A 144,179-nucleotide genomic window follows, 5' to 3' on the forward strand; every position below is an offset into this window, starting at 1 on the left:
TGCTCTTCTCAGTGATGGGAGCCCCCTCCTCTTCTATTATGCCAGATTTCAAAGGTTCAGATGGGGGGAGAGAATGATTTGACCTTGATTTTCTTTTCCCTTCTTAGGGATGGGGAAACAGCTAAGGATCACAGAGGTTGGGAGCTTAGAAGCCTGCCCATGTCCTTTTCTCCATCATTGCTGTGTCCAGTCACACACAGCAGTGAGCCATCAATCACATGCATCACCAAGGCCCTACCCTCTCCCAGAAGTTTTGTCAGGTGACATCCAGAGAGTCCTTGAACACTGGTTGTCACATTGCAGGAAGATCCTGGATCCAGGCTCCTGGAACCTTGGGAATTGAACATACAACTTCACATTTCTTTTTTTTTTTTTCCTTTTAAAAATTTCCTAAAGCTAAGTCTAAAACAATTTCTTTCATAGAAAGAAAAGAAAAAAAAATAAATTTTGTCTGTTTGTCTAGTTCCAGTGTATGGTTGATATAGCAGCATTTAAAATAAAAGTTTAAAATAAAAAAAAAAGGAAGAGGAATTCGTCTCCCTCCCTCAATTGCCTGCAAAGTTTTCTCTTTGCAAACTGTTTGTCTCCTACCGGTCCCACCCTGGCCCCCATCCCTGACCATGGAAGGCCAGGATCCCAGCTAAAGAAATGGAAGTCAGAAGGACCAGTTTCACATTTATCAGTGATGGGAGTTCGAGGGCAAAAGGGAAAACCAGGGGAAACTGAGGCCTTGAAGAAAAGACCTAATTTGGCATTAGCTCCATTTTTCCAGATGAAGAACAAGGGAGGAAGATGTCACTCAAAGGATCAAACCTCAAAAAACACTCATACACCAGATGACTTTGCCTCCAACCTCTGCCTGGTCAGGAAGAGGTTTTGGGAAATTTGTTTCAATCCAGCATCAAAGTAGAGAAAGAAGAGAAGAAATGAAAGAGCTAGAACATTTGGACATATACACAGATACACACACAAATGCTTCCTCCCCTTCCCCCAGGATTTGTAATAGGTTTGACTTTCAGACTATCCCGCTGAACTCTCTGAGAAAGAAAGTGGAAGTGGTGAGGGATGAATGGAAGCATATAGGAAATACTGGAGGGATGGGAGGTAAGAATAATAACTCCATCTCAGAGGTCCTAGCTTGGTGGTTCTCCATGCTGAGGGCAGCCCACCATGTTGTTTTAGGGGATGGGAAGAGGAAGGAGACCCTCCCTCACATCAAATCTGCCTTTAATGAGAATGACTGAATTACTGAATTGGAGATTGCATGGTCACAAAGCAATAACTTTGGAGCAGATACTGAAATGACCAAGTTTCCCTCTCTCTTCTCTCTGTGGAAACTGGTGAGAAGTACTTGGGGCAGGGAAAGTGGAAAGACTTTGAAGAAGGACAAGGAAGAGTTCTAGGTAGCCATGGAACAAGTGGGCATAGGGTCCTCAGGGCTGGGGTACAGAGAAAGTTAGAATAAAAGAAACAATTCCCTCAACCCTATCTGGTAGCCACTCGTGGGTCATATTTCTTTTGGGGGGAAACTAGGAATGATTAAGGAGGGCCTGTGCCAACTCTAGGGGTTCAATTTCTTTTTGTTTTTAGAATGACAGGGACAGGGGCAGCTACATGGTAGAGTGGATAAAGCACTGGTTCTGAAGTCAGGAGGACCTGAGTTCAAATGTGACCGCAGACACTTAACACTTCCTAGCTGTGTGACCCTAGGCAAGTCACTTCACCTCAATTGCCGCAGCAAAAATAAAATAAAATAAAAGAAGAAAGAGAAGGACATAGAATCATCTCTTAGCTCTTGGGGGTGGTCAGTAAGAATCTAAGATGTCAGAATTCCACATCCCAGAAAGACCTAACAGAAATCTTGCTCTGATGGGCACGTTCCAACCTTGGAACTCAATCCTGCCCTGTTCCTGCCCCAGTGAATACAGAGGAAACTTCCTTCTACCTCCCCAAATGGCAAACAGATCATGGAAGGCATCAAGTGGGCACACATGTGCATGTGAATTTACACACACTGTGTGTTCTGGTGAGAACGGATGGAGATGTAGTTTTATGAGCCAGCTGGCATGACTCCTTGTCCAGCTGAGGATGAACATCAGTCTCTAGATTCATGGTGATGCTGTGAATTAGTCTGAATGTGATCGAAAGCTTGTGGTTTCTTCCGGTAACCCCAGCGCAAGCCTGGGGTTGATTGGGATCCCAGCTGGTCCACACGGCTGTTAAGTATTGTTGTGGGCAATGACAGCATCTCAGAGATAGCATCTTAGGGCTTTGAGGTGCCTCAGAGGCTATCTGGTCCAGCAGTGACTCTAATGGACATTTTCTTTACAATATCCCCAACAAGCGACCCCCCAGCTGTGGTTTCAGGACATCCAGTGTTCCTCCCATCTCTTCAAAAGACACAAGTTGATATCTTCATCCCAGCTCAACCCTCTTGCCTGATCATAGAGTACCAGAGCTGGAAAAGACATTCTAAGCCATTTAGCTCATATCTGAAAAGGACTGCCCTCTCTGACACGTAGTCATGGACTGGAGACTTCCACTGAGGTAGGCCATTCCCCTTTTGGATAGTTCTAACAATTAGAAAGCTTTCTCTTATATCGAGGTGAAATCTGCCTTTCTTGCAACTCTCCTCTCCATACTCCCTCTTCTGTCCTCCTGTCCCCTTGTCCTCCTAATTCTGACCACTGGGGAAAAGCAGAACAAGTTGGAAAGGGCTGTGACTGGAGACAGACCTTGGGCAGAAACAGCTTTCTGACCATCCCTCTGTGTGCCCATCCGTACAGAACTGGAATCCTCTTCCTGAACCCCCGGGGGACTTTGATCACATCAGAGATGGCGAGAATAAGAGAATAGGGCAAGCTGCTTCTCCGGGAAAGTCCCCACGGATCCTGTTCCTTACCTATTGGTCGTTTATCCCTACAGTAGACTAGTCCATCAAGACCTCTGCCTTCTTTCTTTCTTCCAGCTCCCAAAGAAAGTGAGGCAGTTGTGATAGAAGGGAACAGATGCTGGATTCTGAATGAGAGGGCCCAGGTTCAGGTCCCGACTTCTACTGCTTATTAGCTGTGTGACTTAAAGCAAGTCACTTCCTTTTTTTCTGGCCGCGGTCTCCTCCTCTGTAAAATGAGGGGGTTGGTCTGGATAGTCTCTCAGGTTCCTTCCAGTTCTAAATCCTATGATCCTACTTTTTCCTATGAAGGATCCTATAATATCAGGACCTCATGTTGTGTAACTTTATACTCTTCAGTGTGACATCACCTCTCAGTGCTTGAGGCAGCTCCCTCAGACAATAAGCCGCGGATGAGTTGCTGATCTGCACCGGTGGAGGGGCGTTTCCACACCGGGACCCAGGCGGGACACCCCACCCCCACCCATCCCCACCCCCAACAACAACACCACTTTCCGGAGTGCCCTCATGCCCGGTTTGATAAGACAGAGAGTGCGGCCCCACAAAGCAGCTGTTTGACAGAGTCCGAAGCCCTGGGTTTGAATCCCAGCTCTGTCCCTTACTACCTGTGTGAGCCTCCCCTCTTTGGGCCTCAAGTTTCCTCTTCTGCAAAATGAGGTTGTTGGACTAAATGACGTCAGAGGTCCCCGTCCAGCTCTAAAGCTACGACCTCTTTCTCCGCGGGGCCCTGGGTGGGGAGGGGCGGGAGGGAGGACCAGAAGCGCCCCTCCCCTGCTCCCGCGCCAGGCCAGCTCTATTTGCACGTGTGGACGTCGTAGACCCGGGTGCACTCCTGACAGCTGACGTAGCAACACCAGTGAAAGACGCAGTGGCACTTTTCGCGGCGCTTCTCCGTCCTGGTGTTGTGGCCGCGGCCACAGCACAGGAGGTCGCAGCCGTCGATGCCGTGCGAGGTGACGTTGCACGCGCGGTCCCTGGTGCCGAAGGAGCCCGTCTCCGGGTTGGGTTCGCAGAAGTTGGGCGAGCTCTCGTAGTAGACCAGGTCCCGGTCTGTGGGGGCCTTGAAGTAATTGTAGCGGGGCCGCAGGGTCTCCACCCAGCCCCGGGACTCCCGGTGCTTCTCCACCACCATCTCCGAGGCGCTGTCGTATTTGTCCTTCAGGTAGTCGCCCACGGCGCGGAAGTCGGGCTGGGACCACCAGCAGGTCTTCACCTCGCAGCTGCCCGACAGCCCGTGGCATTTGCACTTCAGGTGCATGTGGTCGATGATGGCCTGCAAGCGGAGGAAGGGAGGACGTCAGCGGCAGCCGAGCTGGGGGGTGGGGTGGGTGGGGGGCCTGGGTCTGCGGGTGTTAGTGGGGGGGGTAGGGTGAGTGTGGCGGGGGGAGCGGAAAAGACCAGGATGTTGGGACCGCGCGACAGGACGACAGATTTCAAGCTGAGGTCCGGAGGAAAGTGATTTGTGACTTCGCAATAGTAAATAAAAGAGCGAGAATTTGGGGCAGCTAGGTGGTGTAGGGGATAGAGCACCAGCCCTGAAGTCTGGAGGACCTGAGTTCTAATCTGACTTCAGACACTTCACACTTCCCAGCTGTGTGACCCTGGGTGAGTCACTTAATCCCAATTGCCTCAGGAAAAAAAAAAGTTGTTTTTTTTAAAGTGAGGATTTGACCTCTCACACACTCTTGGAGTGTGTCCCATATGTATAGGGAAAGTGGTCAATGGAATGATTAAAGGATGGCTGGTCTTGGGCCCAGAAGAGCTATCTTGGAATCCCGATCTATCACACTGGCTATATTTCCAGAGGCAAGGCTTTTTCCCAACCCTGGGTCTGTTTTCTCCTTTGTCAAAAAAAGGGGCTGCCAGCTAGAATGATCTGTTGAGTCCATTCCAGCTGCTATTCTATTATCCAGCTTTCCCTTCTTATTCTTTTTCTCTACTCCCTTGACTTTGTTCATGTTCTCTCTACTCTGCCTGATACTGTATTCTAGGGGTAGAGCTTCCTGACAGTGTAAACAATATTTGTTATGGCTGACCACAATCCTTGCTGTTTATTTTAAGCACTTTTCCTCTTCTTGGGGCCTGCAGGGACTTCGATCTACTCATTCTTCCATTCTATTGACTCATTCAACTCTGGCTACAGACATATTCAGGTTTTCCCTTTCTTTTCCTTGACCCTGATATTCCCTGAAGCTATAGCTGTATCCTCCTCCTGTTCGCTACTAAACTCTTAGAAAGTACTGTTTATACTTGCTGCCTCTCCATTTTTGACACTCACTCACCTTTCAGCCCCTTGCAATTTGTTCCCCTGTTCCCCTCCCCGAGACACCTCAGAATCACCTTTGACTCTTCCTTCTCTCACCACACAACAGCCTAGCTCTCATCACCATATACTGTTGCTTTTAGCCCTGAGGCATCTTCTAGATCATTCTCCTCCATCACTCCCTCTGGCTCCCTGAGTTTTGCAACAGTCTCCCAACAGCTTCCCTTTTCTCCTTTAGTATCTCTCCCTTTGGTCAATCCTGTACACAGCTGCCAGATAAATTTTTGTAAAGCACAATTCTTATTATATCTTTCTGATTATAAACTTTTTGGGGCTCTCAGCTGTCTAAAGGATAAAGTCTAAATTCCTTGGCATTCAAGGTCCCAATTTGGTTTTGATTAATACCTTTCCTTCATATACTCTATGATCCAGTCAAACTGGATAACTCATAGGGATCACAGATTTAAGAATTAGAAAGTATCTCAAAGACTGTCTGGTCGAATCCTCCTCTCCTCTCTGCTAGTCTCTCCCTTCCACCCCTCATTTTACAGATGAGATCTTGGGCATGTAATTTTATTTACCTCTATTTATCTATTTCAGTGACTCATTTATCAAGTAGACAGTGGGGATGATTAGACTCTAAGACCTCTATGGTGCCTTTCAGCTTTAACTCAATGACTTCATGAACCTATACTTGGATGTAGGATTGCTTCCCTTGAGCTGGTGCCTTATTTCACTTCATATACTTCATATATTTCCTTCATATACTCTATGACTCAGTAAAACTGGATAACTATCCAGGGATCACAGATTTAAGAGTTAAAAAGTACTTCAAAGGGTGTCTAATCCAATTCCCCTCTCCTCTGCTACCTCCCCCATTTTACAGATGAGCAAACTAAGACCCAGAGAATTGTCAGAAGTTATACAGATAATAAGTGGAAAAGTCCTACATACCCTTCACTTGCTGAGATATGACTATGACAGCATGGTAAAATATAATGAAGGCCATATTTGGAGTCAGAAGACCTGAGTTCCAATGTTGGCTCAGCCATTTGCTGATTAGTCCTATGATAGGAAAAGCACTTCAGCTCTATAAAATGTGAGCGGAGGAGAGTTAGATCCAGTCATTCCTAAGGTCCCATTTAATTATAAATCCTAAGATTACCTACTTGGCCCTTATTTTCCTCTTCTATGAAATTAGACTCAGCAGAATGGCTCATGCTGGGAAATCAGAGGACTAGAGTGGTGGTGGTAGGATCTCAATCCCAGCTCTGTCACTCATGGTATGATCTTGGGCAAATAATTTTCTCTACCTCCTAATTATCTATTTTAGTGACTCATTTATAAAGTAGAGAGTGGGTATGGTTAGACTCCCAAGACCACTCCAAGACTTCTATGGTGTCTTTCAGCTTTAATTCAATGACCTCATGAACCTACACTTGGATGTAAGATTGCTGCCCTTACAGGGTGCATTTTGACACTCCCTTACTGGATTATAGCTTCTGGACAGTGAGCTGGAGCCTTATTTCACTTTTCTGTGTTTCCCAGGGCCGGGCACAGTAATTTATATACAAACAGGTACTTAATAACTGTTGATTATTCCTGCTCTATTAAGACAGAGAGGACATGATACAGAATCTCCCTAGTCCAGCTTCCTCTGGGAAGTCTTCACTGGTGTCTTATTTCACTTCATATACTTCATATATTTCTTTCATATGCTCTATGATTCAGTCATACTGGATAACTCTCCAGGCAAGTCAAATAACCTCTCTGAGACTCAATTTGTCCATGAGGGAGTGGTAATTAATGAAGGGAGAGCCCAGAGGCAGGTTCCTCCAGAAGTCTGGGCTTGGGAGCAGTCCCAAAGCTAGTTAAATTCAAAGGAGAATTTCCTAAAGATAACTGGGGAGTGGAGGGTGGGACCACATTTTCTGAAATCTTTCCATCTCTCCTTTAGCTATGATTGACCCAGAAGTCATCCTTCTCTTTTACTTCACTGTCCTGCCTTCATTTCCCAACTCTTGGCTCAAGGGTCATGGGTCAGATTTAGGGGATTTATTAGTTTCGCATTAGGACATATAGAGTTTGTGTGGAAGGAGGGAAGCAGAGCATCCAGGTAGGGACTTGGAGTGCAGCCTCTGAGAGATTGACAGCCCCTAACCTAGACAGTGGAAATGGAAATGGAAATAAAGCCTAAGAGACTACCTCTCCATGTTCTTTCCCACTGAGCCATGGAAGCTCAGAGAATTAAATAAGGACCAAGAAGAAAGGGAAAAGAGTGGATTGTACTGTTCCTAAGGGTCTTAAGGAGGGTACCTGAAGTCTCTAGCTCTGGTGAGACTGAAGGGGTCAGATTAAGCAGAGACAGGAGAAATAGACAGAGGTGAAATAGGGAGAGAGAAGCAGATAAGGAAGACTGAAAGCAAATGGGAGGTAGGGAACTGAGAGAAGAAGGAATGGATGTGAGAGCATTGACGGGATTGAGAGACGTAGGACTAGGGAAAATGGTTTTGGAATTGGGAACTAATGAGAGGGGGTGAGGGTAGAGGTGGGAAGCCAGGAGGAGGAGATTCAGGAGGACAAAAGGGTGACTAAGGGAAAGGAGGAAAAGGTTAAGGTGAGGGAGGAAATAAAGGGGACTGAGAGGAGGAGGCTAACACAGGGGCCAAACTAAGGCCTCCACCTACCAGCCGCCCTGCCTCGTTGTTGTGACGGTTCATGGCTGAGCGGGCATCAGGTCGGTTCTCTCGGGCATCAGCGAACTCACGGGACACCATGCCGCCGAATTCCACGTCCTCGCTGCAGCCCCCCCACTTCCAGCCTTCACCTGGGGAGCCCTTGTGGCGGGTGTCACAGCCACAGAGGGCAGCTGAGCCCTCGGCACAGGAGCGGGTCACGGCGAAGGCCACACCAGCTGAGGCAATGGCGTGGACAAAGGCTGACTCCCTGGTGGCTGCGGAGGGGCAGAGAAAGACAAGGGAAGTTGGGCCAGGTTCAGGGTGAGGGGGGAGGACAGGGGTGTTTGTGAGAGGTGTGGGGGTCAGCTGGGGCACACCCACGGACCTATACGCTAAAGAATCAGACGATACAGATTTTAAATAAAGGCCGCCTTGCTTTCCATCTTTCCAAGCAGAGGATGCAATTTTAAGGGGATCTTTGAAAAGTCTTACAAAGGTACAAGAGAGGAACAGGAGGGTAAGAGTGTGAGTTCTCACCACACAAAAGTCCCCAATTGGTTCCTCTCCCCAGACCTGAGCAAAGTCCATGCGGGGCTCTATGTGAAATCTCCAGGCCCCCAGTAACGACTAGGTTTCTGGGAACCCAAACAGGATCACAGCTCTATCCAGCTTTTCACCTGGGCCAGGGCAGCCCCTTAGGCAGGGACAGGATTGCTGTCTTCAAGTATCTAAAGGGCTGTCATGTGGAAGAAAGATTAGATTATTCTGCTTGGCCCAGAGGGCAGAATGAGAAGGAATGGAGGGGAAGTTGCAAAAATGCAGACTTTGACTAATGTAAGGAAGAATTTCCTAACAATTAGAGTTGTCTCAGAGTGCAATGGGGGTAATGCATTCCCCTTTTACTGGAGGTCTTCAAATGAAGGCTGGAAGTCCACTTGTCAGGACTATAATATAGGAAGCCCCTGATTTGGGAATAATTTGGACTGAATGCCTCTGAAGTTCCCATCAATGCTGAGATTCTTACCCAGTCCTCTCCTTTGAACCATGTAACCCTGTCCCAGCTTAAAGGAGAGCTTCTTCTCCCACACAGGATCTTTGGGAGACCTTTAAGCTTGTTGGGGGACATTGATCCTAACTACAAGAAGAAGGTGCTTTTAAAGTTAAAACGTATTCAACCTTCCAAAACCACAAAGGCAGAGCTGACACTCGGAGAGTAGAGTGAACAGATAAGGGAGAAAATAGGTGATTTCATTTAGATTTGTAATCAGGTTAATTTCCATGAGGGCTCTCATGGACAAGACCATGCAGATTCTAACCTTACTTCCTCATTCATCCATCCTTTCTTTCGGTAAGTTCCTTCTGGTGTCTAAATTAATCTGTCATACAGAACTTAAAACTCTCCTGGTCCTCATGTGGATGATTAGTTGGCATCTCCTCTGTCCAAATCAGGGGCTGTTGACCACTCGAAGGTGGTATGCCAAGTCTTCACCCGGATGCCCACTTCACCTCAAACTTAACACATCCTAATCTGAAACAAATACCTTCTCTAAACTTCTCTGCTTTTGTTAAGGCTCCATCACATGGATTCGAAAATTCAGCCATCTGTGACTCTTCAGTCTCCTTTCCCATTGCATCCAACCAGTCAACCGATCTAAAGATAATAGATTTAGACCTGGAATGACCTCTAGAAACCATTCAGTTCAGTCTTCCCATTTTTACAGATGAAGAAACTGAGGCCCAGAGATATGAAGTGACATGGCCAGGATTGTGTATACTATGTGGCCAGGATTGTATATACTATGAGTTTCAGGTGGGATTTGACTCTAGGGTTTCCGAGTCCAGTCTCCCACTTCAGCTCATTAGTCTCCTGTTGCCTTTACCCCTACAACGTAGTAAGCATTTGCTTTTGCCTCTCCATTCCTGTTGCCGTGATTCTAGGATAAAGAACCTTAAGAGTGCTGCGAGATCCTCATAACTTGATTTCTCTTGGAATTCTCCTTTTTTTAACTCAACTTTTACAGGGCTTCTAGATCAATCTTTTTAATGCATGGGCTTAACCAAGCCATGCTTCTGCAAACAAAACAAAACAAAACAAAACAAAAAAACCCCAAACACATTCAGTGCTACTCCCTATTGTTTATAGGTTTTCATAAAAATGTTCTATTTGTGCCCCTGAAAATGTGGCATCAACCTGCCTTTCCAGACTAATTGCTCTTTTTCATGGACTGTAAGTTTCAGTCAAATTAGCTTCCTTCATCTTCTGTTCTCATTCAGTCCTATGCAGTGTTTGTCTACATACCTATAACCTTAAGGTGGGATCCATATCCATGTCCCTCTTTCTCCCATTTCCATTAACACCTCCAGTTCCAGCTCTCAAAATTTTGTTAAGGCTCCATCACTTTTCCTTTTCCTTCCACATTGCTTAGATGCTACTATCTTCAACAACTTTTTCTGACTTGAGTACTGACTCAGAGAATCATAGAAACCCTAATTTCAGCTCTGCAATTTCCACCTGGACTTGATGACTTCTAAAATCCTCTGAACACTAGGCCTATGATCCTAGGAAATCTATCTATCAATAGATTTTTTTCCTTCTTGAAATTTTTCCTGCCATTTTGTGGGGGTTACTACTTTGTACTTATCTGTCACATCTTACTTTGCAAAATATCAATGTACATCTCAAGAGACAGGGTAGGGAAGTATAATGAGTAGGGCTAGTCAAGGGAAAAATCAAGGCTCAAATTGGACTTTTGCCGTATGCTGTATGTTTGACCATAGGCAAGTCACAATCTGTCAATGGCTGAGGAAACTCTCTAAGTGACGGAGAAGATGCCAATCTGCAGATAGAGTAACTTTATCTGAAATTTCCTGTGTCAAAGAAATCATGTATCTAGTCACTCTATCTCCATAATATTTATGTATGTCCTGAAAGATAGTGAGGTGTAATATGAGTAGAAGGCTGTTAATCAAGCCTGTTAATATTATTCAATTTCTCTCTGACACTAACTGGTTGTGTGACTCTGGACAAGTAAGCACGTCAGCTTTCAGTGTTGCAGTCAATCTGATCAATCAAAAAGTATTTATCAAGTGTGTGCCAGTCACTGTGCTAGGTACGAAGGATTAAAAAAAAAATAAAACCCAGTTCCTGCGCTCAATAAGTGTACACTCTCTACTAGGAGGATATACTACATTCACAGATAAGTAGATGTATACAAAACAGAGAATGGTTGGAGGAGAAACATTAACAGTTGTGATAATCAGGAAATTGATCTCAGCTGTGAAGGGATCCCAAGCTTCCAAGAGTTCCTGATCTAGGACTAGATTTTGTAGAATGGATTAGAATTTGCCTTGGGTTCTACAGTGGCAGAGGGCATTTCCATACTAGGAGTTTCCTATCTTAGTGAAATCTGAACAACAACAAGAAGCATCTATACCATTTCTCTCATTAGATTATAAACTTTGAAGGCATGTTTGTCATCTTAGCCCTTTTGTTAAGTAACAGTTTGATGCACATAGCAAGCATGTTTTTGTTGGACTGAGCTAAGTTATGAAAGAATTCAGAACTTCAGAGTTGGAAGATACCTCAGAAGCCATTACTCCAACTCCTGAGAAAGCATATTCCCAATATCATTGATGAATGGTCACCTAGTCTAGTCTTGAGGACCTCTGGGGAGGGTAAGCAATTTTCATCATAAAAAGACAAATAATTTTATCCTTTAAGCCAAACTCTGCTGTTCACCAGCTTCCTCCTAAATTCTATTCTCAGTTACCGTGTCCTCTTTTAAGTCATTCCCTTCTCCGCCCCCTCCCCCCCAGACTAAAACATCCCCAATTCTTCCTTCTTTCCTAGTTTAGGTTAAATGTCTTCTGTAGAGTCACACAGTCAGTAATGTCTGAGATTGGATTTGAACTCAAATCCTCCTGACCAGGGTTGGTGCTTTATCCACTGTGCCACCTAGTTGTCCCAATCCCAGTTCTTTCAACTGGCTCTGATTTAGCCTGAACTCTAGGTTCTTCATAATGCTGGTTACTTTTCTCTGAATGCTTTGTAGTTTTATTTGAACTAAAATGTGATGCCCAGAGTAAAACACAAGATTCCAAATATATTCCAACCCGAGGAGAGACCAGTAGGACAATGAATTAGCTCTGTTTGGGGGACTTTCTGCCTCTCTTACTGTCCCCAAAGATCATCTTAGGCTTTTGTTGTGTTTTTGTTTTTGTGGGGGAAAGCTACCATTTGTACCATTTGTCCTCTTTGATGACTTATGTTAATCTTGTAGTTCACTAAAACCTCCAGATCTTTTTCAAACAAACTGCTAGCTAGCCATGCGTTCACCATCTCATATGTTCAAGGTTGAGTTTTTTTTAACCTAAATATAATATATTTATTTTATATTTATCCCTGTTAAGAGACAGTTTGATTACCAGAGAGAATTGTGTCCCTGGAGCCAGGAGGAGCTGGGTTCGAGTCTCTCTTCTGACATGACTGGCTGCCTGACACTAAACAATTTGACCTCTTCTTGCTCTAGGTAACTTTCAAAGTTACCTTTGAGTAAATTGTAGAGAAAGCACCTACTTATATTGGTGGAGGAACTTTTTTCACTAGGAGTTTGCTATACCAGTGAAATTATAGGTCTGGTCCCTCTACAAGCCACATTCTCGACTCCCTGAATTTTCTCAACAATGCCGTAGAAAACATCTTCACTCTGGAAGCTCAATCCAATTGTAGGCTTCCTACATTGGAAGTTCTCTGCTTTGACAGCTTTGCCCTTTCTGATTGGCTAATGTCTTTCAGGGAAAGCCCCCTCTTCAAGCCTTTTAAGGAAGATGCTGGGCTCCCTAAGTCTTCATTCATCTCTAGTCCAGTTCTTGGGACTATTTCTACTATAGTCCCAGAGTTGAGTACCTTCATCTTCCTTCCTCCTCCACTGCCCCTCCCCTTTTAGCTTCCTTTTACATGTTGTTTTACCCTATTAAAATAGAAGTTTCTTGAGTGCAAGAACTTTTTTTTTCTACTTGTATATACCTCCAGCGCTCAATGCCAGGCACATAGTAAACACTTAATAAATGCTTGTTGACTATTGACTTGGGTCCCTAAATTCCATCTTGGCTTGGTTCAATGTTCCAGCCTACTGAAATCTTTCTAGCTTTTGAACTTGTAACTCTGTGTGTGTGTGTGTGTGTGTGTGTGTGTATGTGTGTGTGGGGGCACGCTTCCTAACTTTTTGTCATTTATAATTATGATAAGTAGGGAATATATGCTTTTTATTAAAAATAAAATTGGTCCACAGCATCAGGCTGTTCTCAGGGGTGGATCCCTAGAGTACTATGTGAGAGACACCTCTTTCCAAGTTGACAATTGGTACCATTAATGATTATACTTGGGGTCCAGCCCTTCAACAGATTCCAAAACCAGTAAACACTATTATCACCAGCTCCTTTCTCTCTATCTTGTGTATAAGTACAGCTGGAGAGGCTTTTTCAAACACTTTTTTGGAATCTAGGCAAACTATGCCTATAGAATTTTCTAATCTACTAGTCAAAAAAAGAAACAAGGTCATTTTGGTGAGATCTTTTCTCTATGGAATCCTGAAGTCCTTTTCTAATCATTTATTTGTCCTAACTTTAAGTATATATTTTATAGTTTTGCCAAGTACTGATGTCAAGTTCCCTGATCTGTAGTCTGTAGCTCTCCTTTTTTTTTTTTTTTTTTTTTTTTTTAAATAGAAAAAGTATTGTCTTTCTCCAGCTCTGTGGCCCTGTGGCATGTGATCTTTCCAAAATCCCTGGCAGTGGGTTTGCTATCATATCTCTCAGTTCTTTCAATTCCCTAAGATGCCCATCCATCATCAGTTTGATCACTTGAATTTATCAAGGACAGTTAAGTGTTCTCTGATTATCTTTGTATTTATCCTAGGTTTTAGCTTCCTATTAACAATGTTTTTCTGTCTTTCTCAGGCCAAAGATAATTTTCTTTGGGAGAAAAATTAGAAATAAACTAAGAGTTGAAAAAGGTTAAACATCTCTCTTGTTTGTTATTTTTATTCCTCCCAGTCCCATCAAATGAGAAAATATTTGTTAGTTTTCCAAGTTTAGTACTCTATCCACTGTACCACTTAGCTGCCTAAGATAATATTTGTAAAGGGCTTAGCATAGTGCCTAGTACTTATTATGTACTTAATAAATGCATGTCTCCCCCTCCCCAGCAATAGTCCTATTTATTTTTTAATTCTTCCCCCCATTATTGCTTAAAAAAACAAACAAAAAACTCTTTCTTCTGGTCCATAGAGTTCTTCATTGGGCTTAGCTCTTCCTGAACTTTAGCAGTATTCTGTTAGATACATGCCATATTTGTGTATTCATCTCCTATTATTTGCCTTGCTTCTGTACATGCCTTTTAACATTTAAGCTGGTGGAATGATTCAATGCGTTTCCTGTGCATCAACATTAATTTCTTGAGACAATCCCACCCCTTCTTTCTCTTCATCAGAATTGTTTCACTTCACTTCTTCAGAATACCATTGTTGAAAACTTACAATCCTTTCTGGTCTGTCTTTCTCCTGCAGAATTTTAGGCCACAGAATCCTTCTTATCTTTTTTCTGACCCCTTTAAAATCTGTTTTCTTCAAATGTGATATAAATTGTAATATCAGACTTTGACAGACTTTCTAGCTTTTATCACAAATTCTGAAATGGAACAATTTCTTCCTCCCTTCCCTCCCAGCACTCAAGTATACATCAGTAACCAGTTTTTCTATAAATGCAAGCTATAGAATCAGTTAGTTCTTATTGTTTGATCTTACCTTTTAAGGATGAGTATGTCATTAAGACAGACCAAGCAATTATGAGCTACTTAAGCTTTTGATAGGGAGGATCCTTGGAAAAATGTCCATTAATAGGGAATAGCCAGTTATCTGGGCATCTTTTGGAATATTCCTGCCTCTCTGTCAGACATATAATCTATTTAGCAATATCTTAATCTATTTCCCCCTTCTGTCCAGGTGGTCTGTAGTAAACTCTTAGCATGGTTCAAAGGGAAAAAAAAATTGATTTGGACTAAAGAATTGGAATCTGAATTCTGGCTCTCCCATTTTATTTTTTTCATGACCTTGGGCATGCTTAGGGCCTCCATTTCCACAAAATGAGGAGGTAGGACAAGACGGCCTCTAGAGACATTTCCAGCTGCAATGCTACAGCTCACTCTATTTTTTTAGTCTTCTTATATTTTATACTCCTTCATAGGCTCTTGATGTTCCTCAGACAAATACTCCCTCTTCCATTTCTGGGCATTTTCACTCTCTGCTCCCAGTTTCTATGAAGCCCTAGCTGAAATTCCATCTTCCATGAGAAGCTTTTCCTGACGCCCTTTAATTCTAATGCCATCCCTCTGCTATTTCCAGTTTATCTCATTTATCCATAATTATTTGCATGTTGTTTTTCCCATTAAATTGGAAGCTTCTTGAGAACAGGACTGATTTTTTTCTTTTTTTCTTTTTTCCTTTGTACTTAGCACAGTGCCTTGCACATTGTAGGTACTTAAAACTGCTAGTGGACTGATTCACTTAATTATTGCCTCTCTCATCTTTGGCAAGTCAAATGAACCTTTTTGGGGCCTAAATTTCTGCATCCATTAAATGAGGGGTGTACATTAGATAACTTCTGGGGATCTCTCAGCCCCAGAAACTAAAATAGACTCTAAACTCTAAAACAGAAGGAAAGTTCTTCTTTGATATCATTCTGGGTTTCCCATCCCTTGGCAGGGATTAGCTGACTCAAAGACAGGAAGGGCAGGGGTGGGGAGATGGGACGAAGAGGAGGGTGGGGTAGGAGGGTGACAAAGGTAAACTTCACCTCTTTCCTAATTTTGCTGATGGGACAGACCTGGATGAAGAGCTCAGAATCATTCCCAGGCATTGCATAAGTCTAAAATCCAAACTAGCTCCAGGATTAGACAAAGACTATGCTTTACCCTTCACAGGGTTTAAAGGGAGAAAATATCAACTGTTTATTCAGGAGAAACATCTGCCCTCTGGGAAAGATTCCTGATTAAAATGTTGCCCATTGAACTTCCTAACACTTTGAGCTGTCACACAATGGAATGGGCTGCTTTGAAAGATAGTGAGTTCCCTGTTAGTACTGATACTCAAGGAGAGATTGAGCACTGAGATGATCAGGCTGCTAAATGGCAGTGGATAGAGTGCCAAGGCTGAAGTCAGGAAGATTCATCTTTCCAAATTCAAATCTGACTTCAGATACTTAGTAGCTGTGTGATCCTGGGCAAATCACTTAACCCTATTTACCTCAGTTTCCTCTTATGTAAAATAATTCTTTCCAGAGAAAGAAATGATAAACCATTCCAATGTCTATTCCAAGAAAATCCCAAATGAAGCCACAGAAAAGTCAGACATAATTAAAAATGATTGAACACCAATAATTAGGATGATCTATATAAACAGTTTTAGGTTCTTACCTAAGTGATCGCAGTGATCACAGAGCATATAGTTGAGTGCCCTAGGATTCTATTTACTATCATTGTGATTCTTCAGCATGTGTTCTCTCCCCTATTATAATGTAAACTCTTTGAGGGGAGGGGCTATGTCACTTTTATCTTTGTATCTCCAATCCCTATCGTAGCATTTAATAAATAGGTTTCCATTCAGTCATCATAAAGAAATCTAGTCCTCTAGTTGGGAGCTACTTACTATTTGGGGATGCCACAGAGGACATTAACTGTTTACAACTATATTGAATGAACTAGGAACTCCCTTCCATCCCTGTAGTTCTAGGTCTCCTGGGTACTATCTATAAGCTTATATTTTAGCAGTGGATATAAGACAGACGCAGGAAGTTTCATGGCACAATGGAAAAATACTGGCTCTGGAATCAGATGATCTAGTTTCAGCTGCTACTCCTGTCACTTACTGCTTCTATGAACCTGGGCAAGACATTTAATCTCTCTGGATCTCAATGTCCTCATTTGTAAAATGAGGAAGCTGTCGAGATTGGTGATCAAGCACCTAGCCTGGTGTACAAGAGAAGCCTGAACCAAATAAAAAAGCAATTGGGATGTATTTAACAAAATCAAAGTATAACCAAACACAGATAATGTTAATAAATAGATTTCTAAGTCAATGTGTGTCCATAGATATCCTTCTGTTTGGTTTACTGGCCCCCAATTTCTCTTTGAGTTTGGTACTATTGGACCAGATGACTTCTGAAATCCCTTCAGGATCTAAACCTGTAGATTTATGAAATAACTGTAATGAGTAATCTCCCCTTTATTTCAGATTGACTTTTGAAAATAGCCATTTCCTCCTTAAAATATTAACTAACTAACCTCGTCTGGTATATTATTCTTTTATTACTATTTAGTTTTGTTGGTATTCATATATGTTTATTGGCTCAAATGTATTTGAGTGTATTTTTATTCTCCACAATTAGAACAAAAGCTTCTGGAGTGTGTTAGCTCTTTTATTTCACGTTAGTTTCCATTAATATTTTTTTTTTTTTAAAGAAAGAAACACAACCAATCAATCAACCAAACAGCCAAGCTAGATGTATTCTCCTCTCAATATCGTGTGTGCTTCTGAATATCAATCTACCCTAACCTTAGAGAATGGGGAGAATGAAAGTCTTTCATTCTCATCCAGTTTGGCTAATGTCTCTGGAATTTGCCATGGAATAACCATTGCTTGGAGACCTTTACTGATGATGTCCTGGCTCTCAGACTCCAGGCAGGAAACCCTGGATGGAATCCTGGTTCTGCCAAAAAAAAAAAAAATGTGTGGCTTGGGGCAAGTTTGTTTTTTTTTTTTTTTTAAACTTCCCTGACTCCGAGCTTTCTCATCTGTAAAATAAGAATAGTAATATCTCCTTCATAGGGTTGTTATAATAATATAATGACTGGGATACATAGAAGATTTGAATAAAGTATGGTTCCTGCCTTCAGGGAGCTTATAGTCTAATAGAATGATGAGATACAAATAATCATAATACATGGCGAATAAATTAGAGAAATGTAAATGAAATGTTTTATGAGAGAAGGAAAATTATTCTTGGATGGAGCAGTTATGTGATAAGATTGGAAGATTCGTGGAGAATACAACATTGAGCCTTTGAAGAATGGGTAGGAATTCAGTAGATGAAGAAAAGAAGGATGCTGAAAGCCTTAGGAAGTAGTCTGGTTTAGCTGGGGGAGATGGCGAGGAGTAATGTCATAAGGACTGGAAAGGTAAGATGGCACCAAGCCATAAAGGGCCTTGAATGCCAAAAGAAAGAGTTTGACCTTTAGACAATAGGGAGCTATAGGGCAACAGAGAGTGATTAAATTTATGCATGTAAAAGATTATTCTGCTAGTAGTATAAAGAATGGTTTAGCAGAGAGATAGAGTGGAGACCAGAAGACTTACTAGGATATCATTGCAATAGTTTAATCTGCTAGTAATGGGAACGCCACAATGGCATAGTGGGAATGAATTGTTCCGTCATGTCTGACTCTCTATGAGCCCATTTAGGATTTTCTTAGCAAAGATACTGGAAGGACAGCCAGATAGGTGTTGAATAGAGAGGTCTGGAATAATCGGTTTGGGGAAATAAAGTAACGGAGTCAATAAAACAGACTAGAAGGACTATCAGGTAGCAGTGAGGACTCAGATGAGATAATTTATCATGGATTCTGATTCTACCACTTACCTATATTGTTTTGGTAACTTCCTATTCTAAGCCTCAGTTTCCTCATCTGTAAAATGAGGAGTTTGAGCCATAGGATCTCTAAGATCATTTAAAAATCTATGAACCTATGATTTTCTTTAGCAGTGCTCAGTAGCTCTGGAGCAGGAGCAGTTAGCTGGCCAGTCAGTAAACACTTAGCACCTATTATGTGCCAGGCATTGTGCTAAACACTAAGGATACAAGGAAAAGTCCAGGAGGGTCAAGAAGCTTGCAGACGAATGGGGGAGACCATTTGCAAATGACAATATACAAATGACAATATACAAATAAGATACCTATAGGATAAACTGAAAATAATCGACAGAGGGAAGGCAAGGCTTCCTATAGAAAGTGGCAGAGACATCTAGTTCTGGGGGTGACCTGGAGATGGGGAGCTGCAAGCCAGAAACAAGCGAAGGTCAGGATAGGGGACAATGAATTCTAGACTCTAGTTTTAAAATGACTGAGTATGGAACTATGAAGCGAGAAGGGCTGTGAGGAGAATGTTCTGTAAACCTGAGAGTGCTTCAGCTAGCTGGAAGCCTTTTTTATTCCCTGATGTAGTCTATTACCTTTTTGCATAGCTGTAATTGTTAAGGAGATTGTTCTTATATTGAGCTGTATTCTGTCTCCCCCAGTGCTGGACCTGTGTTTAGAAACCCAAGTTTCAATTCTGTCTCAGACATTTATTATCTATAACAAGTTCCCCTCTTTGTCCTCATTTTGCAGGTTATTGAGAGGAAGGTTCCATGCAGATATCAAAGTTTGGTGTATAATTATTCCCTTCTGCCACCTAATCATGTAAAGTATGGTGGTCAGTTTTGGTTGATAATTGCTACTAATTCTTTCATCTCTCCCTGAAACAAAGGCTCATCTTTCTAATGTTGATGTTCTGCTTTTGAGTCAGTGACTACAACAGAAATATAGTTGCAGATCACTCCTTCAGGGGTAATGGAGCAGGTTGCGGCCTCTTGCCAAGGCAGAACTATGCAGAGGATACTCCCCAAATGATGACTGGATGGAAAAGGAGGCGAGCTGATCATGGGGTGTGAGAGGAAGGGAAGTTAGAGGAAGGTAGATTATAGTTCAATGATAGGAAAAGATTCCAAACCACTGGAGTTGTTCAAAAGTAAAAGGAAATCAGAATACCGTAAATTTTGGGTGGTGGTAACGGCAGAGCCATCTTTTTGAATAAATCACTGATCCTCAGTTTTTTCATCAAGAAAATGGGAATAATAGGAATCATAATTTTTGTACCATCTTTATCACAGAGCATAAAGTCCTTTATAATCTTTAAAGCCTGAAGAAACATCTAAATATGATCATTCTGAAGGCATTCTTTCTCAACTTCTCTCCTATCACCTGAAGTTTTCTCTACTGACAGAAGTTACTGTCAAATCCATGGTCAATGGGAGTTTATATCATAGACAGGATTTGGGGCTAGATTAATTATGCAAGTTATAAATTACAATCACACACGTAATTAGAATTGTAAAAAGAAAATACTATAAATTCTCCTGTATCCAGGGAAATATCAGCTAAAGAAAATGTGGATAAGAAATACTTCATGCTGGTTCCTCAAATGGGATTTAAAATTCCATCAAATTCCCAGTTTTCAATACTCTTTTCCATTCCAGATCTTGTGGGAACCTCATCATGGGTCAAAGAGGGAAGTTATTCTTCCTACTTGACAGATGTGGAAAAGAAAAGAGTCCCAGGTTCTGTGATTTACCAGGCCCAGACCAGAACTCAGGCACTATCTGACTGGGAATGGTTTTTCCAATGGGATGAATAGGCAACGGACCCTAGAAATCTCAAATACAAGAATCTGAGGGGACTTTGGGGGAGCATCTGCTCTGATTCCGTTTTTAAAAGGAGGTATTGTTTTTCGCTTTTGTCTTTATAACCCTCGTGCCTGACGCATAGTAGGGACTTAATAAATGCTTGTTGAACTGAATTGAATTAAAGAATGTGGTTGGAGAGACACATGTTTTGGTTAAGGGTCAAAGCTGATGACCTCTGGGGTCCTTTCCAACTCTGGGATTTTGTGAGGCTATGAAAATAAAATAAAAGGGGCTGTGACTTATTTAGGACCACACAACAAACCAGGGGCAGAGCTGGCACTGGCATTCAGTTGCCCTGATACCTGGTCCACCAGTCTTGCTGCCTTACCCTTTTAGAAGCCCATCTGCCTTTCCCCGGGACAGAGGGGGCTCCCTCTAGCTATGGGGCCTCCTGATTTCCAGGTGACCATCAGGGTCCCAACTGTTACTAAAAGGGTCAGAATCAGATGCGTTCCTTCTGTCTTTAAATAATCCCCCTCTTAAGTAATACCCATCCTCCTTAGGGTATGACAGGGGTGGAGGAGGGAGCCAGAATGGGCTGAGTTGAGGGGCGGGAGCCCTTGGGGAAGAGGGGGGTTCGAGGGAGGGAAGAAGCGAGATTGTATTTTGTAATCAGGAGCAACTCTGGGGACAAAGCCACCTGAGAGAGGAATGTGGGCTTCAGTGGGCGGATTGTTGCTGCCCGCTCCCCCCCACCACCGCCCAGTTGGGATGGCAAATCGTCCTTATTACCTGCTGGGGCTGATGAATCTTGCCTTTGTGAGGGCACTGTCACGCCGCGTTAGGCCCACAATGGGCCCAGATATTTTATATGAATTTTCCCCTCTCCGGTGATTAGGCTGGAGCAAGTAAGTCATAGCAACCTGCAAATATGCATTGGCCCCGCTCGGCGGTCGGGCGCGAGGGGAAATCCCTATTGAAATGGTTTAATAAAACAATCTAAAGGGCGTGTGAATCGCGAACAGCATTTTCACTTTTCTCTTTCGCTTAATCTCGTCGTCACTGGGATATTGTGCTCCGAGCCGGGCCCAGCGGGGTGCGGGCCGAGGTCTCCCCTCAGCCCCTTTTACAGCGCCCCCCCCTTGGCGGCCGGTTAATGATATACCGGGGAGGGAGGGAGGCAGGCGGCCAGCCCCAAAACAGGGGCCCGAGTGGCAACAATTTCTCGTCCCGGGGGTCGGGGGTCGAGGGTCACAACCTGGATTTGGGGACACTAAGGCCAGACCCCCCCCCCCCCCATTCTTTTCCCTCCTCCTCCCTCCCCGTCAGCTCCTCCTCCTCATTTTTTTTGGCAGGCCCCAAGCCATAGCGATGGCCCGGGCAGATGGACAGGTGGGAAGGCAGACTAACCGCGGAGCGATCTTTTTTGGACGGTGCAGGGGTAAACGGTAGCACTGGAAAGAAAGGAGCCACGTAAAAAGAGGAAGAGGGTTGAGAAGCTGGTTTTTCCTTCTCTTGCTTTTAAATTTCCCTTCCCAAACCTCACCCCACCCCCACTCCAATCTCACACACACACACACACACACACACACACACACACACTCAAACTTAACCCACCCAAGTTGAAATCCAGAGCCTAAAAATAGGTGAATTCAGGAGTGTCCAAAGGAAGCAAAACATTAAGGAGAAAGGGATCCAACTCCTGCGAGCATTGATTGAATGAACTGGGGGCCACTAAGTCAGGTGAAGTGAGAGAACCTCCCAGGAATGATGGTTGTTGTTTGAAAGAGAGATTGGATCAAGAGGTCAAAGTCGGATGACAACTTTGCTCTATACATGGGAAAAAACTTTCTAACAGAGAGGGCTTTCCAATAAGGAAACACTCTCTGTCGCTGGAAATATAGGGGCAAATAGAGAAATGTCAGAAGTACTCTTGAAGCAATTCCTGCATTGGGAAGGGGAGGAAGTTGGATTCCAAGACTCCTTCTCACTCTAAGAGTCTATACTTTAATATTTCAAAGGATCTGTGACCTCATAAATGTGATTCTTCCCTCCACTATTAGAAATTGTAGTCCATTGAGACCTTCTTAACCCATGCTATTCTTGTCTGTATTTTCCAAAAAATCCTGCAAAGGGAATCTAACCAAAATATTGGAAGACTCACAAATTTAGAGGAAGCCTTAGAAAGCTATAGTCAATGCCTCTCATTTTTTATGGGTAAAGAAACTGAGGCCCAAAGAGGTTAAGGGACTTGCCTTAAATCTAAACAGTAGCCGATAGCAGAACCAGAACTAGAACCAATGTTCTTTGGCTTCAAATCCAACACTCTCCCCACCATATCATGGTAAGACTCTACTCTAGACCATTTAATATTTCATAGTCACTAGTATGGTACTTGGACTGTTCAGATAGACCCCCCCTTTTTTTAATTAAAGCTTTTTGTTTTCAAAACATATGCATGGATAATTTTTCAATATTGACCCTTGCAAAGTCTTATGTTCCAAATTCCTACCCCCTCCCCTAGATGGCAAGTAATCTATGTTAAACATGTTAAAAATATATGTATAGATATTTATACAATTATCAGATACTCTCTTAATCTCCCTTTTAGTTATACATAGTCTTACAAATGGCCCTTCTTATTCCACTTTTCATATAGTATCCGGTGTTGGTACTTTGCTGTGGGTTATCTACCCCCACTACTTGTCTTTCCATTCCTATGAGGTCTTTGGTTCCTTCAGATTTTAAACTGAGCATGCCATCCATTAGGCCATCCCAACAAAATTAGTCATTAGTGGCTGAAAGTCAACCTGTAAGTCTCTACTGGAACCCCCCAGGGAATTTATTGTTGGCTCTGTGCTGCTTTCAATTTTATTGACACTTGATACACAGATAGTATGACTGTTGAGTTTGCAGGTGACCTAACTGGGAAGGACTGGATGACAAAGTTTGGATCCAAGTGAGGTGAATTTTAATGGGGACAAATGTAAGCTCCTGCAACTGAGAATCTCACTTTCTTAAGTAAACGAAGAGCGGAATTGTGGCTAGACAATAGTTTGTCTGGGGCAGGGGGAAGGAGAGGGGATTCTGTGTTTTAATGAATTATAAACTCAATAAAATTCAACACTGATATGGTAACCAAAGCAATCAATGTGATGCTAGATGGCATTAAGAAACACAGAACAGAAGAGACAGTTATGGACTCCTGGTCTCTTCACTGGGACTTTAGATTCCATCTGGTTCAGGGCCACCATTTTGCAGAAGAGGAAAGGGAAACCTAGAGATCTTAAAGAGACCTTTCAGGTCAAAAGATGAGAGAGCAGGGTGTGTCTTTGTATTCCCAGTGCCTCACACAGAGATTTGCCTATAAACACCACTTTATAAATATTTGTTCAATTGAATTGGCTGCTCAGAGGATGTGCTGATCTTTATATATCACTAGAAGGACTTGAGTACCTCTGAAATGTGCCTTATTCTCAGAACCAGACTCTGACTTCACCAGGATTTCCAAAATCCTGGAGGCCATTGAGGAAAAGGTCTGGAAAAGAAAAGAGATTTTGAGATAAGGGCGTTTTCTTGGTGACCTGAGGCTACAGAGAATAGGGATATGATGTTTGGGAGAAAGGTTCCAGGAGAGACTCTTCATAGGTTTAGTCCAGAAACCTTGAAACTGACCCTTGGTACTTTCATAGCCATCTTCTCATATAAAGGGAACTGGGCCAAACTGAGTTTGGCTGGCTAGTGACTAAATGATGAGATGGGGGAAGGTGTATGTGGGGTGTGTGTATGTATGTGTGTGTGTTGTGTGAAGAATGGAAACATTGTACATGAATGATGGTGACATGTTCTAAAAAATTTTAACCTTGATCATTGATCCCACTAAAATAAATACATAGAAAATAGAAAATAGTTGGGGGATGGAGCAGGTAGCAATGTCAGCAGTATTACCACCATTTATAGGATCATAGATCTCAAGCTGGAAGGGACCTTGGAGGTCAGGCCAGGTCACTTTCCCTTTACAGTTGAAGAAATTGAAATCTAGATAGTTCATTTAATCCAAGTAGCAGAGCTGGTTCTCCTTGTCCCCCTCCCAATCCAGCAGTGAACATTTATTAAGTGCCTATACTATACAGAGCTATTAGGTATAACCACCTGGGTTCTGGGGGGGAAATGTCAAGCTCAATAATCTATAGGATGATAGGACTGAGAGGTGGAAGGGGCTCATTCAATCCAATTTGTTCCTTTAACTAATAAGGAAACAGAGGCCTGGGATGAGAGATAACTTCTGTAAGGTCACACAGGTAAGTGGCAGGATCTGGATTTGAATCCAGTACTCTTGCCTCTTCAGTCTAGTGTTGTTTCCTTTTCGGAGCTAAAAGTCTAGTAGTGGGATAATATACAAACACAGTAGTATAATATACAATGTCATATGATAAATACATCCAGACAGGTAAAAATCTAGTACTATCTGTGATCCAAAGGGGAAAGTTATTACCAAGAAAAAGATAAGAGAGGCTCCATGGAGGAAGTGAATTTATTCGAGTTAGACCAGGTAGAAGTTCAGTAGACAAAAAAGAAGAGGGAGGACATTCCAGTCATAGAAAATAGGCTTAGTAAAGGCAATGGGGTTAGGGGTTAGGTTGGGGACAGAAGGTATATTCAAAGTATTCAATATGGCTGAAGCACAAAGTGTATGTGTGAAGAGAAGGGGCCAGGGAGGAGAGAAAGCAGGAGAAAAAGAGTAGATAAGGCTGGAAAATTAGGTTATATAGAGTAGAGATGGAGTCTGAACATTTTTTATTAAGCTGGTTCAGAAACCCAGTGAAGATTAGGCTGAAATGTTGAAAAGAATCTCTAAGATATAATGAGAAGCTCAGATGGGAGAGCCCTCCCCTTGGGCCAGACTTCCTGAGGGCCATTCATGGCCTTGTCTCTGGCCACTGCTAAGTTGGGGTGTCCTGCCTTTGGGCTCAGAGCTCTTCTTACCACTCGCCACAGGTAACTGAGAGACTCCTTAAAGCCACACCTTCCCCAAACCTGCCCCAGTACAGTTTTCTTCTGGAAGTTACTCATCTTACTCTCTCCTGAGTTAGATCATGGCAAGAGCTCACAAGAGCCAGGGCTAGAAGGAATCTTAGAGGCCCTCTGGTCCAGGGAAGCAAGGGCCGTAACTGTCTCTTGTCCTAGCACCACCCCCAGCTCTTGGCATCCTCTTGCCCTTCCAGAGAAGGAGGGTACATTAACTAGAATATCTTGGGTCAAGACATCCCATACACCATCCCCTTGTGAACTCACAACATCACTAGGGAGGGGAAAGCAGGTTAATCATTCCATCTAAATCCCTTGGATGGGAGGGAGACTCCACCCAGCCAACCTAGAGGGGGAACACCCCTGGGTGGTGAGAGTCTCTCAGTCCCCAGACTCTTCACACAGTTCAGGAGGGGTGGGAGCTACCGCCACCAACCCTCACTCCCACCCACTCGAGGCTAAATGATGATGTAGGAGGCTTGTTATGGGTGCTCCCTGCCCCTTGGTTGGTACCGCCTTTACTATGGGATGCTCTTTTTCCTCCCCACCCCAAGCAACCTGCCTTCCTTCTCAGGCAATTTCCATAAGTGTATTTAGCAACAGAGACTATCTCTCCTTTTCCTCCTTCCTCCTTTAGTCTCTTCCTCTGTAAAGTGAGGAGGCTGGGCTGGATGACCTCTAAGGTCCAGGTCTATGATCCTTTTGTTTGGTTCAACCCAAACAAGGCAAGGGAATGGGCAGCATTTCAGGTCATGGATAAAAGGAGGATAGTCCCTGGGCAAAGTGCAGAAGGTTGTGGGTTGGGGGAGCCCCTCATTCACTAATGGGATGGGATGAAAAGGGACCCTAACACTTAACAATCTTAGATGACCTCAGGCAAATTATTTCACCTTTTGAGGGCTCATTTTAAAAATAGGGGTAATAACTTCATGGAATCCTAGCTCACTGATCCAAGTAACTTAAATGTCCCTTCTTGGATATCCCTGACATAGTCATTGACTATTGTTTGGAGGGAAAATGGTTTGTTGCCCTAAACTGTTGGAGAAATGGAAACAACGCTTATTATATTTCCTCAATATATTCAATTTAATGAACATCTACCCACTTTAGACGAGGCACTGTGCTAGGTGCTGGGGATACAGACAGCTTCTCCCTGCAAAAGTGATAGTCCCTGCCCCTAGGGAGGTTGGAATGACCTTTGAAATAGAAATGGGAGAATCTGGAGGAGGGGAGGGTTTGGGATGGCCAGGAGAGAGATACTGACACTGACCTTACTTTTGGACAATACAAGTCTGAGATGCCAATGGGACATTCAGGTCCCATTAGCTGGTGATATGGGGCAGGAGTTAAGAGGAAAGATAGAAGGTTGGCTATATAGAATTGGGAATCATCTGTGTAGACATGATCATTGAACTCATGAGAGTAGGGGAATTCAGCAAAAGAAAGACAGGCAGCTACGTGGTGCAGTGGATAGTGTCAGGTCCAGGATCGGAAAGACAAATTCCAAAATGGCTTCCAACACTTGTAAGTTGTGTGATCCTGGGCAAATCATTTGACCTTAGTTTTCTTCATCACTAAAATGGGGATAATAATGGCACCTACATCACAGGTTTGGTGCTTTGCACAGTGTCTGCTACATATTAGCTATTATTATAGGGAGGTCCAGAAAGGTCCAGAACAGGGACCCCCAGATCTGGACGGGGAGGAACATGATTATTTAGTCAGAATATCTGACTGGTCCTGTATATCACTATTATTGACAAACCCCTATTAAATGCCTGCTGTGTACTAAATGTTGGAGTGGATCCAGCTTTTCTGTTATGGCCATAAACTCTGGGGATCTTTCCCTCCAAGACTGATAATTTTGTCTTATCCAACCTTTAGTTACTGAATGGGTAGTGCCCCAGACAAAGAGACCTGAAGAGTCCTTAATTTAGAATGGCCAGGGTCACTTACTACATCCTGGACCATCATCAGTGGTCTTGGCTTTTGTCTTACCACTGGATATAGATGACTCTGGAGGAGTGAGGCTGGTGACATTTTTGTAGTTCTGCCTCACTTAAATCCAAATTAAGCTATTCCCCACAATATATTGGTCCCCTTAGAGAACAAAGAAGGAACAATGATCACAGCAGTAGATCCAAAGCCTATTTAAGACAAGGTCCCTGTCTTCACCATCAATTAAGAACACAGGCCACAAAAAGTGACAAATGTGACCCACAATATTCCAGGATAAATGAATTTCATGACTAGAACCTAAGTGAAGGACTCCAGAGTAGGGTCCTGGTGACAGCTTAGTTTAATCTTGACACCACAAACTAACCAAAAGATGAGGAATCCTCTAGCAATTCTTTAAGGCTTCCTGGGAGACTGGCTCCTTACTTCCTCAAAATGAAGAGCCTTGGAATATCCACATACAGGAATCAAGGGGCAGGTCTACGAGGAAGGTCTTATTACTAGGATAGATTAGGGCAAAGTTTCTGGAGAAGTCACCATTTGGGTTGGCCAGAACTTCACCATCTCTCTCAAAAAAGTAAAGAAATGGTAGATTAAAAATGTGTGTAACAAATTGCTACAGGTTGTGAGGATTTTTTGTTGTTCAGTTGTTTTTCAGTCATGTCCAACTTTGTTATCCCATTTGGGATTCCTTGACAAAGACACTAGAGTGATTTGCCATTTACTTCTCCAATTCATTTTACAGTTAAGGGAACTGAGGCAGGGTTACATGACTTGTCCAGAGTCACACAGCTAATAAATGTCTGAGAGTGGATCTGAATTCAAGAAAAATCTTCCTGACTCTAGACCAGCACTTTTATCTTCTGTATTATCTAGCTGCCAAACTGTAAGGATTTAGGACCTACTGAATACCTAGCAAATAAAACTTGGTAGCTGCAGCTACATGTTGTAGGCTCCCTTTGTAAACCTTATAGAAATGGAAGCAATTTCATAATTCTCCTATATATTCAATTCCACAGACAAACACAAACCTATTATGTTTAAGGAATTGTGCTGAGTGCATGGGATAAATTTTAAAGTGTTATAGAAACAAAAGAAATTATTGCTATTCCCCTTAATATAATTCAATAAACATTTAAGTAGCTACTAAATGTAAAATATTGTGCTAGAAGCTGGTGTCATCTTAAACCAGTAGTTCTCAAGATTTTTAGTCTTTGGATCACTTTATACTCTTAAAAAATACTGTTTCCCTCAAAAAGTTTTTATTTACATGAATTATATCTATTAGTATTTGCCGTATTAAAATAAAAATGTCTTAATATTATTATGAAACTAATTTTGACCTCTTGGGCCTTCTGAAAGGATCCTGGGGACCCAATCACATTTTGAGAATCACTGCCTTAAGCTGTTACAGAAATGAGAAAAGTGATCATCATTCTCTCTCTTCATAACATATATCAGGGCTTTACTATGGGCAAGGTGTTGTTCTAGATGCCATATTTCAGGAATAGATGGCAAATCTCAATATTCTAAATACATATCTTAATTCTTCCTGGAGAACACAACCAATTAATTGTATAAGAGTCAAGCCATGATCACAGACTATGCTGTTTGCCCACCATCACTTGGATATAATGTTGATTCATAACAATTTAAGAACAATGTTTTTCTTAGAATTTATCATCCTCAGCATTCGCAATCTCCAATCTCCCAGCAATGAAAACCTTTCAAAATACAGAAACCTATCATAGGAGATCAAAATCCTATGAAGTAGAATGAGGGACACTTCATCTTTATGGTTCTGTCTGTTACTGGAGTGATACTCCAATGCTTGCACAGTATCTGACACATCAATAAATAGTGATCCATTGATTGGTATCAAAGATGCTTACACTCAGCCTCAAGAGGATAAACTTTGACTCAACCACGAAAAGCAGGTGTTTTTTCCACCCATGCAATAATCCTTAGAACACTAAGTATCACAGCATAATAGGAAGATGGTGACTTTTTTTAGAACCATTTCTGTTGGAGATTCATATGAAAGTAGGAGAACAAGATAATAATAATAATCAAAGGATAATAGCTTGTCCTGGGATTATTTGAACTCAAAATAAGATAACATTGAAAAAGATGGTAGTAGGCCTTCAAAAATAATTAATCTTCAAAGGATTTTTTTGTAAGTTTGTAATATTTATACTTTTAAAGTTTTTAAAGCTTAAAATTGCATCAACACTTGTAGGATATCGTATGTAATAGATCAAAATAGGTCAAAAACTGTAATAAAGTTTAAATATGATTTTATGTTGTATACTTATATATCATATTGATATATTGTTTATATGTTACATTTTTATATAGTATATTATATTTATATATTTTAAAGAAATGTATTTATTAGTAAGTTTTACAATCTAGCATTTTAAATTATGTGATATTCACAGAGAGGGGCAGAGAGAGAGAGAGAGAGCTTAAATTTGCACTAAGATTTTTGGGACCCTATGTGTACATATATATCTACATGTGTATATGAATATATATGTGTGTACACACATATAAACACACACACACATATATATACTTGATCTTTATGAAGTAATACTTCTGCTATCAAAACTCCCATTTTGTAGATGAGAAGACTGAGTATCAAAGAGCTTTAAGTTCCTTGCCCATGGTCACCTAGCTAGTAAATCTTTGAGAGAGAATTTGAACTTAGGCCTCTCCTGAGTCCAAGGCCAGAGCTGTTTATAGGCTATGATTAACCAGAAACACTCCCTGAGCCCCAGGTGAGGCTGAGGACCAAGGTATCTGCACTCTCAGGCCTGTTACTCACTAGATGAGCTTTCTCTCTGCTTCCCTGACACCTAGCAATTACCTCCAGAGAAGAGGTGGATGAAGGAGGGTGACGCTGAAAAGGGACAGTTTATAATAATAACTTGCATGTCTCTAGTACGCTTATGTTTATGAAATGCTTTTCTCAGAAACAGCATTGTGAAATGGTTCCCCCCATTTTATGGATGAGGAGACTGAGGCTTAGGGAGCTTGAGTGGCTTGCCCATGGAAACATAGTTTACTATTAGTTGAGAGATGTATAGCTAGAGCAAAATCCTGATGGACTCTACCTTCCCTTCAGGGAAAATCCTCTGCTCTCCAAGATCAAAGTCAGATTGGAGATATCCACTAACCTTGTCTGGAGACTGACCCCTAAATATGTATTGCATCAAAGTTTACAACTTGAGATAGAGAGTACTTCAAGAATTATTATTTGTCTTTTATAGAAGGAGGAAACTGTGGTTGAGGGAAAGAGTTTGCTTAGAGGCACAAAGCTAATGGAAGAGGCAGGATTTGAACCCAGCTCCTTTGATCTGAAAAAATTTCATTTTTTCTATCATACCATATTACTTTGTTAGGGACTGCATCATCCATCTACTGCTGGAGACAAAATTCAGAGTCCACATCCTGCCGTTAGGGGAAGAAAGTTGGGAGGTGAGGAAGGTAAGGTAGACTGGAGACCTTTGCAAATGGAAGGACCGAAATCAAATCATCAGCAAACCCTTATTAAGCACCTATTGTGTGGCTGGTTCTGTGCTAGGAAGTTATCTAATACAGGGAAGAAACTAAAAGTACCTCCATATTAGTATCACTTTCCCCTAAAAGAAAAGATGGAAAAATTGAATTAGGGACTGAAAAATCCTTCCATACGTTTGAGAAAGAGCAGAGGATATTGTATCAGGATTCTAATCCAAAGAAGAGGACTCTGGACTGTCAAACAGATGGTCAAGTCAACAAGCATTTATTAAGTACCTACTGTGTGCCAGACTTTGTGCTAGATCGCCTCATCCAAGCCTTTCAATTTGTTCTCTATCACTTTGTAGAGTGGGTGGTGGAAGAGGGAAGGAAACTGTGTATGTGAGATGGTGCATATGTGCCAGATAAAGTGACTGTGTTAGTTTTACTTAATTGTTTATCTCTGCTGTGAGGAAGGGTTGTGTCAGGGAGGGATAGGGAGGTCTGGAGCATTATCAGGAAATGACTGGTATAAAAGCATCAATAAAACCAACAAAGAAAAAACCCACAGTGAAATAAAATAATATGAGGAGAGTGGCTAAATGATCACCAAGTTCTCTGGAAACCTTAGCCTTCTGTGCTTCGGAAAGTGGCTCCCTGCATTTGATTGAGCCACAATAAAAATGATGATATCAGCCTCTGTCATGGGACCCTGCCCTGAAAGATGTTCTGTAATTAGCCAGCTGACAACAGCTAGTTAATAACCTATTAGGAGCCCACCCTGACACCCTATTAACCCAAATGGGGCTTGGGTAGACAGCCCCACCCACCTGTCCAGAAAACTGGCAGCTGAGGGGTTCAGTGGAAACAGGAAAAGCAGACCCTTCAGGTAGTATCTACATTGGCAGGCACGGAAACAGAAGAAGGAGACCTGACCTTATGGGGCCACACCTTGGCCCCCCTCCCAGCCCCGGGCACAAGCTCTGACTGGGACTTTCAAAGTTGTTCTGGGGAGAGCTTGTTACTTTTCTTGATACAGCTCTCACAGGGTGGGGGTGGGCCCCATTCCACCCTATTCCCTTCACCCCGCCCCTTTCCTCTATGGACTATCAAGGAATTCTCCCCAGCTCAGGGGCCCCCTCTCAAATGAGTAACTCCTCCAGGACCCCTCCTTCTTGGAAAAAAAAGGGCAGCCTGGGATTGGTTGATCCAGAGATTTGGGGTCAACTGGAACAATACCCCTGAGTGTAGCTAAATCAGATTAAAATGTAATAGAGAAACTAAGTAAAAATACAACAGAACACAGATAATATTAATGTTTTTCTAAGTCATATATTTAGAGGCCCTATTTCTCTTTGAATTTGACAGCAATGCCTTATATCATGCTTCTTCTCTAATTTAAGAGAGTAACCAACCAAACAATTTCTCATCCAATAGCAGCAAGTCCCCCAGATGAAAGCCTGTATAATTTCACTGTTTGTCAGTCATATTTCTTCTGGACTAATTCTTGTTCTCAAGAGTCCTGAACTCAGTATCTTTTTATGAGCCTCAGTTTCCTCCTCTGTAAAACAGAACAAATTTCAATGGATTTGTGATCTGATTCCTTCCATCAGTACAGACTGAAGCCCACCCATGCCTTTCCTTCTTGTTCAGTTCCTGTCTAAATCTCTCCCCTCCATCTCCCCAGACCTTTCATAGCCTGGCAGTGGCCTGGAGAGGAGGACTGCTGAAAATATGCTGTAGATTATTTGGACCACTATGTGTGGGGATGTTAAACCTGGAAGCAGAGATTTTCAAGTTGTAAAGAAGCCTAGAAATCATGTCCACTGTGGCCAAATAGAAAGAGAACGGATTCTAAGGGAGAGAATTCAGATTCAGATCCTGCTTCTGCCTTTAGGCAAACCACCTGACCTCTTGAAACCTCAGTTTCCTTCTCTGTAAAATGGAGCAGGGGAGAGTTGATCCAGATGATCTTGCAGCTCTAAACCTATTATTTTCTCTTCTTTTAGATGAGGGCAAGTAACCTATCTAAAGCCACATTGCTGAAGATTGATGTGAGGTTCTATCAAGCACAATACCAGGGGTAACCTCTTCCTAAGGCAGTGTGAGCAAAGTGCTTGTAAACCTCTGCCCACTCTAGAAATGGGAGGAGTTACAATAATCACCTAATCAGGCCCCCAGGAGGCTCTTGTCCTAGTGTCTGGGGTTTGAGTAAAATGTCCCAAACCTCCTTTGGTAGTTTATAGATGTCATCCGGAACTCCCTTCCCCTGCCCCTTGGGAGTCTGTGACTCTAGATGGAAAAGCATCTTGAGCATCTCAGACTGGCTTCCCAGGGCACTACTTCCTCCTCCCTTTTCTCCTCAATTACTTGAGTTCTGTTTTTTAGGTTCCTTCCAGTTCCATGGAGTCTCTCTTCTGGGTGATGAGAGATCTGTATTTAGTACTCCTGAGGCAGCCATTTGAGATATGGTTCAAGGGAGCAGAATGAAATCTGTTTGGCTTCTTGGCCTTCTCCTGTCCATTTTTAAGGGCCAATGCCTTGGTGAAATCAACCCTGCTGATTCTTGGGTCACTTTCCTGAGTTGTTCCCGAGTTGTGTTGGAACTTATCCTATAGGGATGGGGTGTGACTCTGAGGCAAGGAAGCTGATCATTTAATAAGGACAACAGAACTTCATAAGATTGTAGGATTTAGAGCTAGTGCTACAAGAGAGTTTAGAATATAAAATATCAGAACTGGAAGGAAGCTTAGGACATGAAATGTCAGAACTGGAAGGAAGTTTAAAAGATGAAATGACAGAAATGGAGGAAAGCTTAGAACTTTGAATTGGAGACACTTGAGGCAGAGAGACCAAGTAAGAGATGAAAGTCCAGGTGAAAGCTCATGAGGGCCTAAACTAGAGTATGGCCAGGTTGCAGGAGAAAAGCTAAAGGATGCAATATCTTGCAAAGGCTTCAGGCTAAATGGCCCTTATTCCCAAACCAGTGGTCTAAAAAGAAAGGGATTGCCTGGTTTTAAGCAGGACAGGCCCTCAGAAGTCCCAAATGCCAAACTCAGGGCTTGAAATATCAGTTAGAGGGAAGTTTAGAACATGAGATGTTAGAACTGTAGGGAAGCATAGCCTATCAATAGGGTTTAGAAAATATGGATGTAATGGATTGCTTGCCGTCTAGGGGAGGGGTGGAGTAAGGGAGGAAAAAATTTTGGAACACTAGGTTTTGCAAGGATGGATGTTGAAAATTATCCTTGCACATGTTTTGAAAATAAAAAGCTTTAATACAAAAAATAAAAAAAAATGGAATATAAGAGCTGGGAGAGAAGAGATAACAAGTCCAGAAAGAAATGACTTGCCTATAGAGACTCAGATAGTGAAGCTAAGATTCACAGCCAAATCTTTCCACACGACCAATCACAACCAATAATTTAACAGATCCAACTTCTTTAGCTTTTTACCACTTGTCTTACTCCAGCCCATATAGTTGGCAGTTCATGGACTGTTGTCTTTGCTTTACAGAAGGGGAAACTGAGGCTTAGGGAAATTGGAAAATGATTTGCTCAGTGTCATAGGGCTAGCAAATGCTCAAATCAAGACAGCTCAGCAATCAAGTTCAGTGCTCTGTCTCCTATGCCTTGCTGCCTCTAGACATCATCAAAAACAAATGCTCTTTCTAAAGCCCTGAGTTTGACTATGTATATATGTGGATGCCAAGGTGGTGGCTGTGTCTGAGGATCCTGCTGAACCTAAACCATCGCTTTGGTGGCCACGTATACAGAGAAGCCCTAGAAGCCTGGCATTTCATGCTTACCAGCATCACTGCCCTGCCCAGAACACCTTAATCCTTTGGGTTTCTGCTCTGGGTTTGGCATTTGGGACTTCTGAGGGCATGTCCTGTGTGCCGGCTTAAAGCCAGGCAATCCCTTTCTTTTTACAACACTGGTTTGGGAATAAGGGCCATTTAGCCTGGTACCTCTGCAAGATATTACATCCTTTAGCTTTTCTCCAGCAACATGGCCATACTCTAGTTTAGGCCCTCATGAGAAAGCCAGCACTCTATTCACTTTGTCATCCAGAACAATTTGGCTCCAGCTTACCTTTCTTAAATGACTACATGATATTTCTCTCCATCCCTCTCTTCAATTCAAACAGGACTTCATCCTTTTTAAAAATAAAACTTTTGTGACATTTAGCTTTTTGATTCCCTGGTTCCCCAGTTCTTCCTGCCTCTTCCCACTTAATCCCTTCAAATGAAATTCCTTTGCATTTACTTTGTACATGCTTTGTATCCATTTACCCATGTACATGTTGTATGTATCCTCTTGTGAGACAGAGGATACACATGAAGGGATGACTTCTTATTTTGTTTTTGTATCCTTAGTGTCCACAATAGTGGCTGTACATAGTAGCGCTTCATAAAATGCTTAGTGATTGATTGATTAGTTCTTCACATTGAAGAGGTCAACGCCTGATAATTCTTTGCAAGCAGAGAACTAGTCTTTCTTGTTCCATAACATGACTTTGTACCAAGTGTTTGGGCCCCATTATCTTGATAGACTGAGGGATAATTCTAGATTCTTTGTGAAGCTGGCTCAAGATGAGACCAATTTGCCATTTGCCTCCCTTAGTTAAAAGGCTGAATTAAGAAGGACAAGTTTATGGGTTTGATCTCTGTTCAGGTCAGCTATTATTACAAACAGAAAAGACCTATTTCTATTTGTCTATTTCATAGAAAAACTTGTAACCATAGCCAGCTGACTCCCCAACTCTGGTCCTAAGTCCTAAGCCTGGCCACGGGACTGAACTCTTAACAGTGGACCTAGACTTAGTGCAATGACTGAGTCTTGATCTTGACCACTGACTGAGCCCAAATCCAGTCCATAGAGGAACCACGACCCTGGTTTCAGACTGAGTTTTGATCCTGGCCACTGAGACCTAAACTTATACGTAAACGGACCCCTATCCTGCTCACTAAAAATGAAAGGAAGGAAAAAAATAAGCATTTATTGAGCACCTACTATGTACCAGGCACTGTGCTAGGTTCCTAATAAATATCTCACTTGACCCTCACTGAAATCTGGGAGGTGGGTACTGTTAATTATCCTCTTTTTACAGTGGAGGAAATGGAGGCAGACAAAGTTCAGAGCCCTGCCCAGGGTCACACAGTTAGAATATCTGAGGCTACACTTGAACTTGGGTGTTTCTGATTCTAGCTAGATTTAGTAAGATTAATGTACCAAGGAGCTGGGTTAGAGCTCTTCTAAAAAAACAGGGAGGAGAATACCTCCTCCCCAATCAAATATGAACTGAAATGATATTGCTTTCCCTCCAGTTAGATTCCTCCAGGTTTAGTTCTAAGATGAGAATCCCTAGCTGACATCTTATTATCCTCATCTTCCTCTGCAGGCACTGAAGCCTGTGTAAAGAAATTAATCTAGAAGCAGAGAAAATTCTCCTTCTTGCTGTCTTTATGTTTGAGTGGCCACAGGTAAGCAGGGAAGTAGAAATTTGGCCTAAAGTATTTGCTTGCTCAGTATGGAGAGATAGTCCCCACTGCTGGGGAGACTCTTGTAGAAAGAGACACATTAAGGCCCTAATACCTCAACAATCTCCTTCCCTTCCTTAGTATATTTTGTGTGTTTAATTTATGTTTAACTTTGGGGGCCAGTGCCAAAGCCAAACTGTCTGCCAGGGATCCTAACTTACCAAAGAGAGAAATTAGAAGGTGGCTATTTAGATCATTAAAGAATAATCATGGGATATTAGAGTTAGAAGGGGCCTTAGAATATAGAACATAGAAAAACATCAGAATGAGAAAGACCTTAGAATCATAATATCATACAATTTATCACAGAAAGATACCCTGAATAATAATAACTAGCATTTATAGCATTTTAAGATCTGCAAAGGACTTTATAAATATCTCAATTCATTCTTACAACAACCCTGTTTTTATTACCCCCATTTTATAAATGAAGAAATTGAGGTAGACAGAGATGAAATGACTTGCTCAGTATCACACAGCTAGTAAGTGTCTGGGGCAGGATTAGAATGAAAGTATTTGTGACTCCAAATCCAGAAGTCTATCTGCTGCACAAAGACTATCTGATTGAACTCTGACATTTTACAGATAGAGATGTAATTTGCCTAAAGTCCTGCCTAAAGTTCAGTAGTTGAGAAGAGATCCATGGCTTTTTCTACTTTATCACACTCCTTCACTGCAGGATTCCTTGAAAACAGCAACCTCCTTTGTGCATTTAAGGGTTTGTTGACAAAGAAGGGGTTTGGGACTAGAGACACTTAACTGGGAGGCCCCTGTTGAATAAAGACTGAAGGAGCCTTGGAAATGAAGAGACCATTTGAAATGGATAGGAATTCAGTGTGGAAATTGGGTTAGATTTAAATCTAAATTTTTGAGATCCTGGCAAACTTCACCAGTAAAGTGAGGCCTCTTTGGGTGAATTAATCAGTTTTAATAATAATAAGTATGACATTAATAACAGTGAACTCTGTGAAAAAAATGAGAATGAGATAATATTATAATACCTGGACATTCCTATAGTTCTTTATGGTTATAAAGATTGTGTGTGTGTGTGTATGTGTGTGTGTGTGATCTTATTTGATTCACACACACACACACAGTGAATTAGGCAATAGTACAATTGTTAATTTTTTTTAACAGATCAAGAAACTGAGGAACAGGATGGAAAAGTGGGATTGCCCAAGACTAGCCAGTTAGGAAGTGGTTGAGCAGGTATTTGATTTGGGGCTATTACTTTCTGAACCCAAAGTTCAGCATCTCCCTAGAAACTCAGAGAGCTGAGTGTTACCCAAAAGGAGATCCTCCTAGGCCATAAAACATCAGAGCTGAAGAGTCTTTAACTACTAATATATATATATATATATATATATATATATATATATATATATATATATATATATATATATAATCTATGCCCCCTCCCATTTTGCAGATGGGCAAGCTAGGGTTTAGAGAGGCTCAAATCCAAGTATCCTGTCTTATAAATGTTGCAATAAAGAGTTTTGGTGAGATATCACCAAGAAACATTGAGTTTTGATTATTCATCTCCTTGATTCTAGGTATTCTCTTTCAGTCCACAGTTTTAGCTAGAGACCATTGGGCAAACAAATTCTGTGAGGAAGAGTTAGGCACCAGGGACTGTTTTGCTCTGAGAAGGAGAGGCTGAGGACCAGGTTAATAATAATAGTATTCCTGAGTCTCTGAAGCATGATTACATGGAAGATCTTCACTGAATCTGGAACCCAAGGAAATATATGGAGGGAGATGGCAACAAGAAGGTTGGTGATAGGGTAGATGTTAAGGGGAACTTTCTGGCATTCAAACCCTGGAATAGAGGACTTCCTGGGGGTGTGTGTCATAGAATCTCATAGAATCCTAGCATTGTAGAACTGGACTAAGTTTTATAGATGATCTAGTCCAGCAGTTCTCAAAGGGACCCCCTGAGGGTCCCTGAGACCCTTTAAAGGGACCCTTGAGGTCAAAACTATTTTCATAATAATACTGACATTATTTGCCTATTAAAATACTCCTCCCTTTTCCAACTACATATCTGTGTGAGGCCAGATTTTCTTCATATACTTCAACCAAAATAACAGATCACAACAGATTGAGTGCAGATGCAGATATGAGAATCCAGCTGCTTTCTATTAAGTCAGATATTAAAGAGATTTGTAATATGTAATTTTGCAACATGTAAAACAATGCCATTCTTCTCACTATTTTTTTGTTTTGTAATATACATTTTATCCATAAAATGTTATTTCTGTTACTTTAAAATATTTTTATTTAAAATGTTATTGTTTTATTTTAAAACATTTTATTTAAACTGTTATTTCTAATTTTTTTCATAAAAGTAGTATTTCTTTGAACATATAATAATGGGTTTATTATTGTTATATTTAGATGAATTAATAAATATTTTAAAATTTTAATGGTTTAATTTCTAATATGCTAATTAAGAGATATAACACAAAAAGATTTGGAAAGTCCTTAATAATTTGTAAGAGTGAAAAGGGGATCCTGAGCCCAAATGATTGAATTTCTTGGCCAAAGGTAGTTAGATGACACAGTAGATAGAGCAGTGAACCTGGAGTCGAAGATCTGGATTCAAATCCATCCTTAGACACTTGAGTTCTGTGGTTTTGAATCACTAAAATCAGAATTGTTGTGAGCCTCAAATAAGATATTTGTAAAGTGCTTAGCACAGTGCTTGATCTATAGTATTTCTATACAAATGCTTATTCTCCTAGAGACAGAGTTCTTAGGTCCTCTGTTGATTGATTTGAGGCCTCTCTGCTCTATTGAACACAAGTTCTCAGGGAAGACATGACAGAAATACCAGAGGTTGGTTTCTTTCTTTCTTTCTTTCTTTCTTTCTTTTTTTTTTTTGCAAGTTTGGAGGTTCTGGGATGTCAAAGCTAATACTTCCAGTGAAATTTAATCATTGAAAAACTGGCTGGAATTAAAGAGGGGAGAGAAAAGGGGGAAATGTGTATTAGTAACCAGTTTAAATTATGAGTAAGCTCCCTCATTTTTCTGGGTCTCAATTTCTTCCTTATAAAAAGAAGGGATTGGACTGGATCAGAAGTGTCGAAGGTAAGACTTTTAACACTTCCAGGTGCTGATAGATGAAAATGTAATCGAGAAATATTTAATAAAATAAATTAAAACACAATGGAACATAGATAATGTTAATATGTGGTTTTCTAAGCCAGAATGTGGCCCGCAGGGATCCTTATGTATGAATTAGTTGGCCCTGTTTCTATTTGCACTCCACGATTTGAGTCGTGGCAACTCTAAGATACTTAGGTTGTGTGAGCCTAAGTAATCCCGGGAGCTTTCTTCTATACTAAGCTAATTACTTTATTGGGAAAGATTACTTTAAAGGTCCCTTCCAGGATTTTATGACTTCAAATACTTCACTTTAAAGGCTTCTAGCACACTAAATGTGGCGCAAAAGAGGAACTGAACGGACCTGTTTTAATGGACAGATAAAATAGATTTAACCTGGGTAAATTTACATACGAAGTCCTTGGAAGAAGAAGAAAAAGCCCAAACACGAAACAACTACTTTGTTTTCTTAGTAGGTTAAACATGCTTCCTTCAATCTGTACCACTTGGACCTCTAAGGTAATTTGGGAGAAAGGACTGAAACCTAATGGCCACATGTTCTGAAGTTTCTTGGAGGTTATGGTCAGGACCACAGGGCAGAAGCCCTCAGCCCCTCTTCTAGGGACACTCTGTCTGTGCTGGGCTGTGGGATGGACAAACACAGACACACACACACACACACACACACACACACACACACACACAGCAACCAGGCTGCTGGGGCCCTCTCTTCAAAGGTGGCCCAGGAGTGTTAAACTCTGATCAACATGGCTCGCCTCGGTGGGGGGGCCCAGGCCCCCGCGCCCCCGACACAAAGCCCCGGGTGACCCCTGACACTATTAGGGGTCTCGCTGACCCTAATCCAATCAGACTGAATAGGGCAAGCGGAGTGGGCCCCGGCGGCCGGGCCGCCTGCTGACAGCGGGGAGCGGGAGGGGAGCGGGCAGGGAGCGCATAGGCGGCCGGCGGCGGCCGCGGCGCGGAGAGGCTGCTGCGCCCCGGCGCCTGCATCTCCCCCGGCGGGCAGCCGCCGCCGCCTCCGCCGCCGCCCCCGCGCCTTCTTCCCGGCCTTGCGAAGCTCATTGAGAGCCGGGCCCACAATAGCCAGAAGCCATTTCTCAGCCCCGGTGGCAGGTCCCGGCCATAAGCCCTCGCGGGGGGTAGGGCGCACAGATTTACTTTTCCCATTTAAAGCCAATGAAAAGGGGGAAGATCGTTTTCGGGAGGGGGGAGATGGAGGAAAGGAGAAGAAAAGGACAGGAGGGGAAGAGGAGGGAAGAGAAGGGGAGAAAGGACTAAAGAAGGAAAGGGAAGACAGAGAGAATGAGATCAAAAAGGATAGGAAAGGTAAAGAGGGATAAAAAAGGAAAGGAGCATCGAGAGGGAGAATTAAAGCGGATGGGAAGAGACGGGAAGGAGAGCCAAGCGAGAGAGAGAAAAAGTGGGAGGTGAGGAAAAGGAAGGAACATGGGAGGAGATAGAGGATGGAGACAAAGGAGAAGGAGAGGAAAGAAAAAGAAAGTAGAAGATGAGAAGGGAAGAGAAGATACAAAGCGACAGAGGAGAAAGGAGGGACAAAGAGAACGAACAGGTTAGAGAGAATGACAAAGGAGCAAGAAGGGAAAGGGGACACTGAGGATGGAAAGAAAGGAAAGGGAGAGAAGAAATTGGGAGGGAAGACATGGGGGGGAAAAGGAAGAATGGGGACCAAGGGGAAGTAATGGAATGGAACCCTTTTAGGGGAATCAGGATGGGCTTCCCTGCTTAGGATTGGGTGGCAAGGGAAGGGACGGGATGATTCTTGTTTGTCCATAGCTTTCTAGGAGGGATTTCAAACTTTGGGATTTTAGGGTGCTTAAATTTGGAACCAAAAGGTAGGTTTCCTAAATTTTGATACCTTTTTAAAATCCCCCCCCCCCCCTTTTTTTTTTTTTTTATTATGCCTCTTATTATCCCTTCTCCAAGAGAATACTTTTATTTTATCTTTGGATATTGCCCCATCTAGCAATCATGAGTTTAATGAAAGACATGAGAATTAATTAAAGATTGTTGAACAAAAATGCAACAGACTTTGGACACAGCCCTCAGTCTCAGCCTCTGAGAGTCGGTTACATTCTCCCATCTCCCCCAAGCATAATAAAATCCCATCAGACTCCTCATAAATTGGGTAGAGGGCTTCACAGAAACCTCTCTGGGAAAACCATCCAAATAATATCTCCTGATATCTAACCACGATCATTCCAGTAGCAGGAAACACAAGTCTGGGATGACCCCATAGAACAGATGAATACACTCATAGCTTATCACACACCCTATGGTTACCTATAGTGCCATACTGGGAAGCTCCAGGCTAGAGTCTGGGGTGAAATTTTGGGTTATTCTCCATCCTACAGGGGATGCAACATTTGCCAGCTGGCAGTGTGCCTGCTGAAAAATTCAAGTAAAGGGTGTGGCCGTGGGGCTGGGGTTGGGGCTGGACCTGCTGCAGATCTTTGCTTCTCCACCCTATGGCGCAGAGCCACCTCAGCTGAAGTCCTAGGGAATCACTATCCCTCAGACGAAAGAAGATTTAAAAGAGGGACAAAGTGAGAGAAAACTGCAAAATTCTATAGAAATAGTACTCAGGACTGAAAATGGACAACTGGGAAATGAATGGATGGGGGTGGGGTGGAGGAGAAAGAGCTCTATAAAGCTCATCTGGCCCATGCTCCTGCTTCTGGAATCACACTCTGTATTACTGCCAAAAAGAACCACCCCCTTTTATCCTGTTTGACCTTACCTCTTTCCCTAAGTTAAATTTTTTTTTAAGACTATTGATTTACTTAAACTTCTTGGTCATCTGTACCTACTGTTCTGCCCTACTTAGGGTCTTCCTTGAGAGTGATAAGAGTGTCCTCTATTGAAATTCAAAGCCCCGCTCCCATCATAGAAGGAGATGTTGAGGTATAAGGAAATAATTTAAAATAAATGCAAGGGATCATTCAAGAAGCAGTAGCCTTAGGTCCAGGTCCTATCCTTCCCTAGAGTCTCTCCCCTCTTCCTCACTCCAAATTCTACCAATGGTTCAAATTGCACTTCCTCCAGGAAGCTTTCTCTGCCTCCTTCAGCTCTAGATGACCTGTCTCTGTCCTGAGGTATATCATCACTTACTTATGTACAACTTAGCACCTGCTTGTGCATCATCTTGTCCACTGTGCTTGATTACTGCATTGTCACCTTGGCACTGAACCTCCAAAGATCAAAGAATAAATCCAACATTTTTTCTGTAGTCATAACAACATAACCTAGCACAAATCAGAGTTATGAGATGTTCTAGATACTCTCCCAGTCTCTTTTTCCTTTTTTCCCCCCCTCCCTTTCTCATTCTTATAGCACAGAATCCTGTTGGGGATACTCACAAGTCTGGTATAGTGAAAAAAATGTTTTTGGTGTCAGAACACCTGGTTTTGAAGCCTTTGTTATTTATATGACTTTGGACAATTGACTCGACTTTTCTGTGCTTCAGTTTTTTCATTTGTGAAATGACAGGATTGACTTAGACGTTCTCCAAGATCCCTTCTGAATCTATGATCCTATCACTAAGCTCTTGAAGATCTAGGCCAGTCTGATGGATAGACTTCTCTTCCTCTTTAGCCATTCTCCTCACCTTTTGAAAGTGGGACCAGCTTACCTGGTCCTAGAATTCTAACCTTCATTCTCCCCCAGATCCAGCCTTTCTCTATTCTTCAAAGTGCTTCCTCATTGAGTCCCACATCTTCCAGGAAGTCTTTCCTGGCCACCCTCGTCTACTGGGATCATCCCTTCTTCCTTTGGGCTTCTCTAGTACTTGGAGGCTGAACCACTGACTATAATGCTTAGCCATGAGTTTATCCAGTAATATTCTTTCTATTTGTGTTGTGAATCTCCCCATCATACTGTAAACTCCCTGAGGAGCCCAATAGTTTCTTTTCCTTTCTCTCTTGAAGCGCCTAGAAAAAGAGTGGCTCAGTAGAGATCTATAGCCAAGGTTGGTCTCATTTTTTTTTTTTTTGTGCAGAACTTATTAGAGGCTGTATAAGTCCTGAGTTTTGTTTTATTGGGGGGGGGGGTAAATGTTTTTTTAACTCTTTCTTAGGTTCTCTGAGGGTGACATAAGGATCACTGCATCCATTTTGCAGAAAAGGAAATTAATTTCTAAGCCAGGATTTGAAACCAGGATTTTCTAGACTCTAGACTGAGTACTCTTTCCATCCAACACCACTTCATTCTACCCCTCGATAGCCATAGCTTCAGAAAATCTGGACTCCATTACTTTCAGAGTCTGACTTTTAGAATAAAGGGTGAACTACTTTGGGAGTGAAGGGAGTGCTTAAATGTTTGGTCTAAACTCTTAAGTGCACATGGCCTGCCTTGACAGCAAATCCCCAAACCCAGCACCTCTGGGGTGCCCTGTGGGGCCGATGCTTCACCCATGAGTCACAGGGCACAGGGCCCCTCCTGCTCAACCCTTTTCCTGCAGCACCTGGCATTTTCCCCAGCCCTCCTAGCCCTGACTAAGCTGGGCCCGAAGGCACCCGGCTGTGTTGATGACGTCACTATCAGTAAGGGGAGGGGGGAAGGCTGGGCAGGAGCCCTCCATCACCCTCTGGGTCACAGGATTCATGAAAATGCCAATGTTCTTTGCCCATTCATCTCTCACCTCCCCTTGCTTCCTATTAAATGGGGGCCAGAATATTTACTTCCAGGAAACCTTTTCCCAACTAACCCCACCCAGCTCCTCCCTTTTCTGGCCTTAGCAAAGTGGGGCACAGCTCATTCACACTTGGTGATGTTGGGTTGTAAGTGTTCTCAGGTTGTTTCATGTGCAAATGTCTGGGCTCTTTGATTTTAAACTCCCCAAGAGAAAGCCTCCCAGAACTGTCTAGCCAAAGGGACCTTTTCCCTGTCCCCACCTCTTGCCCCAGCCAGAGAACTGGTCTCTCCCATCAGACTGTTCCCACAGCCCCCGGGGCAGGCTTCCCTCACATACAAGGAGCTTTCCAGCTCAATCCCACTCCTCTCTATCCCCTACCTCATCACGTCTCTATAGTGAGTAGAAAATTCTGGGTTAGAATCAGGGAGATTTGGCTTCAAATCTTCCCTCCAACAAACACCTCTCTGAGTCTCCATTTCTTTATCTTTAAAATAGGGATAATAATAACTAACTAAATAAAAACAACAAATTAATAAATAACTAAAATAAAAATTAGATTTATGAGTTATTTATATATTTACTATCTCATTCTTCTTTTTCAATAGGATTCAGAAACTCTCCAGAGACAAGTCACAACTATTATTCACGTATATTTAACATTCTAAGGATAGTTGGATAAAATACTTTTATGGCTACATAATAGTATTAGGATCTAAATTCTCTCTATAGGCTTACTGAAGACCTTCTCTGTACACTTGCATCAACAGATCCAGCTATAGGGACGGCAGGCACTGTGTTATCATTTTGATCTCCTCCATGGGGAAGTATATTTGGAAGCTTTCCCATTTCATTATTATTAGTGATATGGCAGGGTCAGTGGCTCTGTTCAAAATTTTAAAAAGCAGGAATGAATCCAAGGTGACAAAATGAATCACTCCCTAATGTTTCCATTTTTGACACTTTGGGAATCTTCCAAGTCAGTGGTAGGACTTTTGACAGAACATAGAACTGAGAGGAACCTGAAACCTCTTATTTCATCCCCATCATTTTCCAGATGAAGAAGAGGCCTAAAGAAATAAACGTTCTAATTCAAGGCCATCCAGGTACTCATCCTTGGAAACAGGGAGAGATCAAAAGAGAAAATTTTTTTAATTAAAGCTTTTTATTTTCAAAATATACATGGATAATTTTCAGTATTCGCCCTTTGAAAACCTTGTGTTCTAATTTTCCTCCTTCCTTCTCCTTACCCCCTCCTCTAGATGGCAAGTGAGCCGATATATGTTAAACATGAGATCTGAGAATCAACCCTAGCTCTGTTATTCATTGTATCCCATATAACTGTGATCAAGTCACTTTCCTTCCTAGGGCCTCAGCTTTCTCTTCTGTAAAATGGGTTGAAATAGATGACATCCAAAAGTATCTTTCTAACTCTAAGAGTTATTTTCCAAAAATCCCATTTTCTAGCTTTCTTTGTTGTGCTGCGGCTATTAAATGGTGAGATAAAAAATCTGGCCCTGAATAATGAGGCAATTTTTAGTGGCCTGGTCAGAATTATGTAGTGAAATATGCGGGTACAGGGAGGAGTGGTGTGGAGAGCCCACCCCACGGCCCCCCTCTTCCCCTTGACATTCTTCCTCTACTTAGGAGTGTGGGTTGCTGTTCCCTGATTCTGTCCATGTGAGTGGTGGCTGCTGGGGAGGATCTCACGTGAATCCCAAGTTATTCCTCAATTTTCCCCCTCCTGATTTATACAGACACACAGACACACACACACACACACACACACACACACACACACACACACACACGCTCTTCTTGCTCCTCTCCTGTTTTAAGAAGGGGAACTATAGACTTGACATTTTGTTTTGCAAGGGTAGCGACCTACCCTGCCTTAGACAACAGATCTGTGTACATCAGCCGGGCGCCCTGTCTTCCCAGAAGGTCTGAATAGGGAAGGACTTTAGAGATTGCCTAGTCTAGTAAAGATTCACAAAAGATGAAGTGACTCTCTGGCTCACAGCTAGAAGGGGCAAGGCAACCTCTTTAATCCGGATCCTATCACGGCAAGGCCCGTGTGTATCCTTCCAGGACACCGAGTTTCAATCCTTCCATTAATCAACTGACATTTATCAAGCGGCTACTTTAACACAGGCTCTGTGCCAGGCCCGGGATCAATATAAAGACGTTCGAATTATTCTTCTTGCTCTTGAAAAGTTCACAGAATAGACGTGCTATAAGGGTTTCTCCGGGTCAATCTTTCCCTCTCACAGATGGCAAACACAGGCGCCTCAGGGGAAGTCCTTGTGCAGGGGGCCTGGTGGCAAAGCCAGGGTCCAGATTCAGGTCTTGGGTCCCAGGACCCTGATTATGGCTGTATTGCTGTGACTGGCACTGGAAACAGCCGGGGATGAGAAACCTGGTCACTCAGGGGATTGATCCATGAGGAAGATAATGTCAAGCCCCCTTCTAGTAGGGATTGCATCTGAGTCTTGTGTATGGGTCAGAGCGGGGCTCCAAGAGTTGGGGAGGCATGGAGCAGCTCCCTTCCCAATTTCCCCCCCCGGCCGCCGCTGATGCTCCCTTAAGCCCAGGGCACTGACTTGCAGGCACCCCATGTTTCTGGGCAGCTGGTTGCCCCAGGCAACCACAAACACTCAAGGTGGGAGGGGCTTTGAGAGCTCATCTCCCCCATCCCCTGGTAGGAAAGGGCCCCTCCTATCTGGCCTAATCCCTCCATTACTCAAAATGGATCCATCTGTTGTCCCACCAATTTGGAGAGTTCCTGGAGCCCATCCCGGGGCACCCTTAGCCATGTCTGCTCCCGAATTCATCAGAGGGACCAGAGGGGTCTGAGCAGGACCTTAAACCTGCAATTAACCCCCATTGCCTTCTCCACCGGAGGAAGTCAAGTGTTCAGTCCCGGCTCCCTTCCTCCCCTGGAATAACCAGGGGGAGCTGGGGAAGTTTTGTCTTGGCCCTCAGAGAACTCGGGAGTTTGGGTGCTGGTGTGTGTGTGTGTGTGTGTGTGTGTGTGTGTGGCTGCACCCGCTCCCCTCTGATAACCCAAGTATGTCCCCCCTCAGGGAACTCCAACTGGAATGTGGCTGAAACATCTAACAACCCCCTCCTCCTTCCCGCCGGGACTGAAGGGTCCTCTCCCTGCTCCCTGAGGAGCAGCATTCTTCAGGCATGAAATCTGGCTGGGCTGGCTCCCTCCCTCTTCCGTCCTCCTCTCCTCCCCGGTGGCTGTGGCCCCCACACCAGCCAGAAAGCAGCTAAGCTCGGGAGGGGGAGAGAGCTCCGTCCAGGCCAGAAATGGCTCAGCTTCGCAGAAAGTCCAAAGGCAGAGCAACCCCCCCCCCCAAACGTGCACACAAATGCACAGTACACTGCACACATGCACAACACATGTGAACAGCACACACACAACATGCACCACACATGCACAACACACGTGCCCAGCAATGCATGGTACAAATGGACACACATGCACAATATACAGTGCACACGTGCACACAAATGTACATACACACATGCACAACACACATCACGCACGCACACAATGCAATGCATCTACAACATACACACACATGAATACATGCAATACATATACATGCACTGCATACACACAAAGCACACATGCACACAACACACATGTGCACAATACAATCACACATGTAATGCACCGCACACTACGCACAAGCACACACAATCACACATGTACAGACACATATACACGCACATGCACATATCTTGCCCAAGGAGGGGTAGACATAGGAGAGGCGCATGGGTCCCACCTCCAACACATACTGACGGTGGAATCCTGGAAAGCCATCTCTCTTCTACAAGGTTCTAGGGAATTCTCTAAAAGCAGGAGGAAGGGGCTGCGCTGTGAGTGGGATTTCCCTCTCCTGGGAGTTCTCTCTAGCAAATAAATCACCATTCTAGTCTCTTTCCTTCCATGGATCCCTATTAGCCCAAAGCACCAAGGCGTCTCTACACAAACAACTCCCCCAGAAATAGAAACCCAAGCATGCGGAGAGATACTTAGGCAAAAACACTATTTCTTCAGCATTTCCCCCAAGAGACGTCTGTCTCCCCAAATATCAAGCTCATGAGACAGCTCCCAGGGTCTGCACCACGGAGTCTTACAAGCGTGAGAGGTGCCCAGAGAGGGGCTTTTTAAAAAGGGCCTTAGTCTCTGCTTGGGCCCCATCTTAATGATCTGTTTCATATATCAGATGCTATAGTTATTATTAGACTGATGAAGAACCTGGTGTATGGAGACTGATAATGTAAACGACTGGGTTTCCCTAATTGTTGGGAATGTGAATAGGAAAATAATAGGACTGAGTTCTACCTCCTCTCCAATCAATAAAGCAACAGAGTAAATGAAGGATCCAGGAATTTTCCTTTAACTTCATCATAATATGTGGATGAGCCCTTTTAAAATTAATTTGAACTTAGAGTCATTGGTTGAAAAACATGTGATATCACAAGGAGATTGATTGATTGATTGATTAGGGAGAGGTTAGACTTCCAATCTTGCAAACTGAATTAGTGGCAAAGCCAGGGCTGGAGCTCAGACTTTCTGATTCTCAGAAAGGTTTCTCAGACTACAGCTTTTTCCTGTCACAGTCCACCCTCTTCTACAGAATAACTAGATGCATCAGATTATGGAGTTCCCAATGGCTCACTGGGGACAGAGGCATGAATTTTGGGCTCCCTTTTCTAGATCTCTTCAAGATCAGCCCAGATACTGAGAGACTAGAGCTGAAGAGTTCTCACTAACACTTTGGGGGTGATGGTGATGCACAGTGGGATCTACCTCCTCTCTTTCTTGGGCCCTCCTGCTGCTCTGTCTCCATTTGTTCTCTTGAATATCAGCTGATATGCTGCAAGGGAGAGGAGGGAGAGGAGGTGAAGGGTTTCCAGCAATTATATAGTGGTAGTAGTACCTGAAAGAAAAACTCTGATTTCCTTCCTTTCTCTCTCCCTCTTCTTCCTTTCTTCCTTCCTTCCTTCCTTCCTTCCTTCCTTCCTTCCTTCCTTCCTTCCTTCCTTCCTTCCTTCCTTCCTTCCACCACAGATTATAAAATGGAGCTGACAACCTCCTTTTTCACCCATCTCAATAAGACCTTAGAACATAAAATGTCAGAGCTAGAAGAGACCTTGGAATAGGGAATCTCAGAATTGGGAAGTTCTTTAGGATACAACATATAGCATCTCTAGTCCAGAGTTCCTGTGATAGAGCCCATTGCTACAGTTGTACCTTATGTCCTTGGAGGGAATTGGAGGAGGGAGCAGTAACATTGAGGGACCTAGACTAGATCTAAGTAATGTGGACCTGGAATCTTTTTCTGGTCCCTTATTTCCTATCCCAACAGAGAGGTACAGATCTGACCTCTCAGAGACAGGGGTCCTGGCCCATTATGGTAAATACAGGGATGAGGTTTGAGTTAAGGGGACTCCTATGGTACATTGTTCTTCTGCATTGGCTTCTTCCTCCCTTCAAACTCCCCATCAAATTCCCACATCACGCACACACTGTGAAAAGATACAAACATATCATAGAACATCCACTCACAGAAGATAAGCACCCCATCTTCTCTCTTCACAAAACCTATTATGAATAGGAATATGATAAGCTGCAGGCTTCCCTCCACCCTAAACCTTTTCCCTGAAAGTCTCGGCCTCATGTCAGAGTCCCACTGCTGTCTCTTACTGTAATGACTTATACAGCTTCTATTTCTCTTTTCCTAAGGTGTGGGAGTTGGTGGAAGGACTCAGAGAGGTGGGGGGGATTGGTCTCAGGGACCTCTCAAATTCATATTACAATAGAAAGAAAACTAATAACAACAGTAATAACTTATATTTCTCCCTGGCTTTAAATTTTACAAGGGATACTATCTTTATACATCTTAGTCTTAGGGAAAATCAGGAGAAAGTTTTCCATCCTTCATCTTTAACCCTTCATGGGAATTCTCTCTCTCCATCACCTAACACAAAGCCTTTACACAATCCTGTGAGGTGGGCCCTGTAAGGATTATTATTTGCATATCTTTTACATAGATGGGAGACATGCTCAGAACCTTAAGAAATGGCTTTTCTGACATCCCACAGCAAGACGATGCTAGAGTTAAGCCTTTAGAACTCAAGGCTTCTTGAATCTTAATCTGATGCTCCTTTAAGGGATGGAGAGGGATGTATAAGAGAGTGTAACTTTTCCCTCCCTCTCTACTTAGAGACAGTAGGGGACAGCTCCCAGAATTCATCTTTCCCAAACCCAGTGAGACTATACTAAGGAGAAGAGTGGAAAGAAAGGGTTCCAGCCTAAATAGGAGACAGAAGTGGTTTCTTGCAGCCACCAATCTAGTATGGACTGGGACCATTATGTTTTGAATCCCAAAATAGGATTCACAGTCTTTTAAATTTCCAACAAAAATTGTATTTTCTGTTCCTTAAATTAGGACTGTGCCAGAAAATGCTCCTCTGACACTTTCACTTTCAAGACCTCTCCTCATAAGACTTCAGTTACTCCGTTTAATTAAGTAAATAATACTTGTGTCTGTCTACTTTTCCTCTTTTCTAATACACACCTCCAGCTCCAGGCAGGCTGGTTTCTCTGTGGCCTGACAAAGTCAGGCTGCTAAATTTGACACCCGGGGGAACTAAATCTTTCCCTCAGAGGTTATTTATCATTGTGTAGGGTAGACAAGACTGTTACTAAGGCAGGAGAAAGCACGGGATCATACACCTTCTTGCTTCCAGAGACCTGAAAGATCACCTCCATCCAAATTCCCTGTTTTCCAGATGAGTGAAGTGAAGCTGAGAGATGGAAAGTTGACTTTCTGAGTGACCCATTAGGGTCACGAAAAAAAAAACAAGTCATCTTAGATACTTGAAGGCAATCATCATTTTCTAAGCCTTTCTCCAGAATAAACATGAGAACTTCCTATATAAGGCATGTGTAGACCCAAGATTTTTCATCCTTCACTAGAAAGTCTCCATCTTCATAATATTCCTTAAAATATGTTGCCTAGAATTGAACACAATATTCTAGCTAAGAATATAATATCAAATCTGGTCTTGGTCTTGGATACTCTGCCTCTCTTAAGTCAGTCCAATTTTGCATTAGCCTTCCTGGCTCCCATGCCATACTATTTGACTCACAATGAACTCGAGGACCCCTAAAACCTTCAGGTCTTTCCAACTCTCTGCTCTGGGCATTTTCTTTAGCTATTCCCCATGTCCAGAATGCTTTCCCTCCTCATCTCTGCCCTCTGACTTCCTTTAAGTCCCAATTAATTTCTACAGGAAACCTTTTCTAATCTCTCAGCTCTAGTGTCACCCCTTCTGTTAATTATTCCCTACTCATCTTGTATATAATATGTGTATATTTATTTTCATGTTGTCTATTATTAGACTGTGAATTATTTGAGGTTAGTGTCTTTTGACTTTTTTGTGTCCCAATTTTACAGATTAAGACATAGCAGTGGAAATGCACACACTTGAAGGGTTGAGGAAGGATATAACTAAGAAAGTGACTTTTTTCCTCTCCCTATCCACTTAGGATAGCAGAGGACATCTCCCAGAATCCATCTCTCCCCAACAAAACCCAGTGAGACTATACCAGTGAGCTAAAGGGATAGAGCTGGCCTCTTGTAGCCACTCTCTTATTAATTAATAAGAGAGCTCCAAGCATTGTAGAGGCTTGATTATGAACTAATAAATAATTTGATGTCCATAAACCTTGGGAAAAGGCTAAACAGAAACATGGTTAAAAATTCATGAATCTTTAACCCTGCCATGCATTTTCTAAAAGGCCAATAATATTTTAAATGAAGAAAGAAGATGGGTCCATGTCATATAGGGTCCCAACAAGCTAAAAACGGATAAATATCAATGGGGAAAAAAACAGAGAGTGAGGTAAGTCCCAGATATGCTACTTACTACCTGTGGGATCTTGGACAAATCACCTCATCTCTTTGGGTCCGAATTTCCTCATCTATAAAAAAAGAGAATTGGACTAAATGCTCTCTAAAGTTCCTTCCCTGTTCCTTCCTTAATCCTTTTCCCCAAACCCATCCTATATGTTGCTGGCAGAACAATCATCTCGATCAGGAATATTCAGTAGTTTCCCACTGCTATATTAAGGCCATCTTTTTAAGGTCTTTAATCTGGGCCAAATCTATTCATCTAAAAGAGATGGTGGAAGTGAAGAAAAATGCATTGGACTTGGGGATTAAGGGACCTAGATTTGGGTATTGGCTCTACCTTTGCTTCTTGACCTTGACCAATTCACTTTCCTTTATTGAGTCTCAGTCTTCTTTATCTTTAAAATGGGCATTAGAGTGCCTATACTAGCTCTGTTGTAAGGAAAGAACTTTATAAGATTTAGAGCCTGGTAGAAGAGAGCCAATATAATTTTCCTTATTTTCCACTACTTCCAAAAATGCTCCCTCTATCCCTCTATCCAGGGGCTATACTCTCTTCAATCTTCATGACTCAGTTTCTCCTTTGTCTTTATCTACCCTTTCTTTTCATCCTAACTCTCTTAATCCTAAATCTTCTAGATTTCAGACAAATTGAACTACATACTGCTCCCTGATTTCCTGCCACCACCACCTATCTCAAAACTGAGACAGGGAGAGAAAACTGTGGAATATGTTCTCCCTTCCTTACTTTAAGACTAATGGGGAGGAATTTCCAAAAATGAAAGTCCTTAGGTTAATGTGGCTTCTTTTAAATGAACAAAAGTAACTTTTGATATGGAAAATCCACTTACAAGAAGTATGCCCAGCATTTCAAGTCCCCCATATTTCCATTTCTCTACTTCTTCTTCCCCCACCTTTAACCTTTCTGTCAATTTTACATCCCTAGACTTTGCTTAGAAATACCTTCCCTTTTCCTTGTCTATCCAAATCCCGCCCATCTTCAAGGCTCAGCTCAAGTTCCATCTCCTCCCATAAGCCTCCTTTTATTATTCTAGTCCCCTTTGATCTTTCTCTTCTCCGACCCCCAATAGTCTTTATTGTCTGTAATACACAACTTCATTCCACAAAAGTCCTGCTCTGCTGAGTCATCCCAGAATAGAGGTGACCCTGGGTTTTCCAAGGCTGACTTAACAGAAGGCAGACTGTCAGGTTTGACCAAATTGGACCTGCTTCAAGTACAATCCCAGTGATAGTCTGTGTCTAATCTCAACACTGGCTTGGCTAAGTACAGAGAAACTCATCATTGACTGGTTAGCCACCAGCCGATGCCTTCTTTGACTACCATGAGGAATGAAACAATTAAAAATATTCAGTGACCCTTGATTCAATGTAACCCCATTCTTTATCCGCCATGGAAATCTACAATTTTTTGACCATCTACAATCATTCACTGTACATTTTCAGGTCTTTGTTGAATGAGCTCCAAGCTAATACACTAGTGGAAGACTTAAGCCATCTATCTCCACATTGGCATTCTCACTATAAATGAAACCTCCAAAGATAAAGAAGTGGGAGTCAAATAGAAAAAGGTTTTCCTGCAAGAAGTAAACAAAAGATCTGGCGCAGTTGCTTTTACCCTTTCCCCAGAGACTAGAAGAAATATTTTTCCATGGGACATTTGTCCATCTTGCCTCGCAGTCCTCAAGATGAGTATGGGCAAGAGGACCACCATGATTATTGTAGTTTATGGACCAACTTTTACTGTTGAGAATAAAGAAATCTTATGAACACGAAGATTCGATCCCCTACCCCCAAATCCCAACCAAGTCAACATGTTAAATACTCAGTGACTTAGATGAGAATATAAACACGGGGAGGGCAGGGAAAACTATGTTGAAAAATATGCTTCATTAAGAAATAAATGGGTTGTAGATTCCTCAGAAGCCTCATGTCTTTATATTATGGATACTTTCTTCAAGAAGAGTTGGAAGCAATGAGATGATTCAAACTAGTTCCAATTGTTCAGTGATGAAGAAAGCCATAAACACCCAGAGAGAGAACCATGGGAACTGAGTGTGGAACACAACATAGCATTTTCATGCTTTTTATTGATGTTTGCTAGCATTTTATTTTCCTTCTCAGGTTTTTTTTTCTTTCTAGATCTGATTTTTCTTGTGCAGCAAGATAACTGTGTAAATATGTATGCTTATATTGGATTTAATATATATTTCAACATATTTAACATGCATTGGACTACCTGCCATCTAGGAAAAGGGGATGGGAGATAAGGAGGGAAAAATTTGGAACAGAAAGTTTTGCAAGGGTCAGTGATGAAAAATTATCCATTACATATGTTTTGTAAATAAAAATCTTTAATAAGAAAATAATAATAAGAGTTGGGAGCCAGTGGATGTGGTGAGCTCCAAACAATACCTAAAAAAAAATGAAACTGACTGTATCTTAACAAACAGGAAACAACCAGTTACTGACATGGGAATCATTTCAGACTCAGCTATGTGTAGCCAGATGGACTGGTTAGAGCAAAGAGCAAAACAAATAACAAATTAACTAATTAAACTAGAATATAAGCTAACTAATTAAACTAATAACAAATTAAAAGAAAGGATAAAGATGAGAAGATGCTATATGCAATTAAAATAGCTCCAACCTGCCCTACTTAGGCTGTTGATTCTGAATAATAATAACTGACATTTATAGAGTGCTTGATTGTTTACAAAGCACATTATTTCAACTGAGCATGGAAAAGATTATGGATAATATTATTACCCAAAAAGGGGGGCAGTAAGACCTGCCTCTATCTCTATTTCCTCATCTCTATAAAATCATTATGAGAATGATCTATGCATATATCGAGAGCCCCGTTGATGAAAGTATGAGAAGAGAACAGGCAAATGTTTACCAACAGTTCTCTCTAGCAGACCATGTCTTCATAGTCACAAGATTGACTGAGAAGTATTCAGAATTCATCTACTATGGATTTTTATTTGTTTGTTTCTTACCCCATTTCTACCTCCAAAAGCATTTGGCTCAGTAGATCAAAATGTAGCCTTCAAGGCTCTCCTTAATCGATACAAACACAGAGCTAACTTTGTTTGATGATCTTCTGATTATCAATAATCAAGGGAATCATAAAACAGGGATCTGCTTACAAAAAGTTTTTGCCAGTGTCATGGAAGCTTTTTAAATGTCATGATAATAATAACAATAGTAACAACAATAATAATGATGATGAGAATGACAGTAGCTAATATTAATTTAGAACTTAAAGGTTTACAAAATATTTCCCACATATTTCATTTGATCCTCACAACAATTTGGTAAGAGAGGTGCTGCTCTCATTTTAAAAATGAAGGAACTGAGGCTGAGGAAAGTTGTGACCTGACGAGGGTCACACAGACAGTAAATATTTGAAGGAGAATTTGAACTCAGATTTTCCAGATTCCAAGCCCAATGCTATCCATTACATCACCTGCATTTGCTATGAATGTTCAAACTCTTCAGATGTCACAATTTATCATTTACATTGTGCTGATTGTATTTAGCACTGGAGTGATACAGGACATCCTCTGTTACTTTCATGCCCCCTCAGAAGAGATCAGTATAGCAAGCTATACAAATGAAACAAAATGGATGATGAAGACATATTGCTCAGATTATGATAAGTGATGGGATGGACTACTCATTGGATTAGTCTCTTTATTCAAGCAGAATTTATTAAAGTACTTCCTGTGCTAGGCTATCAAAAATAGAAAAACAAAAATTAAAGAGTCCTGCCCTCAAGAAGCTTAAATTCTATTGAGGGACAGGAAAAAAAAAAAAAAAAACATGTATCCTGAAGTAAGTAGAGAGTATTTTGGGGGGGGGGCAAACAAGGGAATTATGTCTGGTCTATATTAAATGGTACTTCAGTTGAGTCTTGAAGGAAACCAGATATTTATTTATGAGGCAGAGAAAAGAAGGGAGTTCATTCCAGGTATGTAATGTGTAAAGGTATAGGAATAAAAAATGAAATATTTGTGGGGGAATTGGAGATAGGTCATTTTAGTTGGGATATAGATTGCTTAGAGAAAAGTGATAACTCCAAAGATCTCAAAGAAATAGAAAAAGAACTTATGCATTCTAAAATATTTATGGCAAGTTTTTTTTAAAATGGAAAACATTTGGAAACTAAGGGCTGCCCATCATTTACAGGAATAGCTGAACAAATAAAATATGATAAGCAATGGATTATTATCATGTCATAAGAAATGACGCAAGGAATGGTTTTTGAATAAATCTATTGCAACTGAAGCAGAGCAAGTGAGCAAAACCAGGAGGGTAATTTATACAACAACAATAACAAGAAAAATAACTTTGACAGACTTAGGAATTCCAATCAATACAACTCTGAGACACCACTTCATCCCTGTCAGATTGGCTAGTATGACAGGGAAAGATAACGTGGAATGTTGGAGGGGATGTGGGAAAACAGGGACACTAATACATTGTTGGTGGAGTTGTAAATGGTTCCAGTCATTCTGGAGAGCAGTTTGGAATTATGCTCAAAAAGTTATCAAACTGTGCATACCCTTTGATCCAGCGGTGTTTCTACTGGGCTTATATCTCAAAGAGATACTAAAGAACGGAAAGGGACCTGTATGTGCAAGAATGTTTGTGGCAGCCCTCTTTGTAGTGGCCAGAAACTGGAAACTGAGTAGATGCCCATCAGTTGGAGAATGCTGAACAAACTGTGGTATATGAATATTATGGAATATTACTGTTCGGTAAGAAATGATCAGCAGGATGATTTCAGAAAGGCCTGGAGAGACTTACACAAACTGATGCTGAATGAAATGAGCAGGAGCAGGAAATCATTATATACTTCAACAACAATACTATATGATGATCAATTCTGATGGACGTGGCCATCTCCAGCTATGAGATGAACCAAATCAGTTCCAATGGAGCAGTAATGAACTGAACCAGCTACACCCAATGAAAGAACTCTGGGAAATGAGTGTGAACCACTATATAGAATTCCCAATCCCTCTATTTTTGTCCACCTGCATTTTTTATTTCCTTCACAGATTAATTGTACATTATTTCAAAGTCCAATTCTTCTTTTGCAGCAAAATAATTGTTTGGACATGTATACATTTATTTGCATTTAACATATACTTTAACATATTTAACATGTATTGATCAACTTGCCATCTAGGGGAGGGGGTGGAGGGAAGGAGGGGAAAAGTTGGAACAAAAGGTTTTGCAATTGTCAATGCTGAAACATTACCCATGCTATAACTTGTAAATAAAAAACTATAATAATAAATAAAAAAAGAATTCCAGTCAATGTAATGACCAACCAGTATTCCAGAGTGCCAAAGGTGAAGCTTTTGATTTTCACCTGACTGAGAGCAAATGGATCAAAATGTAGAACAGAACACCCATTTTAGGGCAAGGCAAATGTGAATTTAATTTGTTTGTCTTCCCATAGTTGCTACAAGAATTTTGTCTTTCTTTCTCTCCCCACCCTGGTATGTGTGTATGTGTGTGTGTGTGTGTGTGTGTGTGTGTGTGTGTGTGTTTGGTGTGTAAAAGTTAGGATTAAGGTCTCCCCCAAACAAGAAGGGAATTAAAGGAGCAGAAGAAATTGCAAAGAAGCAGGACATCTTTGAAAGTTATATGTTAAATTTATTACAAACTTTTAAAAGGATATGCAGTTTCCTGTATAATCCTCCTTTTCTGTTATATAATCTATATAGAATTGCTAATTTTATTTCATGTTTGTTCAATTTGGAAAAGAAAAAAAATTCTGTGCAGCAATCCTGGAAAGATCCATTGGAACCAGACCATGAAGGGCTTTCATCAGCACATATATCTTTAGACCAGAGCTGCAGATACATACTGAGATGGAGTTAGAGATCAAAAGGAGGAAGGAAAAAAGACCTAGATGGCATTTGGGGAATTTTGCAGTACTTTTCCTTATTTCACATTGCTCTTTGCCACCCCAATTCCATCTTTTTAATATCAATATTCCCCTGGTGATATTACATCGTTACAAGTCATGGAATGCCACTCTCTTAAAAGGTTTAAAAGTGAAAATGGCCCAAATGGCAGTGGAAAAATACATGGTGGGTGGGTGATGGTTGCAGAATATTATCAATGAGGAATTAAAAGTAAGAAGTATCATAAAAAATACGTCACCTGGGATATATATGACCTGAAAAAGAAGTGGGCCAGTTAAGGCATGGGAGCAGAAGATGATAGATAAACAGATCAGCCCTTGGGTATTATGCCCCATATGGAAGATTTATGAAAGGACATGAATAGTAACTGCCCAGGATGAGAAGGATGCAATGAGCTAGACTGGCAAATACCCACATATAGAACATAGATGCCAGAGTTAAAAACATAGATGTCAGACCTGCTTCTTTTTGTAACAGAGAATAGGAATGGAATGGGTGACCGGCCAGTAGGGGCCAGATCCATTCAAGTATGTGCAATGTGCTCTGCCTAGTGACAATCCATACTGAATGCTTGGTGAGCCCGCTTCTGGGGGCAAACATAGTGGAGGCCCTGCCCTTCATATCAGAGCATGGGCAGGGATGCTGTGACTGGTTCCTGTTTGCTTACTCTATGCTGCTCTTGAATTGGAACTGAGGGTACACTTAAGAAAATCCTAGGGAGAAACTTGTTCTCTTTCCATGTGGCTCTTAATGTGGTGCAACGAACAGAGCGCTGAGCTTGGAGTCAAGAAAACCTGAGTTCAAATATGGCCTAGGACACTTATTAGCTCTGGGATTCTGGCAGTCAATTAACCATCTTTGTGTTAGTTTCCTCATCTGTAAAATGAGCTGGAAAGAAAACATATTTTTGCTAAGAAAACTCCAACTGGAGTCACAAGAGTCAGATATGATTAAACAACATTCAGGGAAGCCGTGCTGTATGCCTCTGGGTTGGGAAAAAGTATCGGGCCCTTCTCTCCCTATCTGGATGGCTATGTGGCCTGGGAACACCCAGTGTCTGCTCCTTTGTCTCTTTGTGTTGGCTTTTTATTTTCTTGGGTGAACAAATATCAGAAATAACTTTGGGAACTTTGGTCAAAAGATGTGTTTTCTGGCTGCTGAACTTGGTAAGGAGGGCAGTCCTGGGGAATGATCTGTAGGATTGAGTATATAGAAAGGAAATGACTCGTCCAGTAACTTTGCCAGAACTGGGAAGTCAACTTGGAAGGTCAATGTTCATAATTGGTACTTTAAGTTTGAATCCACTATGCACCAGGAATTAAAAGGGAGAGAATGCTGGTTCAGTGGAGACATTTTTGTATTTTGTTTCTTACTATATATTTTTAGTAAATGTTCCTTTTAAAGATTAATTGATATTCATGGCTTATTGATGATATAGCAAGAGTTTAATGATATCCTGTTAACTGATGGTGGGAGGAACACACCAGAATGGGAGTTTGAGCTAATAGTTTTAGAGGAGAGCTAATCATTCCTTAAAATTATTCCTGAGACCTTGAAGAGGAGGAGTAGCTGAATCAGCAGTGGGAGTACAAGCTGGAAGCATACTTTCAGAGAGACCTGCTACACTTTATAGATGAGGAAGCAGAGTCGTGGGATTTGAACAGACTCTGCTGTCAAGTGGCTCAGAATTTTGCAGGGGGCTCCACATAAACAAAAATGTAGTTTGGAGGAAAAAAAGGATTTAGGAAAGGTCAAAGAAGTACCTGAAGGACTGGAGAAGGGTTCTCTTTTTGGCTGAACAGGCCAGAAAAGACTTTTAGGAGAAGGAAGTATCTGAGTTAAAGCCATGAAATACAGGAAGGATTCAAAGGTCAAGACTACTACGTATGGAAGATAATGTGTGCATATAGACAGATAGAAGAAGATAAAAGTTGTTTTTTTTTTTCCCCACGTGCACAAATGCTGTTTTCATCAGGTCTTTGAGGACGGGAATCATTCAGTATTTTGGGTTTTCTTAGTAGCGAACCCCCTTTAACAAACATATTTCGTCGGGCTCTGGGGTCGGCACTGGGACACCAAAGACATCAGTCCGTCCCCAACATGCTCACACTCTAATAATAAAACTAAGAAGTTTAACAAGAGCCTAGATAGGTCACGCAGTGAATCATCCTTTGGTGATTAGCTGAAGGACTTAATAGCTTTCCTGCCACTTGGAAGGTCTCCCCTTCCATCACCCATTACCAAGGCAGGGGAGGAGGAGATGCCTTTCCTATTACTAGAATCCTCCAGATCACCTAATATAACTTTCCCATTTTAAAGATGAGAAAGCTGAGATCAAAAGCAGGCAAAAAGCCTTCCCCAAGTCGCATAGGGAACTAGAGGCAAAGCCACTGGTGATACATGGTGGTCCCACAATGACAACACTCCCCCTCCCTCCCAGCCAGTACCTTTGTACAGCACTGGGCCGAAGATGGCCAGGTTGTTGTTGACCGTGGTGCAGTTCCACCGGCGGCCCCGGAACTGGTGCTGGCACTCCTGGATGCCAATCTTCACACCTTCAGCCACACTGGGCATGATGTCCACGTAGTTCCGACAGAAGCGCAGCTGCTTGGGCACCAGGCCGGGGATGCTCCCACACAGGATGGGCTGAGTGCCCAGGGAGGAGTACTGATGTCCCACGGCCAAGGACCTGGGAGAGGGGGGAAGACAAGAAAGCCCTTGGTTAATAATGGAATTCGGTGAAACTCATTTCACTTCAAGTCAAGGTAATGCAACACGCATTCATTAGGCGCCTGCTGGATACACAGAGCATTGTGTTTGACAGTGGGGGAGATGCTAAGATAATTAAGACATGGTTTCCACCCTGTTGGAGTTCACAGTCAATAAGCATTCACTGGGTGCCTAGTGCGTGCAAAGCCTTGTGCTTGAGACTGTGGGACCTAATAAGAAGAGATAAGCTATAGTTCTTGCCCTTTGCAAGCTTCTAGTCTCTATCACCCAAACATACAGATAGCCATAATGCTAAATAATACAAGAGAATACAAAGGTTTGCCTTAAAGAAGGGTAAACAAAATACAATGTGAGATCCTGGAAAGGAAAGATTGTTACCAACAACAGATGAAAGGAGGCTTCCTGGAGGAGATAATTTCTGATCCAGACCTTAAAGAACTGAGTAGGAATTAATAAGGAAAAAAGAGAAAAAAGAAATTTCAGCGAGAGAGAATTCAATCAATAAACATTTATTAAGCACTTACTATGTGCCAGGCACTATGCTAAATAGATCAAAATACAGTCCCTGCTCTCAAGGAGCTCACAGTCAAATGGAAGAGACCACATGCAAACAAATATATACAAAGCAAGCTCCGTGTTGGATAAATAGAAAATAATTAACAGAGGGAAGGCGGTGGAGTTAAGAGGGGTCCGGGGAAGGCTTCTTGTAAGAGGTAGGACTTAAGTTGGAACTTAAAGGAAATCAGGGAGCTTTGTTGGAAGAGGGAAAATGTTCCAAGCTTGGGGAACAGTCATAAGAGGATGCCCAGAATGGGGAGATTAAGTGTCTTATTCAGAGACCAGTCTCACTGAATTGATAAATGTGAAGAAAGGCACAGAAATTGGGGGGAAGGAGGAGACAGAGAGAGATAGAGAGACAGAGAGTGACAGAGACATAAACAGAGAGAGAGATAGACTCTGAAAGAGATAGAGACGGACGGAGAAAAAAACAGAGACAGAGATAGAGACAGAAAGAGAGATAAAGATAGTGAGAAACAGAGCCAGAGACCAAGACACACACATACACACACACACATAGAGACAGAGATAGAGACAGAGAGATAAAGACAGAGAAACAGAGCCAGAGACCAAGACACACACATACACACACACAGAAAGACAGACAGAATTATAAATATATAGAAAGAAGCAGAAAGACAGACAGACAGAGAAGTAGAGACATAGGGAAAGAGAGAGGAAGAGGGACACAGAGAGAGAAAGAGATTAAATCAGAGAAACCATGTGCTATATTCAAACACTTATGAATAGATCAGTTTGACTGGCCAAAGAGTGGGCTGAACAGTCCTTGTTTACAGGACAAGATAAATCTAAGGGTAAAGTAGCACCAGTCTGCCAAACAAATGAGCTTCACTCTTACTCAGTAGGTAATGGGGATCCCCTGTAGATCAGAGAAGTCACATGGCCAGATTTGGCACAAAGAAGCTTCTCTGGCAGCCCAAGAAGGGAGAGTGAAAGCAAGAGGACCTGTTAGGAGGCTGTTTGAATCCTCCAGATGAGCAGCGAGGAAGGCTTGTACCAGGGTGGTATCAGTGGGAAAAGAGAAGAGAGAGATGTGGGAAATATTTCAGAGATGGAATCAATAGGACTTAATGATTGATTGGATAGAAGTAGTGAGGAAATGGGAAGAGTCCAAGGTAACATTAAAGTTTCAAACACAGGAGATGAGTGAATGTTGGCACTGCAGTTAGGAATAATGAATGGTTCCTCATTTGAGGAGGTGAGTCTGATGAGGGAGGAGCAGTCTCTGAGGAAGCCACTGGTTGAATGGGGAGATAGAGGTATGCTGGTAAATGTTTAACAACCAGCTCTTGCTGGGGGAGAGATGGGGATGTAGGGGTGGGGAATGTACACACAACACATTCAAGTATTAGCCACATTAACATTTTCTTCCTCACTTAAGGCCAGATAACCAACAAAACAATAAAGCAAGTCCTGATTTGTAGAGCTTGTGAATTTTTGAGGGCTAAATACTCAGATTGAAAATCTACCCATTGGATTTGAGCTGTCTCTAGCATAGTCCTGGGGACACAGGACCCAAACATGTTTGAGATAATTACATTAAGGACAAGGCAATTCAGTGAAATACATGAAGACATAGATGATCTAGGAGAAATTCTGAAATCGAGGGGGGCACACATTTCTCAGATGACCATTCACAATCTTCTTCACAATCTGAAACCAATCTGTCCTGTCAGTCTTTTATTTGCTTCCTTTCTTCATATTCAATATCATTGACAAACTACTAAACTGGCTACTCCCTGATCTTAATTCTACCCATCTCCAAGTGAATATACGTCAATAAACTGTTTTCCTCTATATTGAAACTGAGTCCTAGGTCTTTCTTTGTTGAGATTCTTCCCTTATTTCAAGACTCAATTCAGATGCCACCTCCTCCTTGAAGTTTTCCCTGATTTTCCCATTCCCAAATCTCCATCATTCTCTTACGCATGTCTCATTTCACTGTTTTGACCTTTCCTACATACTTAGCATATTACAGGTTTTGTTAGTTATATAGTTGGGGAGCCAATTAGGGGCAATCCTTTGCTTTATCTCCATCTTTATCTCCCCTTGGATTGTAAGTCAGAGATTGTTCCTAGTTTCATATCTGTAGCCCTATCTCCTGATGATGGTTGGAGGTACAGAAGGTTGATGGCTAGATAAATGGGAACAACAGGCAAAGGGAGCAAGGGATTCAAAAGTAGGAGAGAGAGAGAGAGAGAGAGAGAGAGAGAGAGAGAGAGAGAAAGAGAGAGAGAGAGAGAGAGTATTCCTTAAAGTAATGGTCATAGCATTGTGGTTAGAGAGGGAAATTTCAGAATTCAAGATCTTGGAGGAGGAGCAGTTTTAAATCCCCAGGATAGGAATAAGTTATGTTCACCTGATGGATAATTAAATTTAGAGAGGAGAATCCAGTCCCACAACTGCTGACATAAAAAATTGGTTGAAGGAACTGGAAATGTTCAGCATAGAAAAAAAGTTAGGAGGCATATGAGAGCTGTCTTAAATTATCTGAATGACTCGTGTGGTACAGAGATCAGACTTGTACTGCTTGGCCACAAAGAACAAATCTAGGAGTAATGGAAAGAAGAAGAAGGAAGAAGAAGGAGGAGGAGGAGAAGGAGAAGGAGAAGGAGAAGGAGGAGAAGGAGAAGGAAGAGGAGAAGGAGGAGAAGGAGAAGGAAGAGGAGAAGGAGAAGAAGGAAAAGGAGGAGGAAGAAGAGGAAGAAGAAGAAGAGGAGGAGGAGGAAGTAGAAGGAGAAGTAGTAGAGTAAAAATAGTAGTGCTAGGAGAAGAAATAGTATTACTAGAAGAAAATGATGGGGGCAAGTAAGTGGCACAGTGGATAGAACACCAGCCCTGAACTCAGGAGGATCTGAGTTCAAATCTGATCTCAGACATGTAACACTTCCTAGCTGTGTGATCCTGGCCAAGTCACTTAACCTCAATTGCTTCAGCAAAAAAAAAAAAAGACAATTATGATGATGATGAAGGGGAGGAGAAGAAGAAGGAGAAGAAAAGGAAGAAGAGGAAAAGAAAAAAGAAGAGGAAGAAGGAGGAAGAGGGGAAGGAAGAGGAGAAATAGTAGTAGAAGAAAATGATGATGATGAAGGAGGAAGAAGAGGAAGAAGAAAGAAGGAGAAGATGAAGAAAAAAGAAGAGGGGGAGGAGAAGCATATTATGGTAATAATTCTGATCTGGGAGCTGTAGAACCTATGTTTGTATGTACCTCTACTACACGTCATCTATTTGACTTAAAGGTGAATCACATCACTCCTCTGGATTTCAGTTTCTCCATCTTTAAAATGGTGGTGATGGGGGAGTTGGATTAGATGCTTTCTAAGGTTCTTTGCAGATACAAACCCTAAGACTCTAAGTTATAAGAAGGCAGAGTTACATTGAACTTAAACAGAAAATAAGCCCCCCTTCCAATTGGAGCTTCCCAAAAGTAGAGGGGGCTGCCTTGGGTTTGGTGAATTCCCTGTCACTAGAGGGTTTCAGGCAGAGGCTGGATGATCAATTGTCAGGGCTATTGTAGCGGAAATTGCTGCTCTGGGTAATCGTTGGCTTAGCTGTCCTTGGAGGGCCTTCTCTGGCCAGATCCTAGATTTTACAATTCCGGTGCTCATTCAGAGTAATCCGAGAGACCCTTTGGAGGTAATCTCCTCTGTCTCCCCATTCTCAGGCACAACTGAGCCTCTGTAGGAGGCTGCTAGTTCCAAGGGAAAATGATTCCTTAACCTCCCCGCTGGTTGGTATGTTCTTCTGCAAGTCTGACTCAAAGCTCTCTTGCTCCATTTTTGAAAAGTAGAAAATATCTAATTGCCAGTGCTTGGGCTCTGTTAAAAAACAAATACTTTCCCCAGGGGCCCATTCGTGAATGCCAAGTAGGGTCATGGCAATGCTGCAAGGGGAGGGGATAGAGAGTGATTTTCACACAAAATTGTGGGGGCAGAGGAGCGAAGGACTTTCTGGTTACTCTGCCTGCCTGTGACCTCATCCTCTCCTCCATCCTCTGCGGAGCTCATTCTCTTATCTTTCATGCACCTGCCAGATGAATCCATGTTCCTGATCCTGCTCACTAACATTTCCTCTAAAAAGCTTTTTCTGATTTGCCTCAAGTCAGAGCCTTTCTAATGGCAAAGTGGTGGAAAGAAAGTCAGAACCGGGGCTGAATCTCAGCTCTGAGACTGATCATTTGTGTGATCTCAAGGCACTTGACTTGGCTTGTGACTCATTTTCCTCTTCTGTAAAAGGAGGGGGTTGGACTAAATAGACACCTTTTAGTTCTAAACTCTATTCTGGGTACTGGAGGCACTTAGACATCTCCCAGGCAGGACAAGAGAAGGACAATTCATTTATTCAGGTTCCTTCCAAGAAGGAGAAGCAGTATGGAGTAGTGGATAGAGAACCAGCCTCAACCCGAGTTCAAATCTGGCCTCAGACACTTAACACTTCCTAGCTGTGTGACCCTGGGCAAGTCACTTAACCCCAATTGCTTCAGCAAAGTAAAAGAGTGAGAGAGAGAGAGAGAAGAAGAAGAAGAAGAAGAAGAAGAAGAAGAAGAAGAAGAAGAAGAAGAAGAAGAAGAAGAAGAAGAAGAAGAAGAAGAAAAAGAAGAAGAAAGAAGAGGAGAAGGAGGAGGAGGAGGAGGAGGAGGAGGAGGAGGAGGAGGAGGAGAGGGAGAGAACCAGCCTTGGAGTCAGGATGGGAGAGGTCCAAGAGCTGCTTTTGACACATGCTGGCTCTGGCATCTTGGACAAGTCATTTAACTCCTTGGTGTCTCAGGGAACTCTTTTAAGACAATCAAACAGCAAATGAGCAGATGCCCATAGAAGGAGTTTCTTCTTTGAAAGTTCCCTTTATCAATAAAATCCTGCTCTGGTAAAAAAAAAAAAAACACACACACACACACATGAAAGAGGAAGAAAGGAAAGGGAAACAAGAAAGTGAGAGAAGAGAGGAAGAAAAAAATACATAAGGAGCAGAGATCCAACTGCAACTAGGATATGATAATTTGGAGAGGCAGCTAGTGGAACAGCAGAGACAGCCCTGTGCCTCCAGTTAGGAAGATCTCAATTAAAAACCAGCCTAATACTAACTGTGTAATTGGGCAAGCCATTGAACTTTTGCCTCTCTTTTCTCATCTTTAAAATAGGGATGGTAATAACAGCACCTGTGTCCCACAATTGTTGTGAGGATAAAATAAGATATTTGTGAAGATTTTTAAGAGCCATAGTGTCTCTCTCTCTCCGCCTCTGTCTCTGTCTTTCTGTCTCTTTGTCTCTCTCTCTCTCTCTCCCTCTGTGTGTCTGTCTGAATGTCTTTGTCTCTGTGTCTGTCTCTCTGTGTCTTTGTCTGTCTCTCTGTCTGTCTCTCTGTCTCTGTCTCTGTCTCTGTCTCTCTCTCTTCCCCACTCTCTGAATTGGAAATAAGCCTGGCACATGGATGGATAATTTGCTGAGGGTGAGAGTGTGCTCTGGGTAGCACGTCAAATTTGAAAATTTCAGAGCCTGGTGCCACGGTGAGAGCACTGGGTTTGGAGTCAGTCGGTTAACAAGCATTTACTAAGCATCTGCTATTAAGCACTGAGCATACAACCAAAACAAAAGACAATCCCTCTCCTCAAGGAGCTTACAATCTATCTGGGGAGACGACAGACAAACAAATATGTACAAAGCTAGAGACAAGATAAATAGGGAATAATTGACAGAGGGAGGCATTTCTTGATGAGAACTGCTGGGCCAATTGCTGCTTAAGGGAAGACCAACTCTGTCTGGTAGATAGGCCATGGAATCACTGGAATATGTTGAACAGGAGAGGGATGGGGTGAAGTCAAAATAATGTGACAACATGTGTACATTGGTGCGAGGGGTGTCGGAAAAAAGACCCTGAAGCCAAGGAACTTGTTGAGAGAAGGCTGTTGGGCAGAGTAGGCTTATAGCAAAGCTCCTGTGTAGCCCAGATTACTGCCAAGCCATTGGCAAGGGACAAGAAGGGCTGGACCGGGGACCCTGAAAGGCAGCTCACAAGATCATGAACGAGAGCTGGAAGGGACCTTGGAGACCATTAAACTCTCATTTTACAGATGAGGAAACTGAGCTTCAGAGAAGGTTAAACAACTTCCTGAGGTGAATAAGTGTCTATGGTGGATTTTGAATTCAATCTTTCTGAAACCAAGTCCAGCGTTCTGTCCTCTTCACCAAAGTCCCCACCCTGCCAAGAACTCTCCTCCTAAATCTAGAGTAGAAAAAGAACCTTAGAGCTTCAGTAACCTCAACAGATAATGAAACCGGACCCAGAAGAATTGAATGATTTGCCAATGCCCCCCGGCTGGTGAGAGGTTGAGGTGTGATCTCTACCCTGGCACAGCTTTTGTGCACCTTGCCACGTTGGTTCCTTGTATAAGGGATGAACATAAGAAATGGCCTCCCTCCTTCTACTCGCCAACCTGAACTCAGCAGCCTCAGGAGAATCACAAACCCTCTGGGCTTAGTGAGTTTGGGGTTCACTTAAGATGTCTTTTTTGCCCTCTCTCTCGTTAGATCACATCTGGGGCACTGCATCCGTTTGGGACCAGCATTAATGAGCTGGGGACTAATCCAAGAGGGGAAGGACATGGGAGATGGGACACAATCCCATACAAGGACTGGTTGAAGAAAATGTTTGATTCCGAGAAGACTTAGGGGGGATGTTATCGCTGTTCTCAAGTATTTGAAAGTCTGTTCAGTGAGGAGCAACTGGGCTTGTTTCATTCAGCCCCAGGGGACAAAACCTAGAGCAAATGGGTGGGAGAGTTATTGGAAAGCAGATTTAGACTCTATATAAGGAAGATACATCTATTGGTTAGATTAATCCAAGGCAGTGTAGGTTTTCTTAGGAGGTAGTGAATTTACCTCAAAAAATGACCAAGTCCTTTTCAGGGATATTCTTACTCAGATATGGGTTAGTCTGAGTGACTTTCCAACTCTTTAAGATTCTGTGATTCAGGGTCTTTGTCTTTCCATGGGGAAGGTTCCCTAAAGAGCACTCCCCAGGGAAAGCAGGGGAGATGGGGTGCTCCTCTGAAGCCAGGATCCTCCCCTGCGGCTTCTGTAGGGTGTGCTGAGTCAGCAGCCTTCATCCTCGAGTAGCTCCCTCTCCTCTTGCCCCCACTCCACCCTGCCCCACTCCTCCCTGGGCATGCTCCTGGCAGGCCCCAGCACGTCTGCCTCCTCGGAGAGCCTGCCAGGGTGCTGAAGAGTGAGCCGCCCCAGCTCCAGACGCCACTCCAGATGTTTCAAACCCCGCCAACAGCTGCCACGCTCCCTCTTTCTTTCGTCCAGGGCCATGAGCCATCCTCCCTCTGGGCTTCTCAGCTTGGCCCAGTCTGGGAAATGGGTGAACCTTGGGGCTACCTCCTGAGGGGGGGGGCAAAGATAGAAGCCGTCTCTGCTACCAGGGGTATAGGCTATATTTTGTGGGGTTTAGTGAATACCGACAATCTTAAAGTTATAGAACCCGGCAGATCATGGGTAATCTAAAAATTGGGGGTAATCTCAATCTGTGGGTAACAAACACAAATAAACTCCAGTCCTTCTTATCAGATGCTTTTCTGCAACCTACAAGCTGTCCTTTATTTTCCCATATCTGGTGCTCAGAATCCTGCATAGAGTAAAGACATCAGTATTTTCCCATTGGAACCAGAACTCATGCACTCTTAAGGGTAATGGTTAAAAAAACAAAAAGATGCCGGCTGGAAGAGGAAGCTGTAGGAAGGGAGAGGGATGATAACAGCTGTTGGTCCCCACTGCCCCAGCCATCACAAATATACTCTCTCAGGAAACCCGAGAAGCCTTTGTGGAATTGAACTGAATTAAATTGACCTGTCCTAAAGGATAGGTTGTTTCACCTCACTTCACCATCATAGAAGATCAGAGTTGGAAGGGGCTTTGGACTGTTCAACATGGAACACAGATTGTTAGAGCTAGAATGGAGTTCAAGTTTCTTTTTTTGTGTGTGTGTGGGGGCAATGTTTGTTAAGTAACTTGCTAAGGATCACACAGTTAGTTAAGTGTCTGAGGTCACACTTAAGTGAGGTCTTCCTGACTATCCATTGTGTCATCTAGCTGCCCCTGTGTACTTTAATATATATACAATTCATTTTTTAAAATGACTTAAATTTTAAAAATTAAATAAAAATTATTTAAAATTTAAAAATATATGTATATTTTCATTAAAATTTTAAAAATGTATCTTTTATTTTTAAAAATTTAAAATTTTAATTTAATTTAAATTAAATATTTTTAAACATTTAATTTTAAATACATTTTAAAATTAAATTAAAGTTTATTTTTAAGATATGTCATTCATATTTTTACAGAGTCATGATTTACAAAGAACTTTCTTTACAAAAGCCCTTGAACTGCATGCATTATTACACACATTTTGCAGATGAAGAAACTAAGGTTCAGAAGGGATCTCTAGCCAGTGGGTAGAATGCTAGACAATCTCAGACACTTACTACATATGTGATCCTGGGCAAGTAAGTGATTAAATTTTTCTTAGCCTTTGCTCTTCATCTGTAAATGAGAGTTACTTTATTTGCAAGCCACTCTTCTAACTGAAAATCTATAATCCCATGCATGTGAGCTTTGAGAGGGATCTTGGTCATTTTCTATTCCAACTCTCTTGTTTTATGGGAGGGTAATCCAAGACCCAGCAACGAATGGGAAGCAACTTGCTGGTTAGTAATAGGTTTCATGATGAAGTCGATAGACAGCTGGGTCTGAAGTCAGGAAGATTATTCTTTATGAATTCAAATAAGTCCTTAGATACTTATTAGCTGTGTGACCTAGAGCAAGGTCAATTATCCCTCTTTGCCTCAGTTTCCTCGTTTGTTAAATGAGCTGGAGAAGGAAATGGCCAGCTACTGCAATATCTCTGCCAAGAAAACCCCAAATGGAGTCACCAAGAGTCAGACATGACTGAACAATAAAAGTGATAAGTTTACAATGAAGTATGGCCTCTTGCTTCTTGGTAATGGCTTAAAGGAAGATCAATAGCAAATGTCTGACAGAGACAGGGAAAGATATAGAGATAGAAACAGAGAGACAGAGAGAGACAGAAAGACAGAGAGAGACAGAGACAGAGACAGACAGAGATATAGAAACAAAGACAGGGACAGAGAGACAAAAACAGAGAGACAGAAACAGAAGCAGGGAGAGAGACAAACACATACACATATACATGGGATAGGGAGAGAGAAAGAAAAAGACATACACAGAAAGAGACAGAGACAGAGACAGAGAAAGAATGTGAATAGGTAAGGGAGATGCTAGTTTTGAAATGGTCTTCTCCTGTGGGATGGAGAGAGAAAGCTTCTAGACATCCACTCTACAATCTCCTAGTGATTTCCTAGTGATACCCCATGAGGAAGATGGCACAGTTTAATCTTCATTTTTACAAATAAGGGCGCTGAGGCTCAAAGAGGAAGTAACTCATCAAAGATAGGAAATAGTAGATTTGAAACCTGATTTCCTGACTTGCAAATTTAAAACTCTTTCCACTGCACTCTGGGGATGAGGATCCACCCCATTGGTCCTCAGATCAAAGAAGCATCTCTTTTCCTCCTGTCCCTGTGCTGAAGTATTTTCTCCTGAAGGAAGAGTTCCTTCTATGGCTTTTTTAGCCCCAGTACATCACAAAGTCCATAAACCATGAAAAGTAGCAAAGCGCAGAGAGAAGATTCCATTGAATATCAGAGCTGGAAGGGAAAGAGATGGTCCAGCATCTCGTCCCCTCCTTATCACCCTTTTCCACCAATGAAGAAATTGAGCCTGAAGATATAAAATAACATGCCCAATGTCAACTGAATAAATGGCACAGAAGCTTAGATCTAAAAGATTCTTGACCTTGGTGTATGCTGGTGGAAGGAAAAGCCTATCCTGAGGCCGATAGGATGCTATCAGAGAGTTTGGAGGATTCTGGGAGTAGAGGAAAGCATCTGTGTGCAGATGTATTGGGAAAGGGTCAGAAATTGGGTGAGCTACCTGAGACCCTGAGGATTCTGGGAAGTTTATTATAGGGGATTCTAGGCAGTTGGCCCCAGATGATGCTGGGAGAAGGCCTGGGAAGAAGGGGACCAAAAGTATCTAGGAGAAAACCATTGCCTAAGATCATGGGGGAAAGACTGGATTCTGGAAGGATCAGGAATGAAAACTGGGGGATTCTTTGAAAAGACTTAAGAAAAAAGGATTGTGGGAATGGACACCAGCCCGGCTTAGTTGGAGCCATCAGACTAATGATTCCCTGCTCTTGAGCCCTAGGGTCTCCTCAGAAAGAGGGAGATTGGAGGGAAGATGTTTCCTAAAGAGTATCATAGGGAAGGAAACCTGGTTTGGGCACTGTCCCTTGTCTGTGTGGGCACATTATCCACTGGTGTCTCCATAGAATACTACCATCCACAATACACATGGACCTATCCTTCTACCATCGAGATGGTGGTGACTGGAATAACTCATCCATAAAAGTAGTGGGACAATGAAAGAACAAGTTTTGAGCCATCTTCGGGCCCCACTAAAATGAAGGGGATTGCATTTCTCCATGACATTTTTCATTCTAAATCCAAAATCCCATGTAAAGGAATGAAACACTGATTTAGACTTGAATTTATGTCTAGCCCAATGGCTCCATTTTACAGATGATAGAACTGAGGCCCAGAAGGATTAAATGATTTAGCCAGTCACAGGCATTAAGTATAAATGGCTTACTTGGGATTTGAACTCAGGTCCTCTAATTATAAATTCAGCACCCCCTCCATGATGGCACAAGCCATAAGACTAGCTGCTTGGGCATGAAAACCACAGGGACTGTCTAGTCCAACTATCTCATTTGACAGATGAGGAAACAGATTTAGAGAGTGGTATAGGGACTTGGCAGCAGAGTTGGAACCCCTAACCCTCTGTCCTCTGACAGCAAACTCAGTCTCTTTCTATCTGATAATGGCACAGAGGAGTTTTCCTAAACCCTGTATACGACACACCCGTGCACAATTATGTTTGCTACAAATAAACTATTGCTTAACAAAAAGATTCTTCGGTCTGATTGTTTCAATCAACATTTGATTAAAAAAAAGACAACAAAGCTCTCACTCAGGCAAACACGAATGGCGAACATGTAAAGTCACCCAGTCAGAGGAAGAAACCTTAAAAACGTTGGGCTAATTGGATCTGCCCGATTCGAAATCAATGATTCTGCGGCCTTGTCCCTTTCACAAGAGAGGATGTCGAGATGGAAAGTGGAAATAACTTGCTCAGGATCTCATAGCGAGTAGCCCAAGCAGTTTTCACCTCCTCGTCTCCATGTCTGTGCCCTGGCTTTGGGCGGGGCCTTCCACAGTCGTTCACTCTCCTTTTACATAGGGTGGGCAGAGGAGCCCTAGGTGGAGATGGAATGGGCTGCTTAAGGAACATAGGAAGTCATAAATTTCCTCCATGCTCAGAGATATTCTGGTTGCAATACCAAAGGCTTGGGACTGGGGTCAGACCCCAGCTCTGCCAGCAGAGTGACTCTGGAAACTGAGTTGTTTTTTTTTATTCTTGCATCCCAGACCTTGCAAGGTTTCAATGAAGCAAGCACTTCATAAAGCGGAAAGCAACCCAGAAATGTGAGTTAGGGCCATTTCTATCCCTCCCCGATGGAAAGTCTTCAAGTGAGTGACCCCTGCTGCTCCTAAGGGATGCTGAGGCTGTGAAGGAGGAGATGCCCTCTGAAGGACCTCCCAGCTCTGAGAGCAACAAGGCCACAGTAAGGGGCTCTGGACTCAGAGGTTGAGGGCTCAGATCCCACCTCTGATGCTTATTATCTACAGGCGAATGATTCAAACTTTTTTGGGCCTCAGTTTTCTCATATGTGAAATGGGAAGAAGACTGGATCAGATGATAGCTAATTCTAAGCCTCTGACTGTAAGATACAGACCTCCCAACCTCTTCCATCATTAGGATGTTACTTTCCTTTAGCCCCAGTCAGACCCCTGTGAAGGTAAATCTAAAAAGGAAAATAAAAGTCCGAGAATGTCATTCACAGCTAGAGAAACGACACCTTTGCCTAGATGTCAAGTGACAAAAGTCAGTCCCTCAGAAACTCTCAGCATCATTCCCCACCCCCCTCATCAACTCATGGTGCCCCACCTTTACCTCGCCTCCTTCCTATAATCAATGCGTATTTATAAAGTGCCTACTGTGGGCCAGGCGCTGGGCAATGGTATTGCAAAAACAACGAATGAAACGACCCCTGGGAGTGGGTTCTAATAGAGAAAACAAGGGTGTGATTCCAGGATACAGACAGGATTAATCCCAAATAAAAGAACGACAGTTAGATCGAGGTGGTTGGAGAGGGAGGGCACTCATGCCCACAGTGGCCTAGCCCCTAGCTTTGGACTAATTCTGCATCCTCTGCTGGCTCCAATTTGTCCCCTGGACCTCATCAGAGAAAAGGCAGGATCCTGGGAAGGGTAATAATATTGCTTTCCTTTTCTTCTCCTTTCCCACTGACAGAATGTCTTGGGGCTTATGATATGATGGGAACTGTGTTGGGCATAGTGTCAGGAAACTCTGACATTTATCTTGTATCGCCTTTCTTTTTTTAGGCCCTATTTGCCTTTTCTGTAAAATGGGAATGAGGATACTTGTTCTCCTTACCTCAGATATCAAATGAGATAATACTTCCAAGCCTTGTTTAAATCAGATTTAAAACAGTCCCTCTAAGGGGGCGAAGGGGGAAGTTAGGCTTTCTCAGGCATGGGATGGAGTTGCCCAGCCGGACTACCTCTGTCTAACTCGGTTATCTCAAGCAGTCAGCAGTTGGCCCGGGCCTGTTTGAGTCACAGCTGGATTTCCTTTACCTTGGGCTGTAGCAGGAATGGGGGCTGGTTGTTTACACTGCTGCCAGGGAGAGGTGTCAAAAACAGCAGCCAGAGGGGAGCAGGAGCAGAACTGGAGTTCCTAATTAATGACTGTTGTCCCTTTCTATCCCCTGTATTTCTAACTATGTCAACTAGGATTACAAATGATATCCCCCTCACTTTGTATCCTTTCCCTTTCCCTTCCCCCCAGCCTCTGCACAGATTTTAGGTCTCCTTAACTGAACAAATTGGAAAATTGAAAATCCCTTGTCTAGCATTTGGAATCCACAACTGACAATTCAAACATTGGTTATTGGAGAGGAAGAGATGCTTTAAAAATTATTCTTAGAAATGTGGCTAGATAAACAAATAGGGAGGGGAAACGAGAAGCAGAATCGCTGACTGTCAGATCTGGAAGGAATCTCAGAGATCGTGTGGTCCAATCGTCTTATTTTAAAGAGGAGTAGAACAAGACCTAGAGAATTAAAATGACTTGGCCAAGATCACACCACTAATAAGGGAAACACACAGTCAGGGTCTAAGCCCAGATCTATTGTTCTCACACTACCTCAACTCCTCCTTAAAGGAGACTCTGCTTTGTGGGGTCTTTCTTGGGGAAAACACCTGCTTTATAAGGTTCAACTTGGTAAACATCTATTAGGCACTTACTGTGTGCAAAACCCTTCCACAGGGTAGTGGGAGAGATATAATTAGAAAATTCACAGTGCTGGCCTGGTCCTGAAGGAAATTCACAGTTGAATGGGGGATCAGAAAGGGGGCAAAGTCCTGCTCTGAAGTGAGAGAGGGAGGCTATGGGTGCAGGCTTCCATCCTACTGATTTGGCTGCTCTGGTCACTGAGGTGGTTGGGCTCTATGTAGGAAAGTCGGGATTATTTTAAACTGAGGATTTCACTCTCAGTATCCCAGGAAACAGAGCTTGAGAGACCTCTAATCCAATCTCTGCATTTTACAGAGAAGAAAAGGAGGGCATGAAAAAGAGAATTGATTTGTTCAAGGAGGAAACGGGAGGAGTAAGAGTATTTAAGTGTAGGGATGACCTCTTTAAGGTCACATGGGGAGGATATGCCCCAGCTTGGATTCCAACCCAAATCTGACTCCAGATCTAACATTCCTGCCACTTCCCTGCTCTGCCTTCCGACTCACACACTGTCTGCTCCTCTATTTTGGGCTCTGGGAAGAGCGTTTAGGCCTGAAATAATCACAGTAACACCTGGAGTTTCTGCTGTGTTCCTTAATCTCGCAGACGCTCTTCTCCCAGCTCTCTCGGGTTATGTAACCCCCTTGTCCTCCATTTTTGGGGAGGATCAGCACCAGGGCTGGAAGGGGCCTTAGAGAGTGTGTCTTCCAACTTTCTTTGCCCCCATCCCCCCAACCCCCGCCACCTTTATAAATTAGGTAAAGAAACCCAGAAAAATGAAGTTACTTATCAAAGTCATGGGGGTTGTAAACAACACAAGTTGTGATTCTAACCTACATCCAGAGGATTGTGGGATTCTAGGATTTAGAACTTTTTAGGGGTCATAAAGAACATACTATAATTATACTTATTTTGCATATGACAACTCTACTGTTGACTTCCTCTGTGATCCTGGGCAAGACCCCTCCCCTCTAAGGGCTCCAGTTTCCTTTTCTTCAAAGGAAGAGGGGAGCTGTAAGGTAGCCTCCAGCCCCAAGGCCAGTGACCTGAAGCACAGGCCCAGATGGCTTAAAAGACTTCCTGAAGATCCCACAGGAAGTCGGTGGCAAAGGTGGGGTGCCAGCCCAGGTTGCCGGAATCCCAGAGCGGTACTGCGCCCTCGCCCTTGCCGGTGAGCGCCCTGGAGTCCGGGCCAAAGGGACTGGTGGCCGGCTGCCAGGGTCCCCCTTCCTTCCTTAGCTTCTCTCTCCTGCTCAGCCCCAGTCCTTGCCTCTTCCTCCCGAGCCAGGGCCTGCTGCTGGGATTACTGACACATACTTCTAGCAAGTCCCAGCAGGCAGGCCGAGACGCTGCGCTCTGCCCGGGGCCACACATTCACCCGCTTCCATCGGTGGCACGTTTCGCTTGGTAAAGAATGTGAAGGCGCTACACCTCCAGCAATTTCACCCAGGATGCTGAGGAAGAAGGGAGGGAGGGGAGGGAGGAGGGAGGGGAGGAGGAAGACAAGTCGGGGAAAAGGGGGAGCGATGGCTTTTGACCTGGCAACCCCTCACCCCCACCTCAGCTCACAATGGGTGGCCAGCCACTTGCTGACCTCTGGGCTCAGGGGTGGAACAGGAAGAAGAGGAGGAAGCGGAGGGATTAGGGTTAAGAAAGATGTAGGGCTTCTATCCCAATTTGGAAGGGCTAAGTTTGGGTCACCCATGTCACTTTTCCAGTCCTAAAACCCTGTGACCTTCTCTGCACAGCAGCGTACATTTAGTGTGGGAAAGAACTTTAAAGTGTAACTAGTCCCACCGTCTCATTTTATAGAGAGAGGAAATGGCTGGTCCAAGGTCATACAGATAAATAGTAAGTGGTAGAGCCTGGATCTGCTCTCCCATAATGTGAGCCCAAGCCCTTGCACACCATATGGCAGCTCATCCTCTCCTCCCAATCTGTCATATGGAAGGGGTCTTGCTAGGGACTAACAGATACCCCCCAAAGGATAGAATCACAGGCTTGTAATGGGCCTTGGAAATCACTGAGAAGGACATACCTGAGAACAAATAGGCTAGCTCTCTTCTCCCAAGAGCCCCTCTCCTTTCTTCCCCACCTTCCTCATTTCTGATAAAAGTGGCTCTTTGTGACCTTAAACAAAATCCCCTATGGGAGTCAGCTTATACTAGTTGCTTCACAGGGTTACTGTTGCCATGAGAAGAGTCTCAGGAGCCCCCCAGCTCTCCTTGGCTCTGAAAAAAGACTCACATGAATTTCAGGGAGAGGAAAGGGTATTCAATTTATCTTGGATTTGCCCCCCAGATTCTTCTTGCTGAAATTTCAATTCACTTCTCTCCTTCTACTAACAAATAATGAGAAATGAGAACTTGAACTCAGAGCTTCCCAAATCACCCAAGACCTCTTGAGGCAAAAGGGAGATAGTCAGTTCCTTTGAGCTTTGCAATGTCTCTGCCCATCAATAATCCTCTATGACTTAAAAGAACAAAGTGAAACATCTCCTCTTATGCCCCTAATTCCAGTCCCTTCATATCCTATCGCTGGAGTTCTGCCATATACCATCATTTCTCTCCTTTTCATGTTCCCTTATCTAAGACCTACATATTCCTCAGGGTCTTATTCAAATGATAGCCCTTCCATAAACCCTTTCCTCACCAACCCAGGCCCCAGAATCAGGGACCATCCCTGCTTCTGGTCAAAACAGTTTAGTACAGACTTTTTCACTTTGCGTTCCTTTAGCGTTTTAGTAAACTTTCTTCCCCAACCATTCAATATGAAAGAAAATGAATTGTAGAATTTAACAAGCCTATGTATCTAAGAAATAAGAGATTTATCTCAAGTGGGAGTATATCTATAGGATGATATAGTTATTTGCCAAATATTCCCTGCATCCTTTTGATAATTTTTTTGTACCCCCATGGGAGTATATTTACTCTATGTTGGAAAGCCCTGGTTAATTTTAAGAAAAAGCCAGGACCTGTGAGTTAAAGATGGCTGAACTGGAGTCAAATCTTGGATCTGTTATTTGTTGTTGCTGTTTAGGTGTTTCAGTCATGTCCTACCCTTTGTGACCCCATTTGGGGTTTTCTTGCTAAAAATATTGGAGTGAGTTTGCCATTTTCTTCTACAGCTCATTTTATTGATGAGAAACTGGGGCAAACAGGTTAAGTGACTTGCCTAGGATCACACAGCTAATAAATATCTGATGTTGGATTTGAACTCATGAAGATGAGTCTTCCTGATTCCAAGCCCAGTATTCTACCCACTACGCCATCTAGCTGCCATTTATTATGTGTCAATTTATCTCTCATCTGTCAAATAAAGATCATGATATTTATATTATCTCACAGGCTTAATGTGAGGAAAACACTTGTTAACCTTAAAACACTAGAAAAATATGCTTTCATTCTTCTAATCACAGAGGGACAGTATCTTGTCATTTCACTGGTTCAAAGAACTATCAGATGAAGAACCAAATTTCTGGAATCCTAGAGAGTTGCCCGATGTACAGTGAGAGATTAAGTGGCTTGTCCAGGGTCATACACTGTATGCGTGAGAGGCAAACCTTGAATCCTGGCCCATTTTCTATCCAGAAGATAATACTGTCTCTTCTATTATTTATTTATGGTAGAATGTGATAACAGGAGAGGCAAGAGATGGCAAACGAACTGGCATCTTTGCCAAGGAAACACCAAATGGTGTCATGGAAAGTCAGACATCACTGAAATGACTTGACAACAACAACAAATAAGTTCATCTAACTTGATTAATAATCTCTCTTTTCCTTCTTTTCTTAGCACTTGTAAAATTAGTTGACACTATTGCCTTTTGTTATTTAAGAAATGTTAAGAGTTTGGGGGTTCTCCCCATGTATATGTTCCGTTGGTCTGGAGAACAGTAGAAGCCACTGGACTATAGATGAGGATGTCCTGACTCTGGCACCAGGGCTGCCTTGAACTCACTGAATAACTTTGAGCAAGTCCCATCTCAAGACTCAGAGTAAGGTAAAGTTCTGTCTCCTGCTCTCAAGTGAAAAAGCTCCTCAAAGAGTGGAACCCTCTTTCCTGGCCCTGCTTCCCCCCATCATACTGTAAATTCCTTGGAGGGTAGAGACATCAACTCTCATCAGTTCAGTGATGACCATGGAAAAAAAAGTGAACAATTTCACAGATGTAAAACTGGAAAGATGCTCAGAAGCCATCTAACCCTAATAGTAATAATAAATAAAATATAAAAATAAAATAAATAATAAATAATAAAAGCCAGTATTTATATATCCCCTTAAGGTTTACAAAACATTTTGCAAGTGTTAATTCATTTTATTCTTACAATAACCCTCAGAATTACATCATCTTATTAGCTCCATTTTATAGATGAGGAAACTGAGGTACACACAGGTTAGTGATTTTTCTAGAGGTCCACAACTAGTAAATGTCTGATCAGGATTCAAACTCTGCTAGGTCTTCCTGACTTTACAACCTTTGCTCCGTTCACTGATTCTCTTAGCTACTCTAAGTTAAATTTAAAGCAAGATGATGAATATAAAATGTTACATGTAGTGGTGATGGTAGATGAAGATGACTGCTGAAATTTCCTTTTCCAAACCATGGTAACCATAGAATGGAAATCTAATTTGAGCTCCCCCTAAATGCAAGAATCCCTTCTATAATAACTAAGAAATTCAAAGTCTCTGCCAGAATACTTTCAGAAACAGGAGACTTTCTGTCCATTACTTAGACTTCCCATTATAGAAAGCCCTAAACCTTAATGAACCAAATCTGCCTCCCTGAACAAGATACTTGATCTCTGGATTCTGGGCATTTTCTTTGACCATCCTGAAATATTCTTCTTCCTCAACTCCAACTACTGGCTTCTCTGACTTCCTTTAAATTTTAACTAAAATCTCATCTTCTAAAGGAATCTTTCCCAATGTCTCAATTTTAGTGCTTTCCTTCTATTCATTATTTCCTATTTATCTTGTATATAATTTGTTTGTATACTGTCTCTCCCCACTTAGATTGGGAACTCCTTGATGGCAGGGACTGACTTGGGCCTCTTTTTGTATCCCTAAAGTTTTGCATACCTCCTGGTACATGACAGATATTTGTTAAATTTTTTATTGATTGATTTACTGACTTCTTCTCATTGGTTCTAGTTCTGTCTTCTGGAATCACAAAGAATTTATTTAATTCATTTTCCTATATGATAACCCTCTTGACATCTGAAAATGGCTGCCATGTTCCCCTTAAGCCTATTTTACCATAGAACTAAATATCCCATTTTCCCAGTGTTCTTCCTAATTTCCAGATTTCTCCTAATTAAACTTAAGCAGAGATAAATGTAGAATTTAAAAATCCATTTTAGGACAAGGGCAGTTCCTGTGAAGAAGACAGAGAAGTCTTAGATGAACAGAAGTTATGACCAAGTCAGCTGTGATCAATTTGTTTGGGAAAAAAAAGCTAAAAGCAAATATGATTTCAGATGGTATCAACAGAATAGTGACCAGAATAAGGGAAATCAGAGTCCCAGAGTTTTTTGATTTCTGAGCATATCATTTTAGGAAGGATATCAACAATCTGTAACACACTTAGAGGAACATTATGAGAATAAAGGAGGAAATGAAGACAAAGTTATAGGAGGATCAGCTAAAGAAAATGGGGGTATTTCATCTGAAGAAGAGAAGACTTAGGGTATAAAGGTCATTTATTACTTTTTTTATTTGACGGGTTATCCTGTAAAAGAGAGATTACACTTACTCTTCCTTAGCCTCTGATGGCAGGATTGGGTGCAAAGCAAGGTAAAATTAACCAGAGGAAGATTGCAGGGGATAGAACAAAGAATTTTCTAAGAATGCAAGCTGTCTTGCAATGATATAAACTGCTTTGGCAAGACATGACTTCTCCATCACTCAAGGTATTTTCAGCAGAGGCTGGTTGAGTGAACCAAGTATATCATAGAGGAGATTCCTGTTCTATGGAAGAGCAGATGGAAAGAAGTTTGAATTGAATGACTTTTGAGATCTTTCCCAAGCTCTGAAAAGTCCATGACTTCAACTGAGCCTTGAAAGAGAGGGATGGGATGAAATGCTGGATTTATATTCATAGGTCCTGGATTCGCATCCTTCCTCTTCCACTTACTATCTGGGTAGCTGAGCAAATTACTTCCCTGTTTTGGATCTCACTTTCTTCATTTATAAATGAGGAGTTATACTAAATCACCTTGACTAAATCCATTATACTTTGAAGAGTGTAAATAGCATGAGTCAAAGAGCAAAGGGAGGAATACCCATGATTTTGATGGGGAAAATAAGGACATCCCTTTGCCTGGAGCACGTAGGAACCCATACTTGCCACTTGCACCCATATTCCAGGAGGGAAAAAGTAAGACCTGATGGAGAAATTGGAGTTTACTCAAGATTTGATGCTGATGGTTTTCTTCTGCTGCTTGAATTAAGCTCAAGAGAACCAAGTCTTACAGCCCTGTGTTTCTTTCTGTATATGAATTGGAGGCCAAAGCTTCACTCCCATTAGCATCAAGATTGTGAGTGCTGACTACATGGACTTTCAGTCCTTTAACAAGAGTCCCCTCCTTAAAACTTCTGAAGATGGTCACAAAGCAGGCATTCAATTTTCTCCATGTTATAGACCCTCTTGGTTGAGGGTGAAGCCTATGGACTTTTTCTCAGAATGTTTTTTAAAGCAAAAAATAAAATATGTAGGATTACAAAGGAAACCAGTTATATCAAAATAGTTACCAAGTTTATGGATCCCTGAAATCTTAGTCTGTGAACTCCAGTTTAAGAATCCCTCTCTTAAAGGTCCTGAGGGATTTTTCCATATCTTTGTGTCTATCTCCTCTTTTCTGTTCTGTTCTATATTCTTTATTGCATCTGCTGGATTATTGTAATAGCCACCTAATTAGTCTTCTTACCTCATTAGTATCTTTCCCCTCCAATCTATCTAACCCATGGTGTCCATGTTCTTTTCATTAAATACCATTTTAATTATGTCACTCTCAAATTCAAAGCCTTTCAGTGATCCCACACTGCCCATAAAATAAAACAAATTCCCTAGCTTGGCATTTAAGGCCCTGCATAATCCAGTTCCAGGCTTTCTTTCCAGTCATCCAGTACATTATTATTTCTCTTTACACCCTCCATTTCCCCTCTAGTTAACTCAGACTACCTGCTATTCTCTGGTCTTGTACTAATTCCCTGACTTTGTGTCCTCTGCCAAAAATGACTTCTTTATTACTATCCCTTTGGACATTTTTCTCAAATATATAGCATATTGCCAGCTGTTTTTATAATTATTTTTGTCTTTGTATACATTTGTCTTATTCTCCTTCTAGACTGTAGACTATAAGCTCCCTGAAGGTGGGATGAAATCTCTTGCTTGTTTCGTCTTTGTAGCCACAGGGGGCCCTTAGACATAATAGGCTCTTCAAAAGTGTCTGGTGAATTGAATTGAATTGCAAAGCCCTGTGAGAGATACAAAGATGAATGGGACTTTCAGTCTGCATTGACACAGTTTGGAATCTACTAAAGGAGACAAGACTCACAATAGGAAAAGACCACTAACAATACCGGTCAGAGATAAGTTAGAGACAAGTTAGAATGAGGTTCAAAAGAGGGAGGGATTTGTGTGATTTGGGGTGGCTAGGAAACAGGCAGCCATGGTGTATGGGAAAGAACATAGGACTAGAATGAAGATGATTCAGATTGCAATCCTAGCTCTGCCTCTAATTCACCGTGGAATTTTGGATGAGTTCTTCCCCTTCTCTTCCCCATCTTAGCTTCCTCATCTATAAAAAGAGGGGAACTGGACAAGTTGATTCCCTGAGGGTTAGCCCTATCTCTCTAAAATTCCAAAGAGGAATTTGAATTGATGATGTGAAGTGGAGATGAGGGAGGACATTGCAATTGGGGTGGAGGAACAAAGATGAGTAGAGAATTACTTCATACAAAACATTTATTTTTTTTTAAAGTGTGCACTATCTTCTGTACGATGTGTGGAAGGAATAGTGAGGAGACTCATCTGTGTTTGTGTTGATGAGTAATGGAAAAGAGTGCCAAGCAAAGGAGTTAGGATTCTATCTTTGAGGTAATGGGAGCCATAATAAGTTCCTGAGCAGGTGAATGACATGAGGAAAATATGTAGGACAGAATAGAGATGAAGAATGGATCATGGAAAAGATGTTAGGAACCTATTAAATTAATTAATTAAGGGAAGATATTAAGAACCTAGGGTGGTGGCAGAGGACTTGGGAAAGGAAGAGGAAATAGATTGCATTGGGTGATCTAGAATAAAACTGGTTGTACAATGAGAATCTTAAGGTTAAAAGGAATCTTAGATCAATCAGTGCGGTCTTTTATATAATTCATACTATCAGTGCAGTCACCCTTCTGTTTGAATATCTTCAATAACAAGGAATTCACTAATGAGATAGCCCGTTTTGCTTCTGTACATCTCCCCAATTGTTGGGAAGCTTTTTTTCTTAAATGATGCCAAAATTAAATTCATGTAACTTATATCGATTCTTCCTTCCCTTCTCCTGCCCAGTCAGTAATACTACTTCTTTCTTCTGATGTCACCTTGAACAAAAACTGATCTCCCTTCTCTAAGATGTCATCAGGAAGATTCCTCTTCTTGAATTCAAATCTAGTTTCAAATTTGAATTTACTACACTGACTAGCTGTATGTGACCCCGGATAAATCACTTTTGCCTTGGTTTTCTCATCTATAAAATAAGCTGGAGAAGGAAATCTTAACCCACTCCAGTATCTTTGCTTGGAAAACCCCAAATGGGGCCATGAAGATAACATAACAATATCTCTTTATAATATCCCTTCAGATATTTGTAGATAGTATATATTTACCCCCAAGTCTTCACTTGTCCTTCAACTGATCTCCAGATGACATGATTTCTGGTCTCTTTATGCAATCCTTCACTCCATTCATACTTCAGCCAACCTAATTGAAGCCTGGTTTATCGCTTACAAGGACTATTGCAATATCCTCCTACTTGGTGTCCTCTTCATTAAGACTCTCCTCCAGGGTTTTAGCTAGGGTGGGATCATGGAGTTTTGCTCCCGGGCAAGAAATTTAGAGTACTGATAGTGAAAGCACTAAGGTTTCCCCCTACCAGTTTAGTTCTCTAGAATGACAGTTTTAACCTATGGCATCTTCCTCTCCTGCCTAACCAACCTTCTGGTAGAAGTCTGGAATCAGAATATTTCCTCTCCCTTAAGCAAATTAAAAAGCTCCAGCCACCCTGGGATGTATTTCCCCCTTCAAATGATGGATTTCCAGCTGACATTCCCTCTTTTTTTTTTTTTTTCCCAGCTCCCAACTTGTCCTAGATATAAAAATTACTAGATATGGCTCTGATCTTCTCTCTGCAATCCATCTTCCACATAGCTACCAGACTGATATTGCTAAGGCACGGATCTGGCCACGTTCCCCTCATGTTCATGAAGTTTCATTGGTTCCCTATTGACTCTCAGGTCAACTCCCCACTTCCCTACTTGGCATTTCAAATCTTTCATAGTCTGGCTCCAGTCTCTCTTTTCAGGCAGATTAAACACTACTCCCCCTCGGGCACTCGACATTCCAGCCAAACTGGCCTACTGATTGTTTTCTATACACAACATTCCATCTCCCATCTACCATCTCCATGCCTTTGCACAGGCAACCTGCTCTTCTTTTGTGGAATGTTCTTCCTCACCACTGTCTCTAGGAAATCTTACCTCCCTTCAGGGCACAGCTGGTCACTGTCTGAAAAAGCACTGATTCCTGGTGCTCCAACAACTATTTTGTATTTATCACATAAACATGTGTGTATATGCACATGCATATATGTTATATATAATATTTAGTTACATATTTTATTTTAATAGAATGTACATTCCTTGAGGTCAAGGGCTGTTTTGTTTTCATCTCTATAACTGTAATGTCTAGTATAGATAGTAGGTACTTTATAAATGCTTCTCAAACTTAGTTGTGAATTCTACTTGTTCCCAACATGGGATGTTCTCTCCAACTCTCTCTGCCTAACAACATTCTACTCATCCTTCGAATCCCATTTTGAGCTCCATCTTCTCCTAGAAGCCTTTTTGGGCCACTCCAACCTACAGTGATCAAATTTGGTTGGAGCCTACGTGTTTGGAAATAGATAAGACTGAAAAGGTAGGATGATGCTAGACTGTGGTGGGTCTTGCACTTGGTTGACAAAAGGGAACCACTGAAGACTTTAGTCCAATGGAACTCTTATTTTCCACCAAGCCTATGATTTCTCCACATTTCCCTGTTTCTATTGGAATACTTCCAGGTCCTTCCAGGCACTTCTTCAACCATATCTAATCAGTTGCCCAGTTATGTTGATTCTACCTCCACCCCATCTGTCTCATCCTTCCCTTAATCTCTACTTACACACCTTTATCCTACTTCAGATCCTCATCATCTCTGGCCAAGACTCTTTCAATAGCTTCCTACTGTTCTCCCTGCTTCCAGTCTCTCCTCTATTCTATCCACTGACCATTCTATCCATTTGACAACTGTCAAAATGGTTTTCCTAAGACATGGCTCTAATCGCACCACTCCCCCTACTCAAAAGACTTTAATGGATCCCCATTGCCTCTAAGATTTAAAATACAGACTCTTTAGCCTGGTATTTAAAATTGTCTACAGTCAGTCTCTTAGTTCCCTGTTCAGTGATTTTATATTATTCCCTTCTCACAATCTCCACCTCTATCAAGTTATCCTGCCAGCAGTTCCCTGTCCACATTACATAGCATCTCTGGGGTTCCTCACATGTGGAGTGTACTTTCTACTTGTAAAATTCCTACTGTCTTAAAAAGCACAGCTCAGGTGCCCCTTCCATGTGAAGCCTTTCCTGTATTCCTTAGTTTTTAGAACTCTTTCCCTCCTGAAATTACTCTGTGCTACTTTCTATTTACTTTGTATTTACTTACACTGGTACCCAGCACACTCTTCCCCTCTCGTAACTTTCATTCCCGTCTTTCTATTCCCAATGTATACATAGTAGACATATATAGTATACAATAAGCATTAATTCTATAAGAGTTGAATTAACTTTTTTTGGGGGGGGGGGAATCAGTGATATGGCCAGATCAACATGAAAGAAACATCATTCTGGCAGTATGAACAGACTGCAATGGATGGGGAGACAGTAGAGATAGAAAAGTCTGGTAGGATTCTATTGCAATAGTCCATGGGGTCATAATGAGGGTTTGTACCATCAGAAAGAAAGAGAGGAGAAGCCACAATTCTGAACTTGTGGTTCATGGACAGATTTCAAGAGTACTGTTCATTTCAATGAGAAAACGTTACATCTTAATCCTCATTAGCTTCTAAGTGAAATTTAGCATTTATTTCAGTTATCTAAGAAGGCATCAGATCACAGTGATATTAGACTTCAGTAAACTACCAAAGCTGTCTATGACACAACATTGTTCAAAATCCCTGTATTAAAGAGGGATATTTTAGAGAAGGAATTCAAAGGACTTGATAAATGGCTTTGTAATCTAGAATGTGAAGGTGCTGGATGAATTGGTCTTTTAAATTGCCTTTCAGTTTGAACATTCTATGATTCTGCGACACTATGTCAATGGAAGTACAAATTCCACGAGTTCAATTTTACTTTTTAATGATTTTAGCCCTAGAGGTAGTCAGGTCAAGTCCCATTATTCACATTTTCTAGAAAAGGAAGTTGTGATGTAGAGAGGTTCTGCAGCTTGATCCAGTAAGGGAGAGAAATAGGACTAATTTATCTGAATTCTGACCATTTATCCCATGTGCTTTTTCTATTACTTCAGGCAGATTTGGAGTCAGAGCATCTGGGTGCATATCCAGATTGCCTTAATTATTACCTATATGACTTGGGACGTCACTTAACCTTTCCTGAAAAAACTTCAGTTTTCTCATCTGTAAAATGAAGGGATTGGACTCAATGACTTCTACAATCCATTTTGATTCCATATCTATGATCCTAATACCAGCCATGAAATCACAACTATGCAAAGAGCAAGCAGGACGTTCAGATGGCTTTGAAGGTGTGTGACATGTAAGGGCCAGTATACTTTGTTACTCATACCTTCATTAGAGGGCTTTGCCTACTTTGGGTCAGTGCAGTTTACAGTAGCAATGAGGAACTGGAGGGTGGCCAGAGAAAGTTAAGAGAAAGCCCAGACAAGCTTGTACTATTCTAGAAGGCTTCTTGGGATAATGGAAAATCCTTGATTCCAATTCAGAAGAGTTTGCGCGAAAGTCAAGTATGTCCCTAACACCAACTGTTTGATTTTGTTAAGTCACTCTCTCTGAGCCTTAATTTGCTCACATGTGCCATGCTGGAGTCGAGCTATATAGACTAAGGTCCCTTTTAGGTCTAATTTTTTATTTTTTTAACTGTAACATTTTAGGTTACAAGTTTCTTTCCAGCTCTGATATTCTCTGTTCTAAAGTCTCTTCTGTGTCTCACATTCTATGTGGTCAGGGCCCTTTCAGATTTTTATATTCTTATTTGTCTCTGAGTCAGGAGGTTGAAGGGAATGACCTCTGGATGCTGCTTGAAGCTTGTGGGTCCTAGGATTAGTAGCTGAACTCCTCTCACTCCTCATGCTTATCCCAGTGATCTTCGATTTTGTGATTTGCCAATTCAGTAAGGATTTTGCTAATTTCATATTCCTACATCTTTCTAATTCTTGTTGCCTAAGTTGGACTATCTGTCTCCCATTTCTATAAGAGTTTCCTCCCAGAATTTCTTTGAGAAAAAAGTAGATTATTTTTATTTTACTGATGAAGAATGGTGAGGTTCTCATAACTAACTTGACTTATCCATGGGTGTTGGATCAAGAATTGGAACCTAGTCTTTCGATTCAAAATGCAGAGAGTTCTTCCCAGGATCCCAAGGCTGCCTTGGACCAAGAGCTCCCATGCAAAGAACACTCAGCTTTTCCCAGCTTTGTTTCTGTAAAGCCCAGATCAGGTTCTGGGGGATGGGACAGTTTTTCAAAGTCCCTCAGTGTGTTGCCAACACCTCCTTCTCGGCAACCCCCCCCAACCCAGACTAACTAACTTCAAAAGCCTAATTGCCCCTGATTTGGGCTGTTTCCTTGTTTTGTTTCTCAGGTGAGGAGGTTCCCCGGTCAGTTTCACTTTTATATGCAATGGTTGTTACCACAATGTCCCAGCTATCAGTCCTCTCCACTGTTTGGGAGAGCATTCTTAGAGGAAGTGATGGCTCAGAGGTGTAATAATTTGTGTGTGTGTGTATGTGTGTGTGTGTGTGTGTGTGTGTGTGTGTGTATGTGTGTGTTGTGTGTGTGTGTGTGTGTGTGTGTGGAGGGGGTTGCAGAAGGCATGAAACAAAAGAATAATTAGGAAGGCAGAGAGTAAAAGGAGGGGTAAAAGGAGGGGTGAGAATTTAAAAGGCTAGAAACAATACCCCTTCCAGTGAAGTCAGAAAACCTAGGTGTGAATCTCACACTAAGGTGAGGATGCTCTTACTATCTGTGTGATTCTAGGTAAGTCACTTCATCTCTCACGGCTTCAGTTTCCTCATCTGTAAAGTAGGATAAACTAAACTAGATGAACTCTATAATCCCTTCCAGATCATAGAATTTAAATTTGGAAGATATTTTGAAGGAAATCTAGAACACTCCTCCTCAAACATCTCTTTTTCACAGATAAGAAAAGTAAGGCACAGAAATCTAAAATAGCTTGTCCAAGGTCAATTAGATAACAAAGAATAAAGCCCAGATTTGAATCCAGGTCTTCTGAGTTCAAATCCCATTCTTGGGCTTTAGGTTGATGCTAGTTGCTTGGTGTAAATTTCTGGGCCTTCTCTGGGATTAGCCAGCTCTGAATTTTTGATCATATAATATGTTTTAGAGTTTATCTTTAAAGAGAGGGAGGAAAAAAAAGAGTGGCTGAGGGAAGGAAAATACTTCTCCTCCTCTTCCCTATTCTTCTCCATCTCTTTTTAGGTTCCTTCCTTCTTTCATGGAGATTAGAGTATCTATTTAACTCAAGAAATGTAAGGAAGGCTATGGATTAGATCCATCAGTGCAAAGATATCTCCTAACCCAGCTTTAGAGTATGGGATTGGGAGACTCTTAAGTCATGTATGTGGGTCTTGAAGACAGAGACAGAATGGAAAATCTAGACTGGAAGAGAAATCTAAGACCATTTAATTCAGTTCCTGTAAGGGTCTTTAGGTGAACGTGGAAAAATTCTCCTCTAATAATGGTAGTTAATATTTTATAAATCACTTCAAGGTTGGCCAAATTCCTTCTCTCTCCTTTCTCCCATTTCCCTTCAACATAAAGGAATCATATATTAAATGCCTATTGCATACACAGTCTTGTATTAAGTGCTGGGAAAGATTTACAGAAATTTAGAGAAAATTCTGTGTGAGAAAGTTTCACAGTCTGACTGGGGGGAGGAACTCAATACAAACACTGATAATTATAATACAACTTATTACATGGCAGTCTATGAGTTCTGAAAGGTAAAGATTTTAACTGAGCAGTCCCTAAATGTAAGCATCATTATTCTCAGTTTTTACAGATTGGAAACTGAGGATCAGAGGTATGGCTGAGTTTGTTATCTGAGATAGACTTGAACCTTGTTCCTTCCTTTCCAGATTCAGTTTTTTAATTGTCTTTTATATCTTATATTTACTTCTCTACGTACATGCTGTCTCTCTCTAGAATAACATAAACTATGTGAGATCAGGAAATATCTTTTGGCTTGTCTTTTGTATCTCCAGAGAGGTTTAATGAGTCGAGAGCCTGCTGCCAGGAATACTTAGGATTCAAGTCCCATTCATACTGGCTATAAGATCCTGGCAAGTCACTTAAACCATCAATGCTCTATGCATCCTTCCAACACTCAGCTGCAAAGAATATGCTGGCCTACATAAACTAAAGGAAATTTGCTCACCCGAAATTCTTCTCAACAATAAAATCACTAATCCAGTTCCTATCTTCAGTGCCTGATACACAATAAGGCGTTTAATAAATGCTTATTGTTACTTTCCCCTATGACAGGCTGCTGGAGCTTTTTTGGGAGGGGGGGAAGCAGGGAAAGAAAAAGGTAGGAAAGGGAAGAAAATAGGAGTTGTTGGCTACTAGAGACCACAAAATACTGGGTTAACGGGACAGCGCAAGATCATCTTCTTCAGCATTAGAGGACATGGGAAATACTCTAGAGAATCTCAGCCTCAGTTTCCTTATCTGTCAAATGTGGGAGTTGCCCACGATGATCTCTATCCCCCGTCTAAAACCTATGAAATCACAAGCTGAGTTCCAAAGAGAGCTCGAAGATTTCTCAAAAGAGCAGAATGTAGTTGACTCTTTGACTTGCCAGACATCTCAGGTCGGAGTGACTAGGCAGGGGGACCCCCCTGCGACCCAGGGTTCCTAGGGCTATCTCTCTGAGGGGAAAACTAAACAAAATAGAAAAGACAGGAGGGTGCTGAAAGGAGGCCCGGGAGTCCCAGGAAGACCAATTCTATTCGCATCAACCTACTCCCAGGCTGTCCAAGGTAAAACTATTTTGAAGGCAAATGCCTGCCACAGGAAGGAAGAGGTGTACTTGGGGAGGCCAGGCTGGGGACCAGGGTGGGGGGTTGGGACCAGGCTCCCCAGTGACAGGAGGGATATTTATATCAGTAGTTTGGGGGCGGAACGTGCTTCCTCCTCGCCCCAGGAATGCGGCTGCCCCGGGGTTTCTAATTAGGGCTATGGAGCAGAGATCTGGCTCCAAGTAACAAACATCGGCGGCACACCTCCCCTTCCCCCCCCCCCCCCCCCCCCCCCCTTGCAGGTGTCCTGGACTCCTCGTCCCGCCCCCGCCCCCCACCCCGCCAATGACCCCGACTCCACTACTTTAGCTCTACTCAGTGCACACCAATTAGATTCCTGAACACACGTAGATTTTCCTACACAGACACCTCACCTCGCGCCCCCCTCCCCGCACTCCCCTCCCCCGCTCTCCGCCGCCCCAGCCCTCAATTCTGGTTCTGCTCCCTCCTCCGGGCAGAGTGAGACCCGCGACACCTGCTTGGGTTCGGGACTCTGTCCGGTTGGCCTTCTAACTGGGGTTCTAATCCGGGAACCACACACACTTCCACACCCTGCGCACCATCACATTCCTGGGGTGGGAGAACAAGAGCCCAGGCCGACTGAAGCCACAGGTGCTGCAGAGCCCGGGGCCTGCGTGTCTCTGCACGTATGTCTGTGCATGTTTGTGTGGGGGTCTGTGTGTATGTTCGGGTCACTGTATGTCTGTGCATGTGACAGTGGGCGCTACGGGGTGGGTCCACGTGTTGGAGGCTATGTGTGTCTGTGTGTTGCGCATTCTCTGTGCACGTTCCCGCTGTGTGTGTTTATGCCCCAAGGTGGAGGGAGGTGTTCAGGGTATGTGTATGTGTGTGTATGGGGGGGGGGGGGGGGGGGTGTTCAGTGTGTCTGCAGTGCGTATGCCCGTGTCGTGCGCGTCCGCGTTCTGTAATTACGGCGAATTAGCATCGCGCAGCTCGGCGGTGCTTTACCGTACTTACTAATCGCCGTTCCAGCGTCACCGCTCCCCAGGCGGCGGTGGCGGCGGCGGCGGCGGCGGCGGGGCACTCCGGGTTTCCTCGCCCTGCTCCTGCTCGCCCGGACACGGTCTCCTTGTCGGAGAAGGGTCTCTTCCGGGGCTAAGCCCTTCTTCCCCGTCTAAATCTAATGCTTCCCTAGCCCGGAGAGTTCCTAGCCGGGGCTGCTCCCGTGCGTCTAAACGGAGCGGAGGACTGCGCTCGGAGCAGCGGAGAACGAAATCATTGCTAGCCCGCAGCCTCCTTAAGCGGGGCACTTCCAGCGGCGTTTACCACCCTCCTGAGTTTTCAGGGTGCGCTGAAATTCCCTCCCCCCCAACAAACACTTTCAGTAGCACTCACACACATCTCCTTCCACCCCTCAAGTCTCCCGGAGGCACGAGGACTTCCGAAGGAGTGATTTTTTTTTTCTTAAAGGAAATCGACAGACTCTTTCCTTGAACACCCACCCCCAACCTCCCAACCTCCCAGAAAGGGGAACCCTCCCTCACTTCCCTTTAACTTTCGTTTACGTCTTGGAGAACTTCTCCCAACTTTTTCCCGGCCCGACCTCAGATAGTGCCTGCGGCCCTCGGCCGCCCCTGCCAGGGTATCTAGTCCCATTCGTCACTTTCCCCCTGGTCCTAACCCTCCTCCCTCCCCCTCCCAATATCTAGTCCCATTCGTCATTTTCATCCCCTCCCTCAAGTCCTGACTCTCCCACCCCCACCCCTCCCCGCCCAGTATCGGGTCCCATTCGTCACTTTCATTCCCCCCCTACCCCCACCAGTCCCCTGCCTGATTTCGGGACCTTGCTACTGCCTGACAGGTCAGAGGGAGCAGACGGAACCCGAGTCACCCATAACAACTATATCACTCCTCCCCCCACCCCACCCCGCTCCGCCCCACCCCCTCCCGTGAACCATCTTAGGGGGAAAAAAACCCAGAAAGAAAGAAAAATTATTATCGGATTAAATGTACTTCGGCTGTCTCTCTTAGCTCTCTGCCTCCTCCCTCCGCCCGCCCCCCACCCCCGCATAATTATGCTAAATCTTAGGCACAGGCAGGTCGGAGAAGGGGAATCAGTAAACTTTCTCTACCCTCGATCTCAATACTCCCCTTATTCCCACCACCCCACAGCCCCACTCCCCCATCCCTCCGGGTTTTTTGCAAGTGAAAACTCCAGGGTTTTTCCTCCAGAGTCCGGCCCTCTTTAGAAGTGCAGTCGTAAGTCAATAGCGTCGGATAGGCGCCCAGGGCAGTTGGGGTTTTAACTTGGGCTACCGACGAGCTTAGATTAGGTTCAGGCCAACACCAGTAACTTCGAGCCCCCTTCCCTCTAATAAATCACCACCTTTTTCTGCCTTATGGGTCGTCAGGGGGAGGGTTCTGGGAAAGAGAAACTTCGAAGGAACAGTCTTTTCTTTTTCAACTTTAACTCTTAGAGAGTTTCGCTTTAATTTCATTTAATTCGTTTGGGAGTAGAGGAATTATTGGAGAGCAGGAAAATCATAAGTCGCCCTCTTCACTTCTTCTCCCTCCCAAGATCGAGGGTCCCATCTGCCCCCCTTCTCTTTCCCAACTCGCTCACTCCGGACACTTTATAACTACCTCCTCTCACGACCAAGGGGCACAATTTCAGTCTGCCAAAAGATCCCTTTCACTGGCACCGCAGACTCTGCACCTGGGGGTGGGGGGAGAAGCCGCGCCCGCATTGTAGAAGATAAACCCGCAAGTTCACTGGAGCGGGAGGTTTAATACTCCCATCTCGGACCCTTAGTGCGGGGAGAGACAGGCTAGAGATGGGCCGGGAGAGATTGCATAAGCCTCTGTCCTGCCCCTATCTCACTCTGGTCCCTTTTCCTGGTTTTTTTTTTTTCCCCTTCTCTTTTTACGTAACTTTTCTCCTCTGAAGTGTTCAGTCTTGTCTTACCAACTTTTTTTTTTTTTTTAAGTTTGTGTGTGTAATGTATGTCTATAGCAATTCATAATGTATGAAGAGAACCTGAAGAGAACCTTTTTATCTTTTCACATGCCTCTTTCTTCTTTCCTCTATCATTTCATCTCTCCGTTCTTCTTTCGATTCCTATCGCACTTTCTTTTCCTTTCTCCTTGTCTTTTCTCTCTCCGGTTCCCTCCACCTCCTGTTTCTCCTTTTCTCTCATCTTTTCTTCCTTCTGTCTCCAACTTCTCCTGTCTCGTTCATCTATCTCCCTTTTCTTTCCTATGCTTTTCCTCTCTCGTTTGTCGAGCGAAATCACCTTGAAGCACCGATGTCAACTGAGATCATTAGCTCTTTAATTCGGCAACAGGCTTGGCTCGAGTACTCGAGTAGATCAAAGCCCCCGGAAACTTCCTTCACTACCCCGTCCCACCCGGGTCAATGGTGTGGATTGGAGTGGGGGGAAGAGTGTCGCGGTACCGACGCACACAGGTCAAAGGGAAGGAACCAAAAGAAACAACCATTGAGTCCCCTCTACCTCCCCTCCCTCACTACAACCCCCAAAGTGAGCAGACCTGGCAGAGGAGGGGGAGGACGAGCCGAATAAAGATACAGATATTCCTTCCCTTGCTCCCGCAAGCAGAGCTTCGGACCTCACGCGATCCGGTCCGAGTAAATGCTTACACAGGGTCGAAACTCGGGAGCGGACAGGGTTGTTCAAGGGGGGAGAGAGGGAAGAAATGAAGTTGGGGAAGCCACACTCACCACCAAATCGGGTAGCTGCCCATCGCTTGCTTCAGCCCGCAGAGAAAAAAGAAATATCCAAACGGGGCCATCGCCACAGGAGCAGGAAAAAAGCAACAAACCCTCCCCCCAATTAGATTTTTTTAAAGAGAAAAATTCGAGGTTCGTCAGGACCTCTCGCCCCAGACACGGGGAAAAGTTGAAAAGAAGAGAAAGAGGGGGAAAAGAGGAGAGGCGTCCCCCTCCCCCCTCCCCTGGAGCCCCCTCCTGGCTTCTGTGCGTCCCCCTCCTGGCAGCGAGGTGTGCGCCTCTCCCCGCCTCTCCCCCCTCCCTCCCCAAGCTAAACTCTCGGAGGAGAGAGACTGGAGCAGGTAAGAGGGAGCCAACTCGCTTTCCTCGGGCGCCTTTGGAGCGGTGGGAGGGGGGGGGAGAAGGAGAGAGAAAAGAAGGGGAACCTTTTGCCCCCAGTCAAGGGAAGAGCCGGAGAGGCAAATATTTAAGAAGAAGGAGAAAAAAAAAACAAAAAAGGAGCAGGAGCCCTGGGCTAATAGCATGCGACGGGAAAATTTGGGAGTTGGCCCAGAGTCCGGGAAGATGGTGTTTAAAGGGGGAGGAAGATTTAAGGGGCTTTAAATAGACAGACGGAACCCCTGCGGATCTGGGTAGCTATAACAACCTCCCCGGATTTCACTCCCGGGGTCGAAGCTGCTAAAATGCAAAAGGAGAGAGAGACAGAGAGGGAAAGAGAGAAAGAGAAAAGAGAGGAGAGAGGAGAGAGGAGAGAGGAGGGAAGGAGGGAAGGAGAGGGAGGGAGGAAGAGAGAGAAAAAGAGAGAGAGAGAGGGGAGAGAGAGAGAGAGAGAGAGAGAGAGAGAGAGAGAGAGAGAGAGAGAGGAGAAGAAGAAGAAGAAGAAGAGATAAAACACATACAGAGAAAAGAGAGACGGGCAGAGACAGAGAGACAGAGACAGAGAAGAGAGAGAAAAGAGGAAGAGAGGAGAAGAGAGAAAAGGGGAGAGATGACAAAGAGAGAAGAAAGAGACAGAAGAGAGAGAAGACAGAGGAGAGAGAAAAGGGGAGAGAGATGACAAAGAGAGAAGAAAGAGACAGAAGAGAGAGAAGACAAAGAGGAGAGAGAATAAACTCACACACAGAGAGAAGAGAGACAGGCAGAGACAGAGACAGAGAACAGAGAGAAAAGAGAAAGAAAGAAAGAGAAGAGAGAAAAGGGGAGAGAGATGACAAAGAGAGAAGAAAGAGACAGAAGAGAGATAGAGAAGACAGAGGAGAGAGAAGAGAGAAAAAGGGAGAAAGAAGATGTGTGTGTGTGTGTGTGTGTGTGTGTGAGAGAGAGAGAGAGAGAGAGAGAGAGAGAGAGAGAGAGAGAGAGAGATCATCTAAATATGTTTGATTTTCTGGGTGGGGGGAAGGGATGGAATGGGGAGTAATTGGGGATGGTCAGTTCTCTCAATGTTTCTCATTCAATTATTTTACTGTTATCTCTCCACGGAGTGTTCGATATGGAAAGATCCACTCTGTCCATGTCTCTCGTCTGCTCTCTGCGACCTTTTCAATGAAGAGAGAAACATAATCTTAAAGAGAAAAAGGACATTTCCCAAGTCGGTTTAGAGACTATGTGGGTTTATATGGCCAAGGATCCAATGGAAAGGATTCTAGGATAGGAGTTGAGTTAGAAGATTGATGTCCCTGCCAAGTTGTGTCTCTCCTTTGGCCTTAGTTTCCTCATCTGTAAAATGAGTTCTGTCTGGTTCTAAATGATGTGATCCTTCGAAACCAGTCTTTCCAGAGCTGTCAGGTCCATTCAGCCTAGCCATCTTACCCCAGTGTTGACTTTGGAGAAGTCTCTTGTACTAGATTCAATTGGGTCCTTCCCCCCTGCCCCATATTTCCTCCTGGGACAACAGCTGTTGGGATTTTCTCTGGGCCACATCTCCTTTTCGGCTCCCTTCTGTCAGTCATTGTGTTTGTTTGTATTGTTGCATCTGGAAAAGACAATAAGTAAAGAACATCTAGCTTCAGTCTCCTTCCTCCCAGAGAAGGGAAGGGACTTGAACAAACTCACACAGTGGACAAAAAGGACCAGACTTTAGGTCTTTTGACTCCCAGCACAGGGGCTTTTTCCTTTACTAACTATCTTTTTACTCCTGGAGTTACAGAGGCAGAAGGAGGAGGAAGAGGAGAGAGGGATAGGTATAGATAAAGTTGCAATTTAGAAAGTCCTGTCCCCAGGTCCTTAAGGCCCCTTAGCAAAATGAACCATTAAATTCCACTTGCCAGATAGGGACCTGATCACATGATCATTGCTAACTTTTCACTTCCCTCCTTTTTCTATTTATAGGGATACTAAGGCCCTGCTGGGTAAAGGAGAGAGGATGCCACTGAATGGATTTATTGGTTTATTTTGGGGGGCAAAAAGAAGGGAGGAGGAAAGTGGACTTTTAACTTAAGCCAATTTCTTCTGATTCAGTCATGGAGTATATGCCTGAGTTCTGTTCCTCAGTCCTTCTATTCCTTTATATGAGGTGATTAAGCGAGTCTTTTGCCTTATTTGGGCTTCCATTTTCTCCTTTATTGGATTAGCTTCACCTCCAAGATCTTTCAGATCCCTTCTCCTTCTGATATTGAGTGGCTATCATCGTGCAGATCATTCGGGAAGATGATGTGATTCCCTTCTGCCCCAATTCTGGGCTTGGTAAATAAAGGCATCCTTCCCTCCTAGGAATATGAAGGCCATCTAGTATATACCTCTTATTCTACAAAGAAGGAAACTGAGGCTCAGAAAAAAAGGGACTTCAGGAAGCACGGTCTTGGAATTGGAACATTGGGTATGGATCCTGGTTCCACTGTGGCCAGTGTATATGATCTTGAGCAAGGGGACTTCTCTCCTGCACTTTAGTCAAGAGGAAAATGGTTTTATCAATCCTAGAACACTACAGCATTAGGAGTTATTAATGCCTGAGGTTATATAGCTTGTAGACTCAGAGCCAGGGTCCAAACTCAGATCTTCTGATTTTGAATCCACTGTCTTCTATTGCACCAAATGATTTCCTTCATTTAGTTATTATTTTGTATTTGAGTCACCTCTGCCCCCACCCCAGGGAGAAGGGGGAGGAGGAGCCAGAAGGCTCATCCTGTGGACTTTCCCTCTGTCTCTCTGAAAATCCCACCCAATTATAGCATTACTGGAAGGAACCCCAGGCTTTGTAGAGAGGGGAGGGAGAGGGTGGAGTATGGGGACTGGAGGAGTTCACTTTGCAGCTGAAATGATCTGTTTCAGTCTAGAGGTCCTATTTTCTGTGGGGAAAGATTCCACTTAGGGTCTCCAATGGGACCTGAGCCAAGCCAGGCTTAAAGAAGAGATAAGAGAAAGAAGAATTTAGCCACATATTCTCCTCTGTTTGATGCCAGAATCCTGACTTTTTGGAGCTTAGCATGGGGAAATCTGGATGTTTGGGCTCTAGAGTGGTATGTTATCATGAAAAAACAGATCATCGTATTGAGAGTCAGAGGAGTTAGATTCAAATCCTGTCTCTACTGTTTACTTACCAGCTATGTCTTGTTCCCTCTTGAAAACTCATTTTCAACATATATCCAACATTGGTTTCTAAAGTTCCAAACTCTAAATTCTATGAACCTTGAATGGCTCCAGTTCATTTTCCCAAAAAAGATTTTTTTCCTCACTTCCTTCGAGTTAGCCCTTACCCTGAACCTGGAATGCCTGGAATAGTAAATACTGTGTCTAGGAAGAATGGACAAGAGGAGCTGCCAGAAACAATAAGGGAGAGACATTATTGGGAAATTGAGGAATAGTTTTGGGAATCAGCAGACCTGCTAGAGATTGCCTGCATGTTTGGGGAAAAGAAAAAATTTTCTTTCCTTATGGTAAGTAGGTAAGGCTCAGTCTGAGGTGGGGGAGTAAGAAGGCCCTTCAGAACCTTCATTCATCCTCTCTCCCTAATGGGCTTGAGAGAGGAGAGACTATCCTTGACTATTCCAATAATGAGACAGATTCTCTAGATCAATCGAGTTCTACCTGTGGGCCACCTCTTCTATGAAGCCTTTCCTGATCCCGCTATTTAGAAGTTGCACCTGACATAATGGAATTAGTACAAGACTGAAAATTGGAGAATTTGGATTCATCTATCAGTTTTACAACCTGGGACATCTTTGCCAAATAACCTCACTTCTCAGACATCCATTCCTTACTTGTAAAATGGGGACAACAGTGTTTTTCTACTGTCTAGGGTTGCGAAGGAAATATCTTCAAGTGCTAGGAAAATGGGAGTTAGCATTATCATCTCCTGGGACATTGTAGTCTTACCAATTTATCACTTCTTCATTTTCTCTATACATGTCTAATGTTCTACTACTATCCTTCAATAATCTTCTCGCTGAATAGAAGAAACTCTTCTTTTTTTTTGTATAAAGAACTCTCTTTTTCAAAATTTTAAATAGTGTTTTATTTTTCCAAATACATGCAAAGATAGTTTTCAACATTCATGTTTGCAAATCCTTGTGTTGCAATTTTTTCCCTTTCTCTCCCCTCCTCCATCCCCAGGTAGCAAGCAATCTGATGTAGTTTGAATATGTGCAATTCTTGTAATATTTTCTATATTCATCATGCTGCATAAGAAAAATGAGATCAAAAGAGGAAAAAAAACTCAAGCAAACAAGCAATAACAACAACAAAAAGATGAAAATACCATGATCCACATCCAGTCTCCAAAATTCTCTTGCTGGATGCTGATAACATTTTCCATCACAAGAGACACCTCTTGTTAAAGGTTATGTTAGTTGAGTTCAAGACCTGCGCAATTTAATCAATCAATCAATTAAACATTTTTAAAATGTCACTCATTGTACTTAAACTCTGGTCATACAATGACAAAGCAAAAACATTCCTGCCACCAAGAAACTTGGTCAATCTGGGAGACAGATTGTACATTTCTAGAAAATAGATTTTGATTGTGATGGGAAGGGAGTAGCACCAAAGGAGAATCAGGAAAATCTTCATACAAAAGGTGGCACTTGAGCTAAGTTTTGAAGGGAACTCGGGAATCTCAGAAAGATAGATGATAAAACTGAAAAGGCCTTGAGAGGAGCACCTGCAATGGACTAAATGAAGAGAATCTTATCACCAGAGGGTTGTTCCATAGAACTTAATTTGTAGTAGTCATTCCTCAGATTTATCTATTAAGTTTTATAGAAGCAGAGATCTACAAGAATAAAAAAAATCACAATAATGAAATCATGGCTCTAGAATATGGATGTACATATCAAGTGTTCTGTATGTGGTATATTGGAAATTTACTTGAGATCAGGTTCTGTGTTATTAACTATCATTATATCCCTAGCCTCTAGCATCTCAGCCCTCAAAGTGCCTCTTAAACCTTTCTTCCTTCATTTGTTTGTTCCTTTCTTTTTTCCTTCCTTTCTTCCTTCCTCCCTCTCTCCCTTCCTTCTTTTTTCCCTTTTGACCTCCTTCCAAATGAAAACAGTACCTTATGTTCCACATTGTGGTGAATACTGAGATGGATTCATTCAAATTCACCAAATATTTACTGACAACATGCAATGTGCAGCCTCTGAGAGAAATAAAAAAGTTTTAAGTAAGATATGGTTTTGAGCTTACAGAATAATAGTAGGAAGAAGTACAGAGAACTAAAATATAAAATAGCCCATTAGAATGGTGCAAAATGCTTCATAAGGATCTAGAACATGGAAAAAAAGCTGTTACTTTTACTCTGTGTGAATCTCAGTTCCTCATTTAGAGAAGGAGTTTCTGGAGGTTAGAAACTTCCTTGTGTTTCCTGTGGGAGTATCAGGACATAGGACTGGCTAGGCTCACCAGAGGTGCTGAGGAAATGTTTGGGTGTTTTTGAATGAAGTTAATTCAGGCATGATCTTCACTGAAGGACAGTGTATTATTTAATAAACATTGCAATAGGAGTCAGGAACTCCAAGTTTTACCCCTAGATTTTCTGCTGGCTAGATGTATTATAGTGGGCAAAATACCCACTCTGAATAATAATAATAATTGACATTTATATAATCACTTTATAGTTAGCAAAACACTTTACATAACATTAACTCATGTGATCCTCACAGCAGCCCTGTTAGATAAGTGCTACAGGGAATATTTCCCCAATTTTGTATGTGAAGAAACTGAGATCAAGAGAAATTAAGTGTCTGATGCAGCATCACAGAGCCAGTAAGAACCTGAGGGACAATTCAAAACCAATTCCATTCCCTAGACTACCCCACCTTAGTTTCCTTATCTGAAAAATAGGAATAGTAACATAGTCAAATAATATTGTTTTCTTCTCAAGGAATGTTGTGCAGAAATCTCTATATAAGCCCTAAGTATAAATCTCTATAACATTTTCTAGTGTTATAGAACTGGGAATTGTTAGTAAATAATTTCTTCCTGTCAACATTTGGTTGACTTGCTCTCAGAAGGCTGAGGAGGCCAGGTAAGGTCTTTCTTTCCCAGAATCCTCCTGTCTAGAGCATGGACTGAGAAAGGACTCCACCTGCAGCAAAAGCCCTGGAAATTGTAGGCCCTGAGCAATTAGACCTGTAGGTTTAAATGCCCCTAGTCCCAGGGATGGCAGAAAAAGCCAGAGGAGAGAACATGGGATGAGCCTATCAGTTCTGTTGAATTCAGCTTTGATCCATCTTGGCCAGAACCGTGCTTCACACCATTGTCCGAGTGAAAGTGTTCCCTCCATTCCCACATTTTTCTAGAGCATTTTGTATCTTTCCTTCATTCCTTCCATATTCTATCTCAGGCTGTACTTTTCTTTTAATAGCTAGGTGCTGATAGGTGAGACAGTGGTTAAAGCATTGGTCTGAGAGGATGTAAACTCAAATCTGGTCTCAGACACCTCACCTGTGTACCTCAGTTTCCTCCTCAGTAATGTGGGAACAATAATAGCACTCATCTTCTATGGTTTTTGTGAGGGCACTGAGATATTAGTAAAGGGATTTGCAAACATTCTGGCATTACATAAATGCTGTTATTTTTCAAGCTTTTTATTTTTTTATTCTTAAATTTCCTTATTTAATATTTCTATTTTCCTCTAGTTGCATTTAAAACCCTTCTTACATTTGTTTTTAAAACTTCGAGTTTAAAAAAATCCTTGAGATCTAGATTCTCTCCCTTATTCCCATCAACCAGCCCTCATTAAGAAAGAACACATGAAGTTATGCAAAACATTTCCACAAAAGACATGTTGTGAAAGAAAACATAAATTTTCCCATCTAAAAAAAAGCCCTCAAGAAAAAATAAATTACAAAAATGAGAGAGAGAGAGAGAGAGAGAGAGAGAGAGAGAGAGAGAGAGAGAGAATGCTTCAATCTGTATTCAGACACACAATTGGTTCTTTCTCTGGATATAGATTGGATTTTTCATCATGAGTCTTTCAGAATCATTGTGGATCATTGTATTGCTGAGAATAATAAAGTCTGATTATCTCAGAACATTGCTTTTACTTTGTACATGGTACATTTCACTTTGCGTTCATAGAGGATTTTCTGTAACTATTATTTTAAAAGAATAATTTTCTTAGTAGATATAATCAATCAGCATTTATTAAGCTCTTTTTATTTTCCATGCACAAAGAAAAAGCTAAAATGGAATCTGATGGCAATAAGCTGATATCGTAATTGGAGGAGCATCTCTATGAAAGGTCATTCTCCTCTATGGAGGATCAACATCTCTATGAAAAGGTCACTATAAGATACATAACCAAGCTTACACAAGGCAATTAGAGGAAGGAAGCCACTAGCAGCTGAGGGTATTTAAAAAGATCTGCATACACTAACATTTGAACTAAACCTTAAAGGAAGCCTAAGACCCTAAGCAATGGAGATGATGATAGAGATCATCCCAGATCATCCCATTGACAGCAAGGTCAGTTTGACCTATTTTTGGGTGCTTATTCTGTCATTTGCCATGGAAGTTATTTCTTTCCAACTTTGCTTTTTTTTTTTTTTTTTTTTTTTTTTTTACCAATTTGATAAGCTCAATAGAGTTAAGATCAATAGGAATAACCATTACCAAGGTGTGGAGATGAGAGATGAAGTAAAGGCAGAATCTATATGGTCCTTAAGAAATGTTTGTGGAGTTAAATCAATCCAGTTTCATTTGGTGTCTTTATGGGAGCCCTTGTAGCTGCAATATCAATTGACATTGTCAGTGGATATACTTCATAACATAATAGATAGAAAGTTGGCTTTAGAGTCAGGAAGATCTGACACATACTAGTTATGTGACCCTAGACAAGTTATTTAACTTATTGGTGCCCCAAGAAACTCTCTAAGATATGGTTATAGTTCTCAGATCTGGTAAAGGGAGGGCCCACATTGGGAGTTCCCCACACTGATGAAATCACAGTTCTGGACCACGTCCCAATTAAAATACATACATACATTGATATATATATATATATATATATATATATATATATATATATATGTATGTATATATAACCCAGGACCAGTGTCCATTGTGACACACACAACTCATCTTTCTCTCTGGATTTGTTCACTAATCTTTCCTTACCATGATAGGTTTGGGGATTTTCTCAGAAGGTATAGCCATGGGCAGCCAAGATGATGCAATTCAAACTCTCAGGGTCCAAGAGGGAGTCCTGATGTAGGAGGTACATTTCTACAGCCCACTACTGTAGCTCCTAAGCTGTCACCAGTATGTTTCTCATTTATACAAAATCAGTCACAATGACATCATTGATTATCTTAGAGGGAAACATTTATTAAACGAGTAGACAAATGCAAGAATGATCATATTTACTCAAAAGAAGGCAAAAGCAGGAATAATTAATATATCGCCATCCACCCATATGTCTGAGTCATGCTCTCCAACCAGTGCATGCAGAGTTGGGGAAGAAGGCATATACATGTAGAAATTTAGCAGTGAGACATAAAAACAACTCGGAAAACTCATATACATGGGGCAGTCCCTGACTCTGCATTGCAGTCCCTGGTGTCCTCAATATCTTTAGAGTACAGTTTGCACCCTGCATTATTTGGGCAAAACTCCTCTGCTAGCTGTTCCCCTTCTGGCCCTCGCAGCTTTATTCCTGAACAAAGCTATTTCTAGAAATAGAAAGTCTTTTAGTGCATAACCATTCATAGTAAATCACCGAGAAAGTGTGATATTCTTTTTAGCAAAATAAGACAGCTTGGTCTTCTTTTAATAGGATGGAGCTCCCTTAAGTTTCAAATTTGCCATAGTAATCATGGGATATGTGAGGGTTTCCCTTTCTTAATCAGTAGAGGGCAGTGTAGGGCAACAAGCGCAGATAACTCTTCAAAAAACATTAATTCTGCTTTCCTCCCATAAGCCCTGTTCTTCAGGGAAGAGTGTTCAACTCTCATTTTTGTATATTCGGTTCCTAGAACAGCATCTAACACGTTGTTGTTCAGTCGTTTCATTTCTCCATGATCCTGGAACTTTCTTGATAGAGATACTAGAATGGATTGTCATTTCCTTCTCCAGCCCACGTTACAGAAGAGGAAACTGAGGGAAATAGGATTAAATGGCTTGCTCAGTGTCACACAGGGAGTAAGTGTCTGAGGCCAGATTTGAACTTGAGCCTTCCTTCCTTCAGGCCCAGGTGCTCTATCCACTGTGTCACCTAGCTTTGCCCATAATAGGTGATAAAGAAGAGCTTATTGATGGAGCAATTCTTTTTTTTTTTTTTTTTTCATTATAACTTTTTATTGACAGAACCCATGCCAGGGTAATTTTTTACATTATCCCTTGCACTCACTTCTGTTCCAACTTTTCCCTTTCTTCCCTTCAACCCCTCCCCCAGATGGCAAGCAGTCTTATACATGTTAAATAAGTTATAGTATATCTAGATATAATATATGTGTGCAGAACTGTACAGTTCTCTTGTTGTACAGGAAGAATTGGATTCAGAAGGTAAAAATAACCTGGGAAGAAAAACAAAAAAAATACAAACAGTTTACACTTATTTCCCAGTGTTCCTTTTCTGGGTGTAGCTGATTCTGTCCATCATTGATCAACTGGAACTGAATTAGATCTTCTCTTTGTCGAAGAAATCCACTTCCATCAGAATACATCCTCATATAGTATCATTGTTGAGGTATATAATGATCTCCTGGTTCTGCTCATTTCACTCAGCATCAGTTCATGTAAATCTTTCCAAGGATGGAGCAATTCTTCATTATGCAATGAATTTTTTGGCCTAAAAGTGAGCTTGCTATTTATTTATCTCTATTAAATTCAATATTTTTAATTTTGGCCTATCATCTTGATCTATTGATCTATTTTTGGATGCCAATTCTGTCATCTTCCATGTTAGTTATTCCTTTCCAACTTTGCTTCTTTTACCAATCTGATAAGCTCAATATCTATCCTTTCATCCAAGTCATTGACAAAAGTGTTGAAAAAATGCTTTGAGCTTGTGGTCCAAATTGGGGGGATCAATGTTTCAGAGACAGCAAGGCACAATGGATAGAGGGCCAGTCTTGGAGTCAGGATTATGCGAGTTCAAGCTCTGCTTCTGATACAAACTGTGAATCTGGGCAAATCATTTAACTTCTTGGTGCCCCCTGGCCATTCTCTAAGGTTATAAGCTATAGAGAAATTAGTGTATTGGTGGATTTCCTTGAACCTAGGAAATCAAAGATCCAGATCCCTCCAAAATTGTTTTTATACTTAAATAAATTTTAGATCATACATAAACAAATCCTAAAATTTCATTATTTTAAAACCAATCAATGGGGAAATTTGTTCAGTGTACCCCTTATATTGGATCCTCCCTACTGAGCCCCGATTCTAAAATTCTCTATAGTCTAAACTGTTGGCAGGGCATGGAGTTGGGAAGATCAGAGTTGGAAAATAGAACTGAGGGAGTATCAAAAATATATATTATCTGACAAGATGAATGAAGTGAATGTGTAGGCTGAGATGGCATCTAGATTTAGAGAAGGCAGATGAGTTTGGGTGGAATGAAGAAATTAAATCAGCCACTAATTGATCAGTTTCTTAAAGGTTAGATTAATCATTGAATTGGGGTGGATAAAAGGATGGATATGCAAAGAAACATAATTGAATAGGAACATGAAAGAAAATGGAGAACATGTAGGTAAAAAGAAGACACTGATTAGAATCTAGGTAACAGGATTTATAATTTTCATGACATCTTTGTTAGCACGACTGAGGGAGATGGACTAAATCCCAGTCATTCATTCATTCCATAAACATTTATTAAGCAGCTACTATGTGCCAGACACTATACTAAGCTCTGGGGATACAAAAAAACAATAAAAGACAGTCCCTGCTCATCGGGAGTTCACAATTTTAATTGTGGCGGGGGGAAACAATATGGATATAATTTTGAACAAATAAGTTATGTGCCTGTTAAATTTGGAAGTAATAAATTGAGAGAAGATAGGAAAATTGAGGGGAATTGTGAAAGGCTTCCTTTTGAAAATAAAATTTTAGGGGCAGCTAGGTGGTGCAGTGAATAGAGCACCAGCCCTGAAGTCAGGAGGACCTGAGTTCTGGTCTCAGACACTTAACACTTCCTAGTTGTGTGACCCTGGACAAGTCACTTAACCCCAATTGCCTCAACAAAAAAAGAAAAGAAAAGGAGATTTTAGCAGAGATTTGAAGAAAGGTGACTGAATAACGGGGCCCAAAGATTAGTCAGTAATAATTTGAATTTAGTTTGGATGGAGGTTGCTAAGGTGGTACTCCAGAGAATCTCTATTCAGTTCTTTACAATTTAACATTTTTTATCAATGTTACAAAAGCTATAAAAGACTCAAAGCTGGGAAGGATCGATAATGAAGTAGATGACAAATTCAGGATCAATCCATAAGGATCTTGACAGCCTAAAATGCTGTACCAAATATAAGAAGATGAAATTTAATAGGAATAAGCATAAAATCCTATAGTTGAGTTCAGGGAATCATTTTCATATATCTATATATATTATCTAATATATCTATTACATATAGGTGTATATATATAAATCTCTCTCTTTATACATATATATGTGTGTGTATGTAAAGAGAAAGATAGAGACAGAATTAAAGAGACATAGCTGAATAGTAGTTTTCTTGAAAAACAGGGGTTTTAATAAATTGCAAATGGTATGAATCGACATTGTGACATAGCAGCTGAAAAAGAACATAATCTTCAGCTGCATTAAGAAGGGTACTTACAATGTGCAAAGAACATATATAGAGAGTAGAGAAATTTCCTTCAAATCAGAATGCTGACCATATGATCCTGCCTAAGCCTTTCTGAGTACCAGGAAAATCTCTAAGACTATAAATTGTGAAGCAGTTGCATTGGAAGTAGTTTTCTTTCTGGCAGTTCCTTACCTCAGTGAATTTGCAGATATAGATTTCTCTCCTCTATACCTTTTCAAGAAAAAGTCTCTAGAAAAAGAATAGTAGTAGTTTCTTAGTATTCTGCCTAAGTACTGTGCCTTAGACCACATCTAAAATATTGTGTTGAGTTCTAGTTGCCACATATGAGGAAGGATACTGATAAACTGGGGAGCACCTAGGGAAGAGTGACCATGGTGATACCCAAGGGCTTCATGATCATGCCATAAGATGGCCAGTTATAAGAAGTAAGGATGTCTAGCCTGGAGAAGAGGAGACTTGGTGGGAGTTGGGGGTGGTAGAGAACCATGATCATTCTCATGAAATAATTGAAGGTCTCTCATGAGAAAAGAAATAATTACACTTGCTCTGCTTGACTTCAGAGAGTAAAACTAGGAGAAAGGAGTTGAAATTGTAGAGAGATAATTTTAAACTTCAGGTTAGGAAAACTTGTCCAATATTCCTTTTCCCAATGCAACATGTAGAGTGATCTCATGTTCTTGGGATAATGGCAAGTTCCCTTCTTCAGAGACTTCTCACCCTGGACCAACCTGCTATATTCATCCTCTTTTTCCATCTCAGAGTCTCCATTTGGAGAAGGGTCAAGGTTGGCTATACTTCATGCTTCATTTCACTCCTGGGTAGGTTTATGATTTTGTCACTACTTCCCCTCCACACCTCTCACTTAATTTGCAGCATCCTACCTACCCCTCCATCCCTTTCAGCCCCTTTTATGTATTGTTTTTTTCTCATTATAATATAAACTCCTTCAGGTCAGGAACGGTCCTTTTGCTTGTATTTGTATCTTTGGTGCTTAGAACAGTGGCTGGTACATAGTGACTGTTTAATAAATGCTTTTTGCCTGTTGTTTGCCTCTCTTATTAGAGGACTTCAAGCAGAATAAAAGTTTGTTAGGATGTTGAAGGGCAGGCTCTTATTTATATTTAATTAATGGGCATCTCTTCAATTTCCAAATCTCTACCAATGCAAAAGAGCTGCTACAAATATTTTTGTAAAAATAGGCCCTCTCCTCCCTTTTTATCTCATTCGGCTATAGACCTAGAAGTAGCACTATTGGGTCAAAAGCTATGCACAATTTAATTGCCTTTTCAGTACAGTTCCAACTCGCTCTCCAGAATGATTGTATCAATTCACAATTCTTGTATATTAGTGTCCCATTTTTTCCACATCCCCTCCACCATTTATTACTTTTTTTATCGTATTAGCCAATTTGATAAAAGTAGTTTTAATTTGAATTTCTTTAACCAATAAGTACTTAGAACAGTTTTGTATGATTATAGATAGTTTTGATTTCTTCATTTGAAAACTGCTTGTTCATATCCATTGACCATTGTATTTGAAAATTAAAATTTCTGTTTAGCTTTGGTATTTTAATCAGGAAAAGTTTGAAAATTCCCTATTTCATTTAATACCCATCCCCCTCTCTATAATATGGATTATGCTCAGTTTTGCTGGGTAGGTGATTCTTGGTTGTAATTTGAAGCTCCTCTGCCTTCCCAAGTATCATATTCCAAGTTCTTAGATCCTTTAATGTAGAAGCTGCTAAATCATGTGTAATCCTGATTATGGCTCCTCAGTATCTGATTTCTTTTTTTTTTTCTGGCTGCTTGTAGTATTTTCTCCTTGACCTGAGAGTTCTGAAATTTATCTATAATATTCCTAGGTGTTTTCATTTTAGGATCACTTCTAGAAGGTGATGTAGATTCTTCAAATGACTATTTTAACCTCTGATTCTAGGATATAGTTCTTTGTTAATTTCTTGAACAATGTTGTCCAGGTTTTTTTTTTTTCATCATGACTTCCAGGCAGTCCAATAACTCTTAAATGATCTCTTCTAGACCAATTTTTCAGGTGATTTGTTTTCCCAGTGAGATAATTCACATTTTCTTCTATTTTTTCATTCTTTTGATTTTTTTTTTTGCTTGATTCTTGCTGTCTCATGGAGTCATTAACTTCTACTTGCCCATTTCCAATTTTTAAAAGAACCATTTTTTCACTTATCTTTTATACCTCCTTGTTTTAGTTAGCCAATTTTACTTTTTAAGGAATTGCTTTCTTCAGTGAAGTTTTGCACATCTTTTTTTTCTATTTTTTTGTGCTCCCTTTGGCAAACTGCTGACTCTTTTTTCATGATTCTCTTGCACAACTCTCATTTCTCCCAAATTTTCTTTTGCTTCTCTTATTTGAGTTTAAAAATCCTCTTTTGAACTCTTTTAGGAATTCTTTTTGGGCCTAAGATCAATTCATATTTATCTTTCAGCCTTCACATATAGGCATTCTGACATTGTCATCCTTTTCTGAGTTTGTGCTTTGATCTTCCTTGTTTCCATAGTAGCTTTCTCTGGTCAGAGTTTTATTTTATTTTATTTTTTCTCATTTTCCAGCCTATTTCACGACTTTTAAAGTTGAGCTCTGCTCTTGATCATAGAGGATACTGTCCCAAGCATCTTGCCTGGGTGGGCTCTGGCTATGGCCTACTGGGCCAGGGTCTCTGGACCTGAAGATAGCCTGCTGTGCTAGGGCTACAGGGAGTGATGGGCTTGGTCACTTGCCTTCTACACTGGTGGCTGGAGGTTTCATCTTGGAACTGTACTGCTAACTTTTGCTGGGGCTAGGGACATCTCTCTGGCTTGCCTACATATTGCCTATGGTGGACTGTGCTCCTCTTTTACCCAAGTGAGAAAGACCTTTCCTGGAGTCCTAAGTTATCTTGAGATGGAAAAGTATTTTACCCTATTCTTTTGTGGGTTCTGTTATTCCATATTTCATTCTGAGGTATTTGAAGGGGAATTTGGGAGAGCTCAAAAAAAAACCCCCAAAATCCAAACCCCTGACTGATAGTGCTGGATTTAAATTAAATCTTCTTAACTCCAGGCCCAGTGCTTTGTGCACTGTGTCAACTTCCTGCTTCTTGGGCCAGAGGGTTTCGGTTAGGAGAGGAGATCAGATAGATATTTTTTTATTTTATTCATTCATTCATTTATTTTAAAAACATGCATAGATAATTTTCAACATTCACCCTTGCAAAATCTTGTATTCCAAATTTTTTTCTTCCCTTCCCCCCACCCGAGGGGGCAGACCCCAGATGGCAAGTAATCCAATATATGTTAAACATGTGCAGTTCTTCTACACATATTTCCACAATTATTCATGCTGCACAAGAAAAATCAGATCAAAAAGGGGAAAAAATGAGAAAGAAAACAAAATGTAAACAAACAAGAATCAGGTACTTTTTAGAAGATTTGGAGAAATCCCTGAGTAGGAATAGGTCCCAACCAAATCAGTAAGAAAGGCAGAAATGTGCAGTTTGGGCATGGAAAGTGTCAGCATTTAGTCTTGTCCTAGTTTTGGTGAAGAGGCTAGAGTTAGAGAAGGGGAATCCTGACCACCATCCAATCTAACATTTTATGTTCTCATTTCTATTCCTACGGTGAAAGGGAAGAAATATGGTAGATGAAAAAGAATGATGAAGGGGAGGGGGAAAGGCAAAGAAGAAAGAAAGAAAAATCAATGTCTGGAAAGAAGCCCTCCCAGAATCCTGGGAGCTGGGAAAAAGTCTGCATGGCCTGGGTGGGTCTATTAAAATGGCTCCTCAAAGTAATCACAGATAATTAAAGAAGTCCCATTTCTTTAGCCCATTAAAGTTTGCAAAGCATTTTCCTTATGTCCCAGAGATGATTAGGCAATTTTCTTTGGCACAGCCCTCTGGCAAACATCAACCAGGAGCCACTGATAGTTTAGCAAGGAGTTCTGATCCACATGTGTCCCTCCCCACAGAGTCTGCCCAATTTTCTTGGAGGGGTCCCAGGGAGTTCCTCTGATCATCCTGATCATCCATCTCCTCTCCATTTCCTTTAAAGGAAGCAGATGAGAATTCTGAGGCCTAGAGATAGAAGATTGCTTGTCTAAGGTCACACAACTCCCAAGTATTGATCTAGGCCATCACTGGAAGGTTAGAAGAAAGATGAGACACGTAATCAATCAGAGTAGTGAATTCAATTTAATCAATTCACTTAACCTAAATAAAGACTATGATATACTGGAAAAAAGAGTGGATTTGGAGGTCTCAATTTGGTTTCAATTTCCTCATCCGTAAAAATAATCTCTAATGTTCCTTAAAGTTCTAAATTTTACAAACCAGTTCAATTCAATCCTACAAACACTTGCTGAGTATCTACTATATACTCGGCAACTATAGAGATAAATAGTCTAATGAACATTTATTAAGTACCTACATGTGTTAGGAACTATACTCTACAAGCTGAAGATACAAAGGGGTAAAAATAGACTTTGCTCTCAAGAAGCATATATTCTAATGGGGGAGATAACCTGTAAATATCTAGGTAGATACAAGACTTTTACAGGGAAAATTAAGATAGCATAGTTAACAATAACTTGCCTTTTTCTAGTACTTCAAGGTTAGTTTACCTTTCCTTACAATAATCTCATGAACCTAATTTCTGAGATTATTCTATTATTTTATAGTTTTTAGCTATTTAATTGTTTTTATTTTTTTTAATTAAAGCTTTTTATTTTCAAAGTGTATATATGGATAATTTTCAACATTCATCCTTACAAAACCTTGTGTTCTAATTTTTTTCCTTCCTTCTTCCCACCCTCTCCACTAGATGGCAAGTGATCCAATATATGTTAAACATGTGCAATTCTTCTATACATATTTCCTCAAATATCAGGCTGTACAAGAAAAATCAGATCAAAAAGGGAAAAAAATGAGAAAGGAAACAAAATGCAAGAAAAAAAAAACAAAAGAGTGAAAATGCTATATTGTGATCTACACTCAGTCCCCACAGTCCTCTCTCTGGGTGCAGATGGCTCTCTTCATCACAAGACCATTGGAAATGGCTTGAATCATCTCATGGTTGATGAGAACCATGTCCATCAGAATTGATCATCATATAGTCTTGCTGTTGCTGTGTACAATATTCTCTTGGCTCTATTCACCTATCTCATTATCACTTCATGCAAGTCTCTCCAGGGTTCTCTGAAATTATCCTCCTGATTGTTTCTTATAGAACAATAATATTGCATAACATTCATATACCATAACTTCTTCAGCAATTCTCTAACTGATGGGCATCCACTCAGTTTCCAGTTTCTTGCCACTACAAAAAGGGAAATTGTAGAGATTTTTATTCCTATCCTGAATCTAAGGAATCTAATGATTTGTTGAGGAAGGTATTTGTACAAAGTCATATAGGGAATGACCAGAAAAAACACTTGAACTTACGTGTTTGTTCTCCTTATTGCAAATTATACTATACCACAATTTACAGATATGTATGTGTGTGTGTGTGCACAGCAGGACACACACACACACACATACATACACACACACTGACAGACAAATAACCAGAATACAAAGCCATGTGTGTAATCATTTGAGTGGTATAAAACACTAGGGGTGATCACATCTATCTGGGAATACTAGGGAGAGTTTCCAGGAACTGGTGTCATTTGAGCTGGGACTTGAAGAATGCATAGAATTTCATTTGTTTAACATTTGGGATAAAAGGACATTAGATGGGGATTCCTGACCACCATCCAATCTAACATTTCACCTTTTCTTTTTTTTGCTCCTTGAGTGAAGGGGAGGAAGTATAATAGATGAGCAAGAATGATGGAGGGGAGAGGAGAAGGCAAAGAAGAAAGGAAGAAAGCTAATATCTAGAAGGAAACCTGAGTAAAGGAGGTAGACAGGAATAAGATAGGCTTACTAATATTGGGATAGATCTAAGAGCAGTAGAAGGAAGTAATGTGAGACAAATCTGGAGAGATGCACGGGAGCTGAATTTTGGAGGGCCAGGATAAGAGGTTTAGACTCGAAGGATAGTGGGAGCTAGTTAATGGGCAAGACACTGAAGGTTTTTGAGTGGAGGAGTAGAGTTTGAATTTGAATTAAACAAATGTTACAGGTCTCCTACTGATGAGATGACCCTAGCAATACTGTCAAGGACAGATTGGAAAGGATGAAGCTGGAGAAAGAGACATCCATCAGGAAGCCAGAGGACCTAGCCTGATGGTGGCAGTGGAAGTTGTAATAAGGTGACAGATGCAAGAACATTTGAGAAATAGGCCTGGGAGCTGATGAACTGCGAGCTATGAGTGATAGGGAGAGCCAGATTTTTCAACTGTAGAGTCCTGGAAAGAGTTCCAAATCTGGAAGGCAGAGAGACTTGGGTTGGGATCCTGGATCTTCCATTTATTAGATATGTGATTTTGCACAAGTTATTTAAACCCTTCAAGCCACTGTTTCCTCATCTTTAATGTTTCCTCATTACATCAAAGTTCTGTGATTTCATCTTTGCAAAGAGCCTTCTTCCCACTGCTGAAGATTACAACCCTCCTACAATTTAGAAGGTCATCTAGGGTCATTTCAATTGAAAATTGTATCCCACTATTTCCTCATCTTTAATGTTTCCTCATTACATCAAAGTTCTGTGATTTCATCTTTGCAAAGAGCCTTCTTCCCACTGCTGAAGGTTATAACCCTCCTACAATTTAGGAGAAGGTCATCAAGGGTCATTTCAATTGAAAATTTTGTCCCTTCACAAGCCAATCGATGGGGCCCCTTTCTAAAGTAACATGGGTTGATTAAGGAAGATATAGTTTTTCACTGAGCTTTTACTTAAATATTTTCCAGTTCCATATGAACTGCTGAGAATTATATCTGCTGCCAGTCTTGGAGAACCCACAGACTCCTTCATGCTAAGAAGAGGAATTGGAATAGGACTCTAAGTGTAGATTATATGTGAAAAAGAATAATCATCTCACAATTGTTGCAAAGTGCCATGAAGGGTATCTGGTTTCCCCTGCTCTCCCTTACTTTCCAGATTTGAACTCAGATGCTTTAATTCCAGGGCCAGTTAATCTGTATTCTTAATGTACCAGGACTTGGGCTTAGTTATCTTTTCTTTAGACCTGGAAAGATGGGTCAGCCCAGGTCCTCAAAGAGTTGTCTTTGTAAAAAAACAAAAAAGGTGCTTTATAAATTTCAAAGCTCAATTGAAATGGTTTCTATTAGGGGCAGCTGGGTGGTGCAGTGCATAGAGCACCAGCCCTGAAGTCAGGAGGACCTGAGTTCAAATGTTGGCCTCAGACACTTAATACTTCCTAGCTGTGTGATCCGAGGCAAGCCACTTAACCCCAATTGCCCCAGCAAAAAAAAGAAATGGTTTTTATTATGAGCTTTATTTGAATATATTTATTTATATGAAGCTTTGTTTATGTTGAGTTTGAGGTACTCATAGACACTGGCCAAGTAGGATTGTGGGTCTGGAGCTCTCGAGAGGAAGAAGAGCTAGATATAAAAATTTGATAATCACCTGGCTACAAGTGGTAGTTGAGTATAGAATTACGGAAGCAAATTAAATCCACCAAAGGAGAGCTTGGTGTAGAAAGATGATAGATAAGGGGCAAAGACAGAATCTTAGGGGAATGTTTATATTAAAAATAGGTAGGAGGAATCATGGTATAATAAGGAGAATTCTCAACCCAGGAAAAACTAAGTTTGAATCCTACCTCAAATATACATTAGCTATGTAACAACGGGTAAGTCACTTAGCCTTTCTGAGTTCCAGTGTTCTCATCTGTATAATGGGCATAATTATGCCTGCAATAGATTTGACTTATAGGTTTGCAGAGAGGCTCAAAGTGCTTTGCCACCTTTAAGATCATATATAAATGTTAGTTCTTTTTACTATTAAGATGATCCAGCAAGAAATTTGGAATTTTGCAATAAGGTGACTAAAGTGTCCCCAGCCTTCGACCAAGAGACTGCACTGCTAAACGTATGCCCCAACGAGGTGAATAGCAAAAAGAAGGTCCTATATTCAGCAAAATATTTACAGTAGTACTTTTTGTGTTAGCAAAGAAGTGGCAACAAAGTAAATGTTCATCTACTGTGTAATGGCTGAGGATGCTGTGGTGTACAAAATGTAATGGAATATTATCATGCCATAAGAAATGATAAACATGATGAATATAGGGTATATAGGAGGATTTACACAAACTGATGTGAGATAAAGTAAGTAGAGTCAAGAAAACAACATTATACAATAGTGACAACAAAGCAAATGGAAAGAAATAGCAAATCACAAAAAATCCAAAACTTCCTTTCCTTCCTTCCTTATTCATTTTTTATCCAAAGAAGGAATATAATAATACCAATAATAACACTTAAATGGTATTTTAAGGTTTGCAAAGTACTTTATAAATATCTCATTTATCCTCACAAAATTCCTAGGAGGTAAGTGCTATTATTATCACTCCTATTTTGTAGATGAGCAAACTGAGGCTGAGAGAGGTTAATTAACTTGCCAAGTTCACAATAAATCATCTAGAAAGTATCTGGAGGTGGATTTGAATTTAGGTCTTCCTGATTTCTGTTCTCTTCCCTGTGCTACTTGTCTCCCTTTACTACCTCCGTATTCCCCACCCCCAACCAACCAGAACCTGGTAGAATGCTATTTCTCTGGGAGGATAATGCTTCCTCTGGGATCTAGGGCCCTGAAGAAGCTAAGGATGGTAGAGTCATGGGGGTGTAGGGGGTGGAGGGGAGAAACCTGCTTATTAGCTAATGGTGTGTCCTTGAGAAAAGTCATTTTTGCACTTTGGACCTCAGTTTCCATTTCTTCTCTAGATGGTTTATTAAGTCTTCTCTGTCTCTAAATCCTATGATCCAAAATGGTCAAAGGATATGAACAGACAATTTTCAGATAAAGAAATTAAAACCATTTATAGTCACATGAAAAAAAAATGTTCTGAATCATTATTGATCAAAGAACTGCAAATTAAGACAACTCTGAAGTACCAGATTTAATAAAAAAAAATCCTATGATACTAAGTGCTTGAATCACAGTCACTATACTCCCTGAGTTGGGGACAGTCTGGTCCCTTCCTCATCTCTAAATCCTGTGATCCCAATTTCCATAACTGAATTTCTTACTAATTCCACAATGGACTGTGTCCTCTAGTGGCCAACATATAAAACTGCATCTGCAGAATTGTCATTTCTACTTTGTATGAGATAGAAATGGTTCAAATCAATTCAGTTCAATTAAAATCATTTCATAGAAATCATAACTTTAACCGTTAGGAACCTTATAGAGCAACCAGTCTATGTGATGCCCCTCAATTTTGTTTAAAAAACCTATCATTAGTTAATCAATCAATAAGTATTTATATGTGGCAGACTCTGTACTGTGCCCTAAGATTGAAAAGGTGCCCTAAGGAACTTAAAGGGAGATGATATGAACCTAAAAATGCATTTGTAAAATATATCCAGGTTAATTGGGAGAAGATGAACTCTCATTTTTGGAGGGATCCTAGGAAGGTCTCACATGGAAGATAGAGTTTGAGTTGAACTTTGAAGGAAAGTAGGTATTATAAGAGGAAGAGGTAAGGAAGGCAAACCAGATATGGGGTGATCTTTGTGCATAGAGATGAAAGATGGAGGGTTGTGAATGAGGAACCTCAAGAAGACCAGTCTAATTCAAGGGAGTCATAAGTTTGAAAGTTGGTTGGATCTAGGTAGTGAAAGACTAAAAATTTTTTTCTGTCATTAGAATTTTTTTCTAATTAGAAAATTCCAATTTTCCAATAGTTTTCAACATTAATTTTTATTTTTTGATTTTGAATTCCAGCTATTTTCTCTCTCTCTCTTACTTTCCCCCTCCTCAAGACATCAAGCAATCTAAAATTGTATATATATACAACCAATAAATCTATTCTCATATTTGTCATGTTTTGCAAGAAAAATCAGACCAAAAAAGGGAAAAAACCATGAGAAAGAAAAATCAGGCAAACAAACAAAAGGTTGAAATAGTATCCTTCGATCTGCCTCCAGTCTCCATAGTTCTCTCTCTGAATACGGAGAGCATTTTCTATCCTAAATCTATTGGAATTGGAAAGGTTTTAATTTTAATTCCAAATACTAATAGGGAGCCATTAGAGTCTTTTTAGATGGGAAGATATGGTGATACCTATGTTTCAGGCATATCACTAACAATTTTGTGGAGAATGGATTAAAGAGAAGAAGAGGTAGAAAGAAAGATCAATTAGGAGGTAATTACAATAGTTTGTTTCAAGAGGTGATGAGGGTGATTATGTAGGTGGAAAGGGAAGAGTGAATGCAAGAGAGCAGGAGCAAAAATGGACAAGATTTGGCAACTAAATGAGGGAGAGGGAGGAAATGAATATTACTCAAAGACAGTGAACCTGGGTGACTTGAAGAATGATGATATTCTCTTCAGAAGCAAAAAAAGTTTGAAAGGGGAGGCAAGGCTCTTGAGAATCACAAAATGATATCGAAAGTCTTACAGTGATACATTATAGAGTGGAAGAAATTGAGTTTTTAAAGACTCTGGAAGTTTGGAGGGCAAATTCTGACAAAAAAGGGCTTTGAATATAGTCCCAACAGTAGTTGTGTCCACTTTCTAAAGACTAGTTTTCTAAGGGAGGAGAAGCACTCACCAGCAGACTAGCCTCTTGATGATCTATTCTTTGATCATGGAAATCCATGAAACAAAAATATAAAATGGTGTCAGTCCTAGTGGCCAAGACCTTTCCACTTCCTAGGCCATGTTTGCAATGGTGAGAATGGAGACAGAAGAGGCTAAGGATCATACCATTTTTAGATTGCCTATAAACCTTTTTAGTTATTGGTACTCTAAATTCGAGAGCCCCATCCAGTGACCAATGAGTAGATATATCACTGCAGGAAATAATTCATATCCATCTAGCCATTCTTACCATTAAACAAACAAACAAACAAACAGCACATCCCCAAAAGAAAGAAATACCTGAATGGAAGTCATCATGTGTGATTAAAAATAAAAGAGCTTGTCATATCCTGAGGGAAAGGAAAAACCAATGGGCACATGAGAACACATGCTCCACTGATATTCTCATGATGTCAGAAACCATTAAGGGCACATCAGCAATTGTATCTGCCAGATATTTCAGTGCCCATAGATATAGTTCCTCTGGGCCTGGTGACTTGAATTTGCGAAGATTATATAAGTTCTCTTCTTAGCGTCTTGCTTCTTTGCGGTTTCAACTCCTGTTAACTGTTTTTAACTTATTATTTCTAGCCCAAACATCATCACTTTTGGTAGAGAAAACAGAAGAGAAATAAAATTGAATGAATCTTCCTTCTTTCCATTATCTGTTATTATCTCATCCATTTCAAGAGTCCCATCTTTTTCAGTTCAACAAACAAACACTCTTTGGGAGGTTTTGAGAATTCATTATTTTTCTAGGCTTTAATACTCTCCAAATCTATCTACACACACACACACACACACACACACACACACACACACACACACACACACAAGAGGCTGGCTCTTAATTAATGCTTGTTGGCGGACTGATGTTCTTCTTTAGAATTGTGCTCCTCTTCTATATTCATTCTCAATTATCAGGTCTTACCCTCTACCTCTTTCATACATACTTCCACACACAAACTTAATCTTAGTTTGTTGATGAACCTCCTGTAGAATTTGAGTAATTTACTACCTATCACAGTGTTTGACACATAGTAAACCCTTAGTAAATGCTTGTTTGTGTCCTTCCATTCTCCTTAGAGTCAGGTTATCATGGCCACACACCTGGACTTCTTTAATTTATTCCTAGTCTCCAAATTATTAAAAAAAAATCTACAAGTCTTATAAGAGAACAATAGAATTCTTGAGATATATTCCTTTTTCTTTTAATTAAAGCTTTTTATTTACAAAACATATGGGTAATTTTTCAACTTTGGGCCTTGCAAAGCCTTTTCTTCCAAATTATCCCCTCCTTCCCCCCATCTCCTCCCTTAGATGGCAGGTAGTTCAATACATGTTAAATATGTTAAAATATATATTAAATATATATACATATTTATAAATATATATGATGTTATGATATATATGATATAATGATATAATATAATAATATATATAAATATACATATTTATTCAGTTATCTTACTGCACAAGAAAAATTGGATCAAGAAGGAAAAAAATAACTGAGGAAGAAAACAAAATGCAAGCAAACAACAACAGAAAGAGTGAGAATGCTATGTTGTGTTCCACACTCAGCTCCCACGGTCCTCTCTCTGGGTGAATATGACTCTCTTCATCACTGAACAAGTGGAACTGGTCTGAATCATCTCATTGTTGAAGAGAGCCACACTCATCAGAACTGATTATCATATAGTCTTGTTGTTGCCATGTACAATGATCTCCTGGTTCTGCTCATTTCACTTAGCATCAGTTCATGTAAGTCTCTTCAGGCCTCTCTGAAATCATACTGCTGATCCTTTTTTTTTTAAACAGAAAAATAATATTCCATAACACTCATATACCATAACTTATTCAGCCATTCTCCAACTGATGGGCATTTATTCAGTTTCTTGCCACTACAAAAAGTGCTACCACAAATATTTTTGCACATGTGGTTCCTTTCCCTCCTTTAAGACAGTGAGATATATCCTGAGCATCAGGATAGGCTTATGGATATCTATAGACTGAGCCTGAGTCTGTAATGGAACCCTAGCCAACTTCTTTCAATATTTCATTCCTCACTGTCCAGCTCTGATAGCATCCTCATCATAAGGATCACAGCAATCATGGTTTCAGAGCTGGAAGGGACCTCAAAGGGCATCTAGTCCAATCCCTTCATTTTATAGATGAGAAAATGGAGATATCATCACCACCAACAGCATTTATATTTCTATTGTGCTATAAGGCTTACAATGCCTTTTACACACATTATCTCATTTGATCTTCATCACAATCCCCATGAAAAAGACAATTTAAGTATAATTTTTGATAAAGTAATAATTTTATTATTAATATAGTATAAATTATAATGAAAATTGTAACAATAATAACAATAATGATGACTGAAATTTAGTGTTGGACTTGAACTCTTGAAATCTGAGATTAATCCCTCCTCAGATGTTTACTAGCTTGGTAAATCCCTTAATGGCTCTTAGCCTCAGTTTCCCCATCTGTAAAATGAAGACAACATTAGCACCTATCTCCCAGAGTTGTATATGGAATGAGATAGCATGTGTAAACCCCTTTGTAAGCCTTAATGTGCTACTTAGAATGGACCATTATATGGTAAGTTAAGGTTTTCAAAGCATGCATTTTAATACATTGGTCTATTTGGGAAGATGGGTATAATTTTCTTCATTTTGCACCTGAGGAAACTGAAACTCTAAAGTTACATAAGCAACTTTGTTCCTTTCAGTAGTTGCTTCAGACTTGAGAAGGTGTTCAAACATTGATTTGCCAACACTTTAAGTGCTTGTCTACCCCTACTCTCCCCAGCAATTCATTGTGGAAATTTAATGTGTTATTCTCCTTGGTTCCATTTTGCAAATCACTTTCTCTATGTTATACACACATACACACACACACACACACACACACACACGTTATATCTATATATGTTCGCTATGTTAATTTTGTCCTCAAAACAATCCTGTGAGGTAAGTGTCATTATTATTATTCTCTTTTTACAGATGAGGAAGCTAAGGTTGGGAGAAGTTAAATAGTTTGTCTAGGGTCACAGTCAATGTCTGAGACAGACTTTGAACTCAGGTCTTCCTAACTCCAACTCCAACCCCCTAATAACATCCATTAGTATTATTTAGTAAGATTTAGAGCTAGAAGGATCTTAGAGTTCACTTAGGATATGTCCTTATTTTATACCTGACGTTTTTGTTCAGTCATTTCAGTTGTGCCCAATACTTTATGACCCCGTGTGGGATTTTTTTTGGCAAAGATACTGTAGTAGTTTGCCATATTTCCTTTGCCCACTCACTTTATATATAAGGAAACTGAGGCAAACAGGATTCAGTGACTTATCCAGGGTCACACAGCTAGTAACTGTCTGAGGCAGGATTTGAACTCAGGAAGGTGAGTCTTCCTTATTCCAGACTTGGCACCTCAATTTACAGGTGATACCCAGAATTAATGAAATGATTCTCGTTTTTAAGTGTTTGACATGCTATCATCTGGAAGAGGAATTAGACTTGTTCTCTTTGGCTCCAGGGTACCCACTGAGGACTGATGAAGGCAGTTTCAAAGAGGCAGATTTAAGCTTGATGTTAGGAAAAGCTTCTTGATGACCAGAGTTATTCAAAAGTATAATGAACAACTGTCCCAGGAGGTAGTGAACGTCTCCTCATTGGAGGTCTGCAAATAGAAGTGGGTGACCTCTTCTCAGGTGTGTTTTTAGATATGATTTTAATTCCTCTATGAACTGGACTAGGGGACCTCTGAGATTCCTTCTAGTTCTGGGATTTGGGGATTTGGCCAGTGTTCCAGGTATTTCCAACACTCCAAAGGAAATTCTTTCCTTTAGACAAGAAAGAAGCAAATCCAAAGTTTGCCAAAAACTCACTCCCTCTCCCCTCTTTCCTCTCCCTCTCCCTCTTTCTCTCCCTCTCCCTCTCCCTCTCCTTTTCCCTGTCCCTCTTCCTTTCCATCTCCCTCTCCCTTTCTCTTTCTCTCTGCCCCACTTTTTAATTTAAACACAAGGAGGCCTGTGAGGACATAAGAAAGTTGGAAGGCAATGCTTTACCAAAATGTTTTTGATTCAAGAATGTCTGTCAGCTTGAATTGGGTTTTTCTCCCATTCAAAACTGAATTTGTTTTGTTAAGTAGTATTTTTATTTTTTCCAATTACATGTAAAGACAATTTCTGACATTCATTTTTTATAAAGTTTTGAGTTTCAAATTTTCTCTTCCCCCTCCTCCCACACTAAGTCAGCAAAGCAATTTGATATAGGTTATATATGTGCAATCATGTAAAACATATTTTCATATTAGTCATGTTGTGAAAGAAGAAACAGAACAAGAGGGGGGAAAACCACACACACACAAAAGTAAAAATAGTTTGCTTTGATCTGCAACCATCAGTTCTTTCTCTGTTTGGGGATAGAATTTTCTATCATATGTCTTTTGGAACTGTCTTGGATCTTTGTATTACTAAGAACTAAGTCAATCATAGCTGATAACTGTACAATGTTGCTGTTACTGTGTACAATGTTCTCCTCGTTCTGCTCACTTCACTTTGCATCTGTTAATGTAAGTCTTATCAGGTTTTTCATAATTGAATTTCAAAGGAAAGGGAAGAATTTTGGGAAACTTCCAACTTATCATTGTTGATCCTAAGAATCTAGGAGAACATTACAGAAACTCTGTCCTTCTCATGGTCTTTGGACAAAAATGTTAGACGTATCTGAAAATCTTTGTCCATGTGACTAAATCCTACTCCCTTGTTGCAGCACAACATTGGAAGATATTTCAGCATAATTAAGAATCACAAAATGCAGGGCTTAGAGACAGAGGAATGCAAGTAAGTGTTTAACCAATGATTTTCTTGGGGGGAAATGTATGTATCACACATTTTTATGGGTAATCTGCATTTTTAACATTTTATCTATCACATTCTTAAGTTCAAATAAACAATAAACACTAAATTAAGCCCTAATTAGTAGTATTTGCTGATTTCCGAGGTGTAAATACTTATGCTGAAAGATTTGATAACTAGCTCTCATTTGTTGGCTCCAGCATGGCTTTTCTTGGAAAAGATCTTAGAACATAGAATAAAAGTGGGAAAAAGTAATAGAATAAAAGTGGGAAAAAGTAATAGAGTATCCCAGCTGAAAGAAATCTTGGAACACAGAATGTCAAAGTTGGAAGGGGCCTTAGGACATAGACTATCAGAGAATGATGAAACCTTTGCGATGATTAGTTCATCCTGAGAGTTGATGCTGGTATAAACTCACTCCCAGAGACATTATCAAGAAACTGGAGAAAGAAAACCCTTTTTTTTTTTTTGGATGAAAGGGATATATATATATATATATATATATATATATATATATATATACACAAAAACAGAGAGACACAGAAAGATAAAAGCAGACAGAGACACAGAGAGATAGAAACAAAGATAGAGACAGAGAGAAATCTTAAATTCACATTCTAGTGGTGGAGAAAACCCATATAGAAGTTTTAAATGCATATTGGATGGGAAGGCCCCATGGCCTTGAAAAGGTTCAGACTTAGCTCCAGGGATAGAGGGAGGGTCCACTGGCACTATGTAGTAACTAAATTCTAAACCTGACCTTTGGGCTAGTGGAAGAGGGTACGAAGTGTGCGAGATGGCAATGGTGGAAGCTGTAGGGAATAGTGTGGTCATTTTAGCCTTCCGATCTCTTGAAGAGGGAAGCATCATTTCACTTCGAGTGGAAGGAGGTAGAAATAGGGTCCAGGGAAAGTCCAAGAAGAGCCTGGAGGAAAAGAAACACATGGAGTGAGAAAGTCTAGGTATGAGACTTGTGCAAATGCAGAGACAAGAATGGGGCAATATGGAGAATACTCCAATTTGACTGGAGTATATGTGAAAGAAAGTAGAAACAATGATAGGAAGCATTTATAAGGTGTTTTAGGATTTGCAGAGGACTTACATTTGCTGCCTTCTTTGATCCTCACAATCTTGTGAAGTAGATGATGTTAATATTTTCACATTATAGATGAGGAAACAGAGGCAGAAAGACTTTTAGTGTTTTAGCCTATGTCACATAAATGAAGCAGGATTCAAATTCAGGTCTTCCTGGCTTTAGTACTAGTGATTTATCCACTATACCATCTAGCTATATCTTAAAATTATATTAAAACATAAACCTGCAGTCATATTGTGGAGGCCTTAATCCCTTGTACCATGATTTCCTTTTTGCTTTATTAGATAAGTAATGAGAAGTTACTGAAGATTTTTGAATGATCTTAGGAGGATTATGCAGTCAACACCCTGCCCCCAAATATTTCCCTGCCCATCTACAACAAATAAGGAAATTTCCTTTTCTTTGGACCAAGACATTATTTTACAATTACAATGGAAAAAATCTCCTTTTGTTTCCTTTTTAATGAATTCATTAAATTGTACTAAGATTCTATAGTAAAATGGAAAGTCGGATTTAACTGAGGGATAGGGATAGAGAGGCCATGTAGAACAAAGATACCTAACTTTATTTTGTATTCTGGACCCCTTTGGCAGTGTCTGGTGAACCTTATGTGACCCTTCTCAGAATCACATTTTTAAATGTGTAAAACAAGATACAGTCAGATCCCATTTAGTATAAATAGTGAATTCCCCTGAAGTGATGCATTATTAAAATTCACACTGGAACCAATGACCCTATTTCATATAATTATAACTTTAAATAATCAGAATTTAAATAAATGCAGCTATTTAATGAAATTCATTATTTGCATGAATATATGGAATTATTAAGGAAACTATATTGAAATCTATCCATCATCTCTCTCCCCATTTATTCTTCTATCCATCCATCCTTCTATCATCTCTCTCTCTCTGTCTATTCAGTCTACTTTGCTATCTATCTATCCATCTATCACCTCTCCCCATCCATTCATCCATCCATCCATCTACCTTTCTAGCTCTCTCTCACTCTCTCTCTATTTTCTTCCAACCACATTACTATCTAGTAGTCTGTCTGTCTCTCTTTCTCTCTATTGTCTATCTAGTTCAAAAGCCCCAGGTTTAAAAGCCCTCTTGTTCAGCACAAGGTTTTGCAAAGATGAATGTTGAAATTAATCTTTGCATGTATTTGGAAAAATTTAAAAAAAACTATTAGTACAAAATGAAAAAAAAAAAAAAAAGAACTCCTATTCAAGAGCCTGAATAGGACAGAACTGGCAGGGCTCTAAGGATCTGTGTTCAGTATCAAGATATAGGGTGAATACAGAGTCCCAAGAAGTGGGTTCCCATCTAGCTGGTTTGCTTTGTGACCTGAGGGATTCCCTAAGAACAAGCTGAGTGGCCATTTCCTCCTCCCTCAGCCCCTACACCCCTCACTGAGCTCCCACATTACCTATCATCACTTGAGACTTAGAAGAAACCATGGAGGTTATTCAGCCCTCTGATTTTACAAATGAGGAAACTGTGAACTAAAGAGAAGTGCCTTATTGAAAGTCATATGAATAGTGTCAGAAACTTCAGACTTTAAATTCCTTATGCTAAGTATAGATACATTGGGCCTCTGACTATTAGACCACACTTCTGTTGGCTGAAAGTCCTTTTCCTTTCCCAGAATTGGGAGGGTTGGACTATGTATTTTCTGGCTTAAATATTCTATGATGCTTTGACTGCTTTTGAAACAGATGGGTAGGTGATACCTGCTGGTACAAAGGGCTGAAGATGCTTTGAGGATGTTGGTGTCTGCTTCTGTCCACAAGGTGGCAGAAGAGATCTAGGGGAAACACTTAGCATCCCCAGTAGCCCCAGAGAGTAGCAGAGAGATGCTAACCAGGGATTTCATATGCACAAACTGAGGGCTCATTCTTTCTCCCTCAGCCTCTGTTCTCCTCACTAGGCAGCCTTTCCTCCCCCCCCCCCCCCCCCCCCCCCCCCCCAACCCGCCCTCCCCCCCCCCCCCCCCCCCTCCATCTCTCACTAATAAGCACTCAGCATGAATCCACTGAACTTCCATTGTTACCTAGAGGCAAAGTGGAGAAATGGATAGAGCACAAGACCTGATTCAAATCCATCCTCAGATTTATTAGCTCTTATCACCTTGGAAAAAGTCACATAGTTGGACTGTCTCAGTTCCCTTCTCTGCAAAACTGGGATGATAGCATCCATCTCGGAGGATTATTGTAAGCATCAAAGGAGATAGTACGAGTAAAGTACTTAGTACAGTACCTGGCAAATGCTGGGTGCTATATAAATGTTTATTTCCTTCCCCCCACTCTACTGGACCCATGGAACTCCTCAGTGAGACTCTGTTCCTCTTCCTGGAGGGGACATCCAAGTCCCTCTCTAAGTCTTGAAACTTTTCCGAGCAGACGCAAAATAGGCTTAAAAATTTGGGAGGGAAAGGAGAGAGAAGACTGAATGATAAACTTTTTTTTTCACAATTTACTTGGCTTGAGTTTTCATATGAAAATCCAAATAAAACCAATTTGACATTCTATGTCACACCTACTAGATTGGTTAAAAGGAAAATTACAAATGTTGGAGGAGCCATGGAAAATGTACCATTGGTGGTGCTGCTATTTGGTCCAGCCATTCCGGAAAGAAATTTAGAACTAGATCCCCCAATTTACTAAATTGTACCCTTTGGCCTTTTAATTTAGCAACTTTTAGTTACAACTATGAAGTAAGGAAAAAAAACACTTTATCAATGTTTTATCAGGCATCCACTTTGTATCCTACACAGTATTAAGTGCTTTACAAATAGTATTCATTTTATTCTCATAACAACTTTGGGAGGTAGGTGCTGTTATTATTCCTTATTTGCAGTTGCGCAAACTAAGTTAGGATTGTCCAGGGTCACACAGCTGTGTGTTTCTGAGGTTAGATTTGAACTTAGGTCCTCTAGGTCCTGCACTTTATCCATTGTTCTAACCTTTAGGCTCTTAGGCCTAAACCCTCAAAAAGATCAGAGAAAAGAGGAAAAATATTCATAGTGGTTCTCCTTGTGGTGAAAAACTGGAAAGTAAGGAGATTGGCTTTAAACTGGAGGATATTTGAACAAATTAAAGCATATAAATTCAACTGAACACTTTTGTGCCATAAAAATGATGAAAGGCATGTTTTCAGAGAAATCTGGGAAGATGTGTATGAACTGATTCAGAGTGAAAGGAAAATAAATTATCTAATAAAAACAATTGTGAAAAGGCAAACAACTTTCAAAGATTTGAGAATTTTCATATGAGCAATGAGCAATGAAGATGCTAGGAGACTGATAGTGAGTTCTGCTACACACTCCCAGATAGATGGACTCAAAATGCAAAATAAGGCAAATATTTATGGACATGATCATTGTGAGAATTTTTTCCTTAACTACACATGCTGTTATAATGTTGTTGTTGTTTTTAATGGAGGCAGAGAGGGAGAAGGTGAGAAGCCAGCTAGGTGGTATAATAAGAGTACCAGACTTGGAGCCAGCAAGAATAAAATTTTAAATTCCGAAGAATATATTGGGTCTAGAATTTGGAAGATAAATGAGAACCAGGAGAATAAAAACTCCACCAAAACCCAAGATTAGTGGGGCATGTAAAGTGAATAGGAGTTTAGGAGGGAGAGGGCACATGGGCTTGATTCAATCTAACTTAGTTAAGAGTAGGAAATAGAAACTCAGTCAATCATGCAAGTGGAAGACAGTTTTTAAACAGTAAAAAAGGTCTTCTGCTTGTAAGGTAGTGTTGTGAATTTGATATAAAAACGGGAGGAAATACTTGGAGTTCTGGAGTTTCAGAGGAGTTGTAACATTGTTAGTAGTCTAATGTAATCTCTCAATGCCCTTACTTCTAGAGAAGTAACACCGTATTCTGAGGAGGAGTAACTATTGGAAAGTATCATTGGAAGGAAAGCCAGAAGCAAGAAAGACTGGATTGGAGGAGAGAGCAGAGATCAAGAGGCAAGAAGCACAAGGAAGAGAAAACCTTTACCCCTTAGCCCTTATGGGAATGCTACACAAGGCAGTAATGTGAGTAATGAAAGACGATCCCCTAGGAAGGGAGAAAGGGCTTCTTTTAGTTCTCTAAGAGCGAGGCTTTGAATTATTTCTATTTTCTCTGTTTTGTAAATACACCTCTTCTAGGCCTGATACTTTGTAAATCTGACTGCTTTTAAGGGGAGCTTAAAGCCATGCTTTGCGACAATACTATATACTGAAACTGAATTAGGGGAAATGAAACAGAGAATGGAGAGATCTCTAGAGTGACTTGGGCCCCTCATGTCAGGAAATAGCCTCTGACACAATGGTTACAAATGGAAGGGATAATGAGTGAATCAAAATTCATATTTTGAAAGAGGATCAGTAACTTCATTAGGCTTATATTGAAATTCTACTGGCAGAAAGAAAACTTGAGTTTGGTCCTTCAGCAGACTTCTAAACCCTGACATGGGGCTGGAGGCCAAAAAAACTAAAAGGCAGATTCTTCTCTCTTTTGTTTCATGCAAAGGGCAATGGAAAGGTGTATGGTGGATATAAGTGTGCTGTAGAATATACCAAATAAAGAATAATAAACAAAAGCCTGGGTAAAGAATGTCCAATGTATTTGATTGGAAAAAAAGTATTACTTATGTTGTAAGAATGAGGGATAACCAGTGGGGAGTCCATGTACTATATTGATATCCTGGCAATGTCAAGACAAATCTAGAACTTGGGATTTCCTTTTCTAATTCCCTTTCAGTCAATGTGCACTTTAAAAAATATAATAGCTTTTAATTTTCAAAATACATGCAAAGATAGTTTTCAACATTCAGTCTTGCAAAATCCTGTATTCCAAATTTTTCTTCTTTCCTTCCTCCACTCCCTCCCCTAGAAGCAAGTAATCTAATATATGTTAAACATGTGCAATTCTTCTATACATATTTTCACAGTTATCATCCTGCATAAGAAAAATCAGATCAAAAAGAAAACATGAGAAAAAACAACAAGCAAACAACAAAAAGGGTGAAAATCCTATGTTGTGGTCCACATTCAGTCCCCCCAATGCTCTCTCTCTGGGTGCACATGGCTCTCTCCATCACAAGTCTATTGGAACTGGCCTGAATCATTTCAGAAAAGAGCCACGCACATCAGAATTGATCATCACATAATCTTGTTGCTGTGTACAATGTTCTCTGGTTCTGCTCACTTCACTTAATAACAGTTCATTTAAGTCTCTCTAGGCCTTTCTGTCAATATGCACTTATTAAGCACTTACTTGAGGCACTGTACTAAGTATTGAGGAGACAGAGAAAGGGGAAAAAAAACCTCAGTTCTTGCCTTTTGCCTTTAAGGAAATTACAATCTAATGAGGGAGACTATATGCCAATAAACTCTCTCTCTCTCTCTCTCTCTCTCTCTCTCTCTCTCTCTCTCTCTCTCTCTCTCTCTCTCTCTCTCTCTCTCTCTCTCTCTCTCTCTCTCTCTCTCTCTCTCTGTCTCTCTCTGTCTCTGTCTCTGTCTCTCTGTCTTTGTCCCTCTGTCTCTCTCTGTGTCTCTGTCTCTCTCTCTCTGTCTTTGTTTCTCTCTGTATCTCTCTCTCTCTGTATCTCTGTGTCTCTCTCTCTCTGTCTCTATCTGTCTGTCTGTCTGTCTCTCCCTCTCTCTTTCTCTCTCTCGTAATTTCTGAGGGAAAGCATAGCGGTGAGGAGACCAAAAGAGGCTTCTTATAGAAAGTGAGAAGTCAGGAGATAAAGGTGAGGAGGGAAAACATTTCAGTTTAAGGGAGAACCTGGAGGAGACACAAGATTGGCTGGTAAAAATGATGTTTGATCTTCACCGACCAAAGGAACATTCACATTAATAAGATGGAACATTCATTGAGTATCTGAGTACATGCATTGGAAAAGCCCAAAGCACTGTACAAAATTAAAGGAGAAAGAGTAGGATTTAGGGGAAATTGCTTGGAGAGGGTGACATTGATTTGGACTTTAAAGGCTGGAAAGGGAGGGTATTCCAGGTGAAGGGAACAGTGAAAACAAAGATGTGGAGGTAGGAAAGTGTAGGGCTTATTTGAGTAGACAGACTTGTCTGGTTTGATTGTAACTTGGGGTAGATATGGAACATGAGATAAAGTTGAGAGGTAAAGGTGTTGCCAGATTGGGAGGGCTTTGAATAGAAAGCTAAGGAGTTTGAACTTTAATCAATAGACAGCAGGGAACCACTGAAGATTTTTGAGCAAAAGAGGAATAATTATTCACACATATAATAAATTTAAAGTATAGACTTAGAAGAGCAACTAGATTATGCCACAGAAGGTAGCACAGTGCATAGCATGCTAGGCTTGAGTTTAGGAAGATTCGAATTCAAATACAGCCTCAGACACTTACTGTGTGACCCTGGCTAGTCAATTCACTCTGTCTCAGTTTCTTATTTTCAAAATGATCTGGAAATGGAAATGACAAACCATTCTAGTATCTTTGCCAATAAAACCCAAATGAGGTAAAGAAGAATGGGACACAACTAAAATAGATTTAGAACTTAAAGGAAACTTGGAAATTATTATGTCCATTTTATAGATGAAAAAAACTGAGATTGAGAGAGGACAATTTACTAGTGTTGTACTACTAAGTATGGGAGAGAATGTTTAAGACTTCCTAACTCCAAATCCACTTCTATATTCCTTGTACCAAGCTCTTTCAGTACACACACACACACACACACACACACACACACACATTTTACATTCATCGTCTTGTTTGAGACACATGATAACCACATGGACAGCTAGCCATCAGTGTTAGGGGAAGTGATGGGAAATATTTGGAAAAGTAAATTGGAGCCATATTGAAGAAAACTTTGTAGCAGGTCCTAGAGGAAACACAGTAATTTTCTCAGGAGTGACATGCTCAAACCTGAGCCTTGGAAAGATTATTTTAGACCTACATGAACTGATGCTAAGTGAAGTGAGCAGAACCAAGAGAATATTGTACACAGCAACAAAAAGATTATGTGAAGATCAACTGTGATGGACTTGACAGTTCTTAATACTGCAGTGTTTCAAGGCAATTCCAATAGACTATGGATAGAAAGTGTTATCCACATCCTGAGAGAGGTTATGAGGACCAAATATAGATCAAAGCAAATTATTTTCACTTTTTTGTTGTTTGCTTGTTTTTTTGTCTTTCTCATTTCCCCCCTTTTGATCTGATTTTTCTTGTGCAATATGTTGAATATGGAATTATGTTTAAAAGAATTACACATGTTAAACCTATATCAGATTGCTTGCTGTCTTGGGGAGAAGGAAAGGAGGGCGAGAGGGAGAAAAATTTGGAACACAAGGTTTTGCAAAGGTGAATGGTGAAAGCAATCTTTGCATGTAATTGGAAAAAAATACTATTAAACTTCAAAAAAAGAGATTATTTTGGCAGCTCTGTGGAGCAGAGGCTGGAAAAGAGACAGAGCAGAGACAGGGAGCCCAGCCAGGAACCTGCCATGAAATCTCAAGGAGAGGTGATGGGCCTGAACTTTGATGAGTGGGAGAGAAAAAAAAGGTTGGATGGGGAAAGGGTCATGGAAATATTAGGACTTAGGTTCATTGATTGAGAAGGGACTCTAGAAATCCTCTGATTCAATTTCTTCATTTCACAGGTAAGGATATTCAAGAAGGAAATAAATATTTATTAAGTCATGTACTATGTGGTAGGCACTATGCTAAGCCTTTTACAAATATTATGCCATTCTATTTTAATAATAGTTTTATGAGAGTTAGAGGTCATACAGTTAGTAGTGGGGAGAGAGTAGGGGGCAGAGCCAAGATTTAAATCCAGGTCTTCTGCCTCTAAGGGGTGGGTACCACAGTAGATAAAACTCCAGGCCTGGAGTTCAAATGTGGCCTCACACACTTATTAGCCATGTGACCCTCGGCAAGTCACTTCACCCTGTTTGCCTCAATTTCTTCAATTGTAAAATGAGCTGGAAAAGGAAATGGCAAACCACTCCAGTATCGTTGCCAAGAAAACCCCAAATGGAATCACTGAATGTTGGATAGTACTGAAATGACCCACATCTAGACCATTCCACAAGAGAGAAAGGGGATGTTCTAACATGTCTATGAGATATTGAATTTGAGTTCCTAGAGGGATGATTCTATCACCAATCCAATCAGCATTTATTAAGCTCTTTCTATATTAAAGGAATGATTTTAGATTTGGGGATATAAGATTCTGTGAGCACACTGGGGAATGTAATGCAAGATGTGATATGAAGGGGTCAGAAGAGAGATACAGATGGAGTTCTCTAGAAACATAAAAACAGAGAACATACTTTTAACAGGGTCCAATCAGGGGAGGCTTCAAGGAAGAGGTGGCCCCCCAACCTGAGACTTAAAGGAAGAGAAGAATCCCGAATGGTAGAAGTTGGGATGGTGTTGTGAGCTTTTCAGGGGATCATGAATTGAGATTTATGTATGTTGAATTTGAAATGCTGATGGGACATCTGGGAGAGAGAAGCACGTTCTTCACTCTGCTGTTCCATTGCTCTCTCCAAAGTCACCAGTGATCAATTTCTCACCAATAAGATCATTTTTTCCCCTTAGGTATTCTCTTCTTTGACCTCTTGGTAGCCTCTTACTAATGACCTACCTCTTCTTTCTGGATTTTCATAACATGGCTCCCCTGGTTCTCCTTCAACCTGTATGGCTGCTCCTGGGTTTGCTCATAATATATATTTTATTGGGTGTATACCAAGGTTCTCTCCTAAGGATTTGCTCAATACTCTCTTGAGGATTTCATTAGATTCCATGGGTTCAATGATTATCTTTATGTAGATATTCTCAGATCTATACATCTAACCTAGTCTCAAATAATGTTATATGACCAACTGCCTATTTTAATTTCCAATTATATATTCTCTTTAGGGAATTCAAACTCAACATATATAAAATGGAACTCATTATCTTTCCTCCAATCCCAGCTATCTTTCAGACTTCCCTATCTCTAGTGAAGTCACTACCATTCTTTTAGCCACCAAAATTTTCAGCTTTGCACCCTCACTCTTGGCATGATCCAATCAGCTGCCCAATAATAACACTTAACATTTATATAGAGCCTACTATGTACCAGGCACTGTGCTAAGCACTTTATACATATTATCAAATTTGATCCTCACAATTACCCTGAGAGGTATTATTATCCTCATTTTACAGTTGAGGAAACTGAGGCACAGTTGACCAAGGTCATACAGCTAGTAAGTGTCGGACGCCAGATTTGAGCTTGTCCTCCTGACTCTAGGCTCAGTGTTTTATCCACTGCTTCAGCGAACTGACTACAGCCTTTGTATGTACCAAGTCTCACATCCAAACCCTTCTCTTCACTCATGCAACCACGATCCTACTTTAGGTCCTCATCACCTCTCTAAATCTTGGGGTTATTGCAATGGCTTTCTATTGCAATGGTTCCTGTTTCAAGGCTCTCCTTTTCAATCTATCCTCCACCCAACTGCCAATGTGATACTCCTAAAGCATAAATCTGACCCAAACAATCTCCTATCAGTAAACTCCGCTGGCTTCCCATCATCTCTAGGATTAGCTATTCCTTTGGCATATTCCTTTGGCATTTAAAGCCATTTACAACTTGGGTCCCACCCACCTTTTCAAAATTATTATTATTCATCTTCACACACTTTGGGTCCAGTCAAATTAGCTTTCCTACTGTTCCACACAGACATTTCATCTCCAATTTATGGACTTTTGCCTATAGGCTATTTCCCTACTTCTGACTCAAAATCCCCTAATTTCTTTTAGAGCTCAGCTCAGTTGCCAGCTTCTTTAATATGCTTTCCTGATCTTTCTAATGGTTATGATTACCCTCCCCCAATTACCTTTTATTTATGTTGTGTTGAATTTATTTTTAAGAAAAGCAGTGTTTTATAGTGAATAGAGTGGGTCTTAAGAGCCAGGAAATCCTGGGCTTGAGCCTTGCCTCTGACAACTACAAGCTGTATGACACTGCTTAACCTCTGAATGCTCTAGGCAGAGGGGTGTATGCTGGTAAATATTTAATAACCAGCTTTCTGGAAAAAAATGTAAAAAATTGTATACATATACATGCATATATGCAGGGCACATTTTTATTGGTGATGTCTTTAGGTTTAAATGCTCATACTGGAAAGACAGGTATATCAGTGCCTTGTTGGCTGGGCTGTGAATTGATATAGCTTTTCTGGAAAGCAATGTGGAATAATTCAAATAAAATGTCTAAAATGGCCATTCCTTTTGACCCAGGAGATTCCACTACTAGGCATAGATCCCAAGAAGATATTTGGTAAAAGGAAAAGTCCCATATACACAAAAGTAGTTATAGCAGGAATTTTTGTGATAGTAAAGAATTGGAAACAAAGTAGATGCCCATTGGTTGGGGAATGATTAACCAAATCATGGCACATAAATGTAATATGCAATGGAAATGCAATGCAATGGCATGCTATTGTATGATGAGTAGAAATTAATACATAAAGGCATAGAAATGCATAAATACATAGAAACACATAAAATTCATAGAAAGACTTACTATGAATTGATGCAAAGAAGTAAGAAGAACTAGGAAAATAATACACATAATAAGTATCAACTCAGGAATAAAAAGAAAAACAAAAGCCAAACAATTCGATCTGAATATTATGAATTATAAGGAATAAGAATATTCCAAAGAAGATACGAGAATTCCATCAATCCTGGACCTTCTCAAGCCTTTTCCTTCTGGGATTTAGTAAGATAATCGCTAAGCTACATTTCAGCTCTGATATTTTATAAACTATGTCTTAAAATCCTTATTATCTCTGAGACTATATAAAAAGTTCCCTCCCAATTTTGATGCTCTATGTTCTAAGGTCCCATACAGCTATTATAGTTTATGTACCAAATTTCTTTCTGTCCTTATTATTATTATATTCTTATGTTGTCAGAGTCCTCTCAGCTCTGAAATACTATGTTCTAAGGTACTGGTGGATCCCCATGACAGCATGTTGACATAGAAAACCACAAATTAACATTATCTATGTTGTATACTCTTTTTATTTATTGTGTCAAACATCCCCCAATTACAATTCAATCTGATTCTGCTTATACTCTAGAGTTTTGAAGCTGTTTGTGGCCAGTGGGTGTTAAGTTCTAAGATATCCTCTAGCTCTGACGGTCTATGTTGCAAAGCCCTTTCTAGTTATGTTTCTACATTCTAAGGTTCCTCCAGCCCTCACATTGTTTCTATGTTGTAAGGGCCCTTCCAGCTCTAACACTATATGAATCTGATTCTCCCCTGACAACTACAGAAGAGGAGCTGGGACTGATGGTTTTCCTCTGATGGGACCATTCTCTCTCAGGCTAGTGCATGGAGCTGAGTGTCCACAGACTTGACCCAAAGCTCTGAGAAACCAGTTTATAGTTTAAAGTCTCATGTCTCAGGGAGCAATCTACATGGCTTATCTTTGAAGAAAGATAATGTATAAAGCCTCAAATCTTCACCTTTCCTAGAGCTCTAGGAATTCTAGGACCAGCCCCAGGTGTCCAGAAGCAGGGACTCAGTGACTCTCCCTGAGAAAGAACTCATGAAGCAGGGTGGGCCTGATGACTGATCCTGGGAGAGATGTAGCTGCCATTCTGATACTCACATCACCAGGTGATTGTGTTTCACACCAGATGTAAATTCTCTCTCACTTTAAAAAATGACTCTTCAGAGACAAATGAAATGGTTTCCAGACAGAAAAATTCTGGCTTTCATGTGGAACAGTCACAGCAGCCAAGAGGGCCCCTCTGGCTGGAGTAGGATGCATTTACAGACTGGGGTGGGGAAGTGTTCTCATCATCACCCAAAAGCTTTTGCTAAGTGCTTTCTTGGGGGCAATTCTGTGCCTGGTTGTTAAGTGCCGGGTGCGTGGTACTTACTAAGGTCAAGAGTTTGAGTCTTATCCAGGTCAGTCTGTACTTTCCATTAGCCACTGTTATTGATTGAACCCTGACCCTGGCCCCAGGCTAAGCCCTGACCCTAGTCTTAGAGTGAACCCTGACCCATTGGATTTTACTTCTCATAAATATGTACCATGATTAGAGCCAGATTATGGGTGACATGAGTCTGTTTTGAGGGCAGCTAGGTGGTACAGTAGACAGAATTACAGTATTGGAGTCAGGAAGACTCATTCCTGAATTCAAATCTGGCCTCAGATACTACTTAACTGTGTGACTCTGGCAAGTTACTTATTCCATTTACCTCAGTTTCCTCATCTGTATAATGAGCTGGAAAAGGAAGTGGTAAACTACTTCAGCATCTTTGCCAAGAAAACCCAAATGGGATCACCAAGAGTTGGACATGGCTGAAAAATGACTGAAGAACTACATGTCTTTGTGTTATATACCCTCACTCATTATCCATTCTCAGAGGTAAACTGCTATCAAAAGATGAGCTATCTCCTTATTTTCAGGGAACCAAACATTGCACTCTGTCTTTGGAAATCTAACAGTTCATGAAAGCAGTTCTCATGAAAAGAGACCAGATTGATAGAACACATGTAGCTAGGAGTAAATGTGGTTCCTAGAAAGACCAAATGGATTTGCAATGTATAGAACTAGGTTACAATCCCATCTCTAGCAAAGATTAGCTGACCAGGCATGGAAAGTTACTTCCTTTCTCTCAATTCCAGTCTTCTCATTTGTAAAATGAGGAGGGTGAGCCAAGTTTTTCATGTCCTCCTCCAGCTTTAAAACCTATGATTTCTACATTTTTAAAAACAAACTATTAATTTGTGATTTGATCTCTGAGTATCCCATACCACAACATTTAGTAAACATATTATTTTAAAAATGAACGATTCATTCATCCAATTACTCAAAAAGTGACCTTGTATTAAGTGCCTACTGTGTTCAAGACACAAATACAAGTTAGATTAAATTCCTGCCCTCAGAAAGCTCGCAATCTGGTAGACAATCTGATGTAGTGTCGGTGTGAACATGTGGTTTCTAATCTCAGCTCAAGTACTTACCATCTGTGTTCCCAAAATCAAGTCATTTAATGTCTCTGAATATAAAAATGATATATAAAATGGATTGGGTGGATAGGCTAATCCTTATGGTTGAATCTTCTCAGAATTTTCAATAGTCTTGCTTCCATCTCTGGCTCCTATGCTCTGCTACAGTGATTCTCAGTTTTCTTATTTGTAAAATGGGGGTAATAATGCGGGATTATACAGGGAAAGTATTTTGTAAACCAAAAAGCCCTATAGAAATGGGGACTCCTGTCATGTCCTAATGAAGAGTTTAATGATACAAGAGGGTAATAAGGCAGGAGAACAGTAAAAGAGCTATAAGAAGATGATAAATATCCTGAGACAAAAACACAAGAGAGTCTAGTCTCAGGAGAGATGTCTGTGAAGGGACAATTAGGGAAGGCTTTCTGGAAGGAATGGGGCTTGAGCTAGAGTCTGAAGGGTGGGTCATGTAACATGATTTTTAGAAGTGTAAGGGAATACTGTATTTCCCACCTCCAGGAGGTGGAATGAGGGTTAGGAAGAGGAAGCAGTAACAAGCATGATGTGTGTGTGTGTGTGTCTGTGTGTTGGTGTGTAAAGTTGGTATGTAATGAAGAGACTAGCCTGGCTAAAATGTATTGTTTTCATAGGGGAGGAGAGAGAATAAAAGTGGGAAAGATAGTTGGAACTAAGCTTACAAGGCCTCGAATGCTAAGCTGAGGAGTTTGGGAGTTTTTCCTAGAATGACTAAGAAGCCACTGGGGAGAAACCTGTTGAAAACTGCATTTGGGAGTGATTTATGTGATGGTTCTCCACTAATATCTTCTCTCAGTGTCTTCTTATGACATGAAAAAGGTCCAAATGTTTTCAGAGCTATATTAGTAGAGTGTAAGCCCTGGGGCAGCTAGATGGTACAGCAAATTTGGAATTAGAAAGGCTCCTCTTCCTGAGTTCAAATCCTATCTTAGATAATTATTAGCTGGGTGACCCTGGGCAAGTCACTTCACCCTGTTTGCCTCAGTTCTTCATTTATAAAATGAGCTGGAGAAGGAAATGGAAAACTATTTCAGTCATTTTTGCCAAAAAAACCTCTAATGGGATCATGGATATTCAGACAAGACTGAAATAACTGACAACAATAAAGCCCTAGTAGTTCATTATGAGAGGTAGACTCCTCTTTTTTTTATAGTATCACAGAACTTAGAGCTAGAAGGAACCGGAGAGATGATCCAACCCAAGTCCCTCATTGTACAGATCAGTAAACAGAGGACCAAAGTAGTGAAGGGTCTTGTCCCATAAGATTTTAGTATCAGAAACTGGATGTGAAATTAGGTCTTATAACTCCCAGTACAAGACTTTTTTGTTTCATGGAATGGGTTGAGTTCCCAGTGAGGAATATTATCATTTAAATTGATACACCTAAAAATCTGGGGAGAAAGAGACTCTACCTATCTATCCATTTGTCCATCCATCCATCCATTCATCTCTCTCTCTCTCTCTTTCTCTCTCCATCCATCTACCTATTCGTTTAATCTGTCCATCTATCTATCTATCTATCTATTATCTATCTACCTATCTATCTATGTATCAATCCATCCACAATCCAGCTATCCATTCATCTATGTATCTACCTATCTGTCTGTCTATCTATTTGTCTGTTTAGCTGTTCATCTATTCTCTTCTGTCTCACATCCATTTTGTAGAAAAGTCTTTATTCTTCTCCCAAATGTGCTCTTGGACCCTCTAGACTCAACTGCCTGTTTTTCCAATCTTAATTGACTGTGCATCCTACCACATACTCTTTAATTCTTTCTTCCTCTTCTTCATCTCTTTTTAATAATGTCATCTATCATTCTCCTTTCAAGCATCTATCTATATATGTCTAAGTATCTCTATGTAGGTCTCTCCCCTCTGTATTTTTTTCCATCTCTCCCTCCATGCCTTGATTCTATTTTTCCACCTATAATCTTTACATTTTCTTATAACTAAGTTGTATGTCTAATTTCTATATCAACCTAGCTAGATCTATCAAAAATCCATTTCTACTTATGTATTAGGTCAGGTAAGCAAACAAGAGAATCTAGAGCCTTTAAAATATATATATTCTTGTTTACATGATTGTACATATAGAATCTATATCTGATTGCTTACCATCTCAAGGAGCAAGGAGGAGAGGGAATTTGGAACACAAAGCATTTCAAAAACCCAAATGTTAAAAATTGTTTTAATATGTAATTGGGGGAAAAATAAAAAAAATTTTTTAAAAGTTCACTCTCTTTCTTTCTCTGTGTCTATCTTTTATACCTTGTTTTCCCCCAACTATGCATGTAACTGTATATACGTATATGGCACATACATACATACAGAGAGATGGATAGGCACAGATAGATTAATGCTCTGAGATACTAAAGGAATTTATAGAGCAGTTCTCTGCACTAATTTCTTAAATCTTTGAATAGTAATGGAGAATTAGAGATGTCCAGGATACTTCCTGTTGTTCAGTTGTATCTGGTACTGAAGTGATTTGCCATTTTCTTCTCCACTGTGTCTCCATTTTACAGACAGGGAACTGAGGCAAATAGGGATTAAATGACTTGCCTAGAATCAGCAAGTAAATGTCTGAGGCTGGATTTAAACTCAGATCTTCTTAACTTCAAGCCTGGTGCTCAACCCACTGCATCTCCTAGCTCTTCCTTTCAGAAGATTAGATATGGACAAATCTCCCAGTTTTCCAAAAGGAAGAAAAGGCTGATTTCAGCAACTATCTAGACTTATTGTAGGTAGGCCTTCAGAAAAAATTCTAGAATAGATATTTAAGCAGATGCTTTGTGATCTAAAATGCCTTCACTAAGAATAAAAAGCCATTTCAAACTAATTTTATTCCTTTTTGGTAGGGCAACAAAGTTGGCAGATCATGGGATCTTAACTTCATTTTAATCCAACAAACATCTATTGACTGAGATAGAATTTTATTATATGTCATTCAACATCAGTGTGATGAGAATATTAAGTGAAGCCCCAACTGGTAGAAGAAATAATGTTGGGAGGAGAGTAGCAAACTGACAGTGGAAAAAGAGAGCTGGCACTGAGGAGACAGGATAGTTTTGCATTTTGGGGAATCACACAGCCCTCTATATGAACTTTCTGCTTTGGGACAGAAAGTCTTGGTGGTCCCACGGGTACATTAGCAAAGCTAATGACAAAGTCCAGGAGTCTCTGGGGTGCAATGGCAGCTCAGAAAGCAATGTCCAAGGTCTGGAGGATGGGGGCAGATGGTCTGGTATAATTAGGGAGTAATAGCAAGATGATAAGGCTGAGTGGTTCTCTTCAGAAAGATTGTAGTTGTTACTCCTTCCCCATCCAATTAGGGTGTGATCTGCTAAATTCTTAACCAGTAACTACTGGGAAGAGGGGTCCAAGTGGCAAAAGTGGAAGAAGGTTATGGGTCACCTCTTAACAGGGAATGATAAAGTCAGCCATAGTTACCAGGTCACTCAGAACAAAACACAGCCTTCTCCTAGCTAGCTAATAGTTTGTATTTTCTTTGGACTAAACTTCTTGGCTATTTTGATTAGGGTCTTCTTGGGCAACTTCACTCTAGTTCATGGTGGGCATTCCATATACTACTCAATTTTAAGTCTCTGAAGGCTAAACTACAAATCAAGTAATGACATTGCTCAATAACTATCAAATAGCTCCGGGGTTTATAGTTTTGAACCTTAAGCCTCTCCTATTCTCCTATGTAGATCAGCAGGGGGAGAAAAAGCATAGAGATAATGTGGGACAAGGAGATTCTTCCCCCTGATAAGCCTCTTTCCTGCCTCTTTAATATGTAGCTACAGCTAACCTCAATCCCACAGGGGCTCTGAGGCATACCCTTACAGCTGAAATTGCATTTTTAGCAGCCATAAGAATATAGCATTATGTCACTCTTCTCTAGAAACATCAGGGGCTACTTATTCTCCCCTCATTCTCCTCAAATGGAAATAAACAAATAAACAAAACAACTTTGAGATTATGGTGAGGAAATGGAAAGAGGAAAGGTAATTGCTCTCTCTGCTAGAAATCTTAACAAATTTTGTTAAAGGAAGGTCTCCCTAACTGATTTCCCTTTCTCTAGGCTGTCTGTCCTACAGCATGTACTTTATGTCCCTTTTCCAGATATATGTCTTACAGTCTCTTTTCCTTTCTGTGGATCTATCCATAATTATGCTTCTCAAAGGATTTGAAGCTACAAGAGAAGTTAGGGACAATCTTGTCCAACCTCCTTATAGAAAGAAATCAAGATCCCACAACAATAATGACCAACTGAGACGCCTATCTCCTGGTCACTGTCCATCTCCTTCCCCACCTTGTGGTGTAGAGGAACCAATGTAGGACTGAAAACAGAAGACTTAGATTTGAATTCCGGTTCTCCTGACATACGAGTTGTATAACCCTGGACATGTCAACTCATCAGAGAGAACCTCAGTTTCTTTATCTTAAAAATGGGAATCATAATACATGCATTGCCTCTCTCACAAGAGTATAGTAATGAAAGTACTTAAATGGGAGGGATTCCTAGGAAAGTCCAGCTCAGAACAATATCTTCTTAGGGTATCCTTTGATAATATGATTATTTCTGTAGTTAAATCCTAACTTTGTGACGTTAACAAAAAGTGCCTTTGCCCTTGAGGGGAGGGGAGGGAAGTAAAAGGCCTTTTCACTAGAACCACAATCTCAGAAATAATCATCCTGCAAAGGGCTGTTTTCTTGGCTGATTTAATCAAGGTTGATCATTAACTCAGAATTGTAGGAATCATGATTGACCTAAGGGAGAAATGTCTCCTATTCCTGAAGAGTCACTTGTTCAAATACATAGAGGCCCCTGGGGGCCCATCTAGATTGAGTGGAACTTGTGATTCCCAGCCATTTATGGGATGAAAATTACTCTCTGGCTGATGTTTTGCTCATCTATGACGCCATTCTTTGAGTCTTCTCCCATTGGCAGTAGTAATATCAATCACTAAGAAGAGGCAATGAAAGAGGGAGAATGTCAGAAACAGAAGGAATCTTAAAACATAAAATATCAAAGCTGGAAGTAGCCTTGGAAAATAGAACACAGAATGTTCATTCAATTAAATAAACATTTATTAAGTTCCTATTCTCTGAATGAAGTGCGGTTGATGCAGACAAAAAAAAAAAAAAAAAAAAAAAAAGAAATAGTTTGTGCTCTCAAGAAACTTCTGTTATCCTAGGAAGATAGGATGGGATAAGTAAATATTCGATCATTTGAGAAAGGAGAGAGAAAGTACTTCCTGGAGGAAAGGGGGGTGAAAGTAGGAGGAAGGCTTTGTGAGGAAGTGGCACCATGGTGGATCCTTGAAGGCAGATAAAAATTCTAAAAGGTAGAAGGGAGCAGGAATTACATTCAAAGCCTAGAGAATATTCTGTACAGAAGGCCTGAAGGTAAGAGATGAAATGGATACTGATTGTGGGGAATAGCAAGCAGGCCAATGTGATGGAAAACAAATTTCAGAGGAGAGTAAGAATATTTAAGTCTGGAAAGGTAGATGGATACCAGATCATGGAGGAATTAAAAAACTGGAGTTGGCATTTTATCACAAGGCAATGGGAGCCACCAAAGAAGATTGAACAGACAAGTAAGATGTTTAAACTTCTCAGGCCTTAGAATGAATGAAGTTGTGCAGAGCTGGACTGAGAAAGGCTGGAAACCATGAAAAGAGTCCGATAAGAGGTCATGAGAACCTAAACTTGGGCAGTAGTAGAGGCACAGGTATGCTGCTAAATGTTTAATTATCTGCTCTTTGAAAAATATGTCTTCAGAACACACTTTTAAGTTGCATAACATTATTATCATTTTCTTAAGTCTAGACAATCAACAAAGCAATAAATTAAACCCCGATTTAGAGCATCTTGCCAGTTTGAGGCATTTCACACTAAAATTTTAACTATCAGCCAGTTGGAGCTGGCTTTATTCAGCATAACTTTAGCACAGGACATTTGTGAAAGATGTTTTGGCAACAGAATGGAAATGATTTGGCAGCTGCTAGGGCAAGAAAGATAAAAGAATCACGGATAATTCCAAGATTATAAATCTGATTGCCTGAGAAGATGGCCCTACCTTCCATGGAAATGAATTATGGAGAAGGGGCAGAATTAAACAGGGAAGGCATTGAGTTCTATTTTAAGCACATTTCCTTCCTCCTTTCCTTTTTCTTCCCCCCTTTTCAGTTTTCTCTTTTCTCTTCTTTCTCCTTTTCCTTCTTTCCTTTCTTTCATCTTTCCTACTTCCTTTGTCTTTTTTCCAAAGGCAACAATTTCTTTAGAAAAGAAGAAATAGGTTTTCTAAAACTCATAGAAGACAGGATAGGTCTTTGTTTTGAATAGTGGGACTTCCAAAAGTTACACTGTTTTTTTTAAGCTTCTACATAGTTGCTTTTTAATACACACTATTTATAGAGTCTAAAATGTAGACTTCTTTTTTCTTTTCTTTCTTTTTAAGAAATGTCTTTTTTTAGTTACATGTAAAAACAATTTTTAACATTTGCTTAACATTTTTGAGCTCCAAATTATTTCCCTCTCTCCCTCTCCTCTTCCTTCTTTGAGAAGGCAGGCAAATTAGTATAGATTATATATGTTCAGTCATGCAAAACATATTTTCATATTAGTCATGTTGTGAAAGAAAACACAGCCTCCCCTTCCCCCCCAAAAATCCTAAGAAAAATAAAGTTAAAAAATTATTTGCATTCAGATTCCCTCAGTTCTTTCTCTAAAAGTGGATAGTATTTTTCATCATAAATCCTTTGTAATTGTCTTAGATCTTCATTGTATTGCTGAGGATGGCTAAATCATTCACAATTGATCATTATAAAATACTGCTATTACTGTGTATAATGTTCTCCTGGTACTGCTCATTTCACTTTGTATCAATTCACATAAGCTTTCCCGGGTTTTTATAAAAGCATCCTGGCCATCTTTCTTAAAGCATTATAGTATTCTATCACAATCTTATAACCATAACTTGTTCAACCATTTCTCAGTTGATGGATATCCTCTCAATTTCCAATTCTTTGGCACCACAAAAAGATAAAGTTTTTTGGTACATATAGATCCTTTCCCTTTTCCTTTTAAAAAAATTCTTTGGGATATAGATCTAGCAATGTTTGGTCAAAAGGTACACACAGTTTCATAGTTCTTTGGGGATAGTTCTAAATTGCTCTCTAGAATAGTTGGATCATTTCATCACTCCACTAACAATATGCATTAGTGTCCCATTTTTCCCACATTATTTCCAACATTTGTGATTATCCTTTTCCATGTCTCCTTCTTTATCACCCCTTAACTTTTATGTTTTTGGGTGTCATCTCATTTTATTTAATTTACACCCATGCCCTCTATGTACACTTCTTCTAACAGTCCTACTAAGTTCTTAGGAGTTAGAAGAATTATCTTACCTTGTATAGATGTAAACCATTTGATCTTTTTGAATTTTTAAAAATTTTTCTTCCATGTTTACCTTTTAATTCTTGAGTCTTGTATTTGAAAATCAAATTTTCTATTCAGTTCTAGTCTCAATCAGGAATGCTTCAAAGTCCTCTATTTCACTAAATATCCATTTTCCCTCCCAAGGATTCTATTTAGTTTGCTGAGTAGGTGATTCTTGGATGCAATCTTAGCTTCTTTGCCTTTGAAATACCACCCTCTAAGCCCTTTGATCTTTTAATGTAGAAACTTATAAATCTTGTGTCATCCAGACTTTGGCTCCATCATATTTGAACTGATTCTGGTTATTTTCAACATTCTCTCCTTGATCTGAGAGCTCTAAACTTTGTCTATAGAATTCCTATTTTAATATTTAAGAAATGATTAGTAGATTCCTTCAATTTTTGTTTTATCCTCTGGTTCTTAGGGTTAGGGACAGTTTTCCTTGATAATTTCTTGAAATATTATATTCAGGCTCTTTTTCTGAATCATGGCTTTCAGGTAATCAAATAATTTTTAAATTACCTTTCCTTGATCTACTTTCTAGGTTAGTTGTTTTTCCAATTGATGCGGGAAAGATTCCAATCTTTGAT

At 41.0% G+C, this 144,179-nt stretch overlaps 1 protein-coding gene across 1 annotated transcript; it reads right to left on the reverse strand.

Annotated features, from left to right (window-relative positions):
- Window positions 1–1,725: 1,725 nt before the first annotated feature.
- Window positions 1,726–94,396, reverse strand: WNT3A (Wnt family member 3A). The gene is made up of 4 exons (XM_031960370.1): window positions 94,192–94,396; window positions 60,507–60,748; window positions 7,862–8,127; window positions 1,726–4,184 (listed from the first exon to the last, which is right to left on the reverse strand). Exons 1-4 carry the CDS (start codon window positions 94,260–94,262, stop codon window positions 3,705–3,707), a joined length of 1,059 nt encoding a protein of 352 aa, XP_031816230.1. The 5' UTR covers window positions 94,263–94,396; the 3' UTR covers window positions 1,726–3,704.
- Window positions 94,397–144,179: the final 49,783 nt, after the last annotated feature.

This window comes from Sarcophilus harrisii, chromosome 1, assembly GCF_902635505.1.
Source record: "Sarcophilus harrisii chromosome 1, mSarHar1.11, whole genome shotgun sequence".
Lineage (NCBI taxonomy): Eukaryota > Metazoa > Chordata > Mammalia > Dasyuromorphia > Dasyuridae > Sarcophilus > Sarcophilus harrisii.

What these genes read in the sequence shown, in the direction of transcription:
- WNT3A (XM_031960370.1), bottom strand. Translation starts at nt 94,262, where the DNA reads ATGGCCCCGTTTGGATATTTCTTTTTTCTCTGCGGGCTGAAGCAAGCG. An exon ending in CGGCCCAGTGCTGTACAAAG is followed by an intron (nt 8,128 to 60,506) that starts GTACTGGCTGGG and finishes GCCCCTCCGCAG; the next exon opens with CCACCAGGGAGTCAGCCTTT. An exon ending in ACAACGAGGCAGGGCGGCTG is followed by an intron (nt 4,185 to 7,861) that starts GTAGGTGGAGGC and finishes CTCCGCTTGCAG; the next exon opens with GCCATCATCGACCACATGCA.